The 144179-nt window shown below is 40.3% G+C and overlaps 1 long non-coding RNA gene and 1 pseudogene across 2 annotated transcripts; one reads left to right on the forward strand and one right to left on the reverse strand.

Annotated features, from left to right (window-relative positions):
* Window positions 1–242: 242 nt before the first annotated feature.
* LOC125121337 (uncharacterized) lies at window positions 243–93295 on the reverse strand. Of its 2 annotated transcripts, none has more exons than XR_007133437.1 (5): window positions 92864–93295; window positions 21639–21738; window positions 5570–5693; window positions 2409–3268; window positions 243–412 (listed from the first exon to the last, which is right to left on the reverse strand). It is a non-coding gene; the product is annotated as an uncharacterized LOC125121337 (long non-coding RNA). The 2 variants fall into 2 exon arrangements; XR_007133436.1 differs by having other exon boundaries at window positions 5552–5693.
* A 19911-nt stretch (window positions 93296–113206) lies between these two features.
* On the forward strand, window positions 113207–115564 carry LOC125120852 (protein NDRG3-like; annotated as a pseudogene).
* The last annotated feature ends 28615 nt before the right edge of the window (window positions 115565–144179 follow it).

Below are 144179 nucleotides of genomic sequence, written 5' to 3' on the forward strand. Positions count from 1 at the left end.
AATTCTTGCCGTGATGATACTAAGATGTCATGGCTTTTTCACTGCATTGGTATTTGGACTGATGGTACAGAAGCAATAGCAGGTAAAACTACTGGTATAAATCAAGGCAAGGACACCAAAACTCCAAATGGACGACAGTCATTGCATTCCTGACTGCCACATATTCACAAGGGGAAAAGCCAGTTTCGCTTTACAGTGTCTTTGATAATAGCAGTAAAAAGTATTGATCTCATTAACTCTTGATTCTTTTTAATATTCCGGGTAATGAATCTGGCAGTATGCATTAAGCCGGATGCATTCCAAGGTTACGTGTCTTGTCTGCAAGAAAAGCACTGTGCAATTCTGCGTTTCAAGGAGAACTGGCTACTTTTCTTTTTCTTCCAGAGAACATGATTTTCACCAGAAAGAAGAGCTGAAAAGACAAATATTCTTATTCAGACTTGGCTGTTTGACAGCTTTTTGAAAATTAAAAAAGCAAGTCGAGAAAAATAACCAAAAGCATTTGTTGCCAATTTACAAAATTTGAGCTTTCAAGCAAAAATTACAATTTTGGAAAATGTGTGCCTGTACCTTGAACTTAACAACTCCCCAGTACTTAAAGACTTGACTGTCTTTAAGTTACTTATATATTTTTTTTTTCTGAGATTGGTATTGATGTGAACAGGTGGGGTGTGTTGATGTTGTATAATAAAATGTGTCCGCAATTTAAAGATCACCTATAACATCATGAACGGGTAAAAGATCCATTTAAGGTGGAAAGGAGACCAATAGCTTCTTCATGGACTAAGTGTGAAAGTTATCTGATATAGTTTCAGATTTCGCATTGCAACTAACTTTTAAGAAACTACCACCTATAAATGTTGTGGTATCAAAGAAGAATAAAGTTTTCTTTCTTTCTTTCTTTCTTTTCTCTTTTTTTTTTTTTTTTTGTCTTTTTGGGGCCACACCTGTGGCATATGGAGGTTCCCAGGCTAGGGGTCAAATCAGAGCTACAGGTAGCTGGCCTACACCCCAGCCACAGCAACATGAGATCCAAGCTGCATCTGCAATCTACACCACAGCTCATGGCAACACCAGATCCTTAACCGACTGAGTGAAGCCAGGGATAAAACCCACATTCTTATGGACAGTAGTTGGGTTCGTTAACTTCTGAGCCTCGATGGGAACTTCTAAAGTTTGCTGAAATGACTTAAAACTCTCCTCCCTTTTCCAACTACTTATCTGTGGGTGGTATATCTTTGTCATACACCTCAAGCAAAAGAATGTATCACAGGAGTTCCTGCTATGACTTAGCAGTAACAAACCCAACTAGTATCCATGGGGACACAGATTTGATCCCTGATGCCCAGTTAAGGTGTTTGGGGTTGGTAGATACAAACTATTACATTTAGAATGGATAAACAACAGGGCCCTACTGTACAGCACAGGAACTATATCCAGTGTCCTGAGATAGACCATGATGGAAAAGAATATAAAACAAGAAGGTATAAACATGTATGACTGGGTCACCATGCTGTACAGCAGAAATTGGCACAACACTGTAAATGAACTATAACTTAAAAAAAAAAAAAAAAGCCTACCAATTGTACAGGGAGAGTGTTTTTTCTCTTTTTTGGCCATCTCCTAGGCATATGGAAGTTCCTGGGCCAGGGATCAAATCCAAGCCAGAGTTACAACCTACACCACAGCTGCAGCAGTGCTGGATCCTTAACCCACTACACTGGTCCAGGTGGTGCCTCCACAGAGACAAGCCAGATCATTAACCCACTGCGCCACAGAAGAAACTCCAAGTGTTTTTGTTTGTTTGTGTTTAACTATCTTTTTGTTGTTCGATGCCTTTTTTTTTGTCTTTTTGTCTTTTTGCCTTTTTAGGTCTGCACCTGCGGCATATGGAAGTTCCTGGGCCAGGGGTCTAATCAGAGCTGTAGCCGCCAGCCTACACCACAGCCATAGCAATGCCAGATCCAAGCCGCATCTGTGACCTACACCATAGCTCAGGGCAATGCCAGATCCTAGACTCTCTGAGAAAGGCCAGGGATCAAACCCTCAACCTCATGGTTCCTAGTCAGATTCGTTTTCGCTGCGCCATGGTGGGAACTCCCAATGCCACTTTTTTTTTTTTAATTAATCTTTTTAGAAAAAATACCTAAGATCATATTTTTACCAACAGCAATTTCAAACGTGTCTTTTGGATATATCCCAATTTATAACTATTGATGACTTAAGAATTTAACTTGACTTTCTTTTTTGCATAAGTACTCTAAAATGTTTAGAGGGTTATTCTAAATTATTCCAAACACATTGAGATATTTGAAAATCAGTACATTATAGCTTAAGTATAGAGAGTTAGTTATTTCTCATACAAATCCTATGGGTATTTTGAGTGAAGAATCAAAATATTTACATACCTGTATATTTTAAGATCCCCTGTGTCTTACACTAACTTCCATCTCACTTCGAAAGAAGGGTTCTTCCAGATAAAGAGAAAAGTGAAATCAGAGCCTGGGATCCACCTTGGCAAAACCTTGCCAGCATCTTGGGAAGCATTTCATCAGCTTCAGAAGGCTAACACAGCCCCAGGAAGTCTCAACTTCTGAGGCAGAGTTTACCCGAGTTCCATCCTTATCTGACCTAGCTCCCGGGGCTATCACTCAGAGGCCACATTCCACAAAAGAATCTTAAACCCATGTGAAATAACCCTGAAATGTCATGCCCTTAGCATAGACCTGAGGGCTGAATAAACCTAGGGCTCAGGTAAACACACAAGCATTGAAGTACAAACTTAAATTAGGTCCCCCTTCATCTATGACATAACTTTAATGACAAATTAAAATCAACAAAAATGCTTGAACGAGGACAAATTTGGAATCTATTTGGGAAACTTGCTTTTATGTGTATACATTCTTGGAAAAAAAAAAAAAGATGAAAATTTCCCAGATGTTGTGGATCGGGTAAATGTCCAGCTGCTTTCAATTACTGGAGAAGCAGGAGCGTCTCTTTTGACAGAGCACCTCCACGTATAATTTAAATTCCAGGATTCAGGAAGTTTAATTAGACGAAGGAGAAGTACCCTGTACTGATGTGTTTCATCATCAATCTCTCCAATTAGAGTCATTAACTAATATGCCAGGAAATCTTCTAGTCCTCGGGATGCAAAGCGTATGAAAGCCTCACTGGGTTTCTTTTTCTTCCATTTTCTCCTTTCGTATCAATTTTTCCATACTTGATTAATTTCAACCAAAGCACATATTTGTAACATATCTCCCTCCTGAAATATAAAGTAACACACATTTTTTAAGTGACCATTTTCTCTTTTTTCAGGCTGTGATTAAAAAATTTTTCTCTTCTATTCCAGATAGTAGAGCATCTGTTTTAAATATAATACTTTTGGTCGAGTTCCCGCCCACATTTTTGTTAAGTGATACATCTGCTTATTTGTTCATCTTGAGTTGGTTCATCTTGAAATGATGTCTGATTCTTTGAAATATGAAAACATATATGAGGAAATGACCATATTATTCATATTTAGAATATTATGTTTATGGAGATACACATTTGTGGTAAAAAGATTTAAGACAGGCAAGAGAACTTCGGGACACGAGCTAGCTCCCAAGAGGGAGGGAAAAGAAAAGATGGGCTTTTCTCTGATGTAGCATGTTATGGCTTTCACAAAAAAAAAAAAAAAAGTCTGAAGCAACTATGACATATTATTAACATCCATTAAATCTGGTATTAGGGGTAGAGGCCATGAACTGCCATAAAAAGAGCCGCAGAAATCTTAGGAAGAAGTCGGATGCCTAATTCACAGCAACTGTAAGGGTAGAAAACATGAAATGAATGAATGCCATAAGGTAGACGGTATCGTGGTGCAGCAGGCAAAGACCCGGCTTTGCATCCCAGCTCTGTCACTTTGCAGATACAAATGAGGACAAGCTAGAGAATCCCCCTGAGCCACAACCTCTCTACTTGTAGAAGGAGGACAATAGCATTGACTTTATGGTTATAAAGAGCGTTGTGTCACTGTACCTACAGAATGCAAAACTATCAGACCCTTAATCTTGACACATAGGGTGATGATCAATTTATCAAAAAGCCTTAAATTCACTTCTAAATTGATTTCTAGATTTATCGAATTTTTAAAACACTTCCAACAAACACATTTCAATACTCCTCACTGAAACACTTTATAAAGTAATCCAAGCAGTGAGATGCTAGGGTGAAAATGGATTACGTTACAAGGGATCTGAATACAGAGAGAAATGATATAGAAGATGGAGAGTGAAGCAGACTGTATGTGGAAATGAGGTACTGGAGATAACTCTCCTTAATTGTTTTTTGAATTTTTGAAGGGGAAAAAAAAGAGGAAGTCAATTGAATGGTCTGACAACCCAGAAGGGAGAGAAAGGGAAAATGAATTATTGCTTTCACAGGTGTTATCACATTTAACACTCTTAATAAAACTCAGACAGAGGTTACACAAGCTAGTAAGTGGGAGAACTATTCTTCAAAGCTAGGTTTGATTTCATTCTCCAATCCATACTTTTCCATTAATCAACAAAATGTTCCCTTTCTGGACCTAATTCTGATCAACATAGAATTGGCTGAGGGGAAGTGATAATTATATGCCAGGTTACAGAGCAAACCGACTGATAAAATCTCTAAATCTTTAAATTTTAAAAAAGGTAAAAGCAAGAAAAATGTAATTCCGATATTGAAAAAAACAGATTCCACAAAACCTAACAAATTTTTTAGCATTCATCTTGATTAAAAAGGCAACTTGTAGGAGTTCCCATCGTGGTGCAGTGGCTAACGAATCCGACTAGGAACCATGAGATTTCGGGTTTGATCCCTGGCCTTGCTCAGTGGGTTAAGGATCTGGCGTTGCTGTGAGCTGTGAGTGGCTCGGATCACGCGTTGCTGTGTCTCTGGCGTAGGACTGCAGCTACAGCTCTGATTAAACCCCTAGCCTGGGAACCTCCATATGCTGTGGGAGTGGCCCAAGAAAAGGCAAAAAGACCGGAAAAAAAAAGAAAGAAAAAAGAAAAAAAGAAAAAAGGCAACTTGTAACCATTGAGAAACAAATGAGAGATCACTAAAGCCATTATAGTTACAGAAAACAACGATTGTGGTAAACTAATTTCATTTCTCTTTTAACAGATTTTGACAAGCTCACCAGAGAAAGGCAATAGAAAACTCTTACCTGCACTTTAGCAGAGCAAAGTCTTTAATTCATTCACTTGATAAACAATTATTGAATACTGCACTTTGCAAAGCCACCTTGATATCTAAATTGTTCATTCCAGGAGTTCCTGCTGTGGCTCAAGGGGATCCGTGGTATCTTGGGAGCTCTAGGACACAGGTTCACTCCCTGGCCTGGCACTGTGGGTTAGATACAGGCATTGCCATAGCTGTTGCTTAGGTCACAATTGTGGCTCAGATGGGATCCCTGGCAGGGAACTCCATATGTAGCGAGTCAGCCAAAAAAGAGGAAAAAATAATAATACATTAATTAATTAAATTGTCTGTTCCACCCATGCTTCATAAAACACACTTGCCAGGATCTGCTCACATATCTCCAAAGGTGCCCCTCCATCCACCATTGACTTCTTTGGTAACAATATTTTCCTCCATCCACTTCTTTGGTAACTTCTTTGCTCATCTTCAAGATGTAGGAGTCACTGCCTCCAGGAAACCTGGTGAGAAACATCCAATTACAAAGAGTGATGGCTATTTCTGGACAGTTAATAGAGTTCAAAATAACTAAAATTTGCCCTAGATTTTTTTTTTTAATTCTGTTAAACACTTCTGGATTACAATGACATCTGGCCAGCAGCTCCCCATTCAGCTTGTCCACTTCTTATTAAAGTCTATGAACACACTGGGAAAAGATGAAAACTGATGATGAACCGGAACAGAATGAAATAAACGCCTCCCTTCAGCAGGCCATTCGCTGCCTCTAGACATGTCACACCAGTGAATTTCTTGGGCACATACCCTTTGATCTACTTCTTTCACCATTTCTTAGAAGAAATGTTGCATGGAATGGCATGACAATGGATAAGGCAGGTTATAAACCACTGAGTAGTGCTATCAGAGTGAAGCACATCTGTATCAGGCATTTGTATGTATTTCTGTGAGGATAAAATGCTGCACCCCCTATGATGGTGACGGCAGGTCCCCTTAGGCAATGGTGCCATAGCAAGGCCTTAGCTTTGGCCTTGCTTGTTGACCAGGTAGACAATCATTAGAGTAACAGCCAAATTAATTTTGGTAAGGGGAAGTCCACATTCCTGAGGCCATGCATAGCCTCCATCCTTGCCAGCGTGGTCACTCTGTGCATAAGCCCATCAAACAAGCCATTTGCAGGGAAGAGACTGACACTCATGGCATGGGTCCTCTTGGCCATGTGACTGTTGAGATCTTCCTCTACTGGCTACCATCTGATGGGATACAAATAGCTTCACAAGCTTTGGCCATTCTGAGAGCTTCACCCACATAGCTTCATGTCACCAATCCTGTTCTTTCTAAGTCCCAGGCCAGCCAAAGGAAGAGCCAGAGTTTATTTCCACCATTTGGCATGCATATAACTTACTAAGGCATGTAGGATCTTTTTCCATCCTGTCTACTGGGTTAAATTGCATGATCTCATACATATAATCAACGAGCGTGATGTTTTTGAATATATCAAGATACCTGAGTTTCTCCAGGCTACATGATCATGGAAAGCAAGCGAGTCAACACAGTACGAAGTTAAGACAGTGAAGGGGAGTTGTTTGTCCTACCAGGTGAATGTAAACTGCTGTTAATTGTAATCACTACTTAGGATGGAATAAAAACCCTTTGCTGAGGCAACAGTTTTATATCAAAAACCAGGGAATGTGTCAATCTTCTCTAGCAGAAATATCACATTTGAAGTAGCAGCTGCAGTCAGAGAGTCCACCGATGATACGTTTAGTAATCTCGATGCCAGTGCAATACAACGTCTTGCTATCGTCTCAGTCCCCACCTATGTTCAACCTAAGAAGTTATTATTATTATTGTTACTGCTTTTTTAAGGGCTGCACCTGCAGCATATGAAAGTTCCCAGACTAGGGGTCGAATTGGAGCTACAGCTGCCAGCCTACACCACAGCCACAGCAATGGTGGGATCCAAGCTGCATCTGTGACCTACACCACAGCTCATGGCAATACCAGATCCCCGACCCACTGAGTGAGGCCAGGGATCGAACCTGCATCCTCATGGATTCTAGTCGGATTAGTTTCCTCGGCACCACGAAGGGAACTCCTATTTTCATTTAATAAGAGAGCCATCTCAAAATAAAAAAATAAAAAGAGAGCAATCTCTTCCAAGAATTTCCACAATGAGGTTTGATTCTGGAACTACTTTTGGTACCAAATACTAGTCAGAGTCCTAACAATAAACAGATTTCTCCCCAGTAGCTCAAATGAACACATTTTAATGAAAGCACTGGTTTTTGTTTGTTTGTTTTGCTTTTTAGGGCATATGGAGGTTCCCTGGCTAGAGGTCAAATCGGAGATGCAGCTGCCAGCCTACACCACAGCCACAGCAATGTAGGATCTGAGCCGCATCTGCATGCAACCCACACCACAGCTCACGGCAGCCACAGATCCTCAACCCACTGAGCGAGGCCAGGGACCGAACCCTCATTCTCATAAATACTATTTGGGTTTGTTATCTCTGAGCCACAATGGGAACTCCAATGAAAGCACCATTTCTAAATATACAGGCAGTATTAGTGAATTTTGAGCTACTCTGAAGTTAGCACCAACAAGGAAACATTACCACCCTGAGGCCTGAGGGACAAAGGGAGGAAACAGTGTTTCTGGATGGAGCTCAGTGAGAATAGAGTCCACAGTAAGAAGCTGACTTCATGGACAGTCACAGCTATTGCCAAAGATATAGCACCAAAGCAGCAAAGATCAAGGGGTAGATACTCTGACCTTCTTCTCATCCCCCTTTGATCTCCATCAGCTAAACCCAATTGGAAATCAGGTGGCAAAGTACCCTTGGCGATACAGAGGGAAGAGGGCAGGCTTCTAGGGTAAACAACAGTGCAGAGAAAGGTAGATCATGGGTAGGAGGGTGGGGAGAGGGAGAATGATCGGCACCGAAATGCCTAAAGAACAAAGCTTTTGTGGCCCTGCTCTCGGGTAACAAGGCCCAATGATCTACTAAAAATATACAGAATTTATTGTGTGAAGATATTTCTACAAATTATTTTTATCATGATTTGTAGTAGACAATAAATATTTATAGTGGACCACCCAACCCAATACATGTTCTAGGAATTCCCCCTTTTTTTTCCAACCAGTCCAGCTATGTGATCCGAAGAGCAGAGTATGGAGTTCCCGTCGTGGCGCAGTGGTTAACGAATCCGACTAGGAACCATGAGGTTGCAGGTTCGGTCCCTGCCCTTGCTCAGTGGGTTAACGATCCGGCGTTGCCGTGAGCTGTGGTGTAGGTTGCAGACGCGGCTCGGATCCCGCGTTGCTGTGGCTCTGGCGTAGGCTGGTGGCTACAGCTCCGATTCGACCCCTAGCCTGGGAACCTCCATATGCCGTGGGAGCGGCCCAAGAAATAGCAAAAAAGACAAAAAAAAAAAAAAAAAAACGAAGAGCAGAATAATCCAGTAAAAGTAAAGAATAAAGTGAATGTGCAGTGAGAATATGGAAAAAAGATATACAGAGCAGTTCCTGCTCAGTCTACTCCTAAAACATGCCATTGTATTGCCCTTGAATCCCATGAGATTCCCTAACATCATTCAAACAAATCCACCTATTTTGTTTACGTTTAATTAGAGTTTGGTTCTTGTTACTTAGAATCCTAATGAATAGATCATCATTAGGAACACATTTCTTTTTCTTTCTTTCTTTCTTTTTTGCTTTTTAGGGCCACACCCGCAGCATATGGAAGTTCCCTGGCTAGAGGTCAAATTGGAGCTACAGTTTCTGGCCTACACCTATGCCACAGCTCATGGCCACGCCAGATCCTTTAATCCACTGATCGGGGCCAGGGATCAAACCTGTGTCCTCATGGATACTAGTCAGGCTCACTGCCACTAAGCCACAGTGGGAACTTCCCAGAACACATTTCAATACACTGAAATGTACTGAAATGTATTGAAATACACAACTCAATACATTGATATGTGATGTCAATTCAAATTTATTTTCCCTTCTCAATTTCAGGTGATCTTTTTGGAAAACATGAGAAATGAATGAAAAGGAAAGGAAACACTACATCTATTGACTGAATAAAGAAAAGCCAAAGAAAAGAAACTGGGGGCCAAATGGGTTACAGTTTTCTTACTACAAAAGCAGAAAGCCCCGTCAAATCTGTATAGACAATTCTAGATCATTGCCATTGCACGTGAAATTTGTATGGAAGGTAGGTAATCTCTAAATTATCTAAACTCCTAAAGGGTAGCGTGTTTGACTCACAACCAGCTTACTTTCACTTTGCCAATCTACTCATAGTTCAGAAAGCACCCGAGGTGTCATTCCTCCTCAAAATCCCATAAAGACCAGTGGCTTAGGAAAGGCCATATATTCAACTGGGAGAATACAAATAAAATGGATAGTCTTGAGGGGGGGGGAGAAAGTTGTTGAGCAAATGACTTTTCAAAGGAGTTTGAATCTTCAAGCTTCCTTTGTTAAAATTCCCTATCTTAGATTTTTAAACCAAGATTCTTAGTGAACTCATCTACTAGGATAAATATCCACAAGCAAATAACATCATTCAAATGTTTTCTCCTAATTCCAAGCTTACTTCAGGGAAAAGAAATTTAATTTGATGTTAGAATTGCTTAGAGAAGTTCAGTTTGGGTATATGTTGAAAAACACATTTATTATATTCCAATCCCAACTCAAGAAAGGTTAAAATGACTTTGCTTGGTTGGCTGTGTTTAGTTAGTAAGGGAATGTTTGTTCTTCCTCTGTATTGCTATCATAAAACACATTGATCATTGTCTGCAGCCACTTGGTTTTACTGTTTATATTTGAGAGATGTTGCAATACTGAGCAAGGAAGTCTCTGTCACAGAGGGGAAATTATTTGGACCATAAATGGTTATTTACAAATAAAGCCAGCTTATTCATCTGTTTTTTGTTTATGGTGCTAATTATCAGAGCTAAATGAATCTTTTCGTTTGGATGTCTCCTGATTCCCAAGTCTCCTTCAGGCAGATTTGGAATACCAGAGGATTTGTTTTTCACCAACCATCACAAGCAAATACTTAGCCTCATTTCCAAATGACTGTAATTGTGATTCCGCCTCCTTATCTTTCCCTAATTTCATGGAATGAACATTTAAAAAAAAAATCTAATTCGATAGAGTAAACACTGGATATTTTCATCTGTCACAACTGCACTATTTAGGGTGTGTAACATGGATACAGTTCCTTGAGTATTTGGAGATGAAATGTTGGCCCCCAAACTCCATAATGTCAAGACAATTGTTAAGAGTAGAAGCCAATGAGGAGGAGGAGTTCTTGTTATGGCTCAGCGCTAATGAACCTGACGAGTATCCATGAGGTTGCAGGTTTGATCCCCGGCCTTACTCAGTGGGTTAAGGATCTTGCATTGCCATGAGCTGTGATGTAGGCTGGCTGGGAACTTCCATATGCCACAGGTGCAGCCCTTAAAAGACAAAAGAAGAAAGGAGGAGAAGGAGAAGAAGAAAACGATGATGATGAAGAAGCAGCAGCAGTAGCAGCAGCAGCTAATGAAGAAGAAAAGCAGATTCAAGGTGGAGGATATAAGGAGAAGAGCAATGTTTAGGATTTTCCACGGAAATAGGGCTACCACTGAGTACTGTGTGCCAGCCAGTGGACAAATTCTTTTACACACATTGATTTGTGTGTGTGTGTGTCTTTTTGCCTTTTCTAGAGCTGCTCCCATGGCATATGGAGGTTCCCAGGCTAGGTGTCTAAACGGAGCTGTAGCCGCCAGCCTATGCCAGAGCCACAGCAATGTGGAATCCGAGCCACATCTTCGACCTACACCACAGCTCACGGCAACACCGGATCCTTATCCACTGAGCAAGGCCAGGGATCGAACCTACAACTTCATGGTTCCTAGTCAGATTCTTTAACCGCTGAGCCATGATGAGAACTCCCGAAAACAATCTCTTGATGTAGGTTCTATTGTTCTCATTTTAGAGATTAAGTAACTGGGAATCAGAGAGGTTAAATGCTTGTCTAAGGTCGCACAGCCCAGTGAATTAGAGAACCAGGACACAACCTACCTTATCTGCATGGCACATCCAGTTAACTTCTATGAATTTACAGTAGTAACACAAGCTTAAAGAACTATGCCATTTTTCCCAGCAAGGCTTGGCAAGTTGACAAAAAGAATGCAGGAAGCCAGTTGTTGAAGTCCTCTAGGAATGAGTGAGGATTGACCTGGATGTTTTGGGTAAATCATGGTCATGGTGAAGGAATTGAGTGTCCTGAAGAGTCTTATGGGAACGATCATTAGATTAGGAAGGGAGATAGTGCTGCCAGTTGAGGGCTGATGTTTTAGTAAAATTGAGTTGTACTGACAGGCTTATGGGATTCAATAAAGACAAAGATGAGATTGAAGGAAGGTCAAGAAATGAGAAAAATAGAAGAAGAGGAGGTATAATCAGAATTGGAATTCCACATAAATTGGTGCAGCCACTACGGAAAATAGCATGGAGTTTCCTCAAAAGACTAAACATGGAGTCACCAAATGATCCGGTAATCCCACTCCTGAGCATATACCTGGAAAAAACTATAATTTGAAAAGATACATGCATCCCAATGCTCATTGCAACACTATGTACAATAGTCAAGACATGGAAACAACCTAAATGCCCATCAACAGATGAATGGATGTGTTATGTATATACAAAGGTCATTAAAAAGAATGAAATAAAGCCATTTGCAGCTACATGGATGGACCTAGGTATTCTCATATTAAGTGAAGTAAGACAGAAAGAGAGAGACAAATACAATATGCTGTCACTTACATGTGGAATCTAAAATACAACACAAGAAATTGTATTGGGGAAACAACAATTAAAAAATAAAAATAAAATAAATATTTCCAAAAAATAAAAATAAAATAAAATACAAATAAACTTACCTACAAAGCAGAAACAGACTCAAAGACATAGAGGGCAGCAACATGTAGTTGCTAAGAGTGGAGGGAGGAATGGACTGAAAGTTTGGGAATAGCAGAGGCAAACTATTACATATAGGATAAACGACTAATATATAGGACAAACAATAAGATCCTACTGTATAGCACAAGGAACTATACTGAATATCCTATAATAAAGAGTAAAAAAAGGTAAAAAGAAAAGAATTGGGATTATAAATTTTATATATATATATATATTTGCCTTTTTAGGGCAGCACCTGTGGCCTATGGAAGTTGCCAGGGCTGGGGTTGAATTGGAGCTGCAGCTGCAAGCCTACACCATAGACACAGCAACATAGGATCCAAGCTGTGTCTGTGATCTACACCACAGCTCACGGTAACACTAGCAGGGCCAGGGATCAAACCCACATGCCCATGAATACTAGTCGGGTTCATTACCACTGAGCCACAACAGGAACTCCCCAAATGAGATTTTAACTATAGAGACATGGAGCTCAAAATGGCTGAGTCCCTCAACTTCCAATCCATCCCAGTGATTGGACTAAACTAAACATGGTAATCCCAAGTTCACTATCAAGAATTGGTTTAGGACAAGGCTTGTAATCTAGTCTTGGTGGAATGATAGAAAGTCTGCTGGGGAGCTTCTGGAAACGTTTTTCAATGCTGCAGAAAAGAGGCATGTAAACAAAACCCAGCCCCTCTTCCTCTGTTGGATGCTGTAGCATCTTGGCCCCTGCTACCAAAGCCAATAGAGACAGGAGGACAGAGACCACAGGAACTGTGGACTAATAAAATTAGCCCCAATAAATATGCCTAAAGCTGCCTTGGGTCTTAAATTTTATGTGAGTTATAAACTTTCCTATCTTTTAAGGCAAATTAAACTAGGTTTCTGTTCATTGAAGCCAAAGGCATGCTAAATGATTCAAGGGTGGTTTCAGAAAATGACAGTGAATTTTTCCAATTGTAAGTGACTAATATGGAGTAAAGTCTGAAGCTGTCAAGCAGAGATGAGAATGGTTTCATCCAAACAGCCTGAGTCTTAGGGGAGGGAAAGTTTTGGAATTAAGTTTTGGAAGAACAGCAAATGGTCTGGGAAGCTAAAAAACGTTGTTGCATGTGTAATAATAAAAATAACATATTCACTTGATCGACTAGTGAATGTCCATAAAATACCAGAATTGTGCCTTGGGCTGGGGACACATAGTAAGCAAAAGTAGACACAGTGTCTGCCTCAACAAAGCTTTGAGTCTAATGGGGGACACAGACATTCATCACATAATCATACCAACAAATGTAAAATTACATGTTACAAATAAAAGTACATCTGCTACAAAAGAGAGGTTTAGATTTCTAGGTCAAGATAGGAAAATGTACAAACCACAACCCATTTCCTCCTATTCCAAAGGAATATCACTGCTACATAAAAAATTATGAATATATATTGGTGTTCCAGTTGTCTAGCCATTAAGGATCCAGCATAGTCTCTCCCGGGCTTGTTGTCACTGCTGTGGCTCAGGTTTGATCCTTGACCTGGGAATTTCTATTTGCCAGGGGAGCAGTCAAAATAATTATAAATATATTTAAAACCACAGAAACAAAGACAAAGGGGGAGGGAGGAGGAGGGAGAGGGAAGGAGAGAAAGAGAGAGAGAGAAGGAGGGGCGGGGGAGGGAGCTGGGGGGAGAGAGATCTTAAGGAGTGAAAACCAGAGAAGGTACCCATAGTGTTTAGTAGGAACTAAAGTCAGGAAGGTAGCAGAGGACCCAGATGAGATGTGGGCCTTGTGGCTGGGGTTCTAGTGCCCTGTGGTGAGAAAGCTGAAACCACTAGACTGAACGTGATAAGCCAGAACTGGGGTCGCTCTGCAAAACGGCACTGAAAATGTTGCTCACTTGCAAACTGGGACTGGAGGATCTCTACACATTTCCCCCAGTTTATGAACAGAAGCTAGACATTCGCCCCTAGCCTTAGCCCAAAAGCCACTGTCTACATTTCATAGAATGCAGGGCCCAGACTGCATTATTCCAGTTGTTCAAAACTTCAGAGTGGGAGGAAGGAAAGCAGGAGGTCTGACATGGCCATTGCGGAGAGAGTGGCTGCGTAAATTATAATTTGATAGCTGAGCCATTGTGATCTACCGCGTGACTTTCTCTTGCAGCACTTGGTGCAGATGTGGAAGGAATGGATAAGGGGATTCATCTAGGATCAGGGATGTGCCAGACCAAGGTGATGAACAAAACAGAAGTGAAAGAATTTGGGCTACAGGAAGGAGTGTTTTTGAAATTACGAGCTTTAACTCTAAACCAAAGATAAAGAGGGAAATGAAGAAAAAAAGAAGTCAGAAGAGTTGGCGGATTACGTGCTCCGAAAAGAAAATTCTAGAAGGGGAGTGTTAAACACACAACTAACTATAAGAGAAGGAGATTATGGTTACAGATAGTGGTGTATGAAGTGGTCATTTTGTAAGCGGATCAATCAGAAGTAATAACGATGGGAGAGCACATGGTAGAGGTGGAGAGGAGGAGGAAATCATGACTGGTTAGGAGATTAAGGAGCTCAGAGTCAATAGCATAGAATGATCATCTCAGCCACCATCATGGGAGGAACTGAAATGGAATAGATTAGGCAGGTGCCAACAATTTAGATGAATGGCAGGGGAAGTGGTTGGGAACAATGGTGTATGATAGCAAGCAATAGGATAGAAGGTAATAAAACCTCAAGGGACTAAGTCTCAACAGAGAGGGCTTTTACAAGACGTTGGCAAAACGGAGGTGGCAATGGTAACCTAGGAAGACCAGCCCTATCTTCTGGTCTTAAGGTAGGCAGGGTTTGTGAAAGTCAACAGCCACAGCCACTTAGGAGAGCTTCAGGTCTTCTCAGGAAAGAGGCAGATTTCATGAAAGGCCAGGAAGAAGAGGGAATACTCAGGCAACAGGTTGAAAATACGGAGATAGGTGTCATTGGCTATGGAGCAGCAGTTCTGGAGAGAATAGCAAACGAGTTTGGGAGGTGAGGCAGTGTAGAGCAGCCAGTTCAAGAATAAGAAAGCCGAAAGCATGATGGGGGCTTGATTTATGCTTTGGCTGATTAAAAAGAAAGAAGCAGCATGGGAGGTCTGGTCTCAGCAGTCTCTTTGAGAAAGGCAGTCAGTGGACCCGGTCACCAGACTTAACTCACTCAGGTAAGACGGTGGTGGACCCAGAACCTACAGATAAAAGAGCTACGAGGTGAGCATCCACTTATTGGATGAATATTATGCACCAAGTATTGTTTGTATTTATCTCACTTAACACTTACAATAGCCTTCAGAGTTAAGTGTCATTATTCTCACTTGATAAATAAAGAAACTGAGTCTTAGACTTAGGCGGCAAAACCAAAATCCAAAGTTTAAAAGAGGCTGCCACTAGTGGCTCATGGACTGGAATAGCCCCAAAACATGTTTTTGTTTTTGTTTTTTGTTTTGCTTTTTAGGGCTGCACTCCCAGCACATGGAGGTTCCCAGGCTAGGGGTCCATTCAGAGATACAGCTGCCAGCCTATGCCACAGCCACAGAGCATCAGATATGAGCCAGCCACATCTACAACCTAAATCACAGCTCACGGGAACGTTGGCTCCTTAACCCACTGAGTGAGGCCAAGGATTAAACACGCAACCTCATTGTTCCTAATCGGATTGTTTCCACTGTGTCCCTACGTGAACTCCCAAAAACATGGCGTTTTGTTTTGTTGTTGTTGTTTGTTTTTTGGTTTTTGGGGTTTTTTTTTTTTTTGCCTTTTCTAGGGCCGCTCCTGCAGCATATGGAGGTTCCCAGGCTAGGGGTTGAATCGGAGCTGTAGCCAGTAGCCTACGCCACAGCCACAGCAACACTGGATCCGAGCCACGTCTGCAACCCACAGCACAGCTCACAGCAACGCCAGGTCCCCAACCCACTGAGCAAGGCCAGGGATGGAACCCGCAACCTCTTGGTTCCTAGTCGGATTTGTTAACCACTGCACCACGACGGGAACTCCCTGTTTGTTCTTTTGTTTTAAATATAGCTCAGCGGCTAGAGGAGTTATATCTAGATCACCTTACTTGTTTTTAAATGTTATGTTACTTGCTGGGTCACCATGCTGTACAGTAGAAAATTGACAGAATACTGTAAACTAGCTAAAATGAAAAAAAAATGAAAAGAAAAAAAAAAAGATTTCAATCTCCATGGGGCGGGGGGGAAATGTTTTATTACTTGGAGTTCCCATTGTGGCAGAGTGGAAACGAACCCAACCAGGAATCATGAGGTTGTGGATTCAATATCTGGCTTTGCTCAATGGGTTAAGGCTCTGGTGTTGCTGTGAGCTGTGGTGTAGGTAGCAGATGTGGCTCAGACCCTGCGTTGCTATGGCTGTGGCGTAGGCCTGCAGCTGTAGCTCCAATTGAACCCCTATCCTGGGAACCTCCATACGCCACACATGTGGCTCTAAAAATAAAATAAAACAAAATAAATAAAATAAAATAAAACAAAACAAAACAAAATAAAATAAAAATAAATGTTATGTTACTGGATTATACCTGTGGCATTTAAATAACTAACCTTACTGAGATTAGATGTATCTGACCCCATATTTTGCATACTGTAAAATATTTAACAAGAAAAGGCAGGTTCCATTTCTGGCCATGACAGAGTAAACCACCCTAAATAACTCTAAACTTGGACAAAGTATGCAAAGCAACTGCTTTTGGTATTGAACCACAAGCAATGCAAGACCATGAACCTCAAGAGAAGGAAAATGCATGAGATAACTTCATATTTTCCCTAGATTGCTGCCTGGGACCAATTTCCAGATAACTGAGTAGAATAGTGAAGACTAAGCAGAAAATGAAGTCTCATTGAGCTAATGAAGCTGAAGTCACAGTTGGAAGCTACTGAAGCTACTGGAATTTGTGCTTCATTGTTCAAAAGAAGTAACTGCGGAGTTCCTGTCATGGCTCAGTGGTTAACGAATCCCACTAGGAACCATGAGTTTGCAGGTTCCAACTCTGGCCTTGCTCAGTGGGTTGGGGATCCAGCATTGCCCTGAGCTGTGGTGTAGGTTACAGATGCAGCCTGGATCCCGCTTTGCTGTGGCTCTGGCATAGGCCAGTGGCTACAGCTCCAATTAGACCTCTAGCCTGGGAACCTCCATGTGCCACAGGTGAGGCCCTAGAAAAGACAAAAATAAATAAATAAAATTTTAAAAAGAGAAGTAGCTGTACAGAGGAGAGATCCTGAAATCTCCTTGAGATGCCCCATGGGTTACTCGAACAAGGCTGGGCTATATATATACACACACACACAGGATGAGATGCCACAAAGTAAGCAAAGAGGAAATGATATAGGACTGAGAGCTGACAAGGGACAAGAAAGTTCACATGGAGCTGAGAGATGTTGAATTTCTAGGCCAGCCAGTGCTGAGGCTTGTAGAGAACTCCAGAAATGTCATGTCTTGGGAATAGAACAATAACCTTAAGTAAAAGCAACATCCTATAAACAAGGAAAACGAGGGTCAAAAATATTTGAAGACATAATAGCTGAAAGTTCCTCAAATTGGTGATAAACAGAAACCTACAGATCCCAGAAGCCAAGCAAACCACAAGTAGCATAAACTCAAAGGAGAGCAAAAGCAAACCTGGATATATAGCAATCAAACGACTAAAGAGAATATTTTTAAAAGAGCTATAGAAGAAAAAAGGACATTAAACATAGAAAAACAAGGGTAAAAATGATCTCTGACTTTCTATCATAAACAATGAAGAATAGGACACAAGGGAATGTCCTCTTTAAAATGCTGAACAAATCCATTTAAAAGGTCTACCTAAAATTCTTTAACTAGTGAATATGTCTCTTGAAAATGAGAATGAAATAGACATTTTCAGATAAAGGAAAATTAAGAGAATTTGTACTCAGGTAGATTTGCACCATAAGAAATGCTAAAGGAAGTTTCTTTAAGGTGAAGGAAATGACACAGCAGAGGAAGAGTTGTGTTGACACAAAGGAATAAATAACACTGGAAGTGGTAAATATTTGAGTAAATATAAAGACTAGCATTTTCCCCTTAATTTCTGTGAAACACAACTGACATTTAAAACAAAAACAATGGTAGTGTGCTGTAGGGTTTATATCATATGGAAAAGCAGAATATAAGACAACAATAGCACGAAGGGTGAGGAGAAATGTAATTATTTTATAAACAACTCATTTACAATCCTACAATAAATAAATTAAATATTTAGTAATAGTTTTTTTTTAAGTTCAATATTTGACCACTGAAAACTACATCCATTATTGAAATAAGGTGAGGACCTAAGTAAATGGAAAGACATTTCATGTTCATGGATTGGAAGACAATATTGTTAAGTATGAAATTATCTACAAATTGGTCTATAAATTCAATGAAATATCTAACAAAATCCTAGCTGCCTTTTATTTTTACAGAAATTAACAAGCTGATTGTTTGAAAATTCTAGGAATCCAGAGGAGCCAAAACAATCTTATGAAAGAAGTTAGAGGACCCACACTTCCTAATGTTAAAATGTGCCACAAAGCTATCATAATCAAGACTGCATGGCATTTGCATATGGTTAGACATAGAGATCAATGGAAACAATGAAAGACAAAATAGGTAAACTGGACTCCATAAAAAATTAAAACATGTGCTTCAAAAGACACTAAGTAGAAAGTGGAAAAATTCACAGACTATGAGAAAACATTTGCAAATCATATATACCTGTTAAGAGACTTGTATCCACAGTAAATAAACCACACTTACAACTCAACAAATAACCCAACTGAAAAATGGGCAAAGGATCTGAACAGACTTTTCTCCAAAGAAAACAATCTAGTGTGCCAATAAATATGCTTAACATCATTAGCATATGCCAATGAGAACCACATTGAGCTACCCCCTCACACCCAATAGGATGGCTATAGTTAAAAAAAGACTGTAACAAGTTTTGATGAGGATGGGGGAAAATTAGAACCCTTGTACATTGCTGATGGAATTGTAAAATGGTACAGTGACTTTAGAAAACAGTTTGGCAGTTCTCTAAAAATGTAAACACAGAGTAACATTGCCAGCCATATTTTCTATTGCTCAAATTTAAATGTCAAAAGTCACTGGAAATAAATTTTGAGAGGAAAATCCTGTGACTTCAAAACCATACACAGATATACGCTATTTTTCACTCATGAGGCTACAGACAGCTATTCCCTGATACATAAAGATTCAGAAATTATACTGACTCTGATTCTTTATGAGCAGCTGGGGGAGGTGGGAAAATAAGAAAAAAAATTTTTTTTTTCTTTTTAGGGCTGCACCCATGGCATACAGAGGCTCCCAGACTAGGAGTCGGATCAGAGCTGCAGCTGCCAATCTACACCACAGCCACAGCAATGCAGGATCTGAACTGCATCTGCAACCAATACCACAGTTCATGGCAACGCCAGATCCTTAACCCAATGAGTGAGGCCAGGGATCGAGCCCACATCCTCATGGATACTAATTGGGTTAATTACTCCTGAGCCACAACAGAAACTCCAGAAAAAAAAAAATTTAAACACACAGATTGGAGGCAATCATATTATAAAAGAACTGATTTGTTACACACCAAAATCAGTTAAAGATATGAGTAAAGAAAATCAAAGTAAACCTGAGTTGAAACAGAATTAACTATAAAAAAGAATTCTTAAAGAGAAACTATGTAAAATATCTAATATAAAAAATTCTTGGTTAACTTCTGAAATCTTACCAATGAAAACCAGGAAATAGGTGACTGATGAATCACTGAAACTAAAACTGTATCAACTTCAAAAAAAATTTAAATACAGGAGTTCCCGTCATGGCTCAGTGGAAATAGCTAGTATCCATGAGGACACAGATTTGATGCCTGGCCTCGCTTGTGGGTTATGCATCTGGTGTTGCCGTGAGCTAGGGTGTAGGTCATAGATGCAGCTTGGACCTGGCATTGCTGTGGTGGTGGCATAGGCCAGAAGCTACTGCTCTGATTCAACCCCTAGCCTGGGAACCTCCATATGTCGCAGGTGCATCCCTAAAAAAACAAAAAACAAAAAAAAATTAAACTCAGAGTAACCAGAACATATGATTAATTCCGCTCCTACATATATATCGAAAAATTAAAAATGTAGTTCACCCCAAAGCTTGTACACAATGTTCACAGCAGAAGTGGAAATCATCCAGTCTATCAACTGATGAAAAGATAAACAAATATGGTCTGTCCATACAGTGGAATATTACCCAGCCATAAAAAAGAATCAAGAACCAAGACATATGCTTCAAAATGGATGAACCTTGAAAACATTATGCTAAGCGAAATAATTCAGATACCAAAAGCCACATATTATGTTTCCATTTATGTGAAATGTCCAGAATAGGCAAATCCAGAGAGACAGAAAGCTGATTAGTGCCTGCCAGGGCCTTGCAGGAGGGGGAGTGGGAAGTGACTGCTAATGGATAGGGAGTTTCTTTCAGGGAGATGAAAATGTTCTGGAAGTAGTTACTGGTGATGTTTGTACACTCTCTGAATATATTAAAATCCACTAAATTATACACTTTAAAGGGAGTGAATTCAATGGGTTTGAAATATATCTCTGTTTGAAGAACTCTGTAGAAAGACATAAAACAATGGCTGTCTTATTTGGGAGAGGAAAACTCCCTCAATTAATCCATAAATTCTGTGCTGGCCCAATCAAAATCTTAATAGGACTTTTTCTTACTTGACAAAATGATTATACACTTCTTTTGGGAGCATAAACATGAAAGAATCCTAAAAAAAAAAAAACCTGGAAAATATTACAAAATTTAAGTTGGTTGAGGTTACTGAATTAGTTCTCCTGGATATTGTGTCGTGTGTGTTCAAATGCTACAAGGTTTAAAAGCATGCTCAGTGAAGTATTTTTCAATTTTTATTTTCTTGTTAGAGTATAGTTGCAGGGTTGTGTCGATTTCTGCTGTACAGCATAGTGACCCAGTCATATTACTTTTAAATAACAAAACAATAAATCAAAGAAGCACAATAATAAATAAAAATTATGCATCCCCTTCTCCAATGCTAGTTTATTCTATTTCAAGCTAAAAAAAAATCCCTCTTCTTTAAATATATCTTCATGTGCATAATTTCAAATTGCTCTTTCAGCCTTGCTGAGTCTCTCTGAACACAGGTTAATTTATGAATAGCCTCCCTAGAGTTTGGCACCTAAGCTGAATATATTCGACGTGGACAGACTGGCACAAAATAAAGGTTTATTTTGGTGGTTAATCTGGTTACTTCATTTACATTAATGTGCCCTAAGATCATATTAGCCCTTTGGGGCAATTAATTCACATGTTGGCTGATACTAAGTCAAAGACTAGTGACTGAAGTCCTATAAGTTGTTCATCATCAGTACTACTAAGCCAAAACTACCTTTATTGTTTTGTCCATTGTGCAGTAATATTTGGAAACAAATATGTGGCCTTACCTTTATTTCCATCACATTTCATCTTGATCTAGTTGGGCCAATCCTTTGCGCTTGATGCAGTCATTCAAGGTATTCCTGGACTCTGCCAACCCTGTGATATCTGAAAATTTGTAAGGAACAATCCTAGGTCATCATGCAAATCATTGATAGGGAGTTCCCCTCGTGAATCAGCGGTTAACAAACCCAACAAGTATCCATGAGGATGTGGGTTCAATCCTTGGCATCGTTCAGTGGGTTAAGGATCCGGCATTGCCATGAGCTGTGGTGTAGGTCAAAGGCACGGCTCAGATCTGTCGTTACTGTGGCTGTGAGTAGGCCGGCAGCTGTAGCTCTGACTCAGCCCCTAGCCTGGGAACTTCTATATGCCGCAGGTGAGGCCCCAAAAAGACAAAAAAAAAAAAAGTCACTGATGAAAACGATTATCAGGACATTTTGGGGGACACAGGCTGCAGAAAATATGAAAATCTCCATATGCTTTAATTAGTTCTCATCATGTTTCTGGCATCCAGCCCGTAGGTGCTCAGACCTTAGTGCATTTAGGCGTCACGTGGGTAGCTTGTGAATTCCCTGAATTCAGCTATAGATTCCGATTCAGTAGATCTAGAACAATGTCCAACAAATGACAACTAAACCGAATGCTGCCAGAATTCACTTTTTGATTTACCAAAGACTATTTCTCTTTCTTGGTAATAAGCACATTGGAAAGGTCATGTCACACACTTTGCTGAAGGCAAGAAGGTACAGTGTCTACTGAATTTACTACATCCAGCAGCCTGTCAACAAAGAGAATGGAGTTGATGCGCAACAAAACCCAAGTTACCTTCTTATGAATGAGGTGAACCTATGTGCTCACAAACCATTTGGGGTTTCTTGGTTTGTTTTTTTATGGCTGCACTCATGGTGTATGAAGGTTCCTGGGACAGGGATTGAACCCCAGCTGCCGCTGCAACCTATCCCTGAAACCAGGGATCCAACCCATGCCTCTGCAGCGATCTGAACCGCTATAGTTGGATTCTTAACCCACTTCGCCACAGCAGGAACTCTCCACAAACCGTTTTTTAATAAGCAGTCCTAGAAGCCTACTTTTATGCATTTTTATTCAATTAACAAATATGTGGGGGGCCTAGTATATGCTAAATATTATGCTAGTTTATACTCTCACCAGTGGATGAGTTTTTCATTGAACCTATGTTCACATGGCATCTTATAATTCTTCATTGTACTTGGATTGACAAGAAAGAATAAATATATTTATATTTTAATTTGTGTTTTATTATCTTCCATAACGAAGTTGAAAACTTTCATGGTTTCCTTGACCATTGTAAATTTCCTACTGATTCCCATCTATCAATTGCTGCCTTTATTGTTTTTCTGAATAAACATGTAAGTTATTGCCATTGTTTTTAATCTGTCACATGGGTTGGAAGTAGTTTTCTTGGTTTCTTTGTTCTCAGTTTGTTGTCTTTTAAACTTTTTATGGCTTATTCCTTTTTTAGCAAATATGTTCCTATTTCTTACGCTGACAAAGCAAATAATCATTTTATTGCAGTTTCTGCCATTATTTGAAACTATGAAAACTAATCTTTTATTTTTACATATATTTAAATTGTTGATACCTTTCTATCTTTTCATCTCATATATTTCTATAATTCTTTAAAAATATAATCCTTTAAAAATCTGGATCAAGGATGTTATTAGCAGTATGGTTTAAGTAGTAAAAATTAAGAGAATGTCGAAATTATCATAAGATGAGACTAGTTGATTATGCAAAACACCTATAAGATAAAACACTATGGAAAATGAGATTTTGCTCTAGGAGGATATATTCAGACTTGAAAATATTCTTAATTTAATGTTAAGTGAAACAAAGGGCTATACATAGATGCACACACATATATAGTCATGAAGTTTGAAGCTAAAACTGTATATTGTGTTGAATTCTAAGAACTTTGAGCAAAATAAGAAAATATGATAAAGTAGGAACTATTTGGTTTTAGGTGACCTGCATACTATTTGGAAGTTATTTAGAAATTTTTGTTTTCAAATGCAACTGTCCTGATGCTGTCCCTGTGAATCACAAATGCCCAAACCAAGTCAGCAATACACTTACTGTAAATGAGCACAAGTTTAATTATTTCCATATTCTCATATGCAAATATAAATATACCACCACATTCCACTGGATTGATGACGCCAACATGTTCTTCACTTAAAAGCTTACTTTTAAATGATTTTTTCATAGTCAATTAAAAACACAATTCTTGGAAAAGGGTTTCAACAACAGGAAGACGGGGTCAGGGGTCCCTAAGACCATCCCCAGGTTTGACAATTTGCTAGGAAGACTCACGGGACTCAGCATAAAATCATATTCATGGCTGTGATTTATTACGGCAAAAATGTCAAAGCAAAGGCCAGAGGAAATTATGCAAAGCTTCCAAGAGTGTTCTCCCAGTGAAGTCACATGGGAAGCAGTTAAATCCCCAGGAACGAATGTGACAACACATGTAAAATGCTGTCTACCAGGGAAGCTCAGTAGAAACTCAGTACCGAGAGTTTTTCCAGGGGGCTGGTCATAGGCACCCTCTGCCTGGCATGTTCCAAAACTCTCAGAGGGAGAGCAGGTATTCAGCAAAAACCACGTTGTTTGTCCAAACTGCCTAAGCAGAGTGAGCTGCTCTTATCAGTTCTGGGAATGGTAGAAACCTTCCAGAAATCCACATTTCCAGATGCCAGTCAGGGGCCCACCTTGCCAACAGCCATTTCCAAGGAGAGCACTCTGGGGCCCCCTGTGTTAACTCTTTTCTGCACACACATGTTCACTCTTAAGATACAAGTTACCAGGTTAACAGATGGGGAAACCACATACACACATGTGTAAGGCTCATCCGTATCCAGATAAAATTAAACAAAGAAAAGTAAATGAATAAAGTTTACCTTCAAATTCAGTTATGGGGCCTGCCAGGAAATTATTTGATGGGACCAACTCAGAAGGGATCAGAAATTAAAATATTCCAAGATTTTTCTACATTGAATTAAACACCCATTTGCTGTAGACAATGTGGAAAACTCAGAAAAATAATAGAGAGTCACTGAACCCCTCAATCCCTATTACTATTGCTCACTTTTTCATATATTCATGCAGTTGACACCACACTTGATGCTAAATTTCACTTCCGTCACCTTCATTTTTCATGTCACTAAAAAGTCCCAAGAAACGTTTTTCATAACGAAAAAGTATTTTGTCTCTGATTATAAAATAATTTCTAAAGCCTCTCCCTTGTGTGGGATAGATAGGTTTTTTTCCCTGTCGTTAATATTTTCTTAGACCCTCATAAAGCATTTCAGTGGCTTCCTACTGCTCTTGGAATAAAGGTCAAAATCTTTCGTAGGGTCACAAAACCCCACATGACCCAGGGCCTCTCTCCTTCTCTCTGCAACTTTAATTCACCTGTTCCCATCCCTCCTCTATACTCAGTCACTGTGGCCTTCTTTGAACTTCTCAAACGTGCCACTGTTTCCCCCTGTATGGTATACACATATGTAGCTAGCCCCTACCTTTTACATGCAATTATCACAGTTTTAATTAGGCACGTAATCATTTAAGTATGCACATCTTTAAAATGTCTATCTCCCTTGGAGTTCCTGTCCTGGCGCAGTGGTTAAACGAATCCGACTAGAAACCATGAGATTGCAGGTTCGATCCCTGGCCTTGCTCAGTGGGTTAAGGATCCTGAGTTGCTGTGGCTGTGGCATAGGCCGGCAGCTACAGCTCCAATTAGATCCCTAGCCTGGGAACCTCCATATGCCGTGGGAGCAGACCTAGAAAAGGCAAAAAGACAAAAATAAATAAATACATAAAGTCTATCTCCCATAATAGCAATAATCCATGAAGGCAGAATGGACGTCTGTCTTGTTCACTGATGTGATCCCAGTGGTAAATGCTGTCCTTGGCATGCATATGTGCAAAGATAGTTGCGGAGTTAAAGAATGAGTGCACAAACAAGAGGATTCCCCTTTTATGCGAATTTTTCTTTTTTTAAGGGCCACACCTGCGGCATACGGAAGTTCCCAGGCCAGGGGTCAAATTGGAGCTCTAGCTGCCGGCCGATACCACAGCCACAGCAACGCGGGATCCAAGCCTTGTCTGTGACCTACACCACAGTTCAGGGCAACCCCGGATCCCCAACCCACTGAGCGAGGCCAGGGATCGAGCCCCCGTCCTCATGGATATGAGTCAGGTTTGTTAACCTCCGAGCCATGATGGGAACTCCTTCTGTGAATTTTTTAATCACTGTCTACATTTGATACCTATATTCATTGGATTCCCACATTTCTTATTAAATTTTTTTTTTAAATTTTCATTGCCTCTTTATACCTCTTCATTATCTCTTAGGGGAAATAGTTAAAACCAGTTAGTTCTGTACACATTTTTCTTTAATTCAGACTTTTGGTTTAATATTTTATTAGTTCTAGCAATTTTTAGATTTATTCTTTGGAGTTTTCTCCAAATCACAAGGAATGTGACTTATGATAATTTAAGTAACACTTAAATTTTATCATATATTTTTCTGATAATCACTCTTAGTTACATTTCACCTTTGAATAATACTTACACATTTTTTTTTTAATTCCTTGAGTGTGGTGTTTTGCTTTATGATTTTAAAAAATCAATTTCTGTGTCGGTTAGTATTAGCTCTTTGGAATTTATGGAGAATACATTATAGATAAATGCGTTTCCGTACAGGTTTTTGTTTGTTTGTTTTTACTTTTTTCAGGACCACAAGAGCAGAATATGGAAGTTCCCAGGCTAGTGGTCAAATCGGAGCTACAGCTGCTGGCCTGCATCTGCAACCTACACCACAGCTCACAGTAATCTGGGATCCTATAATCCACTGAGCCAGGCCAGGAATTGAACCCGCATCCTCATGGATACTAGCCGGATTTGTTTCTGCTGCACCACAATGGGAACTCCTGATTTTTGTTGGTTTTTTGATTAGAATATTGGGCAAAAACTGAGTGGCAGGGGGTGAGGATGGGGGGGGGGGGGTTTCCCTTGTTGGGTCATGGAGGAATTGAAAGCCCTGGACTCTCTTGTAGGACACAAGGTCAAAGACAACCCATTGGAAGAATGTGAACCAGTTCCTATAACTTCATAACAGGATGGGGAAAACGGGAGGCCTGGAGAGTCCTGGGAATAGGGACTAGGTTATGGAGTATGAATCCTGAAAGTACTCATACCCAATACCTAGAATTTCCTTTTCTATATTGAATCTCCTTTTGTTATCTGGTGTGGTTAGTAGAATTTGGTTAATTGTTGCAGCCTGATCTTAGCTGAGCTCTGGGTAGTAATTGATGGGCCTGTGTCCACATTCGGGTGGAAGCCATCCAAGGTGAACTGCAGTGTCTTTAGGAAGTCAATTAAGAAATAAGTAAAAATTATTATCCGAAGACTAGAGATGCAGGCCACAGGGAGGTCGTTGGTCCAAGTACACAGTGAAATTCAGGACTAATAGAGGAAATACTCGAATATTCTATAGGCGGTCCCAGAGAGCTTGGGGAAGGAAAAAATGGGCAAAGCCTAACTTTCCTGTGGTCAAACATAATGAGGGCTCAGATCTTTTCATTTAAAATTGAAGAGAAGTGCTACTTCTGACAATCGCAGAGGTCAGCAACCTCTGGGTTACAAACCAATAAATTCTTTTAATAGGCAGTCGATGAGACAGAAACTACTTTTCCAGATGCTTTTGTGTCTTCCTGCTACACAGTACTATGATGGCTGTTCTAAAGCTCTATTTCAAAAGCCATGATATTAAAAACTTTGTTTAAAAAAAAAAACACTGAATATAGATGAAGATACAATACATGTGGCTGCATTGAGAAGGTGCACACCCATCAGCAGATAGCAACCTGGGGATGCCTATCACCACTTGATTATTCAAGTTCTGACTTCATTTTCTCCAAGTCATTTTTCTCATTTTTTCAGGTTACAAGGGACTGCAGCTGCTTTATTTGGCTCTGTTTGTCCTTAAAAATGAAATGTTAATTGGTTTAAGAGTCTACCGCAGCCTATTCACAGAAAATTTTAGTTCTAGTGCTGGCTTCATAGATTATTTATTGTTTGATTTTGAGAAAATCACTCAAATGTCTTTAAATCGTAGTTTCTTCTGTTAAAAAAAAATCTGTCTTATCTACTTTAGATTCTTATGAGAATCAAAGGTCATAATTTTTGGCCATTCTACTACAGGTTTCCTACGTGTTTGTGATAAAATGACATAGGTTCTTTATATATTAAGTATATAACCATTTTTTAAAATGTTTAAGTCTGGTGTTTGCCCTTAATTCTCTTTAGGTTGCTTTGAAAATATTAAAAAAGATGAAGTACAATGATTATAAAAAGGACAAATAAATATTATAGTTTTTAAAGAGACACACTAAAAAATTTAAAATTATTCATAAATGCGAACCCAGTGTGCATTTTGGAATATACACTTATCTTTTGATTATGCATATATTTGCATATATTTGTGAAGGGATACATATATATAACAAAACAGGATCAGAGAGACATGCTATTTTGTATTTCCATTTTTATTTCACAATATGGTACAAATACGGATATGTGAAAGCTGTTTTCAAAATATGAAACATCTTACAAACATCCCTTCTTACTATCTTTTTATTATTGAGACAGCAAAAGTTTAAGTTTTGCAAGGATAGTAACTACTTTTAAGATCATGCGCCCATCTTTAAAAAGCATTCTTTTTAAAAGAAAACTACCTAAGATATACAGAATGCTGAGAGCTAAACAAAGATGGTAACATTTCTTTTTCCTTTTTTTTTTTTTGCTTTTTAGGGCCACACCAGAGGCATATGGAGGTTCCCAGGTTAGGGGTCAAATCAGAGCTGTAGCTGCCAGCCAACGCCAGAGCCATAACAATGCTGGATCCGAGCCACATCTTCAACCTACACCACAGTTCATGGCATCCCTGGATCCTTAACCCACTGAGCAAGGCCAGGGATTGAACCTGTGTCCTCATGAATGCTAATCAGATGCATTAACCACTGAGCCATGATGGGAACTCCCAAGATGGTAACATTTCTGAAAAGGACTTGCAGGTATGAATGTGGGGAATGATTACCCTGAAAGAATGGAAGCCTGGGTTTTGGAATCATTTATATTGGATATGAATCCTCGCTCTGTCCCTTTAAGTCTTGCTTTTCCTGTCCATTAAGAAAATATAGGTCTTACCTTAAAACACTTTTTTAATTTAATACTTAAAGCACTTAGTTGGGGAAAAGTAATAATAAACAATACCTGTCATTAATAATATCACTACAATTATTAATATTTAATCATAAGATATTTAAGTGATAAAAATAGGCCTTCGACAACCCTGAGGATGTTAGAGTTTTCATGATTTAATTTAGGGATATAATCTATCCTTCAGCTGTCACAATGTCTTCCTTCTTTACCTAGAGAGATCATTAAACTCTTTTCTCATACCGTGTTATTAGCAGAGTAAATGGAAGTAAGTGATCAGAGATTTCACAAGAAGAGAAAATAATCACTGCATCCAATAATCCTAAGTGTTCAACCTTCCTATTAATTAAGGAAAACGTTACAACAATTTCACCAATTATGATATTAAAGGAAAACAAACACAAGACCCCACTACTGGCAGCTGTCAACTAAAATAAGCATGCATGCATACACTGGTGGTGGTGGCAAAAAATTGCTACTTTATTTTTTTTTTTTGTCTTTTGTCTTTTTAGGGCTGTACCTGTGACATATGAAAGTTCCCAGGCTAAGGGTCGAATCAAGAGCTGTAGCTGCTGGCCTGCACCACAGTCACAGCAACGCGGGATCCAAGCCACATCTGTGACCTACACCACAGCTCCCAGCAATGCTGGATCCTTAACCCCCTGATCGAGGCCAGGAATCAGACCTGCGTCCTCATGGATGCTAGTCAGATTCATTTCCACTGAGCCACGACAGGAACTCCACTACAGTATTTTAGAAACTAGATAGCATGTAACAAGATATTTAAAAATTAATAGTCATTGACCAATATTCCTAGTTCTGGGATTCTCCTCTAACAAAAACTTTGATTACAGTAGAATCTTTCGCACAAATTTGGTTGTTAGATCTTCATCCGTGCTAGTGAAAAATACGAATATCTGAGAATAGGAAAATATCTAAGAAAATGTTAGTATCTCCATTCAGTATAACATTAAAATAGGTTTCAAGTAAGTTTCAAACAGCATTTTAACACTATAACACTATAACGGTATGAAAATAAAAATTTAATATGTCACAAGCATCATGTTATTTCGCTTTGTTTTTCGTGGTTAAACAAGGAGACACATCTGTTGAGAACTGACTTTTGCCTTCTACAAAGTAGATTGTCTTTACTCTTTTTCCACTTGTTTGCATTCTGCCCAGGTCTCCCTCCCAGACCTACTGGTATACACAGCCTTCCAGTTTAGCTCTATGTCTCTGACTGTAACAGGAAACTGATGCAGCCTGAGGTTTTACTTTGCTCACAGAGCCCACTCTGAAAGTCCTTTTCAGAGGATAAATCCTTTTCATTTACCCTGAGATGAATCACCTCTCCGCTGAAACACATACACATCTTGGAAAATAACACGTCCCTGTATCCCTCGCATTAGTTTGTGCAACCGTCAGGTTGCTGCCCTGAGCGACAAAATAGGATCGTTGATGGGGACTAGGAATTTGAGGGAGAGAGAGAAGTATATTTGGCCAAAAAATATTACCAAAAAATTCATATGTTTGAGGGAGGTGGGGGGGTGACCTCTTTCTGGCCGGTGAACCTTCTGTCTTTCAGAGCTAAGGCCAGAGAGTGGAGGTGAGTCAAAATCTCTGCCGTATTTTGCTACCTGCCACGTTCTAGCGGTGTTACTAACGGAGCACATATGCCTTGGATCTTTCAGTTTCCACCCAACTTCTGTGTCACCGCAGCTGGTGGAATTTCCTTCTGTTCTCTGGAACACAGTCTCCTCTTATCCATAGTTTCTAGGGGCTTTCTTTATTTCATTTTATTTGGTTTTAGGGTCTTTTTTGTTTAATTTTACATAAACTGGTAACACCCTAATGGAATACTGAGAAACAGCATATCATATACTGAGTTTTAAAAGCAAATGTGGGGAAGATGTGGTATATATACACAATGGAATACTACTCAGCCATAAAAAAGAATGACATAATGCCATTTGCAGCAACATGGATGGAGCTAGAGAATCTCATACTGAGTGAAATGAGCCAGAAAGACAAAGACAAATACCATATGATATCACTCATAACTGGAATCTAATATCCAGCACAAATGAACATCTCCTCAGAAAAGAAAATCATGGACTTGGAGAAGAGACTTGTGGCTGCCTGATGGGAGGGGGAGGGAGTGGGAGGGATCGGGAGCTTGGGCTTATCAGACACAACTTAGAATAGATTTACAAGGAGATCCTGCTGAATAGCATTGAGAACTTTGTCTAGATACTCATGTTGCAACAGAAGAAAGGCTGGGGGAAAAATGTAATTGTAATGTATACATGTAAGGATAAACTGACCCCCTTGCTGTACAGTGGGAAAATAAAAATAAATAAATAAATAAATAAATAAATAAAAGCAAATGTGGTAGCACCAAATCTAAGCAGGCATTGCCAAACAGTGGCCACCACGTAGGCGTGTTCAAAATATCTTGATCACAGATCACGGTTGCGAATTAGTTGCTGAGACGAATTGTGAATAGATTTTTACATTTCTTTGGAAATTCTATGCCTCTAACTTGGTTTATATAATTTTATTTTAATAAAAACCTGTCTGGGGTTCTGCTATTATCCAGTTCTAAATTTGTCTCACTTTCTCTAGGTAATGGTACTAAGGAGAACTTAATTGAGGCGATTAGAGAAACAGGTAATGTAGAAAGAAAGAAAAAAAATTTTTTTCTGCTTATGGATGACCTTTTAAAAATGATGGCATCAGCTGAATGTGATTAAATGGCAAACAAAGGCAGTGGCATACCAAGAGGTTTCAATTAGAGGGAAAGCCATCCATGCAATTTAATTGGGATCGCCTTCCAGAGCCAGAAACAGGGGCCCTGGCTCTGTCGGGGCCATGCGTTGCTGTGGCTTATGTGTGAACAGCTACATGCTGAGGGTCTTGCCATCACTCTTTACTTCAAAGCTGGAAGTCAAGCTTCTCCAGTGACTTTAAAGCAAGTTAAATAAACACCCATCAGGGAAAAAAGAAAGAGCTGTGGTGGAGAAAGACAGAATTCAGAACAGTGAGAAGCAGCAGATATTACAGAGAACCATCTCATCCACCTCCTCTGGGAAGCCAAGGACGTAACTTTCCCAAGTTTCTCATAACTGGGCTGTGGTGAACACAGCAATGCACCACCCGGTCCACCTTCAAGAACAGACTGTCTACTCAGCTAAGAGGAACGTGGTCTGCAGTGAGCCTCCAGCTAACGGCAAATTCGGGGTCAACCTCATCTGCTAGAATTGCTTTGCCCAAGGTCATACCCTTCCCAAGACAGCATATATCCAACAGCAAGCTAGAGATATAAAAATTCAACAATTAATGCACACAGGGTGACTCCAGGTAGTCTAATACATCAGCACCACAGTAAAATTAAAAACAAAAAAAAAATAGAAAAAGGCTGTGCAGTAGAAAATAAAATAATGCCAGATGATAGAATGGTTATACAAAGCACATTCTGTAAAGTCCTGTACCCTTGTTAGCAGCGGGCTGCAAATCTGAACTTAATAAGAAATGTGCCCTCTGGGAGTTCCCATTGCAGTTCAGCAGTAGCGAACCTGACTAGTATCTATGAGGACTTGGGTTCGATCCCTGGCCTTGCTCAGTGAGTTAAGGATCCTGCATTGCCATGGCTGTGGCTGTGGCATAGGCCGGCAGGTGTAGCTCTGGTTTGACCCCTAGCCTGGGAACCTCCATGTGCCGCAGGTGCAGCCCTAAAAAGACAAAAAAAAAGAAAGAAAAAAAGAAACGTGCCCTCTGAATTAGTAAGTAACTAAAGACTATGTAAAGACTAAAAAAATGACTAAGGAATGGAAAAATATGTGAAATCATGAGCTATGTTGTAAAGAAAACCACGCAAATATTCTTCCCCAAATAACTCATAAATGTCATGCAATTCTAATGAAAATTCCAAAGTGTGTAGGAAATCAAGAGAAATATTCTGAAGTTCACCTGAAAGAAAAAACAGAGATCAATAGTTCCAATGTTTTAAAAAACAAGAATAAGAAGGGCGAATTGCACTAAAATTAAAGTACGTAATCAAACTACATTAAGAATCAAACTATATTAGGAACAATGTTAGGTCCTCTGTGACACAACAGGTTAAGGATCCGGTGTTGTCACTGCAGCAGCTCAGGTTGCTGCTGTGGCATGGGTTCGATCCCTGGCCCCATAACTTCCACATGCTGCAGGCGTGGTGCCAAAAATGAACAATGTGAGAGATGCATAGAAAAAAAAAAAAAAAAGATATGTCAATCCCACTAAATGATGAGAGACAGAAAGACACCCAAGTATACTTTGGAATTTAGTATGAAAATCATTTCTTGCTTCTCATGATTTTGAAATTTCCGTAAGGCTCGGAAGGGGCAACTTATTTCTACCTCATATTGTGTTGACTACAGCAGCTCAGCTGGGGCTGGAGCTTCCAGGATTGTTACCGACGTCTCTCCCTTTTTCTCAGTCTCCTCCTCTTTCTCTTTCGCGTCTCATCATTCAGTAATCTAGCCTGAATTTCTGTACATGGGGACAGATCACAAGAAAACCTAAATAGAAGCTGCCCAGCCTCCCAAGGCCCATAGACAGCACAGCATAATTACAGCTGCATTCTATTGGCCGAAGCAAGTTACATCCGCCCAGGTTCCAGAAAAGGCAGTTTCCTGTGCAGGCACAGATGGGATCCTCTTACCGTATTGCTCATATCCACGTCTGCAGACAACCTACCAGAAATAAATTTTGTTATTTTTATGATTCACATATGCACAGCCAGGCCCCATTGATTTTGTAGGTTTATTCTACTAAATATTCTCCTTCAGACAACAGAATAAGGAAAGTCTCCGACTCATTTTATAATGTTTACATAAACTTGATTTCAAAAGTACACTGAAGGACTGTAAGAAATGAGTTTAATTCAGTCTCATTTAAAAATATTAATCAAGACATACCTAAATATGGATACGCAATGAGATCCTGCTGTAGAGCACAGGGAACTATATCTAGTCACTTGTGATGGAACATGATGGAGAATAATGTGAGAAAAAGAATGTGTGTATATATATATATGTGTGTGTGTGTATATGTATGGCTGGGTCACTTCGCTGTTTAGCAGAAATTGACAGAACATAGTAAATCAACTATAATAAAAAAAATCTAAAAAAAAAAAAAGTACCTAGGAGTTCCCATTGTGGCACTGCGGAAATGAATCTGACTAGGAACCATGAGGTTGCAGGTTCGATCCCTGGCCTCGCTCAGTGGGTTAAGGATCTGGTGTCACCATGAGTTGTGGTGTTGGTCTCAGACGCAGCTCAGATCTGGTGTTGCTGTGGCTGTGGTGTAGGCCAACAGGTGTAGCTCTGATTTGACCCCTAGCCTGGGGACCTCCATATGCCACTGGTAGAGCCCTAAAAAGAAAAAAAAAAAAAAGTACCTAAATATTATCAAATTGAAATCAGCAAAGCAAAAAAACCCAATAAATGTATGCCTGGGTTCACATCTGAAAACCTAATTGGTATAATTCAACTACTTTAACAAAATAAAAAGAGGAAAGAAATGAATATTTCAATGGATAAGGGAAATGATTTTTATTATTCAAAAGAGTCATGATTTTAAAGAACTTTTAGCAAATAAAAATAAAAGTGAAATTCCTTAACCTGATAAAGATAATCAACTGAAGACCTACAATAATCACCCCAAATGGTGAGAGGCTGGAGCCTGCCTTCCTTTTGAAGACAGGACTGTGATAAGGGCACCCGCAATCAATACCTCTATTCAACATTGCACCAGATGCCCTAGCCAGATGAGCAAACAAAGAAGAAAAGATAAGTGGTATACAGGTTGGAGAGGAAGAAGGAAAACAATAATTATTTTCTGTTGATATTTCTTGACATTTGGAAACTCAAAAAAAAAAAAAAAAGCTCTTCAAGCAAACGAGTAGAGCAAACAATATAGTTTAGCTAAGTTATATAAAAGGTCAATATATAAAATCAACTGCATTCTCACGCTTAAAAGTCCAATAAGGCTGGTAGAAATTATTTTTTTAAATAACATAAAAATTAGCTGTGGTACATTAAAAACAAAACAAATCTTAATCCCACATAAACTCTTGTGAATCAATGTTAATTTTTAAAAATGAAATTACTGGACTATCAGAATTACAGGTGAATGTCTAAGTAAATGGAAAGAGATTTTCCAAATGTAAAAGCCATGGGAAGAGTCATAAAGCAAACAAGTGATAAATTAGACTCCACAAAATATGTTGTGATATTTAAAACATCTTAACATTTAAGTGACAAACTGGAAAAATAGCAACAAATAAGAAAAAAAGGTTAATACCCTTAAGAGACAAAGTGTAAATTTTTAAATCCATTGGAAGAACATGAATCCTCCAACAGAAACATTAGCAAAGAAAATTCATGCAAGAAAATAACACTTATAATCATGCAAATTAAAGTTTAGCCTCGCCATAATAAAACAACTGCTTATTAAAATAATGATGTGTTATTTCGCAATCAGCAAATAGAAAATAACACCAAAAAATGGTAAGTTGTGTGCTATGAGACAAGTCCTTTTGCACTTTGCTGTTAGGAGTTGAAGCTGCACAGCCATTCTCCAGGCCATATTTATCTAACAAAATAGAACGGCATCTATGTTTGTCCCAGCATCTGGGTCTGTATCCATTTATATATATGTATAAATCCTAAAGAAATAATTATATATTTATATATTTTATAAAATTAAAATATACGATGTGTTATATATTTATTTACAATGTTACATTTAATATATTACTTTTTAATACAATTTAAAAGTTGTCCATGATATTACTTAAACTATAAAAAAAAAAACTGTATATGCAACAAATGTGAAATGGTTAAATTATGGCTCATCAGTACTTGACTTCAAATTTTGATATGCTTAGGAATCCTTCAAGGAGGATTTTGTGCAGAAGCCCAATATATAAATTCATTAAAAGTGGAGATGCTCTGTTTGAAAAAAACAAGGGGAGCCCTGACTCAATGACCTCTGTCCGGATTCCTGCTCTCCCCAAGCCCTATGGTGGCCCTGAGACGCCTCTGTGAATCCTTAATACTTCATAGGAACCTCTGGAAGAAAAAAGTGCTATACAATATATAAGACGACTGACTTCATACCTTGAAGTATTTATAATGATGAGACCGAAAGCTCAGAATATCAGAGCACATAAAAAATATATCAAAACTATATTCTGCATGATCTCAACTAGATAAACATAGGTAAATATCCACTAAGTCTATTTTGTTCTTTAGAGTTATCTGTAACTTTCAGTTTTTCTCTCGAGACCATGAATTCCTTTCATAATTAGGGGGAAATGGAAAATTATTAACAAACATGTGTAGTTTTCATTCAGGCCCGCTAGTTCATGCTAGAATTATTATATGCATCTGCAGAAAAAAAAATCTTGGAATTTTTAAGAAAATTTTATTAGAAACAGCTCAAGAGCCCTCCAATAATCTACCTCTGGGACATTTATCTTCAGTGTTACTCGGAGCACATCTGAAATCAATTACAGCCCCCCAAGTGGCTTCAGGAACCTCTGTATGCCTCCAGCCATCTCCACATTAAACTGCCTCAGCCGTGGTCAAAGTCAAAATTTCTCAGTTGCCTTGTTTGACCTAAAAATGTTTTATGTAATTTGCCATTATCTGAAAGGGAAACAGTTGTTAGAAAATAAATCTTTTCTGACGGGGCCTTGTTAAAATGGGTGCCAAGAAATAGTCTTCAATGTTCAGACACACCAGAAGAAAAATAACAAATATTCGGTAAATAAATGGAATCACCCACAATAAATCCAAAGGAAAAAAATATCACTGTCAATCCATCTCTAGAGGCAGAAAAGTGAAGGATGCTTCGCTTTTTAACCTTTGATGTGCAGAAATGGGACACCTATCAGGACTGTAAATTTGAAACTAAGAGGCAGAACTTTCATTTTCCTTTCCTCCCTCCATTCTGTAAATATTTATCTAATAATCTACAATATGAAGATACAGCACGAGAAAGACGTGCATCATGGAGATAAGGATGGAGGCAGCTATGTAAAGAAATGATTGCAAGAGTGCTCCCCCAATGGTGTCTGGAAGCTGTTTCGGAAATTCAAGAGAAAACCACTGACTTTCCTAGGAGCGAAGGAACCAGGCAAAGAAATTGTGGAGGAGGGCGAAAGGAAGGATGGAGGCAGAAATATCCAGTTCTTCTCAGAGGTGATGATAGTTTTACAACCTTTTTTTTTTTTTTTTTTAAGGTAGAAAAATAGGGGAAGTGTGTGGCATAAAAAAGAAATGGTACTAGCTTGGTACTGAGGACCGCTTATCTCAAATGGCCCCTTAGAGCCTCCAGGCAACTCAATTATGTTTCTGTAGTTCATTTACTTGCCTCTTCTCTAAAAGGACTAGTTTGTACCTTTTTCTCTCTCTTCAAACCTCCAACATTTCCTCGCTATCGTCTCTCTCACATGAGGAACCTGCTTTCCCTTCCACTGAGAAAACAGAGGCAATTGAGAAAGATTTTGACATACCTCCCCCCTTGCATCTACCAACATCAAGCTTTGTGTGCCCTTACTCTCCCCATCTCTCTCGTGGCTCTGGATAAACTCTTGGCCTCCGAACTGTGGCCAAGCCTCAGCTACTACTTGTGTGGTAGATTTCATCCTTCTTGCCAACTCAAGAGCACTGCTTCGACAATGATTTCCTCTCTCCCCTGCATCTTCATTTTCCCTCTCTCGACTGAGCCGTTCACATCAGCGCACAAAAATGCTAGATCTTAAAATAAAACCTTCCCTCGACCCCACATCCCCCTCTGTCCCCCCATCCAGCTACCATAACCCGTCTCTGCCATCCTCTACTGCAAAACTTCTATAAAAGGTGGACTACGCGTGGCATCTCAAATCTCACTGGAATGCGTTTCTACCAGGTTCTCTTCCCAACCACTCCTTGGAAACAGCTTCCATAAACATCCCCAAATCTACCCCATCACTCACACTCTCTCGTCTCCACATTCCTTGCACCACCATCAGACACATCATATATGTACTTGTTTATTTGTTGCCCATCTCTCCCAACGAGGCTGTAGTTTCCATGAACCCTAGCCATAAAGTTCAGAGCATTGCCTGGCACATAACAAGTATTCGGTAAATGTTGGTTAAATGCGTAGGTGAAATACATAAATTATCATGTGTAAAATCATGCAATTAATTTTTTAATTTTAATTTTTTTATGGCCGCACCAGCAGCATATGGAAGTTCCCAGGCTAGGGGCCAAACGGAACCTGCAGCTACAGATCTGTGCCACAGCCATAGCAACGCCGCATCCAGGCTGCATCTGTGACCTACACCACAGCTCACCGCAACGCTGGATCCTTAACCTACTGAGCAAGGGCGCGGATTGAACCCACATCCTTACGGAGACTATTTGGGGTTTTTAACACATTCGGCCGTAGCAGGAACTCCAGCCAGATGTACCTGACTTTAAAATCATGTACCCCATTACCTCAGCAGATGAAATCAGCACACTACAACATAAAGTTTCCTTGTCTTTTTATGCTCATTCTTTTATCATTTAAGTCATATCCATGAGCTTAGAAAGCACGATTATGAAAAACTAAATAGAAAATGCAAACTGTAAATTGGTTAAAAACAAGCAACCGTAGCAACATGATCTTTCTATTTCAGAAGAATGTGGCTACAAAGTAGATAAAAATAAAGTTACACACATAAAAATAAAAACAAATAAAATCATGTATCCCAAAGCTTCATGCTACCACCTGGGCTTCTGATGGGGTGATGGGAATAGCTGACCTGGTCCTCAGTAAAGGAGGATCTATAAGCAGGAAGATTGGAGGCAGAGAGTTGTGAAATCATTCACTAGTTTGCAAAATAAGCATAACACTAGAGACACTGCCTGCTGACTCAGAGGTGAGTAATCTGGCAGTCAAGGATTTCTACTACACCATCCAGAATGAGAAAAGGAACAACCACAGCCTCTAAATGACCTAAGCAAATGTCACAAAGCCCAAGCTTACACACGAGGAGCTCAGCGGGCTCTCAGAGCCACAAGTTTAGGTCAGGTATTCCAACCACAGAAGCTCAAATGTAACCAGCTGTGAGGTATGGTAGGAGAGGGAAACACACCCCCACACATCGACACACACAATTTCCAAATGCCTTTCCAAGGATCTAAATGACCTAATGTGCTTCTATTCCGCCTTAGCACAGCCCTTCACACCACAGCACTGATTCTCCTCCTGCGCTTGAGTACAGGGTGCCATGAGACAGGAATTGTTTAGAACAATGATCTGAGGTCGAGAGGGTAAGATCTAAATTTTAGTATTCAGTATCTTTTTCTTAAGAAGACAGACAGATAACTCGTATATTTTAGAAAGCAATCCATCGAATCCGGTTGTAAGTTTTTAAAGGCTGCATTTGAAGAGGTAAAAATTTCTGGGGGAAAAAAAAAATCTATTTGATGGAAGAGCTCACCCCCCAAGGATGCTGGATAAATAGGATATCAGTGTACTTCTCTGAAGAATTAAGAAAATCAGCACCTAGACTCCATTTTTACTTTTGCGTTTGACTCAGGCCAAAGGTATCTGAGAGGTCATTTGTACATCACGACTTTGGTGTCAGGGAAGTCACATCAACAATCCAACACAAGGTAGTGTTCACTGGTCCAAGGAATCAGAGATGACTTACTTTAGCAGTGCTGTGATCATTTAAAGAGAGAAAATAAAATAGTCTTATTTGTGGGTAACTAAGTATATATACACTTTTCAAGTAAGAGATTGCTTTCGCTGAGATTAGCAGTATAATATTCTCAAAACTGGAAATAAACTAACAGTGCCAAAGGAAATTCCAATAACCAGGCTGTTAACCCTGCAGACCAGAAAGAGAGAAACAAGAGCTTAATATCAAAATTTTTCAAGTTTTTTTCCACCCTCATTAGTGCTTCTGGTCTCGGATTTCAGTGCTGGCATTGCCGATAGCGTATCGAAGCTTGTTTTTGTCACACATGGGAGGATTTATTTAACTCGAAAGTCCTTCCCAGTTCGCATGGATTGAAACCATAACTAAATACCTTGTCACATGTTTCTTATTGTAGATAGCCATACCTAGCTTTCCAAACAGTAATTATTATTCCAGTGAACAGATTTCACCAGACTTTCAAAAGGTAGACTACAGACCTTGAGAAACCTAAAAACTTGTTTCTGATTTTTAATCAGCAAAAGACTGTGTCCAAAATTAAAACATGGAAAACAACTCATTCTCTGGAAAAGAGGAAAATAAAGCTTTTGAAAACCAATTTTCCCTTTTCTTTGAGCCAGATTCTGAGATGTAGAGTAAAAAGATATTACATGAGAAAAGAACACTCCTCTTCTTCCTTTACTCAATATTCCAAATATCATATGAGATACTTTAAAGGTAGAATTTTTCACTTTGGGGGAGAATGGAATGGTTTCTTAGACGTCACAAGGATCATCACTCTGCATTCTGGCCAAGTCTTTTTTTTTTTTTTTTAACGGCCAAACCCACAGCATGTGGAAGTTCCCAGGCCAGGGACTGAATCTGAGTCACAATTTCAACTTACAATGTAGGTGCGGCAATGCCAGCTCCTTTTACCCAATGTGCCAGGCCTGGGGATCAAACCCTTGCCTCCACCGCCACCCGAGCTGCTGCAGTTGGATTCTTAACCCACAACACCACAGCAAGAATTCCATGGGCAAATCTTTTTAAAGTCCTCTTTTACAATCTGGTATCCAAACATATAAAAATCAAGGCAATATGATAAAGGAGTTAAAAGACTATAGGCTCTCAAATCAGCAGACTTGAGTTGGAATTCTCCATTTCACCTGCTATCCTAGTGACCTTGAGCTATTAAATTAACTTCCAAGAGCCCCAATTTTCTTACCTATAAAATGGCACAAAAGCATGGCCCGTTTCAGACTTTCAGGATGACGGAAAGAACTAATGAACTGATGCATGTAATCACCTCGCACAAAGTAAATGTGCAAGCCCAGTTATTAGCGTTTCCAATTGTGAATGTGATTCTGATCCAGACTGTCCTTCCCAGTGCCACTTGCTTGAGTGGCACACAGTCAGTAGTATTTCCTTCTGTTAATATTTTGTGATAGCCTGCTGAAGGGATGGGTTTTAACCTGGATCCATGCTCTTAAAAGTCAAGAAACTCAAAGGCTCTTCGCCATTCCATTCCATCTACCTTCATTGTTCCTTCAACTTTCTTCCTAACTTCCAGAAACAACTAGAAAAGGAAAGACTGAGGAAAACTTTGGGTTTGGGGGATTTGGAAATTGGGTAGAATGAGGTTGACCTATCAGAGAATGGAAATGGGGTAACAGCAAATGTAATATGAAGGACACACAGCCTAAATGAGAAGAAAACAACTACTGAATTTCTGCGGATGCCAGTCATTGGTATGACATCATGAGATGCCAGTCTAGCAGCTATTTTTTTATCCCCACACTCCATAATTACGCCTTAACCCTTTTCCAGCTCTTTTTTTTTTTTTTTGTCTTTTTTAGGGCCGCAGCTGGGGCCTATGGAGGTTCCCAGGCTAGGAGTCTAATTGGAGCTGTAGCCACCAACCTACATCAATGTGGGATCCGAGCCTCGTCTGCAACCTACACCACAGCTCACAGCAATGCCCTTAACCCACTGAGCCAGGCCAGGGATCAAACCCACAACCTCATGCTTCCTAGTCAGATTAGTTAACCACTGAACCACAACAGGAACTCCCTATTCCAGCTCTTTAAGACAAACTCATTCGAGGGCCAGTTGGATTTTAAAAGTACCCATGGACAAAAAGGGTTCAGTTAACCCAGTAGATGATGACCCAAGAAATGATGACAATACAGAAGGTTTCAGCAATATTATTGGAAGCTTGAAAAGGGGACATTTCAGGTAAATTCAATGGAGGCTGAACGCTTTTGCAGTTTTCACCCAAATCCCATCCAGAAAGGAAATATCAGTCGCTCCTGTTTTCATATTGGGCTTGACAAGTATGTTTTGTCAACCATTACCATGACTGACCTTGACATTAGAAAATGTTATTTCCTCAAACTTTAAAAAAAAAAAAACAAAAACGAAAAACCCTGCACTGGCCCTTCTCTGTTTGTGCTTACCCATCCCCCGACAACACTGGCCTTTCACCTCTGTTTTGTTTTCTTCTTTCTTCTTCTTCTTCTTTTACTGCGGGATTTATGAAATCCTTTGAAACATGTTGTTTCCAGATGTAGGTCCCGCGTGCCCTGTCATTTACTTCCTGTCCAAGCACTGAGCAGATGGAATTACACAAGTTCAGCTGTATGATTCCACCCCTCAATGCCTTCATTAAACTCCGGGATTTTAAAGAGTCTGCCCGGTTCCTGGCAGGGACCTTTTCCATACTTCCACCCCCGAAGCTGTAAATTACTACCTCATTAAACCCAATTGTAAATGATTAGGTGTCTGGAATGTACTTTCCTTTCCCCGCAGCCTCCTTGGGGTAATTATTGCCTCGCAGGCCTCTCTACTTAACTTCGCACATTATTTAAGCCATGCAGGGTTTGAGTAGCTCATTGAGGGTAGAGGTTTTATTTTTGTTAGGATATTATAACTCTATCTTTTTGGTTCCAAAAGCAGAAGATTTGTGATCTTCCATTTCCCATTGAGCAATCTCTCTCTTAACAAGAGAAAGCTTTAATCACCAGGCCTTTTTCAAGAATTTGTTTTTTTCCTTCCACCACACATGCAGTTGGAACGACAGAACCTTTGTTTTTTTCTGATCATCGGTGAGATCATTTAACATTTTTAAAAGGCTGCTGTTGCTGCCATGAGTTTCCGCAGGTACAGACCATCTGGGAAGTGTTTAAACTTTTTCTGAGACAAAGAGAAACAAAAATAACTCAGGTGATGGATGCCCAGTCACCTAATTTTGATTCTCTGATGAGATTTGTCTTAAAAAAAAAAAAAAACTTGAAGAGTCTGAAAAGGTCATGGGTAAAGGGTTGGAGGGAGGGAAAAAGGAGGAGGGACTGTCACAGTGAATAAATAATCTATCCAAAGTTCCCAGCCTGGTTGCCATCACTTTAGCAGGAAAGGTAAAACTAATATTCCCTGAGGGACAAAAGCTCAGAAGGTCAGTCCTCTTTCTTATGGAGGTTTTTGTCTCTTTAGTTGATTCATTGGCTTAGCGTCTTAAAATGTGTACTATGTCTGCCACAGGCTTCTCCGCCACTTGTTTCCCTAGAGTCAATCAGTGTGGCATCACCATGTTCCTGGACCACAGGTAAAAATATTGATGTGTCATATGGAGAGAGAAAATGAGGGCCATGGAGCAAAATGGATTAGCTGAGGTCAAACAGGTATTCGCCATACAGTCAAGGTTGAAGTAGAGTTTCCACCACAGGTGAAGGAGAATTCAAAAATGGATCATGGAATGGAGGATCACTCATTCCTTCCTGACATCTGTGAAGGACAAATTCAGAAGGAGATAAGGGAATGGAGTTTCCTTCATTTCCACCTCAGCCTGTGAATGTGTTCTTGTGTGTTGTGGATGAGCCTAAAGGAGATGCATTCTTATCCGCACATGATAGACAAAGGGTGGACCAGGCATCTTAGGTGGTAGCCTGTACTCATTTGTGTGTGGAACAAGTTCAGATGAACTTTGCTTGGGACCATTCTCTAATTAGGATGGAATAAAAGGTCTATCTTCACTTTGATTCCTTGTCTGGGGCCTTGGAATAGACAGAGGGACTATAAGAGGTAAATAAGCTATTAACCCAAGGGAGAAAAAAGAGCATCATATGACCCAGGTGACAAAGGATGATCTAGAGTCGGGAAGGATGCACTTTCCCTCATTCTGTCCATATACACACAGCATTGGTTTGTGAGGACTAAAGGAATTGCAGTGATACTCAGATACCCCCAGGGCCTGAGGATTCAGAAATCACCCTTGGGGCAAGATCACTGATGTTGCCACGGCGGACACCAGCAGCAGTGATGATGCTGAGTCACAGTTCTCAGGAGGTTTCCTGAACATCAGATAAGCAAAAGGGTACACAGAGTAGAAGAGCACGAGCTGAAGTAAGACACCAGAAAAATAGTCAAGTAAGACTGAAAGGGCTGAACATTCTATGTCAGCCTGGGCAAATATGAGTGGAATTTATACTATATTGACCCTAACCAGACCTAAGGTCCAGTGAGTTCTGGGAAAATCAATTTTCACAAAGACACATTCAATTAGGACCACAAAATGGGCACAGAAAAAATTAGCTACTTAAGTAGACTGAATAGAAGCAAAGCAAGCTTCTCAAATAGTGCAAGTTAACTATGTTTTAGGCAATTCACTCCCTGACAAATTTTTATTATTTTAAAATTATCTTTTAAAGCTTAACAGAATATTAAGGTTATCCCCCCACTACAATGGAGTAAGAAACAAAAAATGGTATAAGATGGATCTTTGACTACTAATGATGTAATTTTTATATCTTAAAACCTTTGTATGTCTTTGTGAATTACTTGCTATGACATGTTCCTATTTGCCTTTTCCTTGTTGGTTTACAAGAGCTTCTTTATATAGAGAGGGTGAGAACCACTCTGTGTCATTTATTTTATAGATACATTTTAATCTGTTTTGGAGATGGACTTTTAAATTTGTTTATGATAATTTTTGAGGTAGAAAAATTCCATTTCTTATTTTCTTCTATTATTTTTAATTTTATTCTTAGAAATATTTTACTTACCCTGTAAGCAGAATCTGCTCCTCTGTATTTTTAAGAATTTTTACCTTGTAGATTTATTTTTTTTTTTTTTATTTTTTTTGTCTTTTGTCTTTTTTGTTGTTGTTGTTGTTGTTGCCATTTCTTGGGCCGCTCCCGCGGCATATGGGGGTTCCCAGGCTAGGGGTCCAATCGGAGCTGTAGCCACCGGCCTACACCAGAGCCACAGCAACGCAGGATCCAAGCCGCGTCTGCAACCTACACCACAGCTCACGGCAACGCCGGATCGTCAACCCACTGAGCAAGGGCAGGGACCGAACCCTCAACCTCATGGTTCCTAGTCGGATTCATTAACCACTGCGTCACGACGGGAACTCCCGATTTTTTAAATGGACTTTTATGTAATCTCTTTTTGAAGTATTGGGTGAGAAAAAGTTCTACTTTCACTCTTTTACAGATACATATTTTTTCCTTATATTGAATTTTATCTTTATCACAAGCTAAAACCTTTCCTATTTCTCGACATTCTATTCCATGTGACTTAACTGCATTGGTCTGCTCTTGTGCCAACACCACAATGTGAAATGATAATATGTTACAAAATTCCATGACGCAAACGTCACTTCATAATTCTTTTCTTTCCCCACAGTTTTATGGCAGAATTTTACTTCAGGTGAAAATGCAGAAGGTTGGGACAGATCATTGCTCTCGCCAGAAAAATTATAAAAGTATGGATTAACTAAAAATTCCTATGTTTTAACACACTGGAGAGCTATGAATGAAAAGAATCTAAAGACTTCCAGAGAAGAACAGGCCCTTCCTGGATGAGCAGAAATCCTGGACTGCTCTTCTCCCGGGAACACTTGCTGAGCTTATACAAAAAGAATCTGCTGGTATAAGGAGAATCAGTTAAGCCCCTAACTGGCATGGTGAAAATGCCATGTGAATTGATGCAGTGAAATAGAATCTTAGGAACTCCAAATGCAGAGCAAGTCCCTCCTGCCACCAATTCTCCCCATTGGACTTCTGCTTGGAAGAAACATCTAGAAATCTGGGGGTGAGGCTGGAAGGCAAATATAGATCCCAAAGTCCACTAGAAGGAAGAGCTTGCTGTATACACAGATAAGATTGCACTCTCCAGAAATTTGAAAGCAAATGAAACCTAAAGCTAACTATATAGCTACAAACCAGCCTGCAGTCTGTTAAATTCCTGATAGGATCAAAGCAAAAATCCTCTCCACTCCCCTTTAGCTTTCTGATAAGAAGAAAAGATTTTCTCACTTCTGGGGGAAAGTAATATTTACTTCAATCTCTACAATTTTTAAACAAAATGAAAAGTTACAAGTCATGGAAAGAAGGAAAATGTGACTTTTATTCAAAGGAAAATGATAATCTATAGAAGGAGAACTACGGATGATCCAAATGTGGGGTTAACTAAAAATGACTAAAAATGACATTTTCACCACTACTAGCAATGTTTTAAAAATTAGAGAAAAAAATAGACCTAATTTATGAAAAGATGGAGAATTTCAAAAGAGGAATGGAAAGAACTAACAGCAATAAAATGGGGATTCTAAAATACTTAAAATTAGTAAAGCAGTGGATGGGCTTAATATCAGACTAGACATAGCAGAAAAAAGAATTGGTGAATTTGAGGACAGGCCAATAAAAACAAATTAAAACACAGAGAAAATAGAACTTTTTTTTTTTTTTTTTTGTCTCTTGTCTTTTTAGGGCCACACCTACGGCATATGGAGGTTCCCAGGCTAGGAGTCTATTCAGAGCTGTTGCTGCTGGCCTACGCCAGAGCCACAGCAACACCAGATCAGAGCCACATCTGCAACCTACACCACAGTTCACGGCAATACAGGATCCTTAACCCACTGAGCGAGGCCAGGGATCGAACCCACAACCTTATGGTTCCTAATCGGATTTGTTTCCACTGCGCCACAATGGGAACTCCAGAACTTTTTTTTAAAAGCAAAGCATTAGGGAAATATGAGATACTATCTGTAATTAATAACTTTCACACACATATAGGCTAGCTTAAGAGCCACTGGTCTAGACCTAGTTGTGAAATCTAAGGAAGCTGAGGTAACAGGAACAAAAAAATACTCTATAACAGTTCAAAACCCAGGCCTGCAGGCAGAGGAGTTCAGACATGAAAATAAAACCTTCTGGCCTAATGAAGGTCAAATGACAGATCCAATCCTCTCCAAGTATAAATGATGCATTGGCAAACCTGAGAATGGCATCTACTTGACCAAGATCAGACAGCAAACCATTGGCAGAGCTGGGACTTGGAAAGACTGGGTCCTATAAGAAATGGTGGGCATGGGGGTGGGGGAATGAATCTAAAGGGGGAAAGGAATTTTCTAAAAAATCATTCAAGAAGGGAGCATCAGAGCCAGCACTGGTAGCCAGGTCTCCGGTCTCTCAGGTGAGTACATATTCACTGAATCTAATTTTTGTCCACTCCTGATCCTCACACCCGCTGTACTTCAGAGCCTCTATGCATGTTTGAAAGCTGTCTGGTACAAGAACTTCTCCATGAAATTCTATCCACCATCATTGTATTTAAATGTGGTTCCTGATATCCTGACATAATGGAAATGTGGGGGTGTAGAATTCCATCAGGGGGTAGGGGTCTCTGAATTGGCCCTTGGCACATTGAGACTGTGACATTCCTCCCCACCCCCACCCCATGCCCCAGTCAATAGAGAATTACAAGAGTAAAGACTCAATGGTATTGAGAATGACTCTGAAGAACAGGGGAGCAAAGGGAAAAAAACAGAGGAAACAAGAAGCCTGAATTTTTATTCTGTTCTTTTTGGTTCTGCTTCTTTCTTTTTCCTTTTCTTCATTGAGAAAAGATTCACCTGAACATTCCCCATTTTAAAAAAATTATAGTTGACCTACAGTGTTGTGCCAATTTCTGCTATACAGCAAAGTGACCCAGTCATACTTGAATATACATTCCTTTTCTTTTCTTTTCTTTTTTTTTTTTTGTCTTTTTGCTATTTCTTGGGCTGTTCCCTCGGCACATGGAGGTTCCCAGCTAGGGGTCGAATCGGAGCTGTAGCCACCAGCCTACGCCAGAGCCACAGCAACGCGGGATCCGAGCCGCATCTGCAACCTACACCACAGCTCACAGCAACGCTGGATCGTTAACCCACTGAGCAAGGGCAGGGACCGAACCCGCAACCTCATGGTTCCTAGTCGGATTCGTTAACCACTGCGCTACGACGGGAACTCCCCATTCCTTTTCTTATATTATCTTCCAACATGGAATATCCAAGGAGACTGGATAGTGCTATACAGTAGCACCTCATTGCTTATCCATTCTAAATGTAATAGTTTGCATCTACTAACCCCAAAATCCCAACCCATCCCACTCCCTTTCTCCTCCCCCTTGGCAACCCCAAGTCTGTTCTCTATGTCTGTGAACATTCACCATTTTAAGGAGTGTACAGTTCTGTGGAGTTTAGTGTAGTCATGAGGTTGTGCCACCATCACCACTATCTAATTTCAAAATAATTTTTATCACCCCAAAAAGAAACCCTATGCTCATCAGTACTCACTGCCATTACCCTTTTGTCCCATCCCCTGACAACTACTAAACTTCTTTCTGTCCATATGGATTTGCCTCTTCTGGACGTTTCATAGAAAGGAAATTATACAACAACAATGTTGAGAAAAAAAAGAAATAAAGAAATGCTTTTATTTAAGCTATGGAGTCTATGGTAATTTTGTCACAGGATCCTCACTGGATTAAGACAATTAGGAAAAGTAAAATTAAAACAACAGTGAAATATCATTTCACACCATGAAAATGGCTAAAATTAAAAGACTGACAATATGAAGGACTGATGAGAATGCAGAGTAACTGGCCTTCATATACAATGCTGGTGGGAGCAGGAAAAGTGATAAAAATGAGATTGGAAAGGTATTTATCGGTTTCTAATCAAGTTAAACATTCATCTACCGTATGATCTAGCTGTTCTCTTCCTATGCATATGTCTAAGAGAAATGAATGAAGCCACAGAAAGCTTTGATCAAGAATGTTTATAGCAGCTTTATTCCAAATAGCCCCAAACTGGAAATAACCCAAAAGTCCATCAATAGGAAAATGGATAACAAGTTGAGTTATAGTCATACAATGGACTGCTACAGAGCAGTGAAAAAGAACAAACAACTGATATACTTATTTACATGGATAAAAATAAAAAAGAGCTCCAAAGATTCCCTACTGTAAGATTCCATTTTTTATGCAATTTAGTACTAGGCAAAATTAATCTATGATGTTTGAAATAATGTAGTTACCTCTGTATTGGGGCTACTGACTGGGAGAATGAGGAAACTTTCTAGAGATATGAAAATGTTCTGTATCTTGTGTGGTGGGTCACAAGGGTATATATTTTGCAAAAGTTCATGGAACTGGAAAATCAAGATCTGGATATTTTACTATATTAATTACACCTCAGTGAAAACAATGTTAAAAATGTTTAATGCATATATATTGAATATTCTTGGTTTTACGTACTTACACACATGCACAATAATTGAGAGGCCCCATGTTGGAGTCTTGCTTGGAACCACATTAATACATAAATTAACCTGAGAACTGATGACATACTGAGTCATCATATCGGAAACATCTTTTATTCCATTTATTCATTTTTATGTGAATATGGTTTCTTATTGGGTGTTTTCCCTTAAGTTAAAAATTGTTTTTGTAGAAATTGTAATTATATATTTTCTGTTAATTTTACCAGTGGGTTGTTTCTCACGTAGAGAAAAATAATAGTTATTTTAACTGGATTCTTTATTCCTGTTATTTTTTCTATGTTTTTTTGTTCTCATTTTTGTTTGTTTTCATTGAAAATATCAATAAGAAGAATTATTAATATTGCCTTGTTCTTGGCTCAAACAGCCGAAATATTATTTTTAAAAGTGATGAAAAAACTTATTCAGGGCTGCACATCACATAGCTCAATAAAACTGAGAGGAAAAAAAAGTGATGACAGCTAGTATTTCTGTCCTCTTTGTGGTCTTGATAAAATGCCTTCAGCATTTACTATTAAGTATGATGCTCATGCTAATTTGAAAGAGAAATTGACTCTCCTATTATGATGTTATCTAGCTCCTTAGTTTTCCTTGGATTTTATCTTGGCTGGATTTAAAATTTGCATCTCCAGGTAGAGAGAATTCATTTCAAGAATTTATAAAAATGTTCAAATGGTTTTCTGTCTTTGATCTAATGATACTGTGATATATTACATTAAGAGTTCTAACTTTAAACTATGCCATATTCCTAGAAATCATCTCTCTCTCTTTAAAAAATCTTTCTTAGGGCCACACCTGCAGCATATGCAAGTTCTCAGTCTAGGTGTCTAATCAGAGCTGCAGCTGCTAGCCTATGCCACAGCCATAGCAACACCAGATCTGAGCTGCAGCCTACACTGCAGCTCCTTGCAATGATGGATCCTCAACCCACTGAGCAAGACCAGGGATCCAACCCGTGTCTTCACAGATACTAGTTAGGTTCTTAATCCACTGAGCCAATGGGAACTCCTAGAAATCACATCTCTTTTAATGTAGTTCTACATTTGGTTTGTAGGAGTTCCCGTTGTGGTGCAGCGGAAACGAATCTGACTGGAACCATGAGGTTGCAGGTTCAATCCCTGGCCTCGCTCAGTGGGTTAAGGATCGGGCATTGCCATGAGCTGTGATGTAGGTTGCAGACGCGGCTCGGATCTGGCATTGCTGTGGCTCTGTCGAAGGCCAGCAGCAACAGCTCCGACAGACCCCCAGCCTGGGAACCTCCATAGGCTGCAGGTGCAGCCCTCAAGAAGACAAAAGACAAAAAAATCCCCAAAAAATACATTTGGTTTGTAAAGAATTTAGGTAGTTTTTTTCCTCTACAGTTATATATATATGTAGTTTCATTTTTGTTTTTTGTAAGAATTTTAGATAGCGTTTGTTGTTGTTTTTGTTTGTTTTGCCTCTGCAATTGGAAATGTAGAACTTTCTGCCTGTGGTAAGAATTTCAGGAAGTTTTGTTTCAGTGACCATAAATGTAGCCTTTTAATACTGTCTGTGTGATTTGTCAGATTTTGGTACCAGTGTTTTGCTGGCGCTGTAATAACGGATTGGGAAACTTTCCTTATTTTATGTAGTGGGCATCTTATGCAAGTTGATACCTCTCTACCTAGAGTTTTTGGGGTGGGTTGGGGCGGTGTTGGAGAACTTCCACCAGGTAAAAAGCAGCTACTGGCTTTCTATTTGCTTAATCAAGAGCAGCCACCGAAGTGAAGTTTCACAGAATACAGACCAACTCCCAGGGGACTTCTTTCTAGGTCTTAAACTGAGATGTCCCTCCCGAATAAAAACAAAGCAAAGCAAAATCCATGTGCTTCATCAGTCGCTCTCATTAGAGTTACTATATTTTGTAAATTCTAAGACAACGTTGACAGTGGATACAACATTATTTTATGTTTCACAAAAAAAAACCACAAAAGCAAGCAAACAAAAAACTTTGACAATTAAAATCTGAAGCATTGATTGATTATAAGACCCATCCCAATTTCAGAAATATTAAAATATGAAAACCAAAGCAAACCAAACACAAAACAAAAAAGCCAAACCTGAGTCTTAGAGTTGATGAAAAAATAATAGATGACTTCCCCATCGGTAGGAATGAAAGAACAATTTCCTGCCCCCCTCTCCCGACCTTAGCAGTTTAGGAGAGTAACCTGGCCAGAGGGCATCCTGTAGATTCAGAGAGAAGTTAAAAGTGCTTGGGGCGAGCAGGCAACATAGAGGGAATAATGAGGTGGCTTTACTTGGTCTGCCTTAAATGCAAGCATGTTAAATTCATGAGTTAGAAACCCCCTGCTTTAAGTCTTTGTTTCAAACTTGGAATATATACACATTTCTCCCTTCCTTCCATCTGGACTTAGTTGAGACCTCAGGTCAAGCCAGCTTGAAAAAAAAAATACAGTGGAGCTACCTTCTACAGTATGACATCATGTCTCCTCTGGTTTTCATTATGAAGTTGCATTTCAGATGTTAAAATCATATCCTCCTCACCCTTCTCTGCTTTCTTCTTCCCTCCCCCTCAACAATCCCATCCTGATTGCGTTCCATTGTTTTTACAGTTGAACTGCTGTGCCGGGCACACAAAATTATTAACCTGACACTGGGAAAACACATCTTCAAAGAAGTCACTTCTATAATTTTTAACTCTAATTTTTAACTCTGGGTCTACGTATTATTTTTCACGTTCCAGTTTTGACCTACATATAAGAAGTTATATTTTATAAAATGAAAAACTTTGGACTTGCTTAAAAGCATCACATAATTTTTTCGGGACACATGTGAAACTGAAACATGGTGTATAAAATCATACAGTTTTATTAAAAGACATCAAGTGAATAATGGTGTAATTAAAAATTTTTTAAATAGTGGAGACATGCAGCAATAAAGGAATGATGCCTGTTCTTTCTGCTGGAAAATATAGATAGGTTGAATAAAATTTTTGGCTACAATTTACGGTAGTTTCTAAAATCTTAATCTAAAACCAAATTATCTTATTATAAAAAAAATTTAGGAATAAGAATTTATGCTGAAATTACAGCTTGAAATATAGCCCAGTTATTATTAATATCATTTGAGTAATTACAACTCCTAATTTTTATTAAAGTTGCACATTTTGCACAGTACTTATTAATGTCAGTGAAAAATAGCAAATTAGCCATTTCTAAGATATGTTACATTTTATACAGTTATGACACTGAGATATGTGAAGCTGTCATTTCCTACAATTCTGTCATTTCTAAGCATCTCTATTCATAGAGAAGTTGTAGAAAACTGGAAAATGAGTAAAAGGAAACCAGCAGAGGGGTGAATCCTGGGAGGAGTGTTTACTGATAGACAAAGCATTTTATCTAAGAATAGACAGCAAGAAGCAGGAGAGCTTATTTATAAATAGGTATACAACTTTGTATCCTACAGAGAAAACATATTCCTTTTCAATATCTGTGGATATTTAAGAATTATAGAATGACGTATAAAGGTATAAAAATCATCAATGAATTAAAATACCAGAAATAGCCACTGCAAAAATATTAGAAATTAAAAATAAAAACTAACAAAGATAATCCCACTGGAGATATTTTTTAAATTCTCTGTGTCAGATATTGATACTTGCTCCCTGTTTATCTGTTTTGTTTTGTTTTCCATTTTACTTGGTAATAGAACTTTTAATTGGGCACATGGCCAACCAGGAAAAGACTGCATTTCCCAGGATCCCTTGAGTCTAGATGCAGCCATGTGGCTAAATTCTAATGTGGATGGTAGTGATAGGTGCAACTTACACTTTGCAAATCCATTCCCCTTCTGCGGGCTAGGAATGTAGATCTGAAATCCTGATGTGGAAACTGCTTATTGTGGAAATTGGTGGGATAACAAGATAGAAAAACTGCCTTCCACCCTAGACTGCCTCCCATGTTCATTTGCCTTATTTTAGCCACTCTCGCAGCAGCCAAACCTGATTTCTAAATAATATCTCTTTTTCCTTGAGTTAAATCGGAAGAATATTTGGAGCCGAGATTATTAAAAATGATGATGACATCATCATTTTTACATATTTGAAACTAAAAATATAACCAAAACGCATTCTTTCAGTGTATTTCTAGTAAATTAGAAAGAATGAAAATTAGCTAATATCATCAAAGAATTGGAAAATAAATTAATCTAAGAGAAGCAAGAGAAAAGAATTAAAGACAGAAGCAGAAATTAATCCAGACATATAAAAAAGAAAAATTGGCAATAAAGTTCACCATATACAGAATAGTGTTATCAATGAAAATGGAGTCAAACTCTAAATAATGGTTATTTACACATCCCTGAAGAGTGTTTTTTCCCCCAAAGATCAAAAACCCAGGAAATCTGGGATGAACTAGCTTGCCATTGAGCAAGAGATGCTGGAAGTGATAATGAGTACACCCAAGTTTTACCAAAGCTGTCGCTCCAGAATCATACCCCCACCCCTCCCTCGAAGAGAAACCAATTACTCTCATCTATGTTTCAGGAGGAAGCTGCAAAGAGAAAAACTAAGAATAGGTTATCACCAACTAGCCCCAAAGTGGTGAAGATTTGACTTCCAGTAGACCCTGAGCCTCATTATATGCTCAGTGTAATTGATTAGCATGCTAAATGACACACCCACCAGCACCCTGACAGTTGACAATTGCCATGACAACAACTAGAAAAGCCCATTAAAGGACTGAAAAGGAGAGCTGCATCAAGTTCTGGGTCCAAACCTCACCCCTGCTCTCAGATAACTCGTGAATATTCCTCCCACTCTTTCCAATTCCCTTCCTTTCACCTTAGCTCTCCTAGATATTGGTGTCTCCATTGGAATCAGGTTGAGAAGTTGATTTGTGAACTAGGTTCCCAAGTCTCCATTTTTTGGCCATTGAATAAAGCTTGTGCTGTTCCAGTCTCAGCACTGGTTTCATTAGTGACTACGCGATTCAATCGGAAAAAGAAACTCCCAGCCTGGCTAGGATCCCAGAGTAGGTCCAATCCACGCATTCAGTAACATGAGGGGAAATCATTAAAGGGGCGAAAATTGGCCTATCTTGAGTATGTGGTATAGCCTCAAGATGAGCTTATAAGAAGAAAGGCAGCAGGTGGCCTAGCGAGGACGTTCTACAGACGCAGCCACTCTGGCCTAGAGTTGAACTTTTTGCAGAACAGTGACCAAGCTCAGAACATGGCAGTCCAGCCAGGAACCACTGTAGCACTGGCAGGAATCCAGATCTTCAAAAAACATTCCCTTCGCTGCAGACAGGCACCCATCTGGCTAAGCAGAACCAACCTTGCTGCAGCAACATGCAACAGAAGCCAAAGCAATAGAGCCAATGGACGGACTCAATTTGCCAGTCCCCTTCACTTGCCAGTCTCTGTATCCCAACCACTAAAGCAAACCATTTATAAACCTGGCACCAAGAAGAAGCCTTTGAAAAAGTTCCCAACAAACAGACTCACAGACATAGAAAATTTATGGTTACCAAAGGGAAAAGAGGCATGGGGAGAGAGATAAATTAGGAAGCTAGGATTAGCATATACACACCACTATATGTAAAACAGATAACCAACAAAGACTTACTGTATAGTACTGGGAACTATACGCAATATTTTGTAATAACCTAAAAGGGAAAAGAACCTGGAAAATAATAAATAAATATATATAATAAATAATACATTATACATGTATACACAACATACTTACAACTGAATCACTCTGCTGTTCACCTGAAACATGACATCATAAATCAACTACACCTCAATTAAAAAAAATTTTTAAAGCCTCAAATGGTCAATGAGAAATTGTGATTATTCTAAGGAAACAGAGTCACAGCAATCTTAAAAAAAAAAAAAAAGGTTATCCAAAGATACAAAGCCAATATAAATTAGTAAGTGGTAGATTAAAAATTCAAACAAACCCAGGATAACCTGACTTAGAAATTCATGTTCTTTTCACTACATTGTGCTGGCCACCTCTAAAGAGATGAGAATTCTCACAAGGATATACTGGCAGATCAGATTCCTCAGAAATAGCCCACAATGCTGAACTGATTGTTTTATGTCTGGAGTAGATAATACAACCTGTCTTTGGAATATGAAGAGGAACTATTAGATGGGCTTAGAACTGGCCATTTAGTCCAGTAAAAATTCCTTGGATTCACTGTGAACTGGTTAATGCAAAGCTTGACAAATTTAGGAGTTTTTTCCAGATAGCAAAGGAGACCTTGACTGTACTTCCTCTGGAGGAAATACTATAGAGTAGCCCTGAAAACCTCATTTAGAGCCTCTTTTCCTTTGTAAATAAGAAAAGGTAGAGGAGTTTGTCATTGATCTAAAATCCATCTACTAAAGGGTTTATAGGCCATCTCTGGGACGATGAATTATTTTTACATTCTTTTTTTCTGATTGTAAATATATTATGAACTTGTATGAATTGGGGAATTTAAAACAATTTATATGGAAAAAAAAGACAAAATAACATTTGGTGCATAATCTTCCCACGAAGTAACAAAAACTGTTACCAGGTCACATGACTAGTTTCCAGTCACTGCTATAAAAAAAGTCAAAATTAGTACCACACATGGAAATAGTTTTATATCCTTCTTCTTTTACTTAACATTACGTCATGAGTTTTCTACTAGCCATTACAAACTTGCACAATGTGCCAAGTCTGTAATTTGGGGTATGGGCCATCAGGGATTCTGATTACTAGCCTGCCTGCTCATGTACCTGCTCACAGACGAAAAGGTCACCAAAGTCAGCATCCCAGATGAGAATGTGCTTGAGAGGCAACAGGAAACCCAAAGTGTGATTTCGAAAGGTACGCGTGGAAAACAAAACAACAAACAAACAAAAAAAACATCTGCTCGAAACACCAGGGAATATAGGTTCAAGTAGTGAGGGATTTAAAAATGTGTAGAGGAGTTCCCGTCATGGCGCAGTGGTTAACGAATCTGACTAGGAACCATGAGGTGGCAGGTTCGGTCCCTGCCCTTGCTCAGTGGGTTAACAATCCGGCGTTGCCGTGAGCTGTGGTGTAGGCTGCAGACGCGGCTCGGATCCCGCGTTGCTGTGGCTCTGGCGTAGGCCGGCGGCTACACCTCCGATTGGACCCCTAGCGTGGGAACCTCCATATGCCGCGGGAGCGGCCCAAAGAAATAGCAAAAAGACAAAAAAATAAAAATAAATAAAAATAAAGTTTTAAAAAAAATGTGTAGAGATTTTTTGGAATAATGGCATCCAGAGGAAGGGAAATATTTATAAACAGGGCGATTATATATTTTATCATTCAAACCAGGACCGTATTGATTAATTGCCCTGGGACAACAAGTGTAAACCAGGGCTTTCCAGGGGAAACTGAGACAGCTGCCTTGTTTATAGCTCTTTTACAGCCAATCAAGAAGATATGAAGGTGAAGAGTTCTTAAGGCTCCCAGACTGCTTGGATATTACCGCATTGCCAGTAAATCCTTGACAGCATTATACGTTAATGTGGTATCGAGAGTTCTTTTCCATATGGCACAAATGAACCTACCTACAAAACAGAAACAGACTCACAGACATAGGGAACAGATTTGTGGTTGTTAAGCGGGAGGGGGGAAGGAGTGGGAGGACTGGGAGTTTGGGGTTGGTAGATGCAAACTATTATGTTCAGAACAGATAAGCAAGGAGGTCTTACTCTATAGCACAGGGAACTATATCCAGTCTTCTGGAATAGACCATGATGGAAGACAATATAAGAAAAGGAAGGTATATACAGGTACGACTGGGGCACTTTGCTGTACAGCAGAAATGGCCACAGCATTGTAAATCAACTATACTTTAGTAAAATAAATTCAACTAAAAAAAGAGTTCTTGTTTCGATCCTGTTTCACTTCCACGGTTACAGTCAGAAGCACTATTTCAATATCATTTTTTTAAAATGACCCAGTGGGATTTGTGAGGCAGAGACTAGAAATTTCCCTAGGGTAATGGTACACAGTGTCTACTGATGACTCAATGCATTCAGGGGAGATCGTACATTACTTAAGAAATATTAATTGTACAGTAGTTGTAAGGTCTCTGGACTGTTCCATCAATCCCTGCATTCAACCCAGGGCACCATCATGGTTCCAGGATTGCTCTTAGGTCCTTTGTCCATTCTCTGTCATAGGCATGTTAATGGAGAGTGAGCTTTTGGTGGAATGAACAAATGAGGATCAGTGAAAGATGGGATCGAGTGGCATGGAGAAAGGTACCTGCAGTCCAAAGGTGGCAGGATTGGCATCCCTACCATTACTCTACAGGGACATGGGTAGAGCATCTCCATTTAGTCATGTGTCTGAGGCAAAGAGACATACTCTTCCTTTGATGTAGATGGACCTCCCAGACCCTACAGTACATTTCTGAACTGTCCTTTGCTCAGAAAACAGTACCTAGAAGATCCCCCCATTCCTTCAACATTCTGAGAAATTTTAACAATGTCTTTTTTTGCTTCAATAAGCCAGAGTCCCTTTCTGTAGCAATCTCTTTCTGACTAATCCCTCTAACTGATAAAGCCTTTTAGAAGTAGCACGCCCTTCATTCCTCCAGTTCTTCTTATGGTACAATGATTGTGATGGTCTCTAAACCCATATTAAATTCTTATACCCAGAACACATAGAGTGGCTTTCTATTTTCCATATCATGTTATTGTTTTTCATATATAGAAAAAAAAGATGTCTAGGAAGTTACTCTAAACTTGAAATAATTTTACATGGAAGAAGGTGTGGAGAGAAACAGGAACGTTGCCTCCCCACAGACCAGAACAACATTCTCCCATCACATTTTGTGTAATATCTATACTAATACACCAGTGGGAGAGAGAACGCACATGCAGCAACATTCACTGCCAGTAAAAATGGATGAGAAGTCTGGGGCGCAAGAAGGGAAAATGGGTATGTTTATCCACAACATAAAGGAGACAAAATTTTTAAATGATTTGATAATAAGTCTATTATTATCAAATAGGTCTATTAGGCAAATAGATAAGTTACTGTTTTAAATCACCACACTCCAAAACTACCCTTTTCTATGTAGTATTTTGTGAAGCTCTATGGATGGATGGATGGCTAGAAAGATGGATCATTTCTTGAGTAGCATTATTTCAAAGTAAAATACATAGTCCTGAGGTTCAACAGGGTGTTTTCAGTTCCTTGATAACTCAGCTGTTTGGAAGGAGCTATAGCATAGTACAAATTCTACTTTGTCTTGTTAGAGTGAAATTCCGGTGGTCTACCATATTTTTTCAATGACAAAGCTTTCCGGTTGAGCATTAACAACATTCTTAACAAAAGACAGAGGCAAGGAACATGAAGAAGATCCAAGCTAAACAGTGTGCACACACTTGTTAAGCATGATAGAACCCCCAAATACATCTGACAGCAAAGATTAACTCCATTTGTTATGTATAGTCTAACATCATATGAACCTAAAACAGTAACTTCTTCAACAATTTTCACTGAGAGTTGTGACAGTCACATCAGCGTTCACCAGCCTAATGTGTTATTTAGGGATGCATATTAAATATTTACAAAAGCAGATGAAATAATTCACCAACTTTATGTTTTAGGATAGAGGATGCCTAATGATATGTGAAGCACATATGTCTTAAGAAATAATTGATATCCTTTTGCATTCTTGAACAATTCTAGAAAAATGATGTTATTTTACACAATTAGGAAACTGAGTAGAAATCTCCCTTAGTCTTGAAATGCTCTCTGGTCATATATTATGCTTTTGAGAATTTGGACAGAATAAAGTTTCATGGAAACTATGACAGTACACAAAATGCTTGCAACAGAGCACAACTATTACAGTATATTGGATCTGTACAGATTTTATCAAAGAGACCATCCTTGTTTTGGGGACAGAAATATTTGATAAAACTGAGGCACCATGACACAGAGGAAAAACAGAATTTGGAGACAGATATGGGCTGGAAAATATATCCTCAAGAATGCCTGTCTATCCATCTGTAAGCCCATGACAACCCATTGTCTAAAGAGATAGAAATACTTCCTTCCTTCCTCAGGGACTATTTCAAAAATGAACAAAAAGTCTGTAAAGGTCCAGGATCTGCTTCCAAACAAGAATGCAGCATAAACATCAAATTATTAACTCCAATATGGGTTGCAATTTGTTTATTCTTGGCACGGAGGTTGATATGACAGTGCTTACCCAGTTTGCTGAGTAGACAATCAATTTACTAATACATAGGAAGCATTCAGTGTTTGCAACCTGGCTTGGAAATCTGAGTATCATTAATTTTTGAAGTTATGTATCATTTTAATCTTAATGATTTGGCTAGTCTTGTTAAAATAAAAACTGATTGCATGTACTCCTTTATTATCTATGTCCTTGCAAATTCTAAAAGGGATTTTAAGAGACTTAAAAGAAAATGATCTTGGGATAGACCATGATGGAAGGTAATTTGAGAAAAAGAATATAGATATCTATAAATATATATACTTATGACTGGATCACTGTGCTATACAGCAGAAATAGACATAACATTGCAAATCAATTTATACTCCAAAAAATTCTTTTTAATAAAAAAAAGAAAATGAAAGGAAAAATTAATTGAGACATTGAGAGTATGTAGTAGAATAAGTAATTATATGAGAAAATGATGTTGAGAAAAATATATTTTGATTGAACACAGGACTTAGATATTTCTGCCAAATAGAGGGAAATGTAAAGCTTTGGTATAAAATGGTATCTACTTATTAACTTCTGCAGCAACTTTTCCTGAAAACACATTAACCTTCTGATGAAGATTCAGGAAAATTTGAAACCAGCAATAAGATTAATAGAGAGTATGATGGAAATGTATGGAAGGAAAGGAGTTTGCACTCCCTAAAATATCAGTGGAGGTGGATTGAGAAAAGGTAATTCAAGGATTCTCAAGCTTCACTACGTGAAAGAAAGGACTCTGCCAGGTTAAAAGATGACAGTGGAGACACTTCATCCTCCTACACTCCCCCTCTGGTCCCATACAAGGAGGGGACTACAGCAAAGGCAGAAATGGGGAGAGCCTTGATAAGGATGTACAACACAGGCTGGGATTTCACATGTTCTTGGGTTCAGAAAGGGGAACTTAGGGAGTTCGAGTCATGGCTTTGAGGGTTAAGAACCTGATTAGTCTCCGTGAGGATGCAGGTTCCATCACTGGCCTCGCTCAGTGGGTTGAGGATCTGGCATTGCCATGAGCTTTGGTGTAGGCCAGCAGCTGCAGCTCCAATTTGACCCCTAGCCTGGGAACTTCCATATGCTACAGGTGCAGCCCTGGAAAAGGGGAGCTAAGAGAATGAATGCCTCATTCCAGCAGAATGCACTCGACAAATGTACACAACGCAATGAAATTTCAGCTAAGGGACATGCAATGAGATAGAACAAAGACTCAAGGAAAAGCCACTCATCTTGACTGATAACAGAAACACCAAGTCTGAATAGATCGTATCATTTTTTAAAAAGAAGAAAAAATTTTAATTTTTAAGAGAAAATTTTTCATTGAAATGTTTAAATTAAAATTTGTTTTTAATTGAAATGTTTTAATTTAAATGTTTATAAAATTTTTACTTTTTCATTTTTTTAAAAATGAGGAAAAAAATGCAAATATGCCCTACAGGAAAAAGTAATGTAACACAAGGAAAAGAAAATATTACTCTGATAATGTAAAAGAGACCTATCTAACTTTTTTTTTCTTTTTTGGCCACATCCACAGCATATGGAAGTTCTTGGGCCAGGGGTCAAATCCAAGCAGCAGCTGCGACCTATACCACAGCTGCAGCAACACCAGATCCTTGACCCACTGCACCATAGTAGGAACTCCTCCGAGACCTACCCATCTTTGAAAATTATATTTGGCAGAAATCAAAGGAAAAGTTTTAAAAACTTGGCATCCTTAATAGGGTCCAAAAGGACATAATGAATATAAAAGAGAGAGAACAGGAGCAAGTAAGAATGCAACAAAATGAGAGCAAAGGCAATAATTATAGATGAGCAAGAGCTGAGTGAGATAAGGAAAAACAAAAAGGAAACTAGCATGTAAATAGCAGAATTAAAACCTGCAAAGGAGAAGTTCCTGTCATGGCTCAGTGGTTAATGAATCCGACTAGGAACCATGAGGTTGCGGTTCGATCCCTGGCCTCACTCAGTGGGTTAAGGATCTGGCATTGCCTTGAGCTATGGTGCAGGTCACAGATGTGACTCAGATCCCATGTTGCTGTGGCTGTGGTGTAGGCCGGAGGCTACAGCTCTGATTCGACCCCTAGCCTTGGAACCTCCATATGCCTCAGGTGCGGCCCTAGAAAAAACAAAAAAACAAAAAAACAAAAACAAAAAATCTGTAATGGAGTCTTTAAAGAGAAGGGATGACTTGGAAAATAAAGCAAATGTGGAAAATAACTTGAAGAGGCTTCCTAAAAAGTAGCTGTAAAGGACAGGAGCTGAAAGTTCAGTGAGAAACTATAAACATAGAGGACTTAGATGAAAATCTAATCAAGGAGTTAGTGCTTGCTGTCATACCAACAAAATCAAAGCAATTTTAGAAGTCATAACTTTTCTGAGTTTAAAAACATAAGGATTAGAATATTCAGATCAAAAGCAATTAACAAGTTCTAAATTATCAAAAAAGACCTATGTCAAAATTACTTCATTGCAAGGATAAATACCCTATTTTCAGGGGCAAGCGGAATGTTACCCACAAAGGAAATTTGTTAATTAAAAATTTAAAAGTTGGAGTTCCTGTCGTGGGGCAGTGGTTAACAAATCTGACTAGGAACCATGAGGTTGCGGGATTGATCCCTGGCCTTTCTCAGTGGGTTGAGGATCCAGCGTTGCCGTGAGCTGTGGTGTAGGTTGCAGACGCGGCTCAGATCCAGTGTTGCTGTGGCTCTGATGTAGGCCGGCGGCTACAGCTCCGATTAGACCCCTAGCCTGGGAACCTCCATATGCCGCGGGAGCGGCCCTAGAAATGGAAAAAAAAATTAAAAAGTTAAAAATCACCACTACTGGAGTGTACTTGTGACACAGTGGGTTAAGGATATGGTGGTGTTGCCACAGTGGCTCTGCTATGGTGTGGGTTTGATCCCTGGCCCAGGAACTTCCACATCCCTCGGGTATGGCCAAAAAAATAAATCACCACCATCACCACCAAAACAAAAACAAAAAAACATTGGGCTGGCCTCAAAATTCTCTCCAATTAAAAAAATGTCAAAAGAAAATAAAGAAAAGCCTACAGAATTTTCTGGGGGTAAACTGGTGGCCGAAGAATGCTATTTCGACATGAGTGGTTATTCCATGGTGAAAGAAAAAAATAGTCATTCCAGACATGAAAAATAAAAAAGTAAAAAGAATCAAAGTGTCTCCTTTTTTTTGAGTAAATTTCTTTCTTTTTAAATATAAAATGTATAACAAGTTTATTATTTAAAATTTTTCAAATAAGCAATAGCAAAGGTCAGACTCACCCATAAATCTACTACCCAGAGATGACCTTCAGTTTCTTTTTCTTTTTAGCAAGATTAATATTTTTTTCATTTTTATTACAGTTGATTTATAGTGTTCTGTCAATTTCTGCTGTACAGCAAAGTGACCCAGTCATTCATGTGTGTATGTGTGTGTGTGTGTGTGTGTGTGTGTGTGTGTGTATACACATTCTTTTTCTCACATTATCCTCCATCATGTTCCATCACAAGTGATCAGATCTAGGTCCCTGTGCTCTACAGCAGGATCTCATTGCTTATCCACTCCGAATGCAATAGTTTGCATCTACTAACCCCAAACTCTCAGGCCCTCCCACTCCCTTCAGTTTCATTTAATAGTATGTGATACATTGCTGTCCGTTTCATTAAAATTCTCCTACAGCATCATCTGTCATGTTGGGGTTACAGGTGAAAGTTTATTCCAATATGAAAAATAATAAATTATGGATGTGCCACCATTGATTTTGCCCATTCCCTATGCCTCCAAGATCAGTTGGGCTCACTTTTGGGAAGCTGTTGGCGAGGTACAATGCCCACTCCTAAGATCCCGCCCTCCTCTAGGGAATTCAAATTCCTATGCTCACCTCTGGCCTGGAGCTCTAGCCCTCCTCTGAGTTCATGTGGACTCTGATTGCCTTGGCATGCTGTATGGGATCCCGTCACTTCTCTGCTAAAACCTTTTAAGAAATAATTTTCCATTTGCTCTTGTAATAAAGTACATATTACTCGGCTTGCATTACACGGCTTGCCTATGACTCCGGCCTCATTTCCAGACACTGTCCCCTCCCATTACGTTCTCTCCAAAGTCCCCCTCTGCTCCAACAATATGAACAATGGATTTTTGTTTCCCAAGTGAGCCAAAGTCCCTCTTACCTCCAAACCATTGGCAAGTTGTTCAAAAAATATTTACTCATCTATATTTCAAGACACTGCTAGAGACCTAAGGGGCCTGGTCCAGAACAAACACACACATCAGTGGAACAGAATGTGTAGTCGGAAGACAGATTTTAGTGTGTATAAGAACTTAATATATTATAAAATGGTGTCACACAGCAGTTGGAACATAATAAACTATCTAACAAATATTACTGGGAACATTGGCTTCCCCCGGGGAAAAAAAGTGACAAGGAATAAAGTGAAAGCCTCGCCTAATACTATGTATAAAAGTTAACAGGCCAGATTAAAATGTTAAATGGAGCTACAAAGCCTTTTAAAACTAGAATTAATGGAGCCGCCATGGTACAGTGGGTTAAGAATCTGAGTGCAGTGGTTCAGGTCACTGTGGAGGTGTGGGTCCCTCGATCCCCAGCCCCGCAAAATGGGTTAAAGGATCCCACATTGCCACAGCTGTGGCATAGGTCACAGCTGTGGCTTGGATTCAGTCCCTGCCGAGGAACTTCTATATGAAACAGGTGCAGCCATAAAAGCAAATAAAAAACTGGGAGCTCCCACCATGGTTCAGTGGGTAGCGAACCCAACTGGCATCCATGAGGACACGGGTTCGATCCCTGATCTCACTCGGTGGGTTAAGGATCCAGCATTGCCAGTGAGCTGTGGTGTAGACTGCAGACACCTCTCGGATCCCACATTGCTGTGGCTGTGGCATAGGCTGGCGGCTATGGCTCCAATTGGATCCCTGGCCTGGGAACGCCCATATGCCATGGGTGCAGCCCCAAAAGACAAAAAGAAAAAAGAAAACAAAAAAGCAAACAAAAAACTGAAAGTAATTACAGCTGATTATTTAATTGATCTTAAAGTGGGAAAGGAATTTCTAAGCATAAAAACAATGGAGGAATCCTTGAAGGAAAAATGTAGCAGACCTGATAATATGAAAATTAGCAACTTTGGCAATTACGGAAAACCAAGCATAATAACCACCTGGACTGTACATTTTCAGACATAATAATGCTTTATCTGTCAGGAGCTTCCCAGCTCACTCAGAGAAAAGGTCCAAGTCCATAGACCTCCTGTTCTCCCACCTCATCTCCTCCTACCACCCTTACATGCTTCCTCCACATCCTTGACTCATGACCACATGGACTCCTTTCTGTTTTTTGACCTGTCCTGTGTGCTTGCACCTCGAGACCTTGCAATGCCCTGCTCTGGGTTTTCTCTTTCCCCAGTTACCTGCAAATCTTGCTTCTGCATTGCTGTATCAACTAATGTCTGAACAAATGACCACAAACTTAGTGCCTTGAAACAGCACAAGTTTATTATCTGAACAGTTCTGGAGGCCAGAAGTCCTAAAATCAAGGTGTTAGCAGGGCTGTATTCTTTCTGGCGGCTCTAGGGGAGAATCTGTTTCCATGCTTTTTCAGCTCCTATAGGCAATCAGCATTCTTGGTTCATGGTCCCATCCTCCATCTTCAAGCCAACAACCCAGCATCTTCAAATCTGACTCTGCTTCTTTATCACATCTCCTGACTGTCTCTCCTGCATCCCTCTTATAAGGACCCTTATGATTACATTGGACCTCTCTGGAAAATCTCATCTCAAAATCAGTAATCATATTTGCAAGTCTCTTTTACATGTAAGGGAACCAACACGTGCATGGGTTTTAGAGACTTGAACATGGAAAGCTTTGGAGCAGGGCATTATTTTGTCTACAGAACTTCCTTCAGATCTTTGCTCAAACATCTCTTTATCCAAAAGGCTATGACACTCCTGGGAGTTCCCACCATGGCTCAGCAGAAAAGAATCTGACTAGTATCCATGAGAACGCAGGTTAGGTCCCTGGCCTCACTTAGTGGGTTACGGTCCTGGCACTGCCCTGAGCTGTGGGACAGGTCACAGACGTGACTCAGATCCTGCCTTGCTGTGCCTTTGGTGTAGTCTGGCAGCTACAACTCCGATTCAAGCCCAAGCCTGGGAACCTCCATATGCCATGGGTGTGGCCCTAAAAAGACAAAAAAAGATTAGGAGTTCCCTGGTAGCTCAGCGGGTTAAGGATCTGGCGTGTCGCTACTGTGGCTCAAGATCGATTCCTGTCCCAGAAACTTCCACAAGCCTTGGACGCAGCCAAAAAAAAAAAAAAAAAAAGACAATGACGCTCCTAAATAAAGAGTTTCTGCTCCATCCCTACACCTACTTCACTGTACTTTATTCTTCTGAATAGTATTTTACACACACTAATTATACAATCTCCATTAGGCCAAGGATTTTGTATTGTTTACTGATTCTCATAGCTAGAATGGTGGGAAGCACATGGTAGGTACTCAATAAATGTTTGTTGAATGGATAAATAAGAAAAAATAAAGTGACTTATTTCTAAGTGGAAAAATACCAGAAGCGATAAATTCTTTCTTAAATCAAGAAATAGCACAAAGGGAGTTCCCATTGTGGTGCAGCAGAAACAATCTGACTAGTATCCATGAGGATACAAGTTCAATCCCTGGTCTCGCTCAGTGGGTTAAGGATCTGCCGTTACTGTGAGCTGTGGTATAGGTCACAGATGTGGCTCAGATCCTGCGTTGCTGTGGCTGTGGTGTAGGCCGGCAGCTGTAGCTGTGATTTGACCCCTAGCCCGGGAACTTCCGTATGCTGCAGGTGCTGCCCTAAAAAGGAGAAAAAAGAAATAGCAAAAAGGAAGGATGAAGGAAAAGCGAGAGGAAGGGAGGGAGGGAGGAAGCATTGCTGTCTCTCCTCAAATAGATAATGAATCAGGAGTTTTCTATTATGGGTCCATGAAAGTTTTACTAAATCGTGAGTTAGATTTTAATTAAATTTTGACCAGAGCAGTACTATAAGACACTATAATAGGGGCAAGATGTGAAATGTCTATACATTGGTCAAGAATATTCTACCTCTTACATGCTCCTCCTGCCTCCAGGGTAACCTAAGGCAGGCAGCCTGAGCAAAAGCAAAGGGAAGAAGAAAAGAGGGCGGTTGAGCCCGTGAGGCTGGTTCACAGCAAAAGTCTGTTACGCCATGATTTGTAACCTGTTATTCAGCAGGAAAGAATCTTGGAAAAACAAGCATCTTGTTCTTGGAATGTCAGAGAGAATCAAAATAATTCAAAATCCAATCAGTGGCTTTGAGCAAAACACGTCTTCTCTTCTCCTGCTGGTTCTCAACAAGAATTTCGCACACAGTAGATTTTTATAGAGATGGAAACTACTAGAATAAGGAAAAAGTCTAGGAAAAACCTGAACTAGCTTGCTAAGGTTTGGGGCTGGTGCAGGGCTGCTGGGCATGACAAGGGAGTGCATAGAATGGGGTAGGGGGTGTAGGGGGGTATGTGTGAAATGAAAGACCAGACCCTGGCAGGGGTAATGCCGGCTCTGGGACTCTCATAGAAGAATAACGACGTTAGAAACCTTGGCTTTTACTTGTCCTTAAAATATATGAGGCCACGTGACTGTTCTGATCCTTCTCAAAATTATTCTACAATTTAGTGATATGAACTACAATGGTTGGGGTTTGCTCACAATTTCAAGGGTCGGGAATTTGGGAAAGGCTCCCACTTGGGGTCCCTCATGCAGGTGCATTCAGATGTCCACTGAGGCTGAGTCATTTGGATGACTGGCTTCCCTGGCAGAACATCCAGAATGGCTCAATCCTGGAGCTGGCAAGTGCTACTGATCTTCTGCTGGGCACGCCACTGACTACACACACCCTTTCCAAGGTGGCGCTCTTAAGGTAGTCAAACGTCTCCTTTTTTTTCCAATGAATTTTATTTTATTTTATTTTATTATTTATTTATTTAATTTATTTTTAGTCGAACTTCTTAAAGAGCTTCTTCTATCCCGTGACAGAACATGGGCTTCTGTATTCCAGAAGAGGTCAACATGGAAGTGGCATGGTCTTTTCCAACCTTGCCTTGGAAATCACACAACGTCCCTTCAGCTGCATTCTATGAATTATAAGTGGGTCACTAAGGCAAGCTCAGATTCAAGGGGAAGGCGATTACTGATCCCACCTCTCAATGAGGTATGCCAAGCAACTGATCTTTAATCAATTCAACTAACTGTTCCTTTTTTCCTTGGTATGTCGCACCATTTGTTCTATGCTGGGCTGTTTACTTCTTGCTTCATGGAACATACTGCTAATTCTTAGTGGTTATCTCAGAAATGTATTTGGTGCTTACAGAAGACTTTATTTTCCTCCAGAGTTCACTGTGCAATGCAGGCCGAGGCTGTGTGATGCTGTAGCTCTCTGTGTCTCCAAGCCGAAATGACTGTCAGTAGCTTTTTCCATAGGCAACTCTGTCTTTTCGAACCCAATGATCATCTTTTGTGGCAATGGAAAAAAGAACAAAGATGCCCCTTTGGGTTCCTCATTATGTGCCTTTAAGGTGTCATAACGCTTCTTGGAAACCCCATTCATCATTTTCCTGCAGTATGTCACTCATATTGTCATTTAATTACTTCACATCAACACTATGTAAGGTGCAATTACTACGTCAGTTTGAGCTTTCTGCATTAAATTCCATCAAAAAATATCCATGATATCAGAATAATATACAGAATTGTTCACCAAAAGAAAATAGGTAGAAAAAAAGACTAAACAAGCATTTGAACAGAGCCTGGCTCATCTCCCAAATCTTTATGCTGAGTATGGACCCTCTCTATACACTACTGAAATCATCAAAATTATTGCAATGTCTTAAGATTAGAATAGAGACACCAATGGCCTAAGTAATTAAAAGGTAATCAGCATAAAAAAAAGGCTCTTGGACTCTGACAGAGGTAAGTCTCCCATGATTTTAATAAATAGATCAGTTGCTTTACTTTATCTATTTCCTTCTTCAATATTAAATTTATAAGAGAAAAGCAAATCTTGAAAAGAAGCCCTGAAGATTTAATTTTCCAGCAGCTTTTGTCTTTAGGAGAAAAAAAAATATTTGTGTTTTTAATATTTTGCTTCGCAAAGTGGTTTTGGATAACATCTCAACGGTTTAGATTGCTTCGGGGATGCATTTTAAGCCATCATTTAAAAAAAAAAAAGTTAGCTGAACCATGCATTACAGTAACTCAGTGACCCCCTGACTCTTACAAATGGTTTTTGATAGGTTCCCAGGAGGACAGAGACAGACCCCCCCACACCCAAAATGTGGCTGTTCACCTTGGAGACCTGCTCCAGACACCCTCTCCCGGAATGTGGGGGCTCAAATTGGGCAGCAAGAAACAATGGCCTGCAGAAAACAACTGCCTGCATAGATTAACCTCCTACAAGGATTAACTGCCCTCTGTCATGGGACTCGACCCCCTATCCTTCCCTTGACCTTCCCCTCCTTCTTCATTATTTTGCACAAATTCCCCCCATGAACTCCATCCAGCCACAGATTCCTGCCACAGATACTTTATAAGCCTAGCACCTCCTCACAGTCAGGGCTGGTGCCATCTTGAGCTCAGCCCATTCCCTGCTGATGCCTTAATAAATCTCTTTTGCTTTACTAACTTGGCCTTGTGCGTTCCTCCCTTGGCAAGCCTAGCAGTTTTGAAACAAAGCAGGGCCCTGTGGGGCTCCTGTATCCCCCATTTCTTGTTTTTAGGGTATAAGCTTCAGCCTCCATGACCTTCCCTGAGTTCAAAAGGATGGGTTCAAATAATTGCTAATCAGGGAAGAGAGGGGTTGATGCAAAGACACAACCTTGGGGCAGAGTCCTTGTTCCACTTCAAGGAATACACATAACAAGATCGTTGAGTTCTTTTGCAGAACAAAAACCCCAACAAATGAAAACCAGAGAGGAGGACCACCAAAACCAGTCCTGGGGCCACCACACGCCAACTTTGAAGAAGAATACAAGCTTGAATCTACCCTGATCCTTATCTAAGGCCCTATTTTCTACTCCCAAACTATAAAACCACCTCCTAATCTCTCCCAAGAGAAGAGAAAGTCTTTAGGATATCAGCTTGCTATGGCCTCCTTTGCCTGGCAAAACAATAAAACTATTTTTTTCTCCTTTACCCAAAACTCTGTCTCCACATCTCTCTTTGGCCCCGGTGGACAGAGGCTGAGTTCAGCAAGAGTTTCTTTCACGTTGCCACTGTGAAGTTTTTCCTATGAACTCTGTGCAACATAACGAATATCTATATATGGGATATAAGGGGCCAGGTGGGCCTCCAAACTCCATTATGTGAACAATTACTATTTCTTAAATATTCTACAAAGAATATACATGAATATGTGGCGTGAAATGCCACCAGCCTAAGATAGGACCATCCAATGGATCTAGATAGACAAACGCAACCAAAACCAACGCTCTATGTCTGTGGCCTTGTAAGACTCTTTGGTGGAGCTTCATTCCTGCTTCTTCCCACCTCTACTGCCCCAAATCTTTTGGCTTCCAGCAAAATTCCTGGGTGGCTCTAGAAGTCTCTCTGCCGTAGCCTGGGTACCTCCTTATAGGCTATCAGGTTCAGCCACAGATGCTGCATCTTCCAGCCCCTGCTACTCCCAATGGTTTGCAGTCCTGGGCTGGAGGCAGAGCAAAAGGTAATGAGCCATTCCCATCCTGGAAATGAGCTGTACTATTATCAAAAGATTGAGAGCTCATATCATCCACGTGTACCTGCATGTTCCTTAACAGCTTCCTCCGTGTTTCAGTTTCCTAGGATGTGGCATATCAGAAGTCTTTGAAGAGAAGAACTTTCAACAATCTTTCGAGGCTAAGAAATAACTGATCACATAAGTTTAAAAAACTTGAAGCCGACATGGAAAAAAACAAAGTTGTTTTTTTTTTTTTTTTTTTTTTTAGCTGAGGACACAGGTAATTTCTAAATGTTACAGTGGTTGATCTGCTAGTTCCTCTTACTGCTCTGTCTATTCTAGATGAAAAGATTAGTAACACTAGACACTTTCAAGAGCAAAGTTCAAATGCTGGTAGTTTGGAAGTTTTTTTATTGTAAATAATTTTAGGAAAAATTTACCTCTGGTATGCAATGATCTGGAAATAGTTTCCATAAAAAAAAAATAAGAATACCTTTTATTGGTGTTGGTTTTTAGAAATCACTAACAGCAACAAAATACATTATTCCATTTGATCCTCCAAACAACTCTGAAGCAGACAGGAAAGTTATACTGTGATTCCCGTTTTATTATTATTTTTTATTTTTTTAGGGTCATACCCATGGCATATGCAAGTTCCCAGGTAAGGGGTTGAATCAAACCCATAGCCACTGGCCTACACCACAGCCATGGCAATGCCAGATCCAAGCTGGGTCTTTGACCTACACTGCAGTTCACAGCAACACCAGATCCTTAACCCACTGAGTGAGGCCACGGATCGAACCCTCATGGATACGAAAGTCAGGTTCGCTACCTCTGAGCCACAATAGGAACTCCTGATTCCCATTTCAAAAATGAGGAAACAGGTTAGGCATCAAATCAGAGCTACAGCTGCCAGCCTACGCCCCAGCCATAGCAACTCGGGATCTGAGCTGCATCTGTGACCTACACCACAGCTCATGGCAACACCAGATCCTTAACCCACTGAGTGAGGCCAGGGATTGAACCCACAACCTCATGGTTCCTAGTCAGATTCATTTCCGCTGTGCCAAGATGGGAACTCTGAAAAAAATCTTATAAGCAGTAAATAATAATGTTTAGTCTTGGTCTCAGTTCAATGTATTTTCCATTACACCATAATGGTTCTTTCTCTTTTTTTTCCCTAGAAAAATCCAGGTTCTTCTGTTTTGAAACTTGAAAATGTTGTTGAGTTTATAGGAAAAAATTTCTCCTTTTTAAAATTGCATGGGTAATAGATCTTCACTGTAGAAAAAGAAGAGAAAAATTTGAAAAGAAAAAAATCCCTGGGTTATTATCCAGAGATGATAACATCTAGAATTAATTGCTTGATGTATTTCCTTCCAGACTATTTGTATGCAAATTTGCCCATGTAAATAACTATAAATTTGCTTCAAAAACTGTATCTTTTTTTTTTTTTTTTTTAGGTCCACACCCACAGCCCACGGAGTTTCCCAGGCTAGGGGTCTAATCAGAGCTGCAGCTGCTGGCCTACACCACAGCCACAGCAGCACCAAATCTGAGCTATGTCTGCAGCCTACACCACAGCTCACAGCAACACCAGATTCTTAACCCACCAAGGGGATCCTTAACCCACTAGTGAGGCCAGGGATTGAACCTGCATCTTCATGGATACTTGTCAGATTCATTTCCACTGAGCCACGATGGGAACTCTGTATTATTTTTTACAAACTGTTTCATGCCTTGTCTTTTGTTCTTAATGTATTTAGAACTTTTTATGTTAAAAAAAATATCTATACTATCATTTTGATGACTGCTTGTCTCATAGTAATCTTAATTTATTTAAACATACCCCTATAATGCCAGATTTAGATTGTTTCCAAATTGCCTCTATTATAAATAAGTAATGTGAATCATTCCTTAAGGAATATCAGACGAACCCAGATTAAAGAACATTCTAGAAAATAATTGTCTTTATTATTCTAAAAAATTGGGATCAAGGAATATACAGAAAAAAATGAAAAACTGCTCCAGAGTAGAGACTAAAGGGGTTGAGTGGCAAATGGCTATAAAAGACATAATGGAAACAATTTGTTTTTTGCCATAGCCATGGCATGCAGAAGTTCCCAGGCCAGGGATCAAACCCAAACCACAGCAGTAACCAGATGCAGAGCAGTGACAATGGAGGATTTTTAACCCTCTGAGCCGTGAAGAAATTCCTGAAACAATTTTTAAAATTGAATATGGACTGTGGATTAGATAATAGTATTGTATCAATGTTAAATTTCCTGATTTCCATACTTCGTCTATAAAAGAATTCTTGGGTAATATATACTGAAACATTTAGAGATAAAGAAGCACAATGTCTTCAGTTTACTCTCAATTGGCTCAAAAATATTTACTCACAAAAACACACACATATACACAGAGTCCACGACAAGAATGGGTTTTTTGGGGGGGAGGGGTTGGGTTTTTTTTTTTTTTCCTCTATTTAGGGCTGCATCCATGGCATATGGAGATTCCCAGCCTAGGAGTCGAATTGGAGCTGTAGCCACCGGCCTATGCCAGAGCCAAAGCAACGTAAGAGCCGAGCCATGTCTGCGGCCTACACCACAGCTCATGGCAAATGCCAGATCCTTAACCCACTGAGCAAAGCCAGGGATCAAACCTGCAACCTCATGGTTACTAGTTGGGTTCCTTAACCACTGAGCCACGATGGGAACCCCAACAAAAAGAATGTTAAACAAATAAGGTAATACATAAAATATTGGTGAATCTCAGTAAAAAGGATAAAAGGAGGCAAGAAAAAGAAATAAAAGGCATCAAAATTATAAGGAAAGAAGTAAAATTATCACTACTTGCAGATGACATGCTACTCTATATAGAAAACCCTAAAGTCTCCACCAAAAAACTACTAGAACTAATAAATGAATTCAGTAAAGTTGCAGGATACAAGACTAATACACAGAAATCCATTGTTTTTTTTTTTCTTTTCTTTTCTTTTTCTTTGTAGAGCCACACCCACTGCATATGGAATTTCCCAGGCTAGGGGTCGAATCAGAGCTGCAGAGGCCAGCCTATGCCACAGCCACAGCAACATCAGATCTGAGCCACGTCTGTGACCTACACCACAGCTCACAGCAATGCTGGATCCTTAACCCACAGAGTGAAGCCAGAGATTGAACCTGCATCCTCATGGTTACCAGTCAGATTCATTTCCAATTAACCATAATGGGAACCCCCCTATTGCTTTTCTATACACTAATAATTAACTATCAGAAAGAGAAAACAAGAAAACAATCCCATTTAGAATTTTATCAAAAAGAATAAAATACCTAGAAATAAATTTAACCAAGGAGGTGAAAGTCCTATACTCTGAAAACTATAAAATATTGATGAAAGATATTGAAGATGATAAAAAGAAATGGAAAGATATTCCTTGTTCCTGGATTAGAAGAACTAATATTGGAGTTCCCGTCATGGCTCAGTGGTTAACGAATCCGACTAGGAACCATGAGGTTGTGGGTTCGATCCCTGGCCTTGCTCAGTGGGTTAACAATCCGGTGTTGCCGTGAGCTGTGGTGTAGGTTGCAGACGCAGCTCGGGTCCTGCACTGATGTGGCTCTGGTGTAGGCCGGTGGCTACAGCTCCGATTCGACCCCTAGCCTGGGAACCTCCATATGCCACAGGAATGGCCCAAAATGGCAAAAAGACAAAAAAAAAAAAAAAGAAGAAGAAGAAGAATTCATACTACTAAAATGTCCATACTATCCAAAGCAATCTACTGTTTTAATGCAATCCCTGTCAAAATATCCAGGACACTTTTCACAGAACTAAAACAAATAATCCTAAAATTTATTTAAAACCACAAAAGACCTAGCAAAGAAATCCTTAGAAAAAGGACAAAGCTAGAAGTACACACTCCTTGATTTTAGCATATACTACAAAGCTACAGTAATTAAAACAGCATGGAACTAGCACAAAAACAGACACATAGATCAATGGAACAGAATAGACAGTACAGAAATAAACCATAGGCACTTATGGTCAATTAATCTACAACAAAGAAGGCAAGAACATAAATGGATAAAAAACAGTCCCTTCAATAAGTGGTATTGAGAAAACTGGATAGCTACATGTAAAAGAATGAAGTCAGAACATCTTCTGGATCTCATTGTAGTGCAGTGGGTTAAGAATCTGACCACAGTGGCTTGGGTCACTGCAGAGGTATGGGTTCAATCTTTGGCCCAGTGCAGTGAGTTAAAGGATCTGGTGATGTTGCACCTGTGGCATAGGTGGCAACAGTGGCTCAGACTCAATCCCTGGCACAGGAATTTCCATAGGCCTCATGTGTAGCTAAAAAAAATTTTTTTAAAAACATTTTCTCACACCATATACAAAAATAAACTCAAAATGCATTAAAGACCTAAATGCAAGACCCGAAACCATAAAACCCCCAGAAGAGAACATAGGCAGAACACTCTTTGACATACTTCATAGTAGTATTTTTTTTTAACTATCTCCTAAGACAAAGGGAAAAAAAAAACAAAAATAAACAAGTGGAAGCTAATTAAACTTAAAAGCTTTTTCACAGTAAAGGAAACCATTGTCAAAACAAAAAGACACCTACAGAGTAGGAGAAAATATTTGCAAACGATATGACCATTAAGGGGCTAATATCCAAAATATATAAACCCATACAACTCAATATCAATAAAACAAACAACATGATTAAAAATAAGCAGTAGATTTGAAGAGAGATTTTTCCAAAGAGGAAATGCAGATGGCCAACAGACACATGAAAAGATGCTCAACATCACTCATCATCAAAGAAATGCACATCAAAACCACAATGAGATGCCACCTCTTACAAGTCAGATTGGCTATCATCAAAAAGAACAGAAATAACAAATATTGGCAAGCATGTGGAGAAAAGGGAACACTTGTATACTATTGATGGGAAGTAAATCTGTGCGGCCACTGCAGAAAACAGTATGGAAGTTCCTCAAAAAACTAAAAATAAGAGTTGCCACATGATCCATCAATTCCATTCCTGGGTATATATCTGAAGAAAACAAAAACACTAATTCAAAAATATAAAGGCATCCTTATGTTCACAGAAGCATTATTTAGGATGGCCAAGATAGAGAAGCAAACGAAGTGTCTGACAACAAATGTATGGAATAAAGACAATGTGGCATATCTACACAATAGAATATTAGCCATTTTAAAAAAATGAAATTCTACATTTTGCAGCAACGTAGATGGACCTTAAAGGATATTATGCTTAATGAAAATAAGTCAGACTGAGAAAGATAAGTACTCGGTGTTATCACTTATACATGGAATCTAAAAAACAAAACAATAAATGATTATAACAAAATGGAAGCAGACTCACAGATATAGAGAACAAACTAGTGGTTACCAGTGGGGGAGAAGGAAGAGAGGAGGGGCAAGAGAGGGGTATGGGATTAAGAGATATAAACTACTATGTGTAAAGTAAATAAGCAATGAGGATAGACTGCACAGCAAAGGAAAATATAGCCATTATTTTGTAATAACTTTAAATGTAGTATAATCTGGAAAAATATTGAATCACTAAGCTGCACACCTGAAACTAATACAATGTTTAATAAATCAACTATACTTTAATTTTTTTTTTTGTCCTTTTGTCTTTTCTAGGGCTGCACCCACAGCCTATGGAGGTTCCCAGGCTAGGAATGGAATCGGAGTTGTAGCCGCCAGCCTACACCACAGCCACAGCAAAGCCAGATCCGAGCCACAGCTGCGACCTACACCACAGCTCACAGCAATGCCAGATCCTTAACCCACTAAGTCAGGCCAGGGATGGAACCCGAAACCTCATGATTCCTAGTCGGATTCATTAACCACTGAGCCACGATGGAAACGCCCACTTCAATTTTTTAAAGGAAGAAAAAAGAGAATAAGGGAGTTCTTTATACAACCCTTGCAACTTTTAAGTTTAAAATTATACCAAAATAAAAAGTTACCCTTGACAACCACTAGAAAACTATACAAGTGATATCAACAAAAACTTGATAATAGAGAAATCAAGGTGGAATCCAAAAGAAGTGTTCATGTAACCCACAGGAAGGTGAAACAGAGGAACCAAACAGAAAACAAATCGTAAAAATGCAGACTTCAGCCCTAACATATAAATAATTACCCAAAAAATAAATATCTAAATATACCAATTAAAAGAACAAAATAGCCAGAGTAGGTTTTTTAAAAATGATCCATTAATATGCTGTCTACAAAAAAACTCCCTTCAAATATAAGAGCATAGGTAGGGAGTTCCCTTTGTGGCTCAGCGGTTAACAAACCTGACTAGGATCCATGAGGATGCGGATTTGATTGATCCCTGGCCTCGCTCAGTTGATTAAGGATCCGACATTGCTGTGAGCTGTGGTATAGGTCACAGATGTGGCTCGGATCCCTAGTGCTGTGGCTGTGGTGTAGGCCTGCAGCTGTAGCTTCGATTCAGCCCCTAGTCTGGGAACTTGCATATGCCCTGGGTGCAGCCCTTAAAAGAAAAAAAAAAAAAAAAAAAAAGCATAGGTATATCAAAGTAAGCAAATGAAAAAAAAAAAATGTATCATGCAAACATTAGTCCAAAAGTTACTTCCCCAAAATGTCAACTGATGCTTAAAGCAAAAGTAGTTAACAATTTTGTAGAGGTAAAATATATGCCAGCAGCACAAAGAAAGGGAGAGGATCACTTCTCTCCTGAAGAACTTCACTAGCAATAAAAGCCAAATTTCTTACAAAGTTCTACAAGTCCCTACGCCAACTGTCCCTGTTACCTCCATCACTCCCTCTCCTATTATTCCTACCCCTGCTCATTGTACTTTAATCATGCCAACCTATTGGGCTGTTCCTAGAGAATCCTGGCAAACGCCCCACTTAGGGCCTGAGCGTCAGTGGCCACCCCTGCCCAGAAGGCTCTCACCCCAGAGGACCAGGAGCTAACCCAGTTCTAACAGAGGCCCACTTCGACAAATCCATTTAAAGTTGCAATTCATGCACTCGTCTCTAACCCCCTTGCCCTCTATTTTTTTCATAGCACTAATCACCTGTAAACATACCATACAGGAGCTCTTGCTGGGACACAACAGGATCAGAGCCATCTCTGGATCACTGGGATGTAGGATCAACCCCCAGCCTGGCACATGGGGCATAGGTCGCAACTGTGGCTCTGATCTGGTCCCTGGAACTCCATATGCCACAGGGCAGCAAAAAAGAAAAAAAAAATACTATGTAATGTCTTGGTTTAAACCGAATTTATTATTTATGTTCTGTTTCTCCCTGCTAGAATGTAAGCTCCACTAGATATGGATTTTGTCTGTTTTCCTGATCAAAGTACCCCAAGTCCATAGAACCATGGCTTGTGTATAATAGTTGATTAACCAATGTTTGTTTATGGAATGAAGGAATAAATGAAAAACTATTTCAGAGGGAGGGGGAGAAAGGAAAGATGTTTGTGATACACTACAGACATTATTCTGAGAACCCAGGGCACAAAAAGGGAGAGCAGGCTAAAGTGAGCAGTTCAGACTCAGGTTAACCTTTTGTGTAGAAGCGTATCCTGACTAAAATGGTGCTTTATCAATATAACAGAAGTTCACACATTGAACCTCAAACACAAGCCCATTTTTCGCAAAGAAGGGACTGAGTGGAGTTCCCACCATGGCTCAGCTGTAACAAATGTGACCAGTACCCATGAGGATGTGGGTTCAATCCCTGGCCTCGCTCAGTGGGTTAAGAATCTGGCATTGCCGTGAGCTGCGGTGTAGGTTACAGACACGTTACTGTGGCTATGGTGTAGGCCAGCAGCTACAGCTCTGATTCGACCCCTAGCCTGGGAACTTCCATATGCCTCAGGTACAGCCCTAAAAAAGAAGAGAGAGGAGGAGAGACTGAGTGAGAAGGCATACACAGTTCTGTGTCAACCACATCCAAACTGCATATCCTTAGCTTAAAGTCACCTTGACAGAAAAATAACATCATGTTTGCACAAAGCACCTGGATGTGTGTGTCCCTCACTTTCTATTCCTTTTATTCTTTTTTTTTAAAAATTCATTGCACACAAAATGCTCCAGCTAAGGGCTTTGCAGATTATCCATTAGAGATAAGAAATACCTAGTTGCTGTTTGTTCATTTTCAACAAGCAGACATCTCCAGGCATAGGTGTCACGCAGAGTAGCAGTGTAAATAGATCATTTAAACAAGGAATTCAGGTAGAAAATGGAAATCATTGAAGTACCATTAATGCCCACATCAGCTTGCTTCATCTGGAAACAAGGAGGAAATAGGTACCCACCATCTGAGCTGATGGTAATGGTTCTGTCCTACAAGCCTGCTGGTGCCTTACAAAAGGAAAATGTAGTCAGTCTTCAAGAACTAGCTCAGCTGCAATCCCCATCATGAAGACTCAAAGATTCCCGCAAACAAATGATATGTTGGCTTCTATCAGGCCTCTAGTACTACACCGACGTCAACGTACGGCGCTTAGCTTACCTCTCTGATATATAGTCATGAGCACTCAACACTGTTGCCACCATAGGAGCAGGAATCCTGTGTGTCTAATCTTTTGTCTCTCCTTTGGTGCCTCACACATATATCTAACAAGTCCTTATTAATCAAGGAGCTCCCGTTGTGGCGTAGCAGAAACGAATCTGACCAGTAACCACGAGGCTGAGGGTTCAATCCCCGGCCTTGCTCAGTGGGTTGAGGATCTGGTGTTGCAGTGAGCTGCAGTGTAGGTCGCAGATGTGGCTCGGATCCTGAGTTGCTGTGGCTGTGGCATAGGCTGACAACTTAGATCTGATTTGACCCCTAGCCTGGGAACCTCCGTATGCCACAGATGCGGCCCTAAAAGCATGAATGAATGAATGAATGAATGAATGAATGAATGAATGAATGAATGAATAAAGTGAATCAAGTCAGGAGTTCTGACATGGCTCAGCAGTAATAAACCCAAATAGTATCCATGAGGTTGCAGGTTCGATCCCTGGCCTTCCTTAGTGGGTTAAGGATCCAGTGTTGCCGTGATCTGTGGTATAGGTCGCAGAATCAGCTCTGATCCCGTGTTGCTATGGCTGTGGAGTAGGCTGGCAGCTACAGCTCTGATTTGATCCCTAGCCTGGGAACTTCCATATGCCACAGGTGCGGCCTTAAAAAGACCAAAAATAAATAAATAAGTGTGTGTATTAGAGAGAGATACTTAGGCACATATGAGGTATTTAACAAATATTATTGAATAGATAAAGAATAAATGACACATCTACTACGTGTCATTGTGTACTGGAACTGGGGAGTAATCCTAAGATACGCAAGGTATTTATTCTCCTGGATATTACAGTCTAGCGGGATGACAAACAACTAAAAGCATTATGTGTAGAAAAAGAAGTACCAGTTTCTATTGGAGCACATGAAGCAATTAATTTAAGCCAGAGGGTCAGATAAAATATCTCTATGGAAAGTATAACATAAAGATACAAGATTCAAGGATATGATTACCACACAGGAAATATAGTCAATATTTTATAATAACTTCATATGGCGTATAATCGATAAAAATATTGAATCACCAGGTTATAATACCTGAAACCAATACAACATTGTAAGTCAACTATGCTTCAATAATATATATATAAATAGATGGATACATAGATATGTAGATATCTCTATGGAAGAGTGGGAGGGAAGATAGGGAAGGGCTGAAGCATAAGGCTCAACAGGCAGGACACTACACACACCCTAGGAGCTACCATTCACATATGAGTGAGGTGACCAAGAGGGAAGACTAGGACTGAATGGTATGTGCAATGGCTTGGAATGGAGGAGTGTGGCAAATGCAACCAAGGAACTGGAGTCTAGAGAAGCAGGGTAGAAGTCCAGTAGGATGAGGCTGAAAGAAGTAGACAGTGGCCTGTTCAGGGAAGGGGAAGGATTTGGAAACTGCACCCCAGTGTTTATGGCAGTACTATTTACAATAGCCAAGACGTGAAAGGAACCTAAATGTCCATCAATAGAAGAATGGATAAAGAAGATGCAGTACATACAATGAAATATTACTCAGCCATAAAATGTCCTTTTTTTTTTTTTGTCTTTTTTGAGGGCCACACCCACGGCATGTGGAGGTTCCCAGGTTAAGGGTCCAATCGGAGCTGTTGCTGCTGGCCTACGCCACAGCCACAGCAACGTGGAACCCGAGCCACGTCTGCAACCCACACCACAGATCACGGCAACACCAGATCATTAACCCACTGAGCAAGGCCAGGGATCGAACCCACAACCTCATGGTTCCTAGTCGGATTCATTGCCGCTGCGCCACAAGGGGAACTCCTACTCAGGTGAATGAAGTAATGACATTTGCAGCAAGATGAATGGACCTAGAGATTACCCTACCAAGGGAAGTAAGTCAGAGAAAGGCAACCATCATATGATATCACTTATGTGGAAGCTAAAAAAAAATTGATACAAATGAACTTATTTACAAAACTGAAACAGACTCAGAGGTTTCTAAAACAAACTAATGGTTACCAAAGGGGAAGTGGTGGGGGAGGAGGGATGGATTAGGGGTTTGGGATTGGCATATACACTATTGTATATGGAATGGTCAATGGGGACCTGCTGTGGAGCACAGGCAACTCTACTCAATATTCTGTTGATGACCTATATGGGAAAAGAATCTGAAAAAGAATGGATATGTGTGTATATATTTATATATATAAATGAATCGCTTTGCTGTACAGCAGAAATTGACACACTGTAATCAAGTATACTTTGGTAAAACTTTTAAACATGAAAAAAATCAAAGATTTTTTTTTAAAAAAAGAAGTGCTTTGGTAAACTATGTTTCCAGATATCTATGACCGCAGGATATGAAAACATCTGTGATTCCTACTAATGACAAAGTTGCAAATACCCCTAACACAACCTTGGCTTACAGCCTACATTCATAACTGAAGGACATGGGGAACCATAGTTAGGTATCTGTGAAAATAAAGATTAATTTTTCCCATCATGGACCCTAGGAATAAAACCCTAAAAAACTACCTGAAGAGATCTAGTGTCCCAAAGGGCAAAGGCATAGAGCAAGTGCCTTCGGGTGCAGGGAGGCAAAAGATGAATTTCTCATGCAAGAAAAAGGTTGCAAGGTTTTGGTCCCTAGAGCAGAGACTTTGCATCACCATCTGCTGACCCTAACCGCCATACCTAGGTTAGGGACCAAGACCCAGCAAGAAATGGATGCTTGGAGTAACTTAGGAGCCTCCATCCATAAGCACTGGGCTCCCAGCTTCAGTAAAGGACCTCTGTGGTCCATTTGCCATGGCTTGGACAACAAGTATTTTAGTGGTATGGACTGGAGGGGCCTCCCAGAGTGTTTTTCTCTGAGTAGGTATTAGACCTCTTCATACACCTCTCGGGTTTTAAAGGTGTGGAAAGGGAGCCATAGAAAAGCAGGAGAGAGGTTCAGAGTTCAATTTAATTTTTTAAGGCCACGCCCACAGCATATGGAGGTTCCCAGGCTAGGGGTTGAATCGACAAGCTACAGCTACCAGCCTACACCACAGCCACAGCAACACGGGATCCCCGACCTACTGAGAGAGGCCAGGGATCAAATCTGCAATCTCACAGTCACAGTCATATTCGTTTCTGCTGCACCACAGCAGGAACTCCTTTAAATTATTTTAAAGAATTTTTGCGCATCTAGGTTTTTTAAAAATATACACATTTTATACCCGCTATACATACCTGACTCTTCTTTTCCCAAACTGATCAACTAGCCCATATTGTTGACTATACATCACGTGCTGGACTGTCCTCCCATCACTGTGGCCCAGGCTACCGTATCCCTCTGTCCAGCACTTAGTCTTGCCATCCCCTCAAAATATTCTTCAACCAGGGGTGCTGGTTTCCTTTCCAAAACACACATCTCAAAACCAGAAATGGCTTCTCTTTCCCTTAGAATAAAGTTCAATGTCATCTATTCTTTCTGTATATATGCATAAAGAATACTGTGCAATGATTATCATTTAATAGGATAATATCTTTGATGGGGAGTTGCGGGGTTTGTTTTAGTTTTTTTTTTTGCCTAGGAACTTTATACTGCCAGAATTGTATTAATAAAAATATATTTTATAAAAGCAATAGTTAAGAAATAGAACATTGTATCAGAAACCTTTCTGTGTGTTCCTCCCATGACCTTCCCTAAATTTCTGTTTTACCTTTCCCTTTAACAGTTTTTCCAAATATGATAATATACCCAAATATAAAATTACATGATGTCATGGTGGTAAATAAATGGAATCATAATTCTCTTGTATTGTATTCCATTTTATTAACATATTATCCTAGTCTATTCAGACCACTATAACAGAATACCATAGACTGGGTTGCTTATAACAGCAGAAACTTATTCCTCACAGTTTCAGAGGTTGGGAACCCGAAGACCAAAGTGCCAGCACATTTGGTGTCTGGTAAGCATCTCCTCTTATGAGCTCTGCCGTCATAATCACCTCCCAAAGGCCTCCCTCCTAATACCTTTTATTGGGGGGTTGGGATTTCATCATAAGTTTGGTGAAGAGCAAAAACATTCAGTCTACTGCACACACTGCCATGTATTTATCCATCCTACTGGTGAACATTTGTTTCTAGATTCTTCCCATTACAAAAAGGGCTGCTATGAATATACTTACACATGTACCCTAATGCAATAATATCAGATATATATCCAGACATGTAATGAATATATTCACTTTAACTGGATAATACCAAACTGTTTTCTAATACTATAGCATAAATTCATATTGTCACCAGAAGTATATAATAGCACTCATCGATCTGTATCCTCATCAGCACTTGATATTTGCAGACATTTCATTTGTTTTTCATTGCAGAGGGTATAAAAGGGTATCTCACAGTGTTTTACTTCTCATTTGCCTAATTGGTAATAAAGTGAAGATCTTTCTATATGTGTATTAGCTATTCTGTTATTCTCTTCTATGAAGTGTCATTCAAGACTTCTGCCTGCCTTTCTATTGGGTTGTTTGAGGCTTTTTTTCCTTATTTTTATGTAGAATTTTTTACTATGTTCTGATTACTTTTCACAATTCTATATGTTGCAAATATTTTCCAGGTTTTATCTTTTTACTTTCTATGATGTCATTTACTAAACAGAATTCTTTTTTTTTTTTCTTCTTCTTTTTAGAGCCACACCTGCCACATATGGAGTTCCCAGGCTAGGGGTTGAATCAGAGCTGTAGCTGCCAGTCTACACCACAGGCACAGCAATGCCAAATCCAAGCCTTGTCTGTGACCTACACCACAGCTCATGGCAACGCCAGATCCTCAACCCACTAAGCAAGGACAGGGATCAAGCCTGCATCCTCATGGATACTAGTCAGATTCATTTCTGCTGAGCCACTATAGGAACTTCCTCTTTATTTTTCTTACTGAATTGATCTGGCAAGGATTTCCATTTTAATCTTAAACATAACTCATCCTTGCAATCTTAATCTGAAAAGAGATAGATGGTTTCTATTTTTAACCATCAAAAATGTTTGCCTTATGCTTTTTGAAGCTAAACTTACTTACCTACTTATTTATTTATTTATTTATGTTTTTCTAGGGCTGCACCTGCGGCATATGGAAGTTCCCAGGCAAGGGGTCAAATCAGAGCTATAGCTGCCAGCCTACATCACAGCCACAGCAATGCCAGATCCTTAACCCAATGAGCAAGGCCAGGGATGGAACTTGAGTCCTCATGGATACTAGTCAGGTTTGTTACCACTGAGCCGCAATGGGAACCCCCGACCATTTTTAGATTAGTCTTCCATTATTAGTCCGCAAATCATAAATGGATATTTAACTTTATTTTTTTAAATTCTGTACCATCTCAATGACCATATTTTTACCTCCTTTTATTTGTCAGTATGGTGAATTATATAATAAAGTTTCCAGTGTTAGAAACATTAGACTGACCTGACATGGTATTCCTGGAATTAATCCAACTTGGACATTATAAATTAGTTGTTTTATATAGTGTTGAATTTAATTAGCTAATTTTTTTTTCATCTTTTTGTCTTTTCTAGGGCCATACTCACAGCATATGGAGGTTCCCAGTCTAGGGGTCTAATCACAGCTGTAACCAGCAGCCTACCAGAGCCACAGAAACGCAGGATCTGAGCCGCATCTGCAACCTACACCACAGCTCATGGCAACGCCGGATCCTTAACCCACTGAGCGAGGCCAGGGATTGAACCTACAGCCTCATGGTTCCTAGTCGGATTCGTTAACCACTGAGCCATGACAGGAACTCCAGCGAAATTTTTTAAAGGATTTTTGCATCACTGTCATAAGTAAGATGCTAATTTTTCATATTTTTTAGTATCCCTGTCAAGTGGCAGCATTATGACTATGTTAGCCTCTATCAACCATCTATCATTCAAAATTAAATTTATTATTAAATTTATACAAGATAACACTTTATTTATTTATTTTGGTCTTTTGTATGTTTTAGGGTTGCACCCATGGCATATGGATGGTCCCAGGCTAGGGGTTAATCAGAGCTACAGCTGCTGGCCTACACCACAGCTCATGGCAATGCCAGATCTTTGACCCACTGAGTAAGGCTAGGGATCAAACCCGCAATCTCATGGTTCCTGGTTGGATTTGTTTCCACTGGGCCATGATGGGAGCTCCTATACAGATAACACTCTAAACAGGCAATACTTCATGTACAGGGAGGACATAAGATTAACTCAAACAAAAGACACTCAAAACTGTATAGAGAAAATTATACAACTTTCTTAAGAGTTATCAATGAAAACTTTTTTTTTTTTGTCTTTTGTCTTTTTTGTTGTTGTTGTTGTTGCTATTTCTTGGGCCGCTCCCGTGGCACATGGAGGTTCCCAGGCTAGGGGTTGAATCGGAGCTGTAGCCACCGGCCTACGCCAGAGCCACAGCAACGCGGGATCCAAGCCACATCTGCAACCTACACTACAGCTCACGGCAACACCGGATCGTTAACCCACTGAGCAAGGGCGGGGACCGAACCCGCAACCTCATGGTTCCTAGTCGTATTCGTTAACCACTGCGCCACGACGGGAACTCCAATGAAAACTTTTTTAAATGGAGAGATAGACCATGTCAGGATTTGAAAGCTCAAAATTCTAAAGATATAAATTCCCCCAAATTGATTGACAGACTTATTGCAAAGTCAATCAAAATCCAATAGGTTTCATTGTGTGAGATTTGATAAGCTGACTTCATAGAAATAAAGATCTAAGAATATTAAAAACATGTGAGATAGCTCTAAGATAGACAAATCAACCAAAGCAACAGAATAGAAAAGCCAAAACAGACTCATGCATAGATACTTGATATATGGCAGATCGGCACTATAAATCAGAGGGAAAAGGATAGACTCGTCAAAAAATGGTTCTGGCCCTGCAATCCCACTCTTGGGCATCTATCTGAATAAAACTCTACTTAAAAGAGACACATGCCACCCCCATGTTCATTGCAGCACTACTCACAATAGCCACGACATGGAAACAACCCAAATGTCCATCAACAGATGATTGGATTCGGAAGAGGTGGTATACATACACAATGGAATACTACTAAGCCATAAAAAAGAATGACATAATGCCATTTGCAGCAACATGGATGGAACTAGAGACTTTCATACTGAGTGAAATGAGTCAGAAAGACAAAGACAAATACCATATGATATCACTTATAACTGGAATCTAATATCCAGCACAAATGAACATCTCCACAGAAAAGAAAATCATGAACTTATAAAATAGACTTGTGGCTGCCTGATGGGAGAGGGAGGGAGTGGGGGGGATCAGGAGCTTGGGGTTATCAGATACAGCTTAGAATAAATTTACAAGGAGATCCTGCTGAGTAGCATTGAGAACTATGTCTAGATACTCATATTGCAACAGAACAAAGGGTGGGGGAAAAAATGTATACATGTAAGAAAAACTTGATCCCCTTGCTGTACAGTGGGAAAAAAATTTAAAAAAAAATAAATAAATAAATAAATAAATAAAATGGTTCTGGGACCACTGGGCATCTACATGAGGAAAAATGAAATTAAGTTTTTCTCATGCACACAAAAGTTAGTTCTATGTGAACTGAAATCTAAATATGAAAAGTAAAACTATGATGTTTTTAAAATATAGGAATCCTGTATTTTATCTTATTTTATTATTTTATTTTTATTGGCCATGCCTGTGGCGTGTGGAAGTTCCTGGGCCAGGGATCGAACTTGTGCCACAGCAATAACCATGCTGGATCCTTAAACTGCTGAGCCACCAGGGAACTCCAGGAATCCTATATTTTAGAATCCTAAATTTATAAAGAACTTGTATAAATCAATTTTAAAAAACATAACAAGCTATAGAAAAATAGATGAAAGTTCCAAACGATGGTTCACAAAAGAGGAACTCCAAATAATAAACATAGGAAAAGATTTTAAATTTTATTGGTAGAAAGAAAAATATAAACCAAAAGTTATAATTATTTCAAAACGACTTCATTAGCAAACATTAAAGTCTTGACATTACCCTGTGCGGTTAGAAAGTAGAGCAGTAAGAAATTTCATATACTGCTGGTAGAAGGTAAATTAGGATAACCAGCTTGGAAATTTGATTAGCATTACCTATTGATTTGAAAACAGTCAGACCCTATGCCCTGATAAGTCTGTTTCTAGAGAGTCTCATGGATATGCACAATGGGAAACATGTTACCAAATGCCCCAAATTAGAACCAGCTCCAAAGTTATCACTAAAATGGATTTTAAAATTATGGTACAGTAGGGGAGTTCCCATCATGGCTCAGTGGTTAAACCCGACTAGCATCCATGAGGATAAGTGTGCGATCCCTCACCTCGCTCAGTGGGTTAAGGATCCAGCATTGTGGTGAGCTGTGGTGTAGGTTGCAGACTCAGCTCAGATCCCATGTTGCTATGACTGTGGTATAGGCCAGCAGCTACAGCTCTGATTCGACCCCTTGCCTGGGAACCTCCATATGCCATGGGTGCAGCCCTAAAAAGGTAAAAATATGGTGGTATAGTCATGCAATGGAATAACATATCACAATGAACATGAAGCAACAATAGATAATCATAACATGATGGAAGAATCTCACAAGCATAACATTGAGGGGGGAAAAAAAAGCCAGACACAAGATAATAACGCACACCCTATGAACCCTTCCATGTAAAGTTCGAAACCAGGCAAACTTAACAATATTGTTTAGAAAAGCACATGTAATTGGTAAAACATAATGAAAAAAAAAGATTATCAAAAAAATCATGATGTAGAATTCTTCTAAGGAGAAGGGAGAAAGTTATGAGTGGAGGTGGGGGAGTGGGGGTGATTGGGGAACACATAGGGAGTTCCTGAGATGCTGACAATGTCCTATTGTGTGTGTGTGTGTGTGTGTGTGTGTGTGTGTGTGTGTGTGTGTGTTTTGTCTTTTCAGGGCCACACCGGTGGCCTATGGAGGTTCCCAGGCTAGGGGTCAAATCAGAATGGTACCCGCAGGCCCACGCCACAGCCACAGCAACTCCAGATCCAAGCCATGTGAACGACTCATACCACAGCCCATGGCAATGCCAGATCCCAACCCACCAAGCGAGGCCAGGGATCGGACCCACGTCCCCATGGATACTAGTCAGATTTGTTTGCACTGAGCCACGATGGGAACTCCCTAATGTCCTATTTTTGAAATCAGTATGGTTTTTATACTCTGTGTGTTTTATTCATTAGCTCTACATACGTTAAATATGCACTTCTCTACAGGTATATAAAATATGAAAATAGAAAGGTTAATAATTGTTTGGGATTTTATTTTAAAACAAACTTAAGATATTTTGAGAAGCAATACAGTAGAGAGGTTAAAATGAGGCTCTGAAATCTAACCAACCTGGATCCCAACCCCAACCCCATCAATCAGCCCCTGACTTTGTACTGGTTATTGCACCGTTCTGAAAATCAGTAGATCTGACCTTCAACAAAAATGTCCATTAACAGATGGGTAGAAAAATTATGGTACATCCATACCATAGAAGACTACTCAGAAATAAAAAAGAGCAAACTATCAATATCAGAACAGATGAACCTCAAAAGTACTATGCTGTGGGCGAGAAAAAAGACACAAGAGTATATACTCTATGACTGCCATTTATATGAAATTCTAGAACAGGCAAAACTAATCTGTCTTGACAGAGAGCAGACCAGTGGTTGACTGGAGATGAGGATGACAGCAATTGAGTGCAAAGGGGCATGAGGTAATAACCTCATTTTTTGCAGTGACGGAAATTTTGATTACACATGGATCTGTATTTGTCAAAACTCATTGAATTGTGCACTCAAAGTGGGTGTGTATTATTACATGTGAATTGTAACTCCACAAAGTTGGGTTTTTTTACTTTAAAAATAAGTTCCCCAGGGGCTGCTCATGGGCAGCCACAGCTGAGAACCACTGCTCTAAGGCCCAGTTCCCTTACCTGTGAAACTGTGATGATGACAACAGTCATAACACCCAACTAGAAGGTTGTTATAAAGACAAAATATGATAATGTGTGCATGACTGCCTGGGATTCAGTGGCTTCCTCTCTTATTAAACTGCCCACTCCACTATGTTTTGAAGTTGGATTGAAACTGAGTTTTTGAAGAATCATATGAAATAGATGGTATTTTTAAGAAATAGGATTTGATGACAATCTGGCTGCCAAGGAATTAAAGACAAGAACCCAGGGTGGTAAGCTCTGGGAGCGGGTGGGAGGAGGCAGGAGGAAGAGAGAAAAGGAAGCAGACCACTCTTTTGACTTCAGCTATCTGGACACAATCTCTCACTCTCCGTTGTAATTTTCCAAGTTTATACAAGTGATTCAAAATCCATTGAAAGGCTTGGCTTTATGTTCGCTGGCCTCACTGTGGGTGGAATCTTAGAAATGCTAGTGTCTTGCAGATATAATGTTCTCTTTGTTTGAAGATTTTGTTTTCTAACCAAGGAAATAATTAATGGAGCTTGTATTCTCCCATCCCCCTCTATGATGATGTTCTAAACAGCTGGCACTTATTTGGGACATGATAATGGTTTTGCTTGGAATCCATGGTGATACAGTGTTTGTTTATTGTCATGAACATGTTATAAAGCGGATTTATGGTTTTCTAAACCAGTCAATAATCATTGCATTAAGAATCTTCCTTTGTGAAGATAAATTTTTTGAAAATATAATTCTTAATCTCAGACATCCAAAACATCTTTCTTTCATTCAGTTAATGAGTTAGGCACCTCCAAGTCCAAAAATAATAATAATAATAATATTAACTATCTGGAATTCTTAGTAACATTAAATTTTCTTTGATTAAGGAAACGGGTTTTGCATTTTCAAAAAATGCTATAGTTGAATTACTTATTACGCCTATGCCCTTAAAATGTCATTGAGCAAACACACACTGACATAGAATGACCACTAAAAGAAAAAATGTGAAGGAGAGATGCCTTAAACATGCCTTAAACAAGAGAGGACCTTGTGGGGGTGGTGGAATTGTGGGGGTTAAGGGAATCTGTGGACTGGCTTGGCTCCCAGCTAGATTTCATCTGGACCACCTGTCAATGCCAAGAAAAATAAGAGCATTTTGCAGAGGCCGGTATCTCCAGTTCTCTCCTCTGACCTCCCTCCTTCCTGACCCTTTGACCCTCCCTGCAGGAGCCGCTCTGAGCAACTGTGCCCAGCACCTGGGAGGCAAAGAACTCTGCAGAGGCCAGCAAGTCAACATTCCGCGGCCGGAGAGTTCAACAGATTCAGCTGTTGTCCTTCCACACCCTCCATCAAGGCTTGCACCCAGCCCCTCCTTCTTTACTACTGAACATTACAAGCCAGGCCCCCAGCTTCTCTTCCCACCCCTCCCCAGCCAGTCCCCCCTCTTCATCCCACCTCCATACCTCCCTGTGTGCAGGTCGCTACACTGTGCCTTGGGAAACCCTGATTCTCTAAGGAAGTAACGCTCTCTGGTCTACACCTGGAGCATTCCCCCAACAATACGAACCAATGGACTTACGAACTTCCTTCCTAACCTGTCATTCCATGAGGCACCAACCTCAGATTGCCCCCTAAAGTCACCTGGACACAACCCCTTGGAGAGACCATGACCTCATGCTCCCATCTGCCTCCCCATCTTTTGCCATGTGTCTACATCTAACTATGACCTTGTGGGAGGGAGGAAGAACTAGATGGGCCCATGTTCAGCTGTTCACCGTCCTATTATTTCTTCTCTTTTTATTATGAAAAGCTTCAAACATACCCTTAAATATAGTACAGCAAAATTCCCATGTCCCCAGCACTAACATCATGAGATCACAACATGTTACAATACTTACTTGACTCCATTTCTTTTCAACACCTTAATTTTTTTTAACAGATGAAACACAACAGCACTGAATGACTATCCCCATGTGAACACCACACCTACCCAGCACAGTGTCTAAGACACAGCACAAAGAATCACTTCCTTGGTAGTATTTGTATAAGTTGATGAGCCTCCTTGAATCCAAATCCTTCCTCTTTCCCTCTCTCCCTTTCTAATCTGCTGCCTTAGGATTTGTTTGGGTTTTTTTGTTTTTTGTTTTGTTTTGTTTTGTTTTAGAGCCTTGAGGCATATGGAAGTTCCCAGGCTAGGGGTCAAATCAAAGCTACAGCTGCCAGCCCACACTACAGCCACAACAACGAGGGATCCACAGCTCATGGCCACACCGGATCTTTAACCCACTGAGTGAGGCCAGGGATCAAACCCATATCCGCATGGATACTACCTGGGTTTTTCACCCACAGAGCCACAACAGGAACTCCCTGGATATATTTCTATCTGCACTGGTTGTTAATATTTTCTCTTGTAATATCTTGATATTTTTCTGGACATGTGCATCTCCCTATTTCCTTTTATTTTTCTTTCTCCTCACACCATTCATGCTGTCTTTCATTTAATAACTATTTCCTAAGCAACTACAGAGGGCCAGACACTGTTCTGTCCCTGAGGATATGTATCTTCCAATCTTTTTCTCTTTGTAGCTTTCTCTCTGCTCATACTTATTTTCCGACCATCTCTCTATCTGAATTTCTTCTCTTCCTTTCGTCATCTCCACACTTATCATTCCCTCTCACACTTCCCTCACCTGATTACAAAAGAAAATGGAGGTATTATTTATTGTGTTTTTACACTAGAATGATGTGTTCTCCATATCCTAATTTTTTTTTAGTAATAAGTAATTTCCTATGGAGTGATGCTCAGATTTCTGACAGCAGCACCAAGTCATCAAAGATCTTCCTTCTCACCAATCACCCTGTATCCCAATCTTGTCTGACTAGTCTCTCTTCTCCCAATTCACTTTCAGACCTTTACTCATGCTGTTCCTCCCTCTATGAAATGCTCTCAACCAGGAGTTGTCAAGGTTCTCTGAAGACTTGGCTGCCATTGTCTGCTTTTCCACCCACGTTGCCAGCATTTAACATGACACACCGGAAGAGCTCAAGAAATGTCCATTGTGTTATTAAAAAATAAAAATAAAAACAAAGTTACTCACTACTTGGTACAGCATGTTTTCTTTCAGCTCATGAGTGCCATAGAAACCAATTCTCAGCTTACATTGACAGGTCCAGACAAAAAAAAAAGAGCAAGTAAGAACTCATGACAATTGTCCTTCTGAGAAAGAATGAGGAACTCAGATTCTTCTTTCTCATGGGGTTAAAGAACTGTCAGAGGTGGAGCGAAGCAACTGCAAATAGTTTGCCTCCCTATTAATCCTTCAGGGGAAGAAAACCTGTTCTAAGTAGAAGATGCAACAGCTGCAGCTCTACCAACGCATTCCACAAAAGTCACAAGAAAATGGATGAGAATTCAAATACTCTGTGATAATGTAGGAAGAAGCTGCCAAAGAAAAACACCAGGACAGGGGTCTTGGAGACTTTTCCCCCTTAGGAAACGTATTAAACCACATACATCAGGAAGACCCAGTAAGTACATCAGAGAGAAGATGGCATCAGGTGCTCCAATGATGGCTTACGCAGAGTGTAAACGTCAAACAACCAGGCAGTTAAAAAATAATAATTACATGAAGAATGGCTAAGGAATGAGGTCCTACTGTGCAGTACAGGGAACGCTCTACAATCTCTTGGGATAAAACATGATGGAAGATAATACTAGAAAAAGAATGTTTATATATGTATGACTGGGTCACTTTGCTGCACAGCAGAAATTGGCATGACATTGTAAATCAACCATACTTTAATTTTTACTTTAATTTTATACTTTAAATGAGATTTTAAAAAGGGAAAATAAAAGTTATAAAATTGTATTCCTATTAAAAGAATAATAATAATAATCTCCTCTAGAGCCCCCCGGGTCCAAGCTGGTTTCCAACACCTCGCGTGAAATCATTGACCAAGAGATAAAGCCCTATATGGCTTGCTTCTTAGGAGTTTAGTGATTAAGTTCAACTAGAAAATGAGTGAGAGCTGTTTGAGAAGATACACACGCCTATCAAAGCCATGTGCAGCCTCTTGGAGCAGCTGGATCTTCACAGGGTCTAAATAAACCACGTCTCTAGAAAAGGACAGTATTTTGCAGCACTTACCTGCAGTGAAGTCCTTGGGTGCTTGTTAAAAATTCAGATTTCTGGACATCAACTCTTTTCTACCGAACCAAGTTTCACCCCCAGAGCAGTGGCTGTGTTGAATAATTAGGAGGTTTTAAAAAACAAAACTCACCGCTCCAGGCCCCACTCAGATTCTAACTAGTTTACAACACTTTTGTAAGTGCTCTCATTTCTACACTCAAAGATACAGCTTGTAAGGGTCAATTGCTTTTTTACCAAGTTTCCTTGGTGATGACCACTTGGTAATGTCTGAGAAGTGGCTTAGAAGGCTTTCAGGTGAGCCAGAAAGCCACCTGCCCTGAGGTTTCTCTGCTCCGGGACCACCTCCCTTGCCCTCAGGTCTGAAGAACTACAGCCAATAACACCCTCCTGATGGTTCAGAGTCTCTGTCTTCAGTCCGGCCCAGAGTTGTTATACTGAACTTCCTGCTCCTAACAACTGCTTATACTTATCACATTATTTTGTTTTCTCTTTAAGATTTGTGTCCTTTTTGATTTTACTAATTACTCTAACATACTCCTCCTGCGGAACTCTATTTGCTATTGTAAAAATGACTCACCATCCTTGTTTTCAATTTAGAACGAAAACAATCATAGCAAATGTTCTTAGGGCTTCAAGGTGGTGAATTTATTACTTTTCACTGTTCAGTTGTTTGTTTTAACTTTCTGTATTTTGAAGTTTTTCATAAGAAAATATTGTTGGGAGGGGGACTAGTTCCAAAGGTACAGAAGCCAAGAGAGTGAAAAGTAAATTCAGTCGTTCCCATCGTGGCTCAGTGGAAAGGAATCCGACTAGCATCCATGAGGACACAGATTCCATCCCTGGTCTCGCTCAGTGGGTTAAGGATCCGGGGTTACCATGAGCTGTGGTGTAGGTCGCAGATGCGGCTTGGATCTGGTGTTGCTGTGGCTGTGGTGTAGGCCGGCAGCTACAGCTCTTGATTTGACCCCCTAGCCTGAGAACCTCCATATGTCACAGGTGAGGCCCTAAAAAGACAAAAAAAAAAAAAAAAAAAGGAAATTCCTCTCCTCTTCCGTCAATCTAACTCCCAGAAGGTAATCACTGTTAACAATGTCTTATTTATTCTACCAGAATTGTCTGTGAATATGCAAGCACATTTTTTTCTACCTGATAACAATATCACATGATATAAGTGAGTGCCTAAAAGCATGCCAACAAATCTGACCTTGCTTTTTTCGGTTATTGACATATCAGGAATGTCTTTTCCAATAAGTATGCAGAGCTCAGCTCATTTTTTTGGTTGCTATATAAAATTCCATTTCCTGAATATACATAAATTTGAGCAGTGCTTGGTTAAGAGATTTATAGGCTATACAGGCAGTTTACAGATGCGGTATTTGTTTTGCTGACATACACATATGCCGTAATATCATAATGAACATCCTCATCCTGCTATCTTTTGATATTCATCAAGTACTTTTACAGGATAAAATCCTGGGAAGGAGGAGTTCCCATCATGGTGCAGTGGAAACAAACCGGACCAGGATCCATGAGGATACGGGTTTGATCCCTGGCCTTGCTCAGTGGGTTAAGGATCTGGTGTTGCCCGTGAGCTGTGGTGTAGGTCGCAGACATGGCTTGGATCCCGCCTTGCCGTGGCTGTGGTATAGGCCTGCAGCTACAGTCTGATTAGACCCCTAGCCTGGGAACATCCATCGCCACAGGTGTGGCCCTAAAAAGACCCCCCCCCCAAAAAAAAAAATCCTGGGAAGGAGAATAATGTGTCAAAATTTTCATTGAAATTTTTTGTTGTTGTTTGTTTTTTTAGGGCCACACCCATGGCATATGGAGGTTCCCAGGGTAGGGGTCAATTCAGATCTGTAGCCACTGGCCTTATACCACAGCCACAGCAGTGCCAGATCTGAGCCATGTCTACAACCTACGCCACAGATCAGGGCAACACTGGATCCCTAACTCATGAAGGCTAGTCAGTTTCACTTCTGCTGAGCCACGACAGGAACTCCGCATCGAAATGTTTTAAGGTTTTACAAAACTGACTCCTAAAAAGTCACACCAATTTAAATATCCATACTATTTTTTTCTATATCCTCAAATATGCTTAATATTTTCAAACTTTCTAATCTTTACTCATCTGATAAGTGAAAAAAGAACTCTCATTTTAATACATTTCTTTAAAAGAAATGAGTATCTTTTCACATATTTAGCATTTGTTTTGGGGTTTTGGTTTTTCCTATAAACTGCTGACACACATTCTTCACCTAAATTAGGGTTTTCAACCCTTCTTGATTTATTTAAAAGCCCTTTGTGTATTAAGAAAGTAAAGCTATTTGCCATTTTTGCTTTTGTAAAAAGATTGCCTTTTGCCTTTTTATCTCATTTGTAGCATCTTTTTTGCATTGCAGAAGTTGGGAGTGAGCTCTTATCACAAAAAACAGTTTCTCATGATTATACAAAAGATAAGTGGTCATTACAATGAACCAGAATGATACATAAAAATACCACTTGCTCTCTTCTGTGTGGAATCGATACAAATAAACAAAAACTGAATTTAGGAGATTGGGAGTGGGGGGACTGTGTGAAGGTGGTCGAAAGCTACAAACTTGCAGTCAGAAGATAAATAAATTCTGAAGATCTATGTACAGCATGGTGAATACAGTTAGCAATAGTGTAGTGAATATTTGAAAGCTTATCAGGATAGATAGATAACAACATAAATGCTTGGGTCATATGGATAATGACATATCACACTCAGAAAGTGTCTTGTAGTTTGTTACATGAATAAGCAGTTTATGGAGTTGCCATCATGGCTCAGTGGCTAACAGACCCGACTAGTATCCATGAGTACATGGGTTCAATCCCTGGCCCTGCTCAATGAGTTAAGGATCTGGTGTTGCCCTGAGCTGTGGTGTAGGTCGCAGACACGGTTTGGATCTGATGTTGCTGTGGTTGTGGCTATTCGACCCCTAGCCTGGGAACTTCCATATGCCATGGATGCGGCCCCAAAAAGACAATCAATCAATCAATCAATCAATCAATAAATAGCACTGTATATTTGAAAGCTTCTCAGGATAGTTGATAGAGAGATAGATAACGTAAATGCGTGGGTCATATATATAATGAAATATCACATATCTGCTTAGAAAGTGTGTTGTAGTTTGTTACATGAAATAGTTTACGAAATAGCACATACTTACATATATAAAATGCTTTGCAATGTACATACTTCATCCTGTCATGTGATACTTCCAATTCCAAAATACACCACTTTTCACCATTCTGTAAATGGTAAAGTGGAGAGTCCCAAACCAAGGAATTTCTCTGAATTTGTAGTTAGTAAATGTGAGATCCAGGATGCACACTTTAGAGTTTTCCTAACCCTAAAACGCCTGGCCTTTTCATGGCATCACACACGCACAGGTGGAGAACAAGAATGCCTAATAGCATTGATGTTTCTCCATCGGTATGTGAGTTAAAAGTTTTTGAATTGTAATTATAATGGCATACATCACAGAATTATAATTTTCATTCATTCTCAAAATTCAAAGTTTCACCATCATTCTAAGGTACACATCTTACTGCATCTAAACACATTCAAATTCTACCTTCTGTCTTACAAAAGAAGTACTCAGTAAGCACTAGCTCAGTACTCTGGTGACACAGACCCTGCCCCTCCCTGTCATTTCTTGTGAAATAATGTCTTTAATTATATCTACAAATGGCTAATGTCACAGGCCATCCTATCTTGAGACTGTTTCTGCATTAAGATAGAATTGTGTTCCTTCTGTCCATTCAGTTTTGTTTTCCACAGAAAGTCAAGCAGGAACCCTTGCTGCTAAATGTCCCATTAGCATTCTCTGACCTTCTCCAGGGTTGGGCTGCAACTGTGAACCTGCTGTGACCATTGAGACACACAAAAGAAATGGAAAAAGCCACTTCATGTCTGGAGTGGCCCAAAATGCCAAGGAGCAGCCAGAGCACACAGGGTAAAGGACAGAAGAGGAAGAATTAGGACCTGCTGGACTATTAGAAATGAGGGAAGCAAGGATCCTGAAGATCTGGGCCACACCATCATTGGCATCCAAAAAAAAAACCAAAAAAAAACAACAACAAAAACACAAAACAAAACACCAAGGACACTTCGAAGAAAGCTGGTGACATACATATTTACCAATCTCCCCTCCCCAAAGACAGACTGAAAAGAAAATTTTTTTTCTTTTTAGGGCCACACCCACAGCATATGGAGGTTCCCAGGCTAGGGGTCCAATCGCAGCTACAGCCGCCAGCCTACACCACAGCCATGGCAACGCCAGATCCTTACCCCACTGCAACCTCATGGTTACTAGTCAGATTTGTTTCCACTGTGCCACAATCAGAACTCTAAAAAAATTTTTTTAAATGAAGCACAGTTATGGAACAAAAGTCGTCCATGTAAAATCCATGGAAAAGTTCCAAGCTCATAGTGTAAGTTTCCACAACTATTGCACCCACGTCACTGTTCTTGAAAGAATTGTGCTGTGTGCTGGGATAAAGCGGAAGAAAATTGGGGGAAAACCACAATATCCTCTAATTTGGAGAGACAGAGGTCTGGAGGTGATAGATGGGGAAAAGAATAAACAAAGTACAGACCTAGAGCCACCCCCCCGCCCCGCAACTGACATTTTTTTCCTTCTATAAAAACAGCTTCTTCTATGTCTGTGAGTCTGTTTCTGTTTTGTAGATAGGTTCATTTGTGCCATATTTTACTTTCCACACGTAAGTGATATCATATGGTATTTCTCTTTCTCTTTCTGACTTCATTTAGTATGAGAATCTCTAGTTGGATCCATGTTGCTGCAAATGGCATTCTTTTGTCATTTTTTAAGGCTGAGTGGCAGTCCATTGTATATATGTACCACATCTTCTTAATCCAGTCATCTGCTGATGGACATTTAAGTTGTTTCCATGTCTTGGCTATTGTGAATAGTGCTGCAGTGAACATAAGGGTGCATGTGTCCTTTTGAATTGCAGTTTCGTCCAGATAATATTCCCGGAAGTGGGAATGACTGGGTCAATTTGCTGTACAGCCGAAATTGACACAACTGTGTAAATCAACTATGCTTAAATTTAAAAAAAAAAAAATTTTTTTTTTAGGTGTTTAAAAAAAAAAAAACAGGAGTTCCCGTCGTGGCACAGTGGTTAACGAATCCGACTAGGAACCATGAGGTTGTGGGTTTGATCCCTGCCCTTGCTCAGTGGTTAACGATCCGGCGTTGCCGTGAGCTCTGGTGTAGGTTGTAGATGCGGCTCGGAACCTGCGTTGCTGTGGCTCTGGCGTAGGCCGGCGGCTACAGCTCCGATTAGACCCCTAGCCTGGGAACCTCCATATGCCGCGAGAGTGGCCCAGGAAATGGCAAAAAGACCAACAACAACAACAACAACAAAATCCTGAGGCCAAGGGTATGAATGGCTAGGAGAGTTTCCTCTGACCAGCGGATGTTGGGAACCATAAAGGTGGCCACTGCCAGAATCCAGCTGAGCCACCTCTTTCTCCTGCCTTTCCTTGCTTGCCTGCCTCTGTCAGAGTCTGTAAAAGGTTCCAACCCACTTTCCCTGCCTCCTGTGCACTAGGCGTGTGGTAGGAGGCACATTCCTTCCAAAGAAACGTAGGCAGAAGTCTCCTGGTGCTGCCCTGTCCTCTCCCCATCCCCGATCCTGGGAAATGCAGACAGCCTGGAGGTGAGCCGACCTCATGGAAAACAGTAGAGTGGGAGGCCGGAAGGAGCCTGCCCCTGATGGCATCACTGAGTCACCCTGCCAGGCCTGGATGGACAACCCCAGGACTTCTTGTTTTCTACTGAAGCTACAGTCAAGTTCCTTATGGTTACTTGAAATTGAACAGGATTCTAATACAACAAATTATCTCCTGGAGCCATGCCATTATCCAACCAAGTGCCAACACCAGGAGTGCGGTGCCAGGAAGAGGCAGAAAAAGCCAACAGGGGACTCTAGCAATAAAGAGACACGATCAGGGAGTGCCCGTCGTGGCTCAGAGGGAACCAATCCGGCGAATCCATGAGGATGTGGGTTTAACCCCTGACCTTGGTCAGTGGGTTAAGAATCCAGCATGGCCCTGAGCTGTGGTGTAGGTCGTAGATGCGGCTTGGATTCCATCTTGCTGTGGCTGTGATGTAGGCCAGCAGCTACGGCTCTGATTTGACCCCTAGCCTGGGAACTTCCATATGCCAAGAGTGTGGCCCTAAAAGGCTAAAAAAAGAAAGAGAGGCGTGATCAGATAAGGTAAGGCAGGAACAATGGAGAGGGTGTAAGGGGGTATAGATGGAAGAGATACCTGGAAAACTGGGCTCAGGTTTCCTCTCTTCCTCCCAAACCCCATCAAAATAAGAAAAGGAACATAAAAATGAAAGAAAATCTAGGAGTTCCCACAGTGGCTCAGTGGTTAACGAATCCAACTAGGAACCATGAGGTTGTGGGTTCGATCCCTGGCCTTGCTCAGTGGGTTAAGGATCCAGTGTTGCCATGAGCTGTGGTGTAGGTTGCAGACGCGGCTCAGATCCCATGTGGCTGTGGCTCTGGCATAGGCCAGTGACTACAGCTCCGATTCAACCCCTAGCCTGGGAACCTCCATATGCCACAGGAGTGGCCCAAGAAATGGCAAGAAAGACAGAAAGAAAGAAAGACAGAAAGAAAGAAAGAAAGAAAGACAGAAAGAAAGAAAGACAGAAAGAAAGACAGAAAGAAAGAAAGAAAGAAAGAAAGAAAGAAAGAAAGAAAGAAAGAAAGAAAGAAAGAAAGAAAGACAGACAGACAGACAGAAAGAAAGAAAGAAAGAAAGAAAGAAAATCTAAAAACTGAGAAAGGATGCTTGTGTGTGGCTTCTGAATGATTCTGATAAAAACCAAATGGAAAGACAGAACTTATGAGCCTCTAGTGAGAAAAAAGAAAGCGGACACCATCCTGGCAGAACCCTACTAACATTCATAAAAAGGGCTGGAGGGGGCACTGCACGGGCTGGGAGAAGAGCAGCAGAGAACAGAAGGGAAGCCCTTGTTAGAGCTGTGAGTCAGCATCTTGCAAAAACAGCTACTCAAGGAGATCCCAGGCACCCTGCTCTCCATCCACCAGGCAGGAGCAGGCAGGGTGGCAAGTTTTCTCTGCAACAGCAGCACCTCTCCCCAGAGGGGCACACCTTCTTTTTGAGGCACTGGCAGAAGAACAAGAATGGAGGACAGACAGAGCCATGCCTTGTGGAGAGCCATGCAGCATCCGGCCACAACAGCTTCAAAGAAAGAAGATGATAAATAAACATGACGTTCTGGCCCATGTAAGAGTCCGAAGTCCTGCTCCTTTCCACTCACCTTAATCTGCTGGCAATGTAAATATATGCCAGTCAGTCCTCCAGCTTAAAATCTAATTATTAGTATTATTATATTATTATTATCATCACCATCAGATACATGGGGAGGAGATTCAGCCACCCTGTTTGTGGTTAAATAGGTAAACACCAAAGGCAAATAGACCTCTCTTTATTCAAGAAGATATAAATGGAAGGAAAAAGGAGCCTATGAAATTTACAAGCATATGAACACAAAAATATTCTGTAGAGGAAGCGTATGCGTTTGAAAACAATTTGTAACAGGAAGAAAATTTTCAGATGAATTTCTTGGTGCTTTCCACAAATTTGAGAAAATATAGACTAATGAACGTTTACAGCCTCAAACACAGAAGACGAGAACTAGGCAGGAAAAAAATATTTTTTTGAGCTTTTCAGGGTCACACTTGCAGCATATGGAGGTTCCCAAGCCAGGGGTCCAAACGGAGGGGCAGCTGCCAGCCTACACCAGAGCCGGAGCAACATCAGATCTGAGCCTGGTCTGTGACCTATACCACGGCTCACGGCAACACTGGATCCTTAACCCAAAGAGAGAGGCCAGGGATCAAACCCACAACCTCATGGTTCCTAATTAGATTCATTTCTGCTGCGTCATGATAGGAACGCCAGAAAAAATTTTTAATAAGTCTAAATTTAATACAGCCATAAGATAGAAGAAAAATAATACAACAGAAGTAATCAAAATATGCAATGTAGATACACTCGAATGTTCATAGCAGCACTATTTACAATAGCTAAGACATGGAAGCAACCTAAATGTCCATTGATGGGAAAATGGATCAAGAAGATGTTGTAAATATGTACAATGAAATACTACTCAGGATTAAAAAAAAGAATGAAATAATGTCATTTGCATCAACATGGATGGACCCAGAGATTATTGTATTACGTGAAATAAACCCGAAAGATAAACACTATATGACATCTCTGATATGTGGAATCTAAAATATGACACAAATGAACTTATTTACAAAACAGAGACTCATAGACATAGAGAACAAATTTATGGTTACCAAAGAGGAGAGGGGGTTGGGAGGGGTAAATTAGGAGTTTGGGATTAGCAGATACAAACTACTATATATAAATGAGATAACCAACAATATATTACTGTGTAGTACCCGGGACAATATTCAATATCCTATAATAAACAAGAATGAAAAAGAATATATCTACATAGTTATATAGATAGATGACCAAATCAGTTTGCTGTAGACCAGAAACTAACACAATATTGTAAATCAACTATACTTCAATTTAAAATTTTTTAAATAAATAAGTATAAATACATATGTGTGTGCGCACGCACACACACACACATATACACAATGTAGAAAATCAAATCCATGGCGAGGAAGAAAATGTTGGAAGTTTTCCCAGCCTACAAAGAAAAAAGATTAAGTTGAAATGTCAATAAATGACAAATTCGCATCACTAGTCTTATATATTCAACATACAGAGAAAAGAACAAATAGAACAAAAGCAGTATTAAAAGATAATAATAGGAGAAAAGCTTTTGTGATTGATTTTACAGATTTAAGCAAACCTACTAAGGGGATACCTCAACCTAAACATGTTCTGCAGACATTTTTGAACTTCATGGATGAGAAAAAGAATCCCATAAATATTCAAAGGGGAAAAGGGATTCGTTACTACTGGTCGAAAAGTCCCTCAATTGCAAATGAAAGAAACTCAAAGGAGCTTAACAAAAAAGTTAACTTAAGCCAAAAAAAAAAAAAAAAGTTTTGATTCATGTAATCTGGAAAGTTCTGGGAAGTCCAGGATGGATTTGGTTTTAGAGTCAGCTGAATCTGGGCTCCATGTGTATTTTTGGAGTTGTCTTTCTCTTTTCATTTCTCAATTCTGAATACCCCTGCTCATCTTCATCTTCATCTCCATATTCACTCTCTCTCAATCTCTCTACCTTTATCTAATCTATTTATATCTATCTACTTATCTATCGAGAAATATCTAGAGATAGGTAGATAGATATTGATAGACAGATATATAGATACATTGACCGACTGAAAAATAGGTGGGTAGGTAGAGACAGAGTGAAAATAAAGAGATAGCTACCAGTACCCTTGGTAACCCCAGGCTCACATTGCTTACTAACCAAACCTGGCAGAAACAATTATTTCTCCCAACACCTCACAGCAATCCCAGGGGACTTCTGAGTGGCCAGGTAGAGTCAGAATCCCCTCTGAGAAGCAATTACCATTTCCAGTGACTATGACACTCTGACCAACCTGCTTGCCTTGTATGGGGAATGGGGAAGAGGAACGGGGCCTGCATAGCATGCATGCATGCATATTTATTTATTTTGCCTTTTTTTTTTTTTTTTTTTTTTGCCATTTCTTGGGCCACTCCTGCAGCATGTGGAGGTTGCCAGGCTAGGGGTCGAATCATAGCTGTAGCCGCCGGCCTACGCCAGAGCCATAGCAACTCGACATCCAAGCCGCATCTGCGACCTACACCACAGCTCACAGCAACACTGGATCCTTAACCCACTGAGCAAGGCCAGGGATGGAACCAGCAACCTCATGGTTCCTAGTCAGATTCGTTAACCACTGAGCCACTACAGGAACACCTATTTTGTCTTCTTAAGGCCGCACCCACAGTATATGGAGGTTCCCGGGCTAGGGGTGGAATCCGAGCTGTAGCCTCTGGCCTATGCCACAGCCACCCGGGATCCGAGCTGTGTCTGCGACCTACACCACAGCTCACAACAAAGCCAGGCCCTTAACCCCCTGAGCGAGGCCAGGGATCGAACCTGCATCCTCATGGATACTAGTCAGCTTCGTTTCTGCTAAGCCATGATGGAAACCCCAGGGCATCATTATCAACAGGCTCAACAGAACCATGTGGATTTCCCCAAAGGAACCAGAACAACTGGATGAAGAGAACACTACCACAGTCTACCAGATAGATAGAAAGGAATAAAACTCAGTCCAGCCCCAGACTGACAGAAGAATAGGCACTATGGAGCAATGTTTTTTTGAGTTTTTTGGGGAAAACACAATAACAAGAAACCTGCATCTAGACAACATGACATGTGTAAAGTAACAGAAAAACATTCTCAGGTATGCAGACTCCAAACTGCTCCTACATGAAATAAATCACTCAACGGAGAACTAAACAACTAGCAGATGAGAAAAAGAAAGACAGCTAGTGAACAGAAAACACAGGTTTAAAACCAGCAAAATGTAACCAAAGCCTTGCTTTTTTTTTTTTTTTTTTTTTTTTTCTGTCTCACATGTGGAAATTCCCAGGCCAGGGACTGAACTTGGGCCACAGCAGTGACTAGAGCTGCTGCAATGACAACACCAGATCTTTACCCACTGTGCCACAAGGAACTCCCAAAGCCTTGCTTTTTTCCCCTCTAATACATATTTTTGGTTGAGAGAAAGTTCAGTCTAGAATGAGGAAAAAACAGGCATAGAACAAGGAAGAGAAAGCAGGCTGAATGAGAGATTATAGCCAACAGTGAGTTATTAGAGCATAAGATTTAAGACATGGGGAGTTCCCATCATGGCTCAGCGGTAACGAAGCTGACTAGTATCCATGAGGATGTGGGTTCGATCCCTGGCCCTGCTCAGTGGGTTTAAGGATCCAGCGTTGCCATGAGCTGTGGTTTAGGTCACAGACATGGTTCAGATCCAGCATTGCTGTGGTGTGGGCCAGCAGCTACAGCTCCAATTCAGTCCCTAGACTGGAAACATCCAAATGCCTAAAAAGACAAAAAAAAAAGAGAGAGATTTAAGAGATGGGCATGTGAGGTATGATGATGAGACTCATCCTGGAGTGGGTGAGAGAGATTCACTAGAGTTTAAAACATCAATAATCTGTGAGGTTAGGGTCCTGGGGCCATTGTCCATATGGGCATGTCATTTACTCAGACAGTGCAAAGACTGAGCCAAGAACATTCCACAAATGTGACGTGGGAGCAAGAGTCGTGGATGACATGCATGACCTGGAGTATAAAGAAAGGATGGCTTAGCTGGATAGGTTGCCCTTCTCCAGAGGGAACATTTGCAGTGGAACTGGAAGAGGAACGGGTTACGAGTGCCATGGATGGGGAGGATGTCAATCCGTCTAGTAGCTGAGAGCTGGGTGGCAGCCTCCACTCGAGAAAGGGAAGGGTGTGTCTTCAAGTGAGAGCCCCGCTTCAGTGAAGGCAGGAGGCGGATAGTTCAGGCAAGAGATTGAGAAGAACAGAGTCTGTTTGTTATTAAGGCATGAATGTTCCAGAGAGTGCACAGGAAAGGCTGGGGAAGGGGAGAGGAGGAGGGTGGACTTGGGTCGGGCAAGACAACTATACGACACCCACAGAAAGGCAGCAAACAGAGGAACAAGAAGACAAAAAGGGTTTCCATTTGAGGGGTGGCCACAGTTGGTAAGGATGCAAGGGCTGGTAGGAGGAGGCCTCTTGCCGTCTGCGTGATTCTGGGAACACTGACAGCCAGCAGCTGCAGGCTTGCCTCCCATCCCTGCCTCCAGATGTTACCTGCAGCACAAGATGGTCAGCCTGGAACAGAGCAGGCCCTTATACCCAACGGTAGCAATACAGAGCTCTCTTGTTCTCATGTCCTGATCCAGAGGTCATTATTCCGTCCGAGAATCGGGAGCCAGTCCCGTTCTCAACCTTGGCATTTCTTCTGCACTCCTGCCAATCATATTTTTCATTTTTTAAGAGGAAGCCTTTTGAGAGGCTGTGTTGACCTCTTATATCCTCCCATGGGGATCAGGCAAACAACCCTAAGCATCTGGCTCACACTTTACCAAACAGCCCTGGTTCTCAGAATGCTGAGAGCTCACTCTGCCAGAGGCTTCTCCCTCTCAGATGAATTCATTTCCATTCATGGGGTTCATTCAGAGTTGATACATCCCCCACAATCTGTCTTGTTTTGCTTCTGAGATTCTCATACTGCATCTTATTTTATAAAGACCAAAACAGCATAAAATACAATCTTCCATTGCAACAACATGATTTCATGATTTCTGTCCTTTCATTTGTAAAACACAATTGTGAAAACCTGAAGGGCTTAAACACCATATACTTTTCATTAAAGGTAGCAAAATCTAAGATAGCTACAATCAAAAAGACAGATAATAACAAGAACAGCCAAGGATGTAGAGAAATTAGAACCCCCATGCAGTGCTGGTGAAAGTGCAAAGTGAGGCAGCCACTTTGGAAAATAGATGGGTAGTTCCTCAACATGGGGTTAAACTTAGAGTTACCATATAACCAGCAATTCCACTCCTAGATATATGTCCCAGAGAAACTTGTACACAAATGCCCATAGCACCATTATTCACAATAGCAAAAAAGGAGAAATAAGCCAGAAGTCCATTACTTAATGAATAAATAAAAGGCAATGCATCCATAAAGTGGAATATTATTTGGCAATAAAAAGGAATGAAGCACTGATACAGGCTACAACGTAAGTCTACCCTGAAAATATATTAAGTAAAAGAAGCCAGTCAGGAGTTCCTGTTGTGGTACAGTGGACACCACTCCAACTAGTAACCATGAGGTTGCAGGTTCTATCCCTGGCCTCACTCACTGGGTTAAGGATCCGGCGTTGCCATGAGCTGTGTGGTAGGTCACAGAGACAGCCCAGATCCTGCATTGCTGTGGCTGTAGGGTAGGCCAGCAGCTACAGCTCTGAATTGACCCCTAGCTTGGGAACCTCCATATGCTGCAGGCATGGTCCTAAAAAGCAAAAAATAAAAAAATAAAGAAGCCAGTCACAAAAGACCATGTGTTTTGTGATTCCATTTATTTTGAACATTCAGAATAAGCAAATCTCTAGGCAAAAGTCCAGAATAGGCAAATCATATATATTGTACACTTTTAATTGGTGAATTTTATGACATATGAATTATACCTCAATAAAGTTTTTTTAAGTGGCAAAAATGATTTCTATGACTTTTTTTTGCTTTTTTTTTTTTTTTTTTTTTGCTTTTTAGGGCCACATGCATGGTATATGAAGGTTCCCAGGCTAGGGGTCGAATCAGAGCTATAGCTTCCAGCCTGCACCATAGACACAGCAACGCCAGATCGAAGCCACGTCTTCGACCTACACCACAGCTCACAGCAACACTGGATCCTTAACCCACTGAGCAAGGCCAGGGATTGAACCTGCATCCTTATGGATGCTAGTCAGATTCATTAACTGCTGAGCCACGACGGAAACTATGAATTCTATAAATTTTATATCATAGGTATAGCCATATGGCGGGCACCCAATAAATGTTTGCCAAATGAAGAAATGGAGGAATCAATGGACTTATACTCACGAGGGTCACATATTGTTTGCCTTAATAAATCTCATTAAAATATCATTTTTACCATATTAATTTGAAATATTACATGTGGAGCAGAGATAAAACTGATGTTTGTGTAAGCAATATCAATACTTCTAGAGTGTATCAAACCATTCTGGGAATGTTTATTTTAGTGCCCCTCCCATCCGAGCCTCTAGTAAATAATATTCACCATAGAGGTACCTGGCCTGAAGATGTCAAAAATTTGACTCTCCATCTCCAGAATTTTCAAAAAGACCTCACAATCACTCATTCACATCTATGCACCTCTCATTTTTCCTCATTCATTGAACTCTGTTGGTCCCAGAGTTGGGCTCAAAGTTGAACTTGAGGCTTCTAAATATAGCCTCATGCCAGCTTCTTGCCTTTATGGCCATCTTGAACTTGCTTCTCAGTCTCTAATGAGGCACGATCCCTCAGAATTCAGCCTCTGGCCCCATTCACAACGGCTTGGGAAACAAAGACACTACAGCCACACTAGCCTCCCCTACAGGTTGGTGTGAACCAAGCATTATTCCAGAAAGCTTTAACCTATCACTGTGCCTGAAGAGAGTAGCTGATGTGTCACCTTCAAGTCCTTAAGAGGCAGGGATTGGAGAAATAGAAAACAGAGCAACCACCATCCCTCAGAAATCCTGTTGGTCTAAACCCATCATAAAAATTCCAGCCCTAGAGAGTTCCTGTTGTGGTTCAGTGGGTTACGAACCCAACTAGCATCCAGGAGGATATGGGTTCAATCCATGGCCTTGCTCAGTGGGTTAAGGATTCAGCATTGCCCTGAGCTGTGGTATAGGTCAGCAGCTCAGCTCTGATTTGACCCCTATCCTGGGAACTTCCATATGCCTCAGGTGCACCCCTAAAAAAAAAATCCAGTCCTAGAATAAAAAAAGTCGATCACTCCTTCTCCATCAACTTAGTATCAATGACAAAGACCCATCCACCCCATGAAAGTCAACTTACAAGTGAATGTAATCAGAAGTCCAATTCTTAAAGTGCTCCTATATTAATAATGCTGGCTACTAGCCTACATGATACTGAATGTGAAATGCTTACATAGCCATATTCATGGGCTAAGAACTCTATTTATTTATTTATTTTGCTTTTTAGGGCATCACCTGAAGCATATAGAAGTTCCTAGGCTAGGGGCTGAATCGGAGCCACAACTGCCAACCTACACCACAGCAAGGAGGGATCTGAGCCACCTCTGCACCACAGCTCATGGCAACACCAGATCCCCAACCCACTGAACAAGGCCAGGGATGGAACCCACATCCTCATGGATACTAGTTGGGTTCATTACCACTGAGCCACCCCAGGAACTCCTAAGGATTCTATTTTAGTAAAGCTTTATTCATCCTATGACACTTGTTAAAATTGCACACAGAAAAGTTATCTTGGAAGATGCCTCTGAGTCTCTTTCTATCCATGAATGCTACAGACTTTGAGCCCCGACATCATTAGGCCCTCCTTTGGCTTCTCTGCTTTTTAAAAATGTTTTGGGAGTTCTTCTTTAGCATGATTCAGAGACCAGGCTAAAGCACGGGTTTATCTAATATGGCTACTGCTGCTAAGGAGATGTTTAATAGAGTTCCACAGGAAGTATCACTTCACTGTGGAATTAGATGGTTAATTTCCTTTTGGCACCCAACAAGGAAGTACATTCCTACCAAAAGAAATAGCATAAGAATGTCCCCTTGTAACCTTATGGTAATATTTCTCAAATCAAGCTGCACATGAGAATCCCTTGGGCAGCTTAAAAAAATATTGATGTTCAAGTCTCACCCCTATAGATTCCGGTTAGTCGAAGCACGTATGTGTTTTAAATGCTCTCTCCCCTTGCCCCTCTCCAGTGATTCTAATGGGCAGCCAGAGGTTCTGAAACACTGTTGGAGAGTGTGAAAGAGCAAAAGGCCAGCAAGGAGAATGAAAAACAAGGTGAAGCACCAGAACTTTAGTCCGTCAGACCCAGAAAACAGACTAACTACCCCCAAAGTTCAGACCAAGCATATGGTGAGCATTTTAACTGGGCAAATTACAGAGAATCAAAATTCTATACAGAATGTGAAATTTGAACACTTGGAGATGCAAAACTAAGAACTGTGTGCAAATCCTGGTAGGATGTGAAATAAGCAAGGGGCGTTCTGATGTAGAAATGCAAAAACATAAGAGAATGGGGTACCAGGCTGGATTAGAAACAAAATGATTCAACTTCTGATGGATACCAGTGCGTAGTGAGCCTGAAATGATGTAAGAATCCCACTTGACAATGTTTCACACACATTTAAGTGCAGATGTGCCCAGTGTAGGCATATAGTTATTTCAGAGTGTGGACTCTTGACAAGTTCTCCAAAAATCCCATTAAAATTATTATATACAGGTCCTTGGCATCTGCTTAACTCTCAGAACCAAGATGTGGTGCTCACATGAACAAAGCAAGCAAGAATTTGATTTTAGTAATGCCTTTTTCTTTGTCACTCTCTTCAGTTACACACAGTAAGGTTATCTTGGAAGGTCCCTTTGAGTCTTATTCTATCCATGCATGTTGCCGCCTTTGAGACTTGAAATCAAGTCTTTGATTTCTCTGTTTTTTAAAATGTTTTGGAAGTTCTTCTTTCACATGATTTCAGAGACCAGGATAAAATACTGGTTTTATCTCAAATAGCTAGAAAACCTCGTCTTAAGCCAAAGGACAGCATAACCTCTTTGTCAAGAACTCAAAGGCAAAGTAAGGTAGTTTTGTGCAACAAGCCTTTTGTTTTAATATTTTTCAGACAAGGAGGGTTAGAAAGTCGAGAAGATTCTGAATACAGTTACTTTATTTTATTTATTTTTGCCTTTTTAGGGCCACACCCATGGCATATGGAAGTTCCCAGGCTAGGGGTGGAATCAGAGCTACAGCTGCTGGCCTAGACCACAGCCACAGCAATGCAGAATCCAAGCCACGTCTGCGCATGTGTGATCTACACCACACCTCATGGCAATGCAGGATCCCAGCACCACCAGGTGAGGCCAGGGATGGAACCCGCATCCTCATGGATTCTAGTCGGGTTCATTAACCACTGAGCCACAAAAGGAACTTCTTGTCACACCCTTTCTTAATTGATAGTCTCTCCATCTGTGCTTCTGCCACAGCCAGAAACCTTCAAGTATCTTTTATCACTTAACTTTTCTAAGTCTCTGAACCAAGTACCAGTAACTTTACTGCCAACATTCATCCACTTTTTTTTTTTCGTGTCTTTGTAGGGCCACACCCACTGCATATGGAAGTTCCCAGACTAGGGGTTGAGTCAGAGCTGCAGCTGCTGACCTACATCACAGCTACAGCAGCACAAGATCCAAGCCACAATCGGTGACCTACACAACAATTTACAGGAAAGCCAGATCCTTAAGCCACTGAGCAAGACCAAGGATTGAACCCAAGTCCTCATGGATACTAGTTGGATTCATCACCACTGAGCACGACAGGAAATCCCATCCACTCATATATTCCACAACCTTAGCCCAGTTCAATTCCTTCTCATTTATTATCCTAATTATTGCAGATCTTATTTCTAGTCTCTTACATCCCCAATTGTCCTCTATGACAGCTGTAAGAGTAAATTTTCTAAAATGATAAATCTCATCATGTTTGTCCTTTCAAGATTCCCCTTAATCTCATCAGTGAGTTCCCTTGCCTATGGAACTATATTTAAATTTTTTCAGATAAAACAATCTGGTTTTGAGAGAGGATTAAGGTGGCGAATAAAAGGACTAGAGCTCAACTTCTCTCCCAAAAACAACAAAATTCACAACTAAAAGCTGAGCAATCCCCACCCAAATGGACTGGAAACCTTAAAAAAGATACCCTACTCCAGAAGAAAAAGAGGAGGACACATCAAGAGGTAGGAGGGGCGATTTCACGGTATAAACAACCCCATACCTCCCGGGTGGGAAACTCCACAGACTGAAAACTAACTGGTTCAGAGAGAGAGAATCACCTACAGGAGTGAGAGTTCTGAGCCCCACATCAAACCCTCACGTGCAGGTATCCAGCACTGGGAAAAAGAGCCCCTGGAGCATCTGGCATTGAAGGCCAGTGGGGCTTGTGCGGAGGAGCTCCACAGGACTGGGGGAGACAGAGACCCATTCTTGGAAGGCACACACGGACTTTCACGTGCACTGGGTCCCAGGGCAAAGCAAAGTCTCCATAGGAATCTGGGTCAAACCTGACTGCAGTTCTTGGAGGACATCCTGGGAAAACAGGGGTGAATGTGGCTTGTTGTGAGGGAGGAACATTGAAGGCAAAGCTCTCAGGAATATTCAGTGGCTGCCTTTCTCTGGAGGTGGCCATTTTGGGACAATCTGGCCCCACCCATCAGTCAGTGCTAAGAAGCCCCAGGGCAAACAACAATCCAGGTGGGATCACAGCCCCACCCCTCAGTAAACAGGCTACCTTAAAGACCCCTCAGACACACAGCTGCCTCTAATCCCATCCAGAGACTAAGCCCCACCCACCAGAGGGATTAGAATCAGCTCCACCTACCAGTGGGCAGGCATCAGCCCCTCCCATCAGAAAGCCTACAGCAAGCCCCCATACTGAATTCAGCCACAGGGGGGCAGACACCAGAAATAAGAGAGACCTCAACCCTATTATCTGTAAAAATGTCACCACACCAAAAACCTATAAAAATGAAAAGACAGAGAACTATATCTCAGATGAGGGAGAAAGGAAAAACCCCAGAAAAACAGCTAAGTGATGAGGAGATTCTTAGCCTCCAGGAAAAAGACTTTAGTCTGTTGATGCTGAAGATGATGCAAGGCATTGGAAATAAACTGGAGGCAAAGATGGATAACTTACAGGAAACACTGAGCAAAGAGATACAAGGTATAAAACTTAAACAAGAAGAGATGCAAAATACAATAACTGAAATAAAAAATTCACTAGAAGCAGCTTACAGCAGAATACAGGAGGCAGAAGAACGAATAAGTGAGGTGGAGGACAAGTTAGTGGAAATTACAGTTGCAGAACAGAAAAGAGAAAAAAGATTGAAAACAAATGAAGAGAGTCTTAGACAACTCTGGGACAACATTAAACACACCAATATCCATATTATAGGGGTGCCAGAAGGAGAAGAGAGAGAGAAGGAAACAGAGAAAATATTCCAAGAGATAATAGCCAAAAACTTCCCTAACATGGGAAAGGAACCACTCACTCAAATCCAGGAAGCACAACGAGTACCATACAAAATAAACCCAAGGAGGAATACACCGAGACACATATCAATCAAACTAACCAAAATTAAAGACAAAGAGAAAATCGTGAAAGTAGCTAGGGAAAAGAAACAAGTAACGTACAACGGAACCCCAATGAGGTTATTGGCAGATTTTTCACCAGAAACTCTGCAGGCCAGAAGGAAGTGGCATGATATATTTAACGTGATGAAAGGAAAAAACCTCCAACCAAGATTACTCTACCCAGCAAGGCTCTCATTCAGATTTGAAGGAGAAATCAAAACCTTCACAGATAAGCAAAAGCTGAGAGAATTCAGCAACACTAAACCAGCCTTACAACAAATACTAAAGGAACTTCTATAGGCAGAAAAGACAAGACAGCAACAGGAAACAAAAATGCCACAAATGACAAGGCTCACCAGTAAAGGTATATATACAATAAAGATACGAAATCATCCATATACAATTATACCACCAAAATCAGAAATCATGAGAAGAGGTGGGTACAAATGCACGATGCTGGAGATAACTTGCAATTAAGAGAACAACAACTTAAAACAATCTCATATACATATAGACTCATATCAAAACTTCAGAAAAAGTGCAAACCAAAAATCTGCAATTGATACACAAACAAGGAATCTCTGAAGAAGAAATATATCTCATAGTAAATAAGTGCATAATCCACCATGAAGGGGGTCATTTGACATCATTCTTAGAATGCTGAAGTCTTCTTAGAACTGATTCTGATTTCCTCTCCATCAAAGAATTTTTGATAATTATAATTAAATAATGCAACTGTACAATTAAATAATATAGTTCTACAATTGTGTTATTAATAACCATTTCTCTCCATGGTACAATGTAAAGTCTATGTCTTGTTTATCACATCACCTAGAATGGTGTAATGCCTTTATTGAAGAATCAATAAGATGTAACAAATTGCGAGGACATATTTATATAGTTACACTGTTTTTTAACCAATTTATGCATTTTATATTTTACTTATTTTCAGAGGGTGTATTATTTTTGTTATTCTTACCAGTTAAGTTATTCTTTTTATTATGCTATATAAAATATTTTATGGTTAAAAAAAAACAATCTGGTTTCAATTAGTTCTTTAAACTAATCTCCAGGCACTTCCCTTGTGCAAGCTGTTTTTATGCAGAAACTTGCTCCCAATTTCTCAAACAAGTTACCTCTTCATGTTCCACATCTTTGTCTTGCTGTTCCCCTCAGAAAAAATAATTGGAATATCTCCCCCACCCAAATCCCACTGCCAGAACTGCTGTGCTGATGGCGTGTGCCCAAGCCTCAGAGTTACTGATTTATCCTTGAGACTCCTCTATTGTCATCTGTCCTCATGGATGAACTGCAGGATGTTCAACTCACATAGATCAAATCACTTCTAAATGATAAGAATAGTACACAAAACTTCCAGAACTTTGACCGTCAGGAACATGATAGAGAAACAACATATGATATGGTTCATGTCACTATAAGAAGCCTACCGAAGGGAAAAAGACCAGTTATTATAACATACCATGACATTGGTCTCAGTCATAAATCCTGTTTCAATATATTCTTTAACTTTGAGGATATGCAAGAAATCACTCAGCACTTTGTTGTCTGAACCATGGACGTCTCGGGCCAGCAGGAAGTTGCACCCTCTTCCCCAACTGGGTACCAGTACCCCACACTGGATGAGCAAGCCAAATGCTGCCTTCTGTTCTCAACCACTTAAATCTAAATAGATTTAGTGTTGGAGCTGGAGCTAGAGCTTCTTTTCTCAGCAGATTTGCAGTCAATCACCCAGAGTTTGTGGGAGGTCTTGTACTCATTAATGTTGGCTCTTGTGCTAAAGGCTGGATTGACGGGGCAGCTTCCAAACTCTCAGGATTGACAATCGATGTTGTGGACATTATTTTGGCTCATCACTTTGGGCAGGAAGAGTTGCAGGCTAACCTGGACCTGATTCAAACCTACAGACTGCATATTACCCAAGGTATCAACCAATAAAACCTACACCTCTTCCTGAGTTCTTATAACAAATGCAAAGACCTAGAGATTGAAAGACACATCCTGAGACAAAATGATAACAAATCAAAGACATTAAAGTGTTCTGCTTTATTGGTGGTAGGCAACAATTCACCCCCAGTTGAGGCTATGGTTGAATGTAATTCTCACCTGAATCCTATAAATACAACTTTGCTAAAGATGGCAGTCTGTGGTAGACTACCCCAAATGGTTCACCTGGGAAGCTTATCTAGGCCTTCAGGTACTTTTTGCAGGGAAGGGGCTACATCCCATCTGCCAGCATGACTAGGCTTGCCCAATCACAAACCCACTCAACTTCAAGTACCATTGCCTGCGGAAGAAGTGCCTTTAGCCTACATGCCACCAGCAATCAGTCAGATGGAACTCAAGAATCTTCTGAGTCCCCTGATGTTCTGGACAGACACCAGACCATGGAGGGGTCCTGCAAAGCAGATGCTCCTCCCCTGGACCATGCAAGTCCAATCTTCTTCAAACGACCACTCCATAATATAACACTTCATCCAGCAAACTGGCATCTATCTTTAAATACTGTATGGCCACTGACTCTGTCTGGTATCCTCGATTTATCATCCTCTCTGCCTGCCTGCCCCACTTTTTATATGTACCAAGAACCACTTCCATAGCATTCCATATCTTTAGTTACTCAAATCTCCATATCTTCTCTTGCCAGCTTTTCCCTGTGCTTTCCCAAGCATGTGTGTATGAGCACTCATGTCTGTGTTTCTGTGTGCATAGTTCTGTGATTTTAGACATGCTTTTTTGTAGAGCTTCTGCTGCAAAAAAAAAAAAATGGACTCAAAATAATAATTGGAATAGCTAACATTTACTGAGCATGAGCTATGATCTATGTGTCTGTCCTTTTTTTACTCTTTTTTTTTTTTTAATGCACCTGAGGCACATGGAGGTTCCCAGGCATGGTGTCCAATAGGAGCTACAGCTGCCGGCCTCCACCAGAGCCACAGCAACACAGGATCTGAGCCGTGTCCAAAAACTACACCACAGCTCACAGCAACGCCAAATCCTTAATCCACTGAGCAAAGCCAAGAATCAAAGCCACAACCTTGTGGTTCCTAGTCGGATTCGTTTCCGCTGCACCACGACGGGAACTCCCTCTGTTACTCTTATAATCTCACAAAATCCCTATAAGAAGAACACTGTTATCATCCGCATGCACAGACAAGGAAACTTGCCTCTTAAGGACATCTTCCAACTTGCTCATCCAGTAATAATCTACCGATCCCTCAAGATGCATTCCATTTCCTTCCTCCCCAGCCTTGCAGTCAGAATTCAAAACAATAGATATTCAACAAAAGTTTGCTGAATGACATGAAGACAGAACAGCTAAAAGACAGTTTGTCCTTAACTTTTGCACAGAATTGAGAGTGACATATCCCCTGATGTTTGGAGTTGTGTGGCACTTTCTCCTACGTACATGATATTTGAATTGTGTCTTATTTGGACTTGCCATTTTCGTCCACAGTGCTATTCAGAAACAAATACTATCACTTACATAAGTATCTGAAAAACCTGAGACAATGAGATTCCTTTCAGGGTCATTGCCTTCTGAGAAGTAGGTCAGAAACATCCTATTTAAATTTTTCCCCATCTTGGACCTACAGAAAACCATTATCTCCCAACTGCTCCAAATGTCCCCAGTGAAGATGGAGAGCGTGGCTGAACAGGCATACGCTGTCAGCATTACAGGAGAATGAGACTGGTGTGGCCCTTTACCATTATACTTTTAAACTTGGGGAAGAAGATCCCTGGAATTCCCTGGTCATGTTCCTTCTCATGGAGCAAGGCTTTCTTGGAGCCAAGGGTGCATGGTTACCCAGAGCCTGTATTTTTCCCTGAAGACCATTCTTCTTCTCCCTGGACCCCAGAATTCCCTGCCAAAAATGGCCCTGAGCCCCCTTCCAATCCAGAGCAGGCTAATTCCCTGGGCCTTCACCCTGAGAGCAGACCACACCTAGGACATTCCTAGGCCCAGGGAGTGGCCAACAGGGGCCTGTTTGTGCAGACATGGGTGGTGTTCATCCCTGTAGGCTGGGGTATCCACACACATACTCATGGGTCCCCTCATAGTGCTGAACAGAGAAGGAAAGAAGATGGGCTGGGGGTCAGCTTCCCGCATGATAAATCCATAAGTCATGCTCATATTTAGGAGTGGAACTGTCAGAAGTCCAAGAAACTCGACCTTCTAAGTCACTCTGAAGGTATATTAGTCAAGACAGGTAGACAGAAGATATTTTCTGTAACAACATGTTGAATGGAAATATGACATAAATATTTAGACATCACAATATACGGACGTCGTTTGTATCTGGGCTGAGCTCTGTCAGTTTGAGGAATGGGTCCGCCCTTACACTGCAGAGAGCTGTGAAGTGGCAGAACTGGCTCTTTAGTAGCATTTGATAGAGACAGTGAGAAGAGGCAGACTCAGGCATCAGGCAGGCCAGGCGTGAAGAACAGTGAGGGTCTCAGCACACCTGGAATTAGCTCTTGTGTAAAACAGAGCAGAAAATAAATCCAGAGGGCAGAGCTCAGACTGAGTCTGAAACTCCAAGAGAAAGCGTGAGGAACCAGCCATGAAGAGAGTCCAAAGAAAGAAATCTGGGACAGCATCCAGAGGTACAACACCAAGCAAGAAGAAAGCGGCAAGAAGCCAATTCCACACCAGGAATCAGAGACACGTCGTGGTTTGACTCTGGGGGGTGCCATTTGTGAGGCTTACGATGTGAGTGGTGCCCCAGTGTTTGCACAAGGCTGCAGCCCCATAAGGAGGCTCAGAACGGCATTATCATGTTTCTGCAAACAGAGGTGACCCCCTGAGATTGACAGCAGTACTGGCTATCCCTCCTGTGCTCATAATGTCCTCTGCACACTGACAGCCAGGGCCAGGAGTGTAAGTCTCCAGAGGTGGCAGGAGCTGTGGACTGGGCCCGTAGGGCTGGAATAATGTCACACCAAGCCCATGTCATTGCCATAAGACTGTTGCCCAGTCCTCAAAGTACTTCACCATGGTAGGAGGGCCAACTGAGTAAAAGCTAATTTGTTATTCTGTCCAGCTTGGTCCATATTCCAAGAGAAATGAAGCAGGGTTCATCCCTTCTAAGTCAGGCTCAGTATTGGGAGACACAGATGATGTGATGTCCTGCCCTGTCTAGCTTTAGAAAATTTTCAAATCGGGATATGTATAGAAACCCAAAATCCCTGGAACAGTCTCTCAGGAACTCCCGTGTGCTGCAGAATGTATACTGGTGAAGCTTCACGCAGTTAGGGGATTGATTCTGCCATTAGACAATCCTAGGTTCCTTGAGGATGAGCAGCAGAAACTAAGGCTTAAGCAAAAAATATGAGGATGAAGTGATATTATGGGGGAGCCCTCAGAACTGAACAGAAGGCCAGTAAACCAAAGTCAGAAAAGACAAAACCCACAGACACATCAGAGGATCTCATTTCAAAAAAATCTTCAGGAAAACAGAAGGATGGATGCGTTTTAATAATTCTTGGTCCTGTTTTTTCTTTATATGGGATTCAAATTTCATGAAAAAAAAAATCATTCAATTGGCCTAGTCAATTAGACCAGTCATATGAAAACAGGATACCTTGATTAATAGTCCTTCAAAAATGTATTTGATAGAGAACATGCCAGTTGTCCCCAAAAGATTACCAAGGGAAGGTGAAATCGACACGAGGTAGCCAAGAATTAGTAAGTCACTGCAGCAGCTTATTTGTGAGAACTTAGGCAAATCACTTACTGCCATTTACTAAAAACTTCCTTCCGTTCCACCTCCCATCCTCACCCCAAATTCATATGTTGAAACCCAATCTGGAGGTAGGACCTTTAGGAAGCGATCAGGACATGAGGATGGAGGCCTCATAAATAGGATTAGTGCCCTTATAAAGGAGACCCAGAGAGGAAGCCCCTCACCCCCTTTGCCAGGTGAGGACACAGCGAAGCAGGAAGAACCAGGCCCTCTCCAGATGTCAAATTAGCCAGCATCTTAATCTTATAGACTTCCAGGCTCCAGAACAACAAGAAATAAATTTCTGTTGTTTATAAGCCACCCAGTCTGTGGCATGCTATCATAGCAGCCTGTGCTAAGATAGTTACCCACTTAGACTTTCCACTAAAATGTGACTTCACAGGTCAGGGACCTTCGTCTAGTTTCTCACTGATGTCTCCCCATTGTCTCGAATGAAACCTGGCTCGTGGAGGACACTTAATAAATATTTGTTGAAGGAACGACTCTCTCCAAGACTCCGTTCCCACATGTGAACCTGAGATGGCTTGTCCACATCTGTCTAATACATGTGAAATGTCTAGCACAGCGCTACAACATAATAGGTACTCAAGAAATTCTGATTAGAGTTATTGTTTCTATTAGGATAAATCCAGTTAGAATTATCTACAACAAACAAAGGAGAAGGATTCCATTGCTAATGTGGCAGGCTGCTCTGGGAAACTGCTACACAAAACAAAAGTTATTCATTATTCAATGAAGCCTGCTAGCTGAATTCCAGAACAAAGTCAATAATTTGACCAATGATGTAATAATATGAAAGGAAATGGAAAAGTGAATTTTTAAGAGCTAGCATGTCCTCGGGGGAGTCTGGCAGCCTGAGAGTGGCACCAACGTATCATTAGCTCCAGACCCAAATGTAACAGATCTCCAGGCCGTCAAAGATGCTCTATCATTCTTTTCTTTCATCCTGGGTTGATTTCATTTTCCTTACCCCAGAGCAGATACTGCAACAGCATTTATCAGTCTCTGAGAGCCTGGATGGCAATTCATGCCTGCTTCCCTCACTCTCCGTGGTTGATCTTTCTACTTCTCTTTAAAAATTAGAAGCCATTAAACTGAGATGAGAAAGAAGAGAGGGAAACTGGGCGAACAGATCCACGACTTTCACTCACATATCCTCCCTTTCTTCCTAATTTTGTTGAAAGTTTTTCTCCTCCTTTCCCAGGGCTGGCTTTTCCCCCTAGATTCCAAATCCTCTTCCCACTGCTTTTTGCCAGCTATGACTTTGGCAACCATTCATCTTCATTAGGGCTTAATTCCATCCCACTTTTCGAGTTTTCTTTTTCTCTGACTGCAAATCAAGTTCAGCAGGCCCTTTCCTAAAACAGTTCTCGGGACATTTATGTCCTTCCAGCACTGAAACCTTCCTTTGCTTTCACTGACAGATTGCTTTAAAAGTTCTATATACTTGGAGTTCCCATTGTGGCGCAGTGGTTAACGAATCCGACTACGAACCATGAGGTTGCGGGTTCGATCCCTGGCCTTGCTCAGTGGGTTAAGGATCCAGAGTTGCCGTGAGCTGTGGTTAGGTTGCAGACGTGGCTCAGATCCCTCATTGCTGTGGCTCTGGTGCAGGCTGGCGGCTGCAGCTCCGATTACACCCCTAGCCTGGGAACCTCCATATGCTGGGAGAGCAGCCCAAAAAAAAAAAAAAAAAAAGTTCTCTATGCTCACTATAACCTCTTTCCACTTGCTCTCCAGCCACTCAAGCTGCCTGAGGCCCCTACCCCTCTACCGACACCATGGAGACAAGTCTGCAGTGACTGGCCAGCTACCAGATCCAGGGTCCACTGTGTAATCATCCTCCAACCTGAATTTTGTGCAGCATATACCTCCGTGGTTCCCACTCTGAAAGTCCTCCTAAGTCTCTTTTAAATTCTGGTTGTTTTCTCCAGTTTGTTCTCTTAGCTAATATACGTTGAGCACCTATCAGGCACTGTCCTGGGTAGCAGAAAATAAAGGTAAATAAGATCTACATGCAATACAGTATCCTGGATTGAATTATGGAATAATTGTGGAATTAAGGACATTAGTGGGGAAACTGACAAAATCTGAATAAAATCAGTTGTTTAAGTTAACAGTATTTTTTTTATTTGAATGATTTTTATTTTTTCCATTATAGTTGGTTTACAGTGTTCTGTGGCTAACAGTATTGTACTAATGTTATTTTCTTAGTTTTGACAAAGGTACCATAGTTAGGTAGAATTATAACATTAGGAGAAGCTGAAGAAAGGATCTATGGGCATCCTCTATACTAGCTTTGCAACACTGCCACCAATCTAAACCTATTCTGAAACAAAAAAGCTATAAAAGGGAAATAAAATATGTTCCCTGCCCTCAGCGATCTCACAATGATTCAGTTTTAGGATAAAAGAGGTAAATGGTAGAAAAATCTATGACACAAAAATTATCAGGATTACATACAGATGTTTTTTCTCAGCATTTTCTCCCATCATGAGTAGTATGATTTTGGATGCATCTGTGTACTATGCTGTAAGCATCTTATGAGCAAGGGATGGAGGTGTACCCAGGGGTGAATTTTAACACATTCCTAGTAATAAATTTTGAGCCCTTGGAGGCCTCAAATTGATGGAAGCCAACTCTAGCTAAATCACTCCACTTTCTAAGGAGCTGAATTTAAATAATTACCTACCTACTTTCTTTGTTCTCCTCAAGGCAAAGAGTTCAAAGTTTGAGGGAGCGACATGCAAAACAGAGGTGATTTTTCAGGCTTCTTATGGTCTGGCTGCCAGGGTTCCTGGAAATGGCCTTTTTTAATGAGCATTTTTTTCTTCTGGAGGAGACTTTGATGTGGTTGAAAATTTATTTTCCTTTCTACTGTAGGCAGGGCACCAATTAACCCACACAGAGTACCCTTGCCGTCTTCCCAGCTTGGGGTTTATTACACTTACTATGCAGTGTATAAAACCCATTATCTCACCTCCTGTTCTGCTTCCCTCCTGAAGACGCAAAGCAATATCTTAAGCAGTTTTCTGTTCTCTCAGTCTTTTAAATGCCTCCATCCTGCCTTTTTCCAAAAAATGAACATGTGATTGCAAGAGAGGTGGAAAGAGGGAAAAGATGGGACAGGCGAGCTGCTTCTATTGGTTTTATCCACTTTGAGATACATTTATGCAGAACCTACAGCATAACAGACATACAAGTAATGATGACTAAATTCACTCTGGGTCCAAGGACTCATAGTTTAGTGGTGGAAACTGTCACACACATCCTACATACATACATACATACATACATATGGAACAAGACAGAAGGAAATGAAGGCTAGAATTATTTTTCTAAAACAATTCAATGTAAATGACAGTTACATGACAAAAAAAAATTGTTTTCATACAAAAGGGCCCTGCCTTTGGTTACAGGGGAAATGACAGAACCCTGTGAATTTAAGGCCTTCCCAATTTGGTGGTTGGGAAAAACACTATGAAAGTTGAAGGAAAGTAATTTAAATGTGAAAATTGGAGGCATGTGGCCAAACCTTACAAGGCCTGGAAGGCGCCTACATTCTCTCTTCTTCCTCTGCGCTCCATCATGTCTAACAAAAATAAATAAGTAAATAAATAGTTTTCATGTAAAAGTTCATTCCTTCACCACATGGCAACACCCATCTGCAAGAGAAGCTGATAAGTAGGGTTTCTAGCTGAGAGGAGGATGGGGACTTGGGGAGAATTGGCCACCAGGGGAAAATGAAAAGAGGCCATGCTCCTTAAATGCAAATTTCTTCCCTTAACTCAGGCCGCCTTTCTGATCTAAGCCTATCTATTCCAAATACGTACTGGATCTTTCCACGTGAAACTTGCCATGCATATGGCAAACACTGCTGTTTATCCTCCACTATCCATTCTCCCCTTTCTCCTTTAATAACAGACCAGAGTCTCTTTTTTTTTTTTTTCCTTTTTAGGGCCACACCTGTGGCATATGGAAGTTCCCAGGCTAGGGGTCCAATCAGAGCTGCAGCTGCCAGTCGCAGTCACAGCCACAGCCAAGCCAGATCTGAGCTGCGGGTGTGACCTACACCACAGCTCATGGCAACACCATATTCTTTAACCGACTGAGTGCGGCCAGGGATTGAACCCACATCCTCACAGACACTAGTTGGATTCTTAACCTGCTGAGCCACAATGGAACTCCCAGACCAGAGTCTGCACTGGCACATAGCCTCCTTCACATCTGAGTGCAGTCTTGTGATCAAGGTTGGTCAATGGATGTGAGCATAGGGGATGTAAGCAGAGAAGCTGAGGTCAGCTTCACAACAAGGCCCTTGAAGCGGAGGTGAGTGTACAGTACGTGTCCATGGCTGGCCCAGGCCTCTTAGGTCTTGACATGGAAAACACATGTTGAGGATGACAGAACCAAAAGAGAGAAGGGAAAAAAGTCTGAGTTCACTAGACCACCTGTCCTGACATTTAGACGAGAGAAAAGTAAACTTTATCTTTTTTAAGTAACTGTGTTTTGAGGGCCCTACCACAGAAGCCTAACCTGGAATCCTGATGGAAGAGCCTCACCTCTCGAGTCCTCTCTCTATGCATACAGCTAAAAAAGTCACCAACTTTCTCAAGCCAGAAGCAGGAGCGTAACCTTTGACTTGTTTGCCTTCCTCACCCTCAATACCAAAAATATCCATTTCTGTCAAGTTTACTTCCTAATTTTTTTTTTTTTTTGGTCTTTTGTCCTTTTCAGGGCTGCACCCATGGTATTTGGAGGTTCTCAGGCTAGGGGTCTAATTGGGGCTGTAGCAACCGGCCTACACCACAGCCACAGCAACACCAGATCCGAGCCGTGTCTGCAACTTACACTACAGCTCACAGCAACACTGGATCCTTAACCCACTGAGGGAGGCCAGGGATCAAACCTGCAACTGATGGTTCCTAGTTGGATTCATGTCCACTGCCCCATGACCAGAAATATCTCCTAAATTTTTTTATTTTTTTTTATTTTTTTAATTTATTTATTTTATTTTTTTTTTTGTCTTTTTGCCATTTCTTGGGCCGTTCTCGCGGCATATGGAGGTTCCCAGGCTAGGGGTCAAATTGGAGCCGTAGCTGCCGGCCTACGCCAGAGCCACAGCAACGCGGGATCCAAGCCAAGTCTGCAACCTACACCACAGCTCACGGCAACACCAGATCCTTAACCGGCTGAGCAAAGCCAGGGATCGAACCTGGAACCTCATGGTTCCTAGTCGGATTTGTTAACCACTGAGCCACGATGGGAACTCCCCTCCTAAACATTTTTAAATGTGTATTTGCTCTCAATCCTAACTGATTATTGCCTATATCCATTATCTCTTGCCTGGACATCTTCATAGCTGCTCTCATGCCTCCAGCCTTGTCTACTGTCAGTCCATTCTTCTAGGGAACACAAAGGACCTCCATCTGCTTGAGCTCTTGAGTTGCTCCCCATTTGAAAAAAAACAAAAAAACAAAAAACAAATCCAAGCTCCTTAGTAAGACACTCAGGGCTCTTTAAGATGTGACTATTCACCCAACTGATCTCTCCTATGATCCTAATACACCACTGTCTGTGTTTGCACATACAATTGCTTCTGCCTAGAATTTCTTTGTACTCCTTGGTCTTCCAGGGAAAAAAAAGTTTTATTTCTTCAAAATGTAGCTCAGGTATCATTTTCTCCCTATAGTCTTTCCTGGAATTAGTCCATCTCTCCAATGGGCTGCCCTTCATTTTGTATATGATTATATTGTTATAGTTATCAGATTAAATAATAAATAGTAAGAAAGATTCTGGACCAAGATTGGCAACACAGGAGGCTCCTAAATTTCCCTCCTCCCACAGACACACTGACTATACAGATACACATGGAGCAATTCTCCTCTGAGAGAAATCCAGACAGTAGTTGAGTGACTCCTACACACTGGGCAAATGAGAAAATACCCACATAGAATGGGTGGGAAAAGCTGAGACACACTCACCATAAACCTCACCCCTACACAACCCCATACAATCAGAAGGGAACCCACAACCCCCAACCCCCAGTTTCGCCCTGAGGAGTAAGGGGTTTAGACCATATGTGTAGTGCCCCAAATTTTTGGCTTTATAAACAAGACAAGGATGCCCTTTTTTTTTTTGCCTTTTTGTCTTTTTAGGGCCACACCTGTGGCATATGGAAATTCCCAACAAAGGATCAGATCACAGCTATAGCTGCCAGCCTACACCACAGCCACAGCAATGCCAGATCCAAACCACATCTACAATCTACACCACAGCTCACAGCAATGCTGAATCCTTAACCTACTGAGTAAGGCCTGGGATCGAACCCACCTCCTCATGGATACTAGTTGAGTTCGTTAACCACTGAGCCACTACAGCAACTCCAGGGATGCCCATTCTTGACACTTTTATTTAACATAGTACTGGAAGTCCTAGCCAGAGCAATGAAGGAAGAAAAAGAAATAAAAGGCATCCACATCAGAATAAGGAAATCTATGTGCAGATGATATATTATACAGAAAACCTAAAGACTCCATCAAAAAAATGGTTAGAACTAATTAATGAAACTAATTAATGAAAACCTAAAGACTCTATCAAAAAAAAATGGTTAGAACTAATTAATGAAATCAGCCAAGTTATAGGATACAAAATCAATCTACAAAATTGGGGAGGGGAAAATAATCAGTAACATTTCTACATGCTATCAACAAACTATCAGAAAGAGAAATTAAGAAAACAATGCCTATCTAGTCACTTATGTTTGAGCATGATAATGTGAGAAAAAAGAATGTATACTATGTATGTGTGACTGAGTCATATTGCTGCACAGTAGAAAATTGACAGAACACTGTAAACCAGCTATAATGGAAAAAATAAAAATCAATAAAATAAAAAAAAGAAAACAATACCTTTTGCCATAGCATAAGAAGAATGAAAACGTTAGGAATAAATTTAACTAAGTATAAGATCTACATACCAAAAACTAAAACATTGATGAATGAAACTGAAGACCATACAAATAGATGGAAATCTATTCTTTGTTCATAGATTATAAGAATTAATATTGTAATTACCAAAAATTATCTACAGATTCAATGCAAACCCTATCAAAATTCCAATGGAATTTTTCACAGAAATACAAGAATAGTCATAAAATTCATATGAAAACACAGAAGACTCCAAATGGGAAAAGTAATCCTGAGAAAGAACAAAGCTGGAGACATCACACCTGATTTCATAAGATGCTACAAAGTTCATCAGCCTGATATCAAAACCAGGCAAAGCTACCAGAAAAAAGAAAATTACAGGGCAATATTACTGATGAATATAGATGCAAAAATCTTCGACAAAATATTAGCAAACTGAATCCAACAGTACATTAAAAGGATCATATACCATAATTGAGTGGGATTTATCCCAGAGATGCAAGTATTTTTCAATATCTGCAAATCAATCAGTGTGATACACTTTAACAAATTGAAGAATAAAAAAAAATATCATCTTAATAGATCCAGAAAAACCTTTTGACAAAATCCAACACCCATTCATGATTTAAAAAAAAAAAAGAAAAAAAACCTCCATAAAGTGGGCATAGAGGGAATCTACCTCAACATAATAAAAGCTGTATATGTCAAACCCACAGCTAACATCATTCTCAATGGTGAAAAGCCAAATAAAATACCTAGGACTAAAGCTACCTAAAGAGACAAAAGACTAGGAGTTCCCATCATGGCTCACTGGTAACAAACCCAATTAGTATCCATGAGGATGTGGGTTTGATCTCTGGCCCTGCTCAGTAGGTTAAGGATCCAGTGTTGCCATGAGCTGTGGTGTAGATCACAGACATGGCTCGTATCTAGCATTGCTATGGCTGTGGTGTAGGCTGGCATCAGCAGCTCCAATTTGGCCCTAGCCTGGGAACATCCATATGCGGCAGGTGCAGCCCTTAAAAAAAAAAAAGAGAGAGAGAGAGAGAGAGACAAAAGACTTGTATTCTGAAAACTATAAGACACTGATAAAAGAAATTGAAGATGATACAAATAGATGGAAAGATACACCATGCTCTTGGACTGGAAGAATAAATATTGTCAAAATGACTATACTACCCAAGGCAGTCTATAGATTCAATGCAATCACCAGTGACATTTTTCATAGAACTAGAACAAAATATTTGCATGGAAACACAAAATAGCCCCAAATAGCCAAAGCAATCTTAAAAAAGAAAAATGGAGCTAGAGGAATCAGGCACCCTGACAATAAAGCTACAATCATCAAAACAGTATGGTACTGGCACAAAAAAAAAAAAAAAACAGAAATACAGATCAGTGGAACAGAATAAAAAGCCCAGAATCAAACGCACACACCTATAGTCAACTAATCTCTGGCAAAGGAGGAAAGAATATGCAATGGAAAAAAAGACAATCTCTTCAATAAGCAGAGCTATGAAAACTGGACAGCTACATGTAAACAAATGAATTTAGAACATTCTCTAAGACCAAACACAAAAATAAACTCAAAATGGATTAAGGACTTAAACATAGGGCTGGATACAATAGAACTCCTAGAGGAAAACATAGACAGAATTCTCTTTGACATAAATCACATCAATCTTGTTTGATTCTCCTCTTAATGAAAATAAAAACAAAAGTAAATAAATTGAAACTAACTAAACAATAGATTTGCATAACAAAGGAAACCATAAAAACGAAAAGACAACCCACAGAATGGGAGAAGAATCTTTGCAAATGGAGCAACTGACAAGGGATTAATTTTCAAAATATACAAATACCCCATACAGTTTTACATCATAAGAACAAACAACCCAATCCAAAAAATGGGCAGATGATATAAATAGACATTTATCCAAAGAAGACAGATAGATGGCAAAAAAAAAAACTATGAAAATATTCTCAATATCACTAGAGAAATACAAATCAAAAGTACAATGAAGTATCACCTCACACCAGTCAGAATGACAATCATCAAAAAAGTCTACTAACAATAAATGATGGAGAGGACGTGGAGAAAAGAGAACACTTTTACACTCCTGGTGGGAATGAAAATTGGTACGACCCCTATGGAGCCCAGTATGAAGGTTACTTAAGAAATTAAGCATAGAACTACCAGAAAAGATACATGCACCCCAATATTCATTGAAGCATTATTTACAGTTACCAGGACTTGGTAGTAACCAAAATGTTCGTCAACTAAAAAATAAATAAAGAAGATGTGGTACATATATGCAAAGGATTATTACTCAGCCATAAAAAAGAATGAAATAATGCCACTTGCAGCAAGATGAATGGACCTAAGATTATCATACTGAGTGACAGAAGTCAGACAGAGAAGGGCAAATATCATATGATATCATTTATATGTGGAATCTAATACAAGTGATACAAAAGAACTTATTTATAAAATAGTAACAAACTCACAGATTTCAAAACCAGGCTTATGGTTACCAAAGGGGAAACTGTAGAGGGGAGAAAGGAATTGGGAAGATGGGAATAACATATACACACTACTGTATAAAATAATTGTCTATTAATAAGAACCTACTGTATGGAACAGGGAAATCTAGTCAATAATTTGTAATAACCTATATAAGAAAAAAAGAATGGATATATGTATATGTATAACTGATTTAGTTTGCTATACACTTGAAAGTAACACAACTTTGTAAGTCAACTATACTCCAATAAAAAATTTTTTAAAGATACTACAAAGCTATAGTAATTGCAACAGTATGCTACTGGCATAAAAAGACATGCATAAGTCAATGGAATAGAAAAAGAAATCCAGGCATATATGGTCAATTAATTTATGCCAAAGAAATCAATAATGCACAATGAGAAAAGGGTAGTCTCTTAAATAAGTGTTGTTGGGGAAACTGGATATCCACATGCAAAAGAATGAAATTAGACCCCCCTTGTACACCATACACAAAAATCAACTCAAAATGGATTACAGATTTGAACATAAGACCTGAAACTGTAAATTGCTTTCAAAAAAGGGGAAAAAAAAATCCCACAGGAGATGAGCTCTTTTACATTGATCTTGGCAATGAACACTCTCCATGCCCTACAGACACCCCCCAAAAGTCTATGTAAGGGATGAAGAAGGGCAGGTGATTCAATACAACAGCACTTAAATTGTGCTCATTCTAAATTTAGATGGGTTTGGGCAAGACTGGATGTTTGGTGGAGTGACCCATCCGGGGTTATTTACTCCAAAAAGTGACAAGCTTCTTTGCTAAAAACCCATCGTAAGGAAAGGGAACATGTAGCATATGTGCTTAGGCCCAGCACACTAGGGTCAGGACCAAAAGGAAGGGTGGATTTCAGTACAGCACTGTGCATGCTGCTCAGATTTTTCTCCAGCACCATTCCTTTCCCCTGAGGATCTTTGCTGGAGCCCCATGAACTGTAAATGGTAAACATAAAGGGGCTGAGCCTAAAAATCTCTTAGGACACTGAGACACTAGGGAGAGCTGCTCTTTAAAGAACTGAGTCTAGTGTGGTGCAAAGGAGTGGGAGAGAGGACAAAAAGTAGTTTCTGTAAGCAGCAAGCTGACTTTAGGAGTAGGAAACGAGGACTCAAAAGAGGCCATCCCTCACTACATCTGGAGCTGTCAATGAGTTAAGAAATAAGCCAGACCTGCCTCCTCCTAGTTTTTTCAAAACTTTGCACTTGTTATCACACATAGCATACATTTACTTTGTTTTTCCTTTCTCTTTAAAAATCTATCATTAGTAATTTTTCACATGCCTCATTGGTCTTCATGATTTTTCACTGGCTTTATATTTGTTGACTATTTGTTGAACATAAATTAGTTACACTAGCCCCAAGGTTAAACACTTAAGCTCTTTCTAATATTGTAAGGAACATGTCTATTCAGTACCCTTTTCCTGACTCAAAGCATTCTGAATTCTCAGAAGGAGATAGGATATTGAGTCCAAGTAAATAAAGAATCTGGATTCTTGATAAATACATCAAATCAAATTAGCTTTTCAATTTGCCCCTTTTGTCCTGCAAAATGTATTCTCACCAAAAACAAAAACAAAAGATCGTTTTCATAACTCCCTCTTCAAATTTGGGGTAATGTCATTTTAAAAATTTCGAGTTCTAAAAAAAAATTTCAAGTTCTAGTTGACCATTTTCCTTCTTTTCTCTGTTACGTCATTTAATGGGAAGCAGTATCTGTTTCATTTTCTTTTATTTCCAAGGGAAACTTTTTCCACATTTATTTAACATTGTTATTTTTCTAAATTATTTTTTCATTTCCTTTGCCCATTAAAATTCTATTTAACTGCCCTCTCGAGTAATTTTTCATAGGTTTTAGATAACTCTGAACCCAATATTTAGACCTTGTGCCCAAGTAGAAAAGGAATCATAGATACATATTGTAAATGAATGTAAATGACATCTATATAAACAATGTGTATGTTACAGTTTTTATAACCTTACACTAATTGGACAAGGAGATTTTTGTTACTGATATAATCAATTGCCAAGACTTACTAGCATGATGCACACTATTTTTGAAAAAGATGGAAAAATATGTAAGAATATTTTTTAAAAATTATATAAGAACCTGAATGTATAGACACAAAGTACAATTCATAAACAAAAACATGCCTGTTAAATGAGCAACTACTAAGTGCCAGAAACTTTATTTAAGAGACTTGTTATTAAAAAGTTGATTTTATGGATGAGGAAATTGAGGTTCAAGGTCAGACTGAAAAACAATTCAAATCTTGGTTGGTATGATTTCAAAGTCATAGCCTTCCCATGATTCTCTACCACTGGGTTGCAGGATTAAAAGGTCATAAAACTCATATTTCCTCCTCAAGTCTTATATCCATAATTTATGTTATCTGATGAGTTTATGGCTTTTTAAAAAGTATATGCTACAGAACAGAAATAGATTCACAGGAGTCCTGTCATGGCTCAACAGAAACGAATCTGACTAGTATCCATGAGGACATAGGTTCGATCCTTGGCCTCACTCAGTGGGTTAAGGACCCAGTGTTGCCGAGAGCTGTGGTGTAGGTTGCAGATGCAGCTCGAATCCCATGTTGCTGTGGCTGTGGCAAAGGCCAGCGGTTACAGCTCCAATTTGACCCTTACTTAGCCTGGGACCCTCCTTATGCTGTGGGTGTGGCCCTAAAAAAAAAAAGAAGAAAGAAAGAAATATATTCACAGACACTGAAAACAAATTTATGGTTACAACAAAGGGGAAAGGGTGGGGAAGGGATAAATTAGGATTTGGGGATTAACAGATACACACACACTATATAAAATAGATAATCAATAAGAACTACTGCATGGCACAGGAAACCACACTCATTGTGTGTAATAACCTACAATGGAAAAGAATCTGAAGAAGAATATATATAATCAACTATCTATATAATTGAATCACTTAGCTGTACACTTGAAATTTGTAAATCAACAATAATAAAAAATAAAATAACACCAAAAAAGTGTATGTTAGTTTGTGAATATAAGCAGTTGAGATTCTAATTAGACAAATACTAATAAGACTCTGGCATTGGAAATTTTATTTCTACCTATCAAAGTATGTCCTAGACACATTTGCTGCATTCAAAAAAAGTAGAAATTCCTTTTTTTTGGTAAAGAACAGTGACCAGAGATTATTAGGATGAGCTCTTTCTCACAAGGTGGAAAGGAAAGATCTCCCTAAATTCTCTAGAATTCATCAGTTTTTGCATAATAGCACTCACTACCTCTGATTGATATGATATCTTACCACTTATGGCATTGATCTGTATTCTAGATCAAATGTAATCATGAAAACATAAGTATTCTCTTCAATTGGAAGTTGATGTACTGATTTTCCAGTTTTAAGAGAAATCCCCAGGAATTAATTTGGCACAATCAATATTTCCCTGCTTCAGCACAGTAGAACAGAAAACAAAGTCACATTTTTGAACCCTTCATCTCTCTCCACAGACTACCACTACAACCAAGGTAATTCCACCAACCCAAGGAACTGACTACTCAGTTCGAGGCTTCCTTCCTGGTTATACATCCCTTTCAAAGAGAAAATCTGTCTACCAGATAATTCTATTCTCTACCCCTCATTGGGGCAGACACTCCCACACAGTGTCCCTGTTGAAGCCTAGATGGTTTCACCATGTAGGCACCACCACCTTGTTTCCTGCCAGATTTAGGCAAAAGGGCACATACTTCCACCAAAAATCTTTCAACCCATCAGCTCTGTGATAACTGTGTCCACTGCCAGGCATGGTAGTTCTACCAGCGGGAATGGGACCTATCCAAACTTTACCCAACCTACTACAGAGGATCCAAGACTAAAAGGTATGCAACACATATGGGGAGATTGTGAGAATATGGACATCATAAACCAAATATATTACCAGTTGCTTAATTACTGACTTTGTTCAAATAAAACTACAGGGCAAAAAGATAAAAGGGGAAACACAGACATAGGCTATACTGTCTTGGTCCATGTCACTTGCACTCATAGACTTCTGGACTCTCAACCAATAGCCCCAATTCAACTCTGTTCCTTTATTTCAGCCTTAAACATACCCAACAGCAGCCATTTTCCCCAAAACACAGTCAGAACCGGGATGACTGGCTCTGAGGGGATTTCAAATCTCAGCACGTACTGTCTGAAATTAATACTGTCTTCTCGCTCCCTCCTCCCCCACTTCTCTGCTTTTCTGTCTCCCTTCCTCCCTTTCTCTCCTTTATCTCTTTCTCCCTCTCTCTTCCCCAAACCCGTATTGCCTTATAACAAAATAAGTCGTATCTTCTCCTTCTCAAGATCTCTCCTTCCTTATCATCTCCTCTGTGAGTGGTCCTTTTTAAAGGAAAAAATCCAACCAAGTTATGACTAAAAAGGTCCCTTTCAAAGTCTGTTATGTTTCTGGGTTGAGTTCATTCACTGGGTTGAGTTGTGACTCTAGTAAGGAGCCAATAAATTCATATTGTACCTAGGTGCACCTTGAGAATAGGTTCACATGTTCAGGATGAGATGAGACAAAATAAGCTTTGAGACACGAGAATTTCCAAGCTATACAAGAAGATACTCTAAACCGTGAATGTATTCAAGTTCTATACCTGGACCCCAGCCATCTATTTATACTCATGGTAAGAACCTGAATGAGCTTATTACTCTCACCTATTAAACACAGAGCTCTCCAAGGAACTGTCCCTCATAATAAACACTGCTCTCTCTACAACCCCAACAACAAAAAAGGTTTTAGTACCTCTAAAGAGGGGCCTCAGAACCCACGTAAACTCTAAAAAGTTCAGAAAGTGACTATCGAGGGACCTTGATTTTTTTTTATTCTCTAAGTAAATAATGCATAACAGTTAGAAATGTTTAGTGACATATTAATGAGGTCAGCCCACATAGCTTTAATTGAGTACTGGAAATGATTCCTCATGTTGCCAACAAAAACAGATGGAGAGTATCATTTCAAAGAAAGAGGTAATGAAACTTCCCTTGAAGAAATTGCTTAAGAAAAAAAAATGGTACAGTCAATGATAGAATAAGCTTTAAGAACACATACATATGACATGTAAGTGGGAAAGAAAACCAAAGAAAAAAAAGTCAGGTAACTTCATCTCAAACTCATGTCAATCTGATGTCTAGAGAGCATCAACTCCCTACCTAGCAACCATCTGGTCATTGGGTCAACACTGCCCATTACAAGGACAGAATGTTCTGGCCATCTGCCTCCTCTGAGGATTATTCATCCAAGCGGGTAGAGAACCAAAGACTAAACGATAAGCCACACGTGTACTCGGATTGTGAGAATCTGGACATCAAGAACCAAGTAACTGACCAATTGCTCAATCACTGGCTTCATTCAAATAAAACTCCAGCGGCAAGAAGAGTCTCATGACTCATGGGTAAGGGAAAATTTTCTTATTCCAGTAAACAAGTTTCCGACACATATCCACAGATGTGACATAGCCATAATCTAGACTGGCAATGCGTTCAATGTGAGTGGTTTATCCGTCATTCACCATTCAAAGTAAAGAAATATTCCAAGCCAAAGAAACCTTTTCATGGCACTTAGAACAGGTAGAATAACAAAGGCTACCGCCTCGCTGAAATTCTTCTTGGGACAATTCATCCCTCTTTCCTATGTCGTTTCATGTCATTTCCCCTTGTTGTCCATCATCAGTCATGTCTCTGACTCTGTTCCTCCCTCACATCCTTCATCTGCTAGCATCACTTCCAGAACTCCACGCCAAGCGATCAATCGGGGGTTAACTCATTAATGAATGGCTGAAAATTCGTTCTAGCTCTAGCCTCTCATATTGGGGATATTGGCTCTAACCTGATTTGCTTCTCCCTGTCTTTATGGCCTTGAGTGAGTTAGGACACTCCGGGTTTTAATTTCCCCATTGCTAAAGTGAAGAGTAAGGGGGTTCACATCATGGCACAGTCAGGAAATGAATCCAACTATTACCCATAGGGATTCAATCCCTGGCCTCGCTCAGTGGGTCAGGGATCCGGTGTTGCCATGAGCTGTGGTATAGGTCACAGATGTGGCTGGGATCCTGTGTTGCTGTGGCTGTGGCTGTGGCCAGCAGCTACAGCTCTGACTCAACACCTAGCCTGGGAACTTCCATATGCCATGGTGCGACCCTAAAAAGCAAAAAAAAAGTGAAGGATAAGACTAGATAAACTCTCAAAGACCCCCTTGGACTGTCATATTCCCATTCTAGAATTCATAGCAACATCAAGTGGTTTCCAATTCCTCAAGCACTTTGGACTGAATCTTCACGCAGCCCTAGGAGGGAAGTAAGGAAAGTGTTACTAGGCCCATTTTAGAATGAGTCAAGTAGCTTATTGAAGCCACACCACCTGCTGATGGCAGAAGCTTCTGAGTCCTAATTTAGTGCCTTTTCCCTTCCACTGTGCTATCCCCTGACAAACTGGTAAGATGAATGGGGACTCCCAACAGGCATGCGTGGGGGACAAGGATGAGCAGGCATGGGGTTTCGTTTGGCTCACTGCCTTCCTTTTTCTTGATTAAAGTCTGAATGAGATACCCTGGTAGACTTCTTAGGAGGGATGGAAAAGGGAGCGAAGAGCTTCAGTTAGAGGGTGAGAAAGAGAAAAAGAAAAGGGAGACATACAGAAGCTACTAGACGGAAACCCTGGGAGAAAAAGATGTTTAAAGAAGACTTTTAAGAAGCTTTGTTCTAAGGTTTCTGCATTGAAACCCTTCTCCCATATCCATAAGAAAACAACAGTGAAAATCAACATCATTTTTTAATGCTTTTAGTTACCCTTGTCTTTTTATTTTTAGAGGTATGAATTTCTCAGCTGGGTCCCAATATTTGGGCTAATATAAAAGGAAGGCTTACTTTTATGAATTGTTTGTCCCATGGACCCAAAATTAGACAAAGCAGTTAAGTTTCCCTATCCACCACCCCCCCCACACACACACACACAAAGTATTGTCATGACTTTGCCCTGACAATATGTAAATCTCTACTCAACATTTTGCTGGAGCAAATAGTAAATTGTGAAGCCATCACCTATCCAACCCACCTGCACAACTTTGTTTCTCTCATATGGTGACAGATAAAACAGGAAGATGTGAAATGCCCTTGCCACTGTGCCCACCTGAATGCTAAACCTTCAGGGTGCGGAAACTGAGGCCTATTATCCAAAAATAGAGGAGTCCTCTGAGTACGGAGAAGTACAGCATCCTGAAAAATAAATCAGCATAAATCCGAGGGAGGGGTTTGTGTTCCCCAATCTAAATAAGACTCTTTCAACCCCGATGTCTCCCCAAAGACAGTATTGCCCGATCTGAGGAATTTGGAACTGTGGAGGGCTGCAAACTATATTCAGGAGTTGACAATTCAATATGGCGCATGTCTTTTTTTCAGCAGATAGGCAAAAAAATCAACTAAGGTGGGACAAAAATGGCACCGCAAACTTGAAAACTTTGTAAACTACTAACATAAGAAGAAACACAGCTAAGTCCAACCTCATTTCAGATCAGTTTAAAGGGATGTTTTTGTAGATGCAAACTACTGTCTTTGGAATGGACAAACAATGAGATCTGCTGTATAGCACTGTAAACTATATCTAGTCACTCATGATGGAGCATGATGGAGGATAATATGAGAAAAAGAATGCATATATGTATGTGTGCCTGGGTCACTTTGCTGTACAGTAGAAAATTGACAAAACACTGTAAACCAACTACAATGGAAAAAAAATCATTTCAAAAAGGGATATTTTTGTACTTCATAGTTGGAATCTATATTCCAAATCTGCTCACTATTTTGGACTTCATAGTTTTCATCTGTTTTCCAAATCCACTCATAAAATTTGCCATGCACAAAGGAAAATGATAGTGGTTAGCTAATTTGTTTGGCAGATGAATAATACTTTACTCCTCAGCCTTGGAAAACAATTTTTGAAGCACATTCAAAGGAATAATTTCCATAAGGTAATGGGGGTAAGGAGAATAGCCCAAGCTTCTTACTAGACATGGTAGAATATTATTTAGAAAGCATCCAAATTCAATACAATGTAGTTACAGTGAAACCCAGAAGATGTGTTTCTTTGGATCTGCACAAGAAATGGAAACTTATTCTGAGTTCCTTCTCTATGGCAAGGCCTTCGAGTGCACTATTTAATTTTATCACTACAATCTTAAGAGCAGGTATTACCAGTCTCTATTTTTGCTTTTTAGGGCCACTCCTACAGCATATGGAGGTTCCCAGGCTAGGGGTTGAATCAGAGCTACAGCCATAGCAACATGGGATCCGAGCCACATCTGTGACCTACACTGCAGCTCTCAGCAACACCAGGGCTTTAACCTACTGAGTGAGGCCAGAGATCTAACCCACGTTCTCATGGATATTTGTTGGGCTCATTACTGCTGAGCCATAACAGGAACTCCCACCAGTCTCATTTTAAAAAGAAATGAGTAAAGTTCCAAAGCTTAAGTAAAATGCCTAAAGTCACTCAACTACTAAGTGATGGACTGTGCTTGACGCAGGTTTCTCTGATTCCTAGTCTCCTGTGCTTTTCCACTGTACCGTAATTGCCACTGTACCATGTCACCTTTCATTCTACCATTAGCAAGATATGTACACAATTTATGTCTTATGTTTGGCTCATTCTTTCACATTAGAAAAAGCTCAGTGGGTATGTAGAGGAAGATGTGGATTTGTACTTCATCTGCACAATTCATTAGGGTTTCAAATTACCTTAAGCTCTTAGGAAAACGTCTTATCTTAGAATTTGGGAGCAGTTGAGGGAACCCAAAGGAACAGCACTCCTCTTTTCCTGCCTGAATTATGAACCAACTGAGAGAGACAATGAATAGCAGATGAGGGTCAAAGTATCTCCTTTATTTCTGATAAAGTTTAGATGGAATGACATGTCTCCCATCTATCAGCCCAGTGGGCTCACTAATATAATATGTATGCCCAGAATTAGGCAGACTTCTTTACCCATCACAGGCCAACTGGACAAGCTCCGACTTTCCCACCTTGGGACTTGCCCCTGTAGGAGGGCTGACCAGTATATGGGCTTCCTTCAGGCAGTTGACTCCCAAGAGGGGATAAGGGGATGAGCTGTGTGTGCCCAGTTCCTTTCTCATAATTTTTTTTTTTTTTGGTCTCTTTAGGGCTGCATCCACAGCATGTGGAAGTTCCCAGGCTAGGGGTCAAATCAGAGCTGTAGCTGCCAGCCTACACCACAGCCACAGCAATGTGGGATCCAAGCCATGTCTGCAACCTACACCACAGCTCATGGTAACACAGGATCCTTAATCCACTGAGCAAGGCCAGGGTCAAACCCAGGTTCTCATGGATTGAACCCGAGTTCTCATGAATATTAGTCACGTTCGTTACCACTGAGCCACCATGGGAACTCCCAGCCTGTCCTTTCTGCTGATGCAATAGTACAGTTGTCTCTGAACTAAATTAGTGGTTCTAAGCTAAATCTTTTGAATCTTTCAGAAGAACCAAAATAACTATTAAAACTACAAAGTCCTGGAGTTCCGCTGTGGCTCAGTGGAAACTAATCCAACCAGGAACCATGAGGTTGTGGGTTCAATCCCTGGTCTCACTCAGTGGGTTAAGGATTCGGCATTGCCATGAGCTGTGGTGTAGGTCACAGACACGGCTCAGATCTGGCATTGCAGTGGCTGCAGTGTAGACCAGCAGCTGTAGCTCCGATTGGACTCCTAGCTTGGGAACCTCTATATGCTGTGAGTGCCTCCCTAAAAAGAAGGAAAAAAAAAAAAACCTACAAAGTCCCAAATCTTGCCACAGGACACAGTTTTGGCACCATGTTCTAGGTGGTACCATATCAGAAAAGGCCATTAAAAACCATCACAGACTGTGGAGGGGTTTGCCAAAGGTATAAATCACTCCAGCTGGACAGGTCCCTCTGGACACGCTTGGTCAGCTTTAGAGACAGTGGCAGCATTGTCACCTAAGAGCGAGGCAGGTTTCTTAAGATGGAGAAGCCTCACTTTCCTCCTAGTAATGCCGCCTAAGGGCCAGAGGGCCCAGCTGGCCTCATAGCCTCTCCAGCACTTATATTTGGTAGGGAAGTCAGATGGCTGGGGAAGGGAAGCCCCCATCTCCAGGCATTTCGCCAATTCCTCTCCCAACACAACCTCCCCTCAACTCAACTGCTTCAGGCTGGGAGCACTGGAATGCATCAATACATCAGCCAGGGTCCCCTGGAAAAAGTTTTCTGTGCCTCAAAGACAACCCTGAGTCACTGTAACTCCATCTCCTTCAAGGTAGTGCAATCATTTCCTGCCACGTGGCCTCAATATATCTTAGAGTTTCATAAACTTTCTGTGGATAAATAGTGTCCCAATATATACATAATATATAGAGAGTATATATCTTATGTTAAATTATCCATTACTTTTTTAAAAATCATCCTCTGCATAGAAAGAGAAGGCTTTTAAACAAAAACATGTGATTTTCCCTGTAAGCTAAAACATGAAATGATGAGGAAGAAGAAAATAGAAAAAGGGCAGAGAAGCAATACATGCTTTCTATTCCCACAATTGAAGTGATCCCCGCAGAAGCCAGTTACAAGGGCCAAACAGGAGATGATCAAGTTCCCAAAACTACACTCCCACCTACATCTTCCACAAATTTTCTCAACCCTACACTTCATTCTAGGCCCTTCCTGAAATTTTAGTCTTGTATTTTAATCCACTCACTCACCATCATATAATAAGCACACCGCTGTGAAGACTTCCTTTCTTCGTGGTCTAGATGCTCCCTAGGTTTAGTCTTCCGCCTTGAGACTTCAGTCCCACTAAGGCTCACCGATGTTCCTACCAGGGACAGTCTCAAGTCATCTGCCCACCTTGCAGCCAATCAGTGCCCTGGTGTGTGCCCTTGACAGAAATCCCCAACATCCCATCCTTGGGCATTCAGTGGGGGGAAGAGCTGTGCTTGAGATAGTATAACAAGAAAGTGAGTAGAAACAAAAGGAGCTGATGTTTTATCAACCCTTAAGCTGATTCACTCATGATCTGAGTTCATATGCAAGTCATGGTTCATTTTAGTTAAGCCCTTCTTCCTGGTAGTTGGCTAATTTTTGTTAAAGTAATTTATATCCAGTTCCTCTTATTAGGTCATTTGCCCCTCCCGTAAGCTCTTTTAGGCAATGTATTAATCCATTGTTTGCCCGTGGGACCGAGTTCTTTCAGTTTTCATACTTTCTGGTATACCGAAAGAGTTACAGAAGCTTCCAAAAGTGACTAACTTAACGTAAGATGTTACTCATACATCAAAAGAGTCATTTTCAAAAATGTCTTAAACAGCTCGCTCTCTCCTTCAAATGAATTGTAACACAGAAACGTGATGCGTAAAACAGGTAAAGGTGAAGAGGTGAGAGAAGCCACATGGGTGGGTTTGTGCTCATTCGTGACTTCTGGAGCTGCCCAGAAGGATCATTCCAGAAATCTAGAAATCTTTCGACCACATTTTGAAAACACTTGTGCTAGTGGGATGGATAGGGAGTTTGGGGTGGGTAAATGCAAACTATGACATTTGGAATGGATAAGCAATGAGGTCTTACTGTACAGCACAGGGAACTATGTCCAATCTCTTGGGGTACAACATGATGGAAAATGGTATGAGAAAAAGAACGTATATACGCATATGACTGGGTCACTATGCTATACAGCAGAAATTGACCCAACACTGTAAATCAACTATACTCTAATTTTAAAAAAATTTTAGGGCCTAGGAACCATGAGGTTGCGGGTTCGGTCCCTGCCCTTGCTCAGTGGGTTAAGGAGCCGGCGTTGCCGTGAGCTGTGGTGTAGGTTGCAGACGCGGCTCGGATCCCGTGTTGCTGTGGCTCTGGTGTAGACTGGTGGCTATGGCTCCGATTCGACCCCTAGCCTGGGAACCTCCATATGCCGCGGGTGCGGCCCAAAAAAATAGCAAAAAGACAAAAAAATAAGAAGAAGAAGAAGAAAAATAAAATTAAAAAAATGTTTAAACACTTGTGCTAAAGGAATCTGAATTCTTTAGATACCTTAAATATATTGATACCTTCTACCCTGATTTAGAGACCATGCTATGCCTGGATAGACCAAATATTAAACATTTAATGAACAATAGCATTAAAAAAAATCAATATCGAATCAATGAAACAACCCTGCACCAAATAAAGGAGCCAATCAAAAGGTGTGAAAACTCAGAAGAAAAGGAAATTCTTAAAAATAAGAAAATGATTTCTAAAAAAAATCGGAAGAAAATTCTAGAAACTAGTTGCCTGGTGTTCCCAAAGATACAAGAAGATTCAACCTCCATAAAACATAAATAGCAAACCTTAATGGAGAATACAGTTAAATGAAGGAATAGATGCCAAGGAAACTATAAAAAAAAGTGCATGTCCAATATATCATAACAAAATTAAAATCTCTCTTGAGGGAGGTAAAGAGCAGAACTGACACTGAATAAAACCTGACAAATGATATTGAAAACAAACCCGAGAGGTTTCTTTTTTTTTCTTTTTAGTGCCACACCCATGGCATATGGAGGTTCCCAGTCTTGGGTTCCAACCGGAGCTACAGCTGCTGGCCTACACCACAGCCACATCAACGCAGGATCCAAGCCGCATCTGCAATCTACACCACAGCTCATGGCAACGCCGATCCTTTGACCCACTAAGTGAGACCAGGGATCAAACTTGCGTCCTCGTGGATGCTAGTCAGGTTCCTTATCAGTGAGCCACAACGGGAACTTTTTTTTTTTTTCCCCCAAACTTGAGAAGTTTCACTGCACAGGGAAGAAATGAGAAGAAAATTTTAGGGAGTTCCCATTGTGGTGCAGCAGAAATGAATCCAACTATGAACCATAAGGTTGTGGTTCAATCCCTGGCCTCGCTCAGTGGGTTAAGGATCCAGCATTGCCGTGAGCTGTGGTGTAGGTCAAAGATGAGGCTTGGATCTGGCGTTGCTGTGGCTCTGGTGTAGGCTGGCAGTTTTCACTCTGATTGGACCCCAAGCCTGGGAACTTCCATATGCCATGGTTGCAGCCCTAAAAGGACAAAAGACCAAAAAAAAAAAATTTTTAATTGTGACAGTGAATAATTTTTAAGAACAGGGAATAGGATAGATCATCCAGACAGAAAACCAGTAAGAAAACATGGCCTTAATAAACACATTAGATCAGATGGACTTAATAGATACATGGTCTGCCCTCCATTGTCTGCAACTGCTGAATCCATGGATTCAGCCAATTTTCCATCCTAGCTTGGTTGAACCTGTGAATTCCCAACACCTGGACATGGAGGGCTGACAGTACTATGCCATTTCATATAAGAGCCTTGAGCACAGGGGTGGGGGTGGAGGTTGGTATCCACGGAGCTCCTGGAACCAGTGCCCTTCAGATACAGGGTGTTGAGTTTACCTACCGAAGGTCAGGGCATCAACTGTCAACCTAAAATTAATAGTGTTTTGAAGAAAGAAGTCAGAAATATTAGAACCCAAAAATAAAAGACAAGAAAGAAGGAAGAAGAAAAATTTTCCAGATTTAAAAAAAAAAAAAAATGAGTCCTGAGTCTATTAAAAAACCAGGGTTTACCCTGTTCCAGGAAAAATTATTAAAATAGAAACCATTTCTAGCCACAAAAGGACAAAGGAAAGTACTACAAGATGTAAGAAGAAAGACTTACCTAGAAAGGAAAAAAATTCAAGCCTGCCTCAGTCTCCATCACATGTAGAAAACCAGAAGAAAACAGAGGTGTGTCTGAAAGATTTGGAGAGGGAAAAAAAAAAAACCTACCGAACCATAATTCTAAACTTAATTGGCTTTTCTTTTATAAACGAAAGAAGCAAAGAATTTCTCATGCTAGGATTCAGCAAGAATGTAACAAATGGACACTTGATAGAAAAGAATTAAAGTACATTGCACAGCTGAAGCAGGTGAAAGAGGACTAAAGTCAAAACTCAAAACATAGGGAGTTCCCGCTGTGGTGCAACGGGATCAGTGGCATCTCTGCAGCACCAGGACGAAGGTTTGATCCCTGGCCCTGCGCAATGGGCTAAAGGATTCGGTGTTGCCTCAGCAGCACTGAGATCTGATCCCTGGCCCAGGAACTTCTACATGCCATGGGGCAGCCAAAAAAACAAACGAACAAAAAACTTCAAAACATAAAGGCACAGGTATCAGTATAGAAAACAACTTGACATGGAAAATGACTTAAAACTTACCACAAATACAGTCTTTAAACACAAAGCAAAAAAAAAAAAAAAAAACCTTACAAGGAAACCTCATTAGTTAAAATACAATGCTATGTAGGAGTTCGCATCGTGGCTCAGTGGTTAACAAATCTGACTAGGAACCATGAGGTTGCAGGTTTGATCCCTGGCCTTGCTCAGTGGGTTAATGATCTGGCGTTGCCATGAGCTGTGGTGTGGGTCGCAGATGCGGCTCGGATCCTGTGTTGCTGTGGTTCTGGTGTAGACTGGTGGCTACAGCTCCAATTAGACCCCTAGTCTGGGAACCTCCATATGCCGCGGGAGTGGCCCAAGAAATGGCAAAAAGACCAAAAAAAAAAAAAAAATGCAATGCTATGTAGGTGTTCCTGTTGTGGTGCAGTGCAAACGAATCCAACTAGTAACCACAAGGTTGCGGGTTTGATCCCTGGCCTTGCTTTGGGTTAAGGATCTAGTGTGGCCATGAGCTGTGGTGTAGGTCACAGATGCAACTTGGATCATGCATTGATGTGGCTGTTGTATAGGCTGGCAGCTGTGTCTCCGATTTGACCCCTAGCCTGGGAACCTCCATATGCCTCAGATATGGCCCTAAACAGCAAAAAAAAAAAAAAGAAAACACAAAAACACACACACAATGCTATTTATGAATAACAAAATATGCAAAGGCTAGCTAAAATACTTGCCATGAGTTAGGAGTTAAAAATTATTTCTTGAACATTATTTTTAAAGGAACCATTAAGACTGTCATTTCTGGTATTTTGATGGACTAAAACACGACTGACCCTCCTGGTAAAAATGACTTAAAATGATGCATAACATACAACTTTTTTATAATGCGTTTTAAATACCCAATAAACTTATTTTAAAAAAAACAACCCTCAGACAACAAAAAAATGAGAACAAAAAAATCTAAGGGATAAGTAGAGGACTAAATCTGGCTTTGTTTTGAGGGGTTTTCTGAATTCTGGTGACCTTGACCTGTTTTCAGAGGTTCACAGATTGCAGAGGCAACAAGCAGAGCTCATCTAATACGGGCATTCTCATGGGAGACTTCGGGAATTACAAATGGGCTCACAAAGGGCTATGTGTGTGTCAGTGTAAGATGAGCAGGATTTTTATTTTATTTTATTTTTTGCTTTTTAGGACCACATGGAGTCCTATTAAAATTCAGATTTCCTGGAGTTCCCATCGTGGCTCAGTGGTTAACGAATCCGTCTAGGAACCATGAGGTTGCAGGTTCAATCCCTGGCCTCACTCAGTGGGTTAAGGATCCAGTGGTGCTGTGAGCTGTGGTGTCGGTTTCAGATTCAGCTCAGATCCTGCATTGCTGTGGCTGTGGTGTAGGCCAGTTAGCTACAGCTCTGATTAGGACCCTAGCCTGGGAACCTCCATATGCCACAGGTGTGGCCCTAGAAAAGACCAAAAAAAAAAAATCAGATTTCCGTATCTCAGTATTTTTGAGTCAGTTGGTCTGAGGTGGTGCCTAGGAATCCCAATTTTTTTTTTTTTTTTTTTTAGCACCACACCCGTGGCATATGGAGGTTCCCAGGCTAGGGGGTCTAATTGGAGCTACAGCTGCCAGCCTACACCACAGCCACAGCTACGCCAGATCCAAGTGTGTCTTCAACCTACACCACAGCTCAAGACAATGCCGGATCCTTAACCCACTAAGCGAGGCCAGGGATCGAACCCGCAACCTCATGGTTCCTAGTCAGATTCGTTTCCACTGCACCACAACAGGAACTCTAAGATGAACAGAATTAAATTCACCTCATGCACCAGGGGACAGCAGAGAAAGTTGCCTACTTGGAGATGAGTAAAAAAGTGTTAAAATTCACTCCATAAGCAAAGCCTACAGGAGTCTGAAATTTTGACTAACTGGATGGTCCAAAAGCCTGAAACTGAGAATTTAGTTTAAAGTTGTCCTGCTGGATTACAAGTGCCCCCAGGGCTCCTAGAAGAAGCAAATATAAATCCCTTTGGAATGAATCAACCCTCAACATGGGGTTCAAAGGATTCTCAGAAAAAAAAAAAATTCCAGGAGTTTTCTTATGGCTCAGCAGGTTCAGGATCTAGTGCTGTCTCTGCAGCAGCTCAGATCACTGCTGTGGCATAGATTTGATCCCTGGCCTGGGAACTTCTGTATGCTGTGGTTGCGGAAAAAGAAAAAAAAATTCCAAAGAATATAGGCAGTGTACAGTCAAAAATCACAAAATATACAAGAGAAATCAGAGAAAATCTACAGTAATAACACAGAGCAAAATCAGACTTACAAAGAGTGATGTTGGGCTCATTAGACACAGAATATAGAAAAGTGTGTTGGATTAATATTTAAAGAAATAGAGAAATGTTTAAAATACAATTAAAAAATAAGAAACTAGATAATGCTGTAGAGGAGTTCCCACTGTGGTGCAACAGGATAAGGATCCAGCATGTCTCTGTGGTGACGTGAGTTGAATCCCCAGCCTGGCACAGTGGATTAAAGATTCTCAGCATTGCTGAAGCTATGGCATAGGTCACAGCTGTGGTTCAGATTCTATCCCTGGCCTGGGAACTTCCATATACTGTGGGTATGGCCTAAGGGGGAAAAATGCTATTGACTGAATGTATGTGTTCCCCCAAAATTCATAAGTTGAAACCCCAATGTGATGGTATTTGGAGATGGGTCCTTAGAAGGTAATTAGATTATGAGTGGAGCTCTCATGACTGACTTGTGTGCCCTTATTAAAGAGGCCCCAGAGAGCCCCTTCACCCCCTCGTCCATGTGAAGACACAGCATGGTTCAGCCATCTCTGAACCAGGAA

The sequence above is a fragment of the Phacochoerus africanus genome, chromosome 2, assembly GCF_016906955.1.
Source record: "Phacochoerus africanus isolate WHEZ1 chromosome 2, ROS_Pafr_v1, whole genome shotgun sequence".
Classification (NCBI taxonomy): domain Eukaryota; kingdom Metazoa; phylum Chordata; class Mammalia; order Artiodactyla; family Suidae; genus Phacochoerus; species Phacochoerus africanus.